The 118,061-nt window shown below is 36.1% G+C and overlaps 13 protein-coding genes across 17 annotated transcripts; 6 read left to right on the top strand and 7 right to left on the bottom strand.

The window, feature by feature from the left end:
• Positions 1–3,511: 3,511 nt before the first annotated feature.
• On the bottom strand, positions 3,512–6,961 carry LOC133851596 (peroxisomal adenine nucleotide carrier 1-like). The gene is made up of 5 exons (XM_062288077.1): positions 6,681–6,961; positions 5,125–5,356; positions 4,507–4,653; positions 4,204–4,361; positions 3,512–4,090 (listed from the first exon to the last, which is right to left on the bottom strand). The coding sequence occupies exons 1-5, from the start codon at positions 6,821–6,823 to the stop codon at positions 3,811–3,813; spliced, it is 960 nt and encodes a 319-aa protein (XP_062144061.1). The 5' UTR covers positions 6,824–6,961; the 3' UTR covers positions 3,512–3,810.
• Positions 6,962–19,837: 12,876 nt separating this feature from the next.
• Positions 19,838–30,515, top strand: LOC133851343 (mitochondrial Rho GTPase 1-like). Its single transcript, XM_062287716.1, has 15 exons — positions 19,838–19,997; positions 20,372–20,597; positions 21,463–21,595; positions 21,898–22,047; positions 23,335–23,511; positions 23,689–23,940; positions 25,144–25,212; positions 25,387–25,442; positions 26,740–26,821; positions 27,108–27,319; positions 27,417–27,486; positions 28,100–28,212; positions 28,794–28,944; positions 29,909–30,095; positions 30,263–30,515. The coding sequence occupies exons 2-15, from the start codon at positions 20,380–20,382 to the stop codon at positions 30,334–30,336; spliced, it is 1,944 nt and encodes a 647-aa protein (XP_062143700.1). The 5' UTR covers positions 19,838–19,997; positions 20,372–20,379; the 3' UTR covers positions 30,337–30,515.
• Positions 30,516–31,076: 561 nt separating this feature from the next.
• LOC133851345 (cyclin-P3-1) lies at positions 31,077–31,891 on the bottom strand. Its single transcript, XM_062287717.1, has 2 exons — positions 31,384–31,891; positions 31,077–31,282 (listed from the first exon to the last, which is right to left on the bottom strand). The coding sequence occupies exons 1-2, from the start codon at positions 31,773–31,775 to the stop codon at positions 31,096–31,098; spliced, it is 579 nt and encodes a 192-aa protein (XP_062143701.1). The 5' UTR covers positions 31,776–31,891; the 3' UTR covers positions 31,077–31,095.
• A 1,563-nt stretch (positions 31,892–33,454) lies between these two features.
• On the top strand, positions 33,455–35,827 carry LOC133852645 (uncharacterized). Its single transcript, XM_062289411.1, has 2 exons — positions 33,455–33,692; positions 35,394–35,827. Exons 1-2 carry the CDS (start codon positions 33,455–33,457, stop codon positions 35,825–35,827), a joined length of 672 nt encoding a protein of 223 aa, XP_062145395.1.
• Positions 35,828–38,020: 2,193 nt separating this feature from the next.
• LOC133852121 (putative UDP-glucuronate:xylan alpha-glucuronosyltransferase 4) lies at positions 38,021–41,498 on the top strand. The gene is made up of 2 exons (XM_062288797.1): positions 38,021–38,795; positions 40,418–41,498. The coding sequence occupies exons 1-2, from the start codon at positions 38,060–38,062 to the stop codon at positions 41,356–41,358; spliced, it is 1,677 nt and encodes a 558-aa protein (XP_062144781.1). The 5' UTR covers positions 38,021–38,059; the 3' UTR covers positions 41,359–41,498.
• A 998-nt stretch (positions 41,499–42,496) lies between these two features.
• On the top strand, positions 42,497–49,419 carry LOC133852433 (mitogen-activated protein kinase kinase kinase ANP1-like). Its single transcript, XM_062289190.1, has 17 exons — positions 42,497–42,910; positions 43,433–43,474; positions 44,611–44,676; positions 44,757–44,867; positions 44,940–45,020; positions 45,100–45,177; positions 45,282–45,364; positions 46,470–46,551; positions 46,623–46,723; positions 46,957–46,996; positions 47,173–47,232; positions 47,317–47,366; positions 47,471–47,675; positions 47,769–48,005; positions 48,106–48,437; positions 48,531–48,598; positions 48,926–49,419. The coding sequence occupies exons 1-17, from the start codon at positions 42,632–42,634 to the stop codon at positions 49,027–49,029; spliced, it is 2,019 nt and encodes a 672-aa protein (XP_062145174.1). The 5' UTR covers positions 42,497–42,631; the 3' UTR covers positions 49,030–49,419.
• Positions 49,420–49,925: 506 nt separating this feature from the next.
• On the bottom strand, positions 49,926–52,801 carry LOC133851868 (probable microtubule-binding protein TANGLED). Its single transcript, XM_062288471.1, has 4 exons — positions 52,540–52,801; positions 52,217–52,359; positions 52,033–52,091; positions 49,926–50,915 (listed from the first exon to the last, which is right to left on the bottom strand). The coding sequence occupies exons 1-4, from the start codon at positions 52,618–52,620 to the stop codon at positions 50,131–50,133; spliced, it is 1,068 nt and encodes a 355-aa protein (XP_062144455.1). The 5' UTR covers positions 52,621–52,801; the 3' UTR covers positions 49,926–50,130.
• Positions 52,802–53,931: 1,130 nt separating this feature from the next.
• Positions 53,932–59,285, bottom strand: LOC133850990 (kinesin-like protein KIN-14S). 4 transcript variants are annotated; one of them, XM_062287277.1, is made up of 15 exons: positions 59,199–59,285; positions 58,941–59,024; positions 58,644–58,676; positions 58,509–58,541; positions 58,364–58,408; positions 57,817–57,947; positions 57,462–57,558; positions 57,102–57,365; positions 56,693–56,882; positions 56,313–56,474; positions 55,841–56,056; positions 55,677–55,714; positions 55,330–55,493; positions 55,132–55,245; positions 53,932–55,018 (listed from the first exon to the last, which is right to left on the bottom strand). In XM_062287277.1, exons 1-15 carry the CDS (start codon positions 59,203–59,205, stop codon positions 54,248–54,250), a joined length of 2,349 nt encoding a protein of 782 aa, XP_062143261.1. In that variant the 5' UTR covers positions 59,206–59,285; the 3' UTR covers positions 53,932–54,247. The 4 variants fall into 4 exon arrangements, with proteins under 4 accessions (XP_062143261.1, XP_062143258.1, XP_062143259.1 ...); XM_062287274.1 differs by having other exon boundaries at positions 56,693–56,972; XM_062287275.1 differs by lacking the exon at positions 58,364–58,408 and having other exon boundaries at positions 56,693–56,972.
• Positions 59,286–62,156: 2,871 nt separating this feature from the next.
• On the top strand, positions 62,157–67,869 carry LOC133851734 (uncharacterized). The gene is made up of 9 exons (XM_062288289.1): positions 62,157–62,548; positions 63,248–63,335; positions 63,946–64,059; positions 64,457–64,539; positions 64,762–64,876; positions 65,786–65,877; positions 66,467–66,532; positions 66,944–67,037; positions 67,628–67,869. The coding sequence occupies exons 1-9, from the start codon at positions 62,262–62,264 to the stop codon at positions 67,736–67,738; spliced, it is 1,050 nt and encodes a 349-aa protein (XP_062144273.1). The 5' UTR covers positions 62,157–62,261; the 3' UTR covers positions 67,739–67,869.
• Positions 67,870–68,941: 1,072 nt separating this feature from the next.
• Positions 68,942–78,007, bottom strand: LOC133852416 (pentatricopeptide repeat-containing protein At3g05340-like). Of its 2 annotated transcripts, none has more exons than XM_062289173.1 (8): positions 75,756–78,007; positions 72,649–72,760; positions 72,155–72,235; positions 71,703–71,740; positions 70,752–70,831; positions 70,141–70,221; positions 69,779–69,887; positions 68,942–69,453 (listed from the first exon to the last, which is right to left on the bottom strand). In XM_062289173.1, the coding sequence occupies exons 1-8, from the start codon at positions 77,684–77,686 to the stop codon at positions 69,312–69,314; spliced, it is 2,574 nt and encodes an 857-aa protein (XP_062145157.1). In that variant the 5' UTR covers positions 77,687–78,007; the 3' UTR covers positions 68,942–69,311. The 2 variants fall into 2 exon arrangements, with proteins under 2 accessions (XP_062145157.1, XP_062145158.1); XM_062289174.1 differs by having other exon boundaries at positions 72,649–72,861; positions 75,710–78,007.
• Positions 78,008–78,374: 367 nt separating this feature from the next.
• Positions 78,375–87,222, bottom strand: LOC133851245 (mannosylglycoprotein endo-beta-mannosidase). The gene is made up of 11 exons (XM_062287573.1): positions 86,928–87,222; positions 86,460–86,598; positions 85,907–86,134; positions 85,697–85,755; positions 84,984–85,032; positions 84,465–84,695; positions 83,127–83,296; positions 82,777–82,981; positions 80,399–81,070; positions 80,067–80,294; positions 78,375–79,753 (listed from the first exon to the last, which is right to left on the bottom strand). The coding sequence occupies exons 1-11, from the start codon at positions 87,071–87,073 to the stop codon at positions 78,956–78,958; spliced, it is 2,925 nt and encodes a 974-aa protein (XP_062143557.1). The 5' UTR covers positions 87,074–87,222; the 3' UTR covers positions 78,375–78,955.
• A 4,904-nt stretch (positions 87,223–92,126) lies between these two features.
• On the top strand, positions 92,127–105,462 carry LOC133851166 (long chain acyl-CoA synthetase 7, peroxisomal). The gene is made up of 23 exons (XM_062287484.1): positions 92,127–92,357; positions 93,240–93,300; positions 93,411–93,488; positions 93,699–93,770; positions 93,861–93,942; positions 94,168–94,273; positions 94,347–94,423; positions 95,708–95,752; positions 95,862–95,948; positions 100,146–100,235; positions 100,357–100,436; positions 100,537–100,630; positions 101,521–101,609; positions 101,699–101,787; positions 102,008–102,137; positions 102,245–102,363; positions 102,523–102,646; positions 102,729–102,815; positions 103,831–103,934; positions 104,010–104,095; positions 104,634–104,720; positions 104,793–104,879; positions 105,068–105,462. Exons 1-23 carry the CDS (start codon positions 92,243–92,245, stop codon positions 105,164–105,166), a joined length of 2,088 nt encoding a protein of 695 aa, XP_062143468.1. The 5' UTR covers positions 92,127–92,242; the 3' UTR covers positions 105,167–105,462.
• A 321-nt stretch (positions 105,463–105,783) lies between these two features.
• Positions 105,784–115,126, bottom strand: LOC133851165 (aminopeptidase P2). The gene is made up of 13 exons (XM_062287483.1): positions 114,775–115,126; positions 113,887–114,012; positions 113,552–113,671; positions 112,871–113,146; positions 111,755–111,927; positions 110,990–111,244; positions 109,824–109,975; positions 109,170–109,360; positions 108,322–108,430; positions 108,062–108,216; positions 107,311–107,403; positions 106,546–106,626; positions 105,784–106,027 (listed from the first exon to the last, which is right to left on the bottom strand). The coding sequence occupies exons 1-13, from the start codon at positions 115,087–115,089 to the stop codon at positions 105,956–105,958; spliced, it is 2,118 nt and encodes a 705-aa protein (XP_062143467.1). The 5' UTR covers positions 115,090–115,126; the 3' UTR covers positions 105,784–105,955.
• Between the last annotated feature and the right edge of the window lie 2,935 nt (positions 115,127–118,061).

A 118,061-nucleotide genomic window follows, 5' to 3' on the forward strand; every position in this document is an offset into this window, starting at 1 on the left:
GGAGAGAGAGAGAGAGAGAGAGAGAGAGAGAGAGAGAGAGAGAGAAGACTGAACTTGAAGTGCAAATTGGTTGGTTTTAAAGGGGAGGAGGCATGGATATTATTCAAATGGGTGTTTGAAAGGGAAAAGGTCTTGGTCAAATATTTCCCAAGCACAAAGAGAGAGAGAGAGAGAGAGAGAGAGAGAGAGAGGGGGGGGGTGGGGGGGGGTGTGGGGGGGGGTGAAGTTGTAGTATTGAAGATTGGTCGGTTTTAAAGGGGAGGAGTGAGGGTAATTATTGAAATGGGAATGGGTGAGTGAAGGGGAAGTTATTGTTTTTGTTGGAGTATATACATGTGAGTATGAGTAGGACGACATTGGATAGTAATCACAAAATTGAGTAATTTTTGGAATAAGGTGATGTTCCATTTGAAGGCAGAACAGTTTGACAATACTTGGTGTTAGGTACACGATGATAGGCTATTGAAAAGCATGTGTCGGTGACTCCCAAACTATGGTGACTCTTATGATTTAACAAGTGAACAAATTTTCACTCCCTAACACTATTGGACTTTTTTGTTTACTATATCTCCTTTAATAAAAAATATTACAATAGTAATATCAACAACGACAATGAAACTTCTCTCGCGTATCCTCCCTCTCTCTATTTCTCTCGAAAACGCTCTCTAAAAAAAACCTCCACCCGCGGCCTCTCAGATCTCAATCAATGAGGAGGGAAGAGCCCTCCCTACCGCAACCCTCATGTTTTCCTCATCACCAATCTCCTCTTTGTTACTTTTTTTTTTTTTGGTCTTCCTCTTTAGTTTTTCTAGTCTTTTGTTTGGGTTATTTGATGTGAGATATATCTATTGAAAGCCCACGACTTCCATTACCCATGCGCGTCTCCTCATCCATTGTCAGTCGCCGTTTAACCATCCATCGGCCCCCTCCCTCGCGCGTGTACCCCATGCCTCATTGTATAGCGCGCGTGCATTACACGTGATGCCGCTCCTTTTGATTTCTAGCAACATATATCCTCCATCACAACACATATAGCTCTCCTTTGTAAAGTTCTTTTGGTCTACCAGAAATTCCAGATTCAGATCTGAACCTAAAAAATATTCGATCTTTGAGGTTCTCTATCCCATCGCCTCAAATGGTCTCTCCTCCTCCACTGTACAAATACATCTTAGTCTCTCAAACTCCCTCATAAGTTGGTCAAGAGCTAAGTTAAAATGAGTTTTCTTTGTTGATACTCACACTGTCTACCATGGGCCACTACAACTAGATTCGTTAACAACATTGTAACAACCCAAGAAAAAGCACTAACTACATCTGCGCTATTACCCCAAAAGACCAGTCAATTTGGAGTTTTCCTAGAATTTCTTATAAAACTCAGTTTCACCTACTAACTAGGTAATGTAGGACTTAGCACTCATAACTATCTTTATAAACCACTCACTCTATGTGGACTACTTATCTTCCCAATATGGGACCAGACTATTACAAACTCTCCCTCTTAAACTCCTGACATCCTCGTCAGTACCACCACATGACCTAGCGTTACTAGGTAGCTCTAATATCATTTGTAATGACTCAGAAAAAAGCGCTAGACACATCTGCGCTATCACCTTAAAATGACTAGTCAATTTGGAGTTTTCCTAAAAAAATTTATAAAGCTCAATTTCACCTAGTAACTAGGCAATGTGAGACTTAGCACTCATGACTATCTCTTATAAACCGCTCACTTTATGTGATCTATTTATCTCTTCCTAATATATGACCGGAGTGTTACAAAGCATTCTCAATTACCTCCTCCACCTTTAAGAATCCCCTCTAAAGCTATGTTTGGATTACTGTCAAGATAATATCTTTTTCCTTTCGGTTTCGAATCCTAGATTATGTAATTTTCTGTTTAAAGAAGCTCCGAAAGTGCATGGATGTGAAATGCGTTCAAATTCCTCAACAACCAGTCCTCTCAACACCCAATAATACACTGAATCTCCTAAGAATAGTCTAAACAAAAAGGGACCTGAATTTTGGTCTCCAAAAGATCCTCAATTTCAGGATCTCAGATTGACTCTTCCTTTACTTGTTGCTTATTGCTTACCTCACATATTTCTCTCTTCTAAACCCCAAATTGCTACCGTCCATCTTAATGCACTTCTCTAGGGGTTCTTTGTACCTCTTTTTTTCATTTTTTATTATTGTTTTATTTATTTTTTATGTTTTTGTTTCACAAACTACGGTGCTTGCCTTTTGAAGTAACAACACAATCTTGTTAAGGAATCTTTTGGCATTGCCTTTGTTGGGGTTAGGTTTCCTCTAATATATTTTTCATATGCTTATGACACCTCGTACATTCTGGTCTCCCTTCTTTAATCCCTTATGTTGGGATTTTTCTTACTAAATCTTTATAAAGTCTTGTGATTAGCTATATCCCACACTTCTTTGGTTTTTTTATCATTTTATTGACTATGACTCGATGCAACTCGGACTTTCAAACTACTAGAATATTTCGAGTAATCCTCAGTATTAGATTTGGCCATTTGTTTCGATGGAAAATGTCACGCTTACGTGACTAGTGCGTGTGCCCGAATCGTTTTTGCCCGACTAATTTGCCCTTGTTTTTCATGAAAATATGCCGCTTTAGTAACCGTGCTTTTTAAGAAAACAAAGAAAGAAAAAAAAACTGTTATTGTTGGAGTTAACAAAATAAAAAACCTTATGCTAATTTTTTCACATAATTGGCAATTATTAGTGTTTACTAAACAAACAATTATTTTGTAGATATATCAAAGGCATGTATTCTATGGAACATAAAATGTGCTGGATCTATCCCATCCCTGTGCTCTCCTTATATACATCTCTTCAATTTTATTTTATTTTTAAAAAATATCAAACTCATGTATTTCCATCTTTTGGTCTTACTCTTTCAATTTTTGTTATAATATTAATTAAATGATTCAATTAATCATTTCCTATCAACTTAAAACTTTTGAGAAAAATACTTACTTAACATGGTATCAGAATAAATGTCTTATATCCAAATCTTGTTTCCGTTATTCATTTCTTATTTCAATTAAATCAATTCATTTTAAGCTTGAATCGGAGAAAGTATACGCAGTTTGCAATATACCACGACGAATCAAATGGTTTAATTGGACCTGGGAGACATGAACACTCAAGGGTTGGAAAGTTGAGTAGAAAAGTAGCAGCCAGGCTAAAGTTAGGCTCCTGTTTTTGACAAAGTTCAACTTGGATGATTAAGTTGACAGACAATGTTAAAGGCAAATTAGTCCATATTAAGCATCATATGATATGGACTTTCAAGGCCCCAACCAAAGATTAGAAGTCCACATGTTGACTTTTAAAAGCCACTGATGATCCCTAATTTAATTACCAACTGCTTCCCTTCCACAAAATGATGTCATGAGTTATTGTTGGGGCTTTATTTTCTTCAAATTCAGTGTGAATGGGAAAAACCAATAGATAATCATAATATTCAGGCTCAACAAATGGTACAACTTGCTTTAGGAAACTGTAAATGCATATTATTAGAAAGAGTAGAATACAAGAAAGGAAACATAAAAGCAAAATTTACAACCAGTATTTGCAGAAAAATATTCCCGCACTACATTATTTATCTCAATTGAAATTTTCTCTACAAAGGATTGGCATTTCTTCCATCATCCTTTGTCACAGAAAACAAGAGGTTTCAACCTGGGAAATTAAACCCAGCTCAATGAGATACATCTGTTCAAACAAGAACCAATAAAAACTTACCCTATCTACACAAGATTTCTTGTAAATTCCATCCATATATTACCATCAAGCACTTTTTAATCTGCTCCTTGTGAGCAACAGATACCTTCTGGTTGCAAGTATAAGAACCCAAGTGGCTGCAGAGATTTTCTCCTTGATCATCAAAAGCAGTGCTGAGCTCAGAACGGTCTTCAAGATCTGAGCATGGAATCCCTTGAAAAAGCCTGGCACTCCTTCACTTCTCCATATAGCATAGACGACTCCCGGCAATGTTTTTTGGGATTTTCGCACAGCTTTCTTAGTTCCATCATCATTTGAGTCTGCAGCTTGGATCATGACCTTACACCTGTATGCAGTTGAAATCCAAAATAGTTCTAAATGCCAAGGTTTAACATGTAGCAGTGTAAGAGAGAAGACTCACTCTTGATAAGTAAAAGAGGGAGAGAGCAAATTATGCACCTGATAGCAGGATATGTCATAAATGTGGCAATGCTCTTCGAAATTGCACCTAACAAAAACGCCGAAAAGGCAGAAAGGGCTTCTGAGGATGAGCTATTCCCTGCTTTATCCCTATTTCCCTTCAGGAGTCTTTGTTTCAACTGATCAAATACTGTATACTGCATTGTACAGAATTTACGTCTAAGCCTGGTTTATTCTTTCAAATCAAATGTAGAATAAGGTAACTCAAGAACAGGCTCCAATTGGAAGTGAAGGATTTGAGATACAAAATACAAGTCTATGCCAAAAGGCCAGGTCAAATACCTGAATTGCAGGGTTTGAGGTAAGCAGAAGAGAGATGCCAAGGCCATCAAATGCGTCACTCCAAGTGCCCTCTGTAAGGGTCTTCCAGAGCCCTTTGGATTTCCCAAAGGCACTTGTCTGCATCCGAGAGGAAGCTGTATCCAGGGGCTACACAGTGATAAACCAGGTAGTCTGACATTAATCTTCAAGACTTCTTCATGTTTTAGCCGTGAATGATAGAAGTGGAAACAAAAAGATGTATATATATATATATACTAAAGCAATGAAATCACAATATTCGTTATTCAACCATGTTTAATCACAAGACACCGTACTTTCTGATTTCACCATCTTTATAGCAACGAAATGGAGCATTTTGTGAAAATGTAAAACAATCATGCAGCAACAGAATACATATGTCTTCAAAAATAAATTGAGATCCCAATCCCTAATTCTATATTCCCTAATATCAAGCATAGAATATTCGGCAAATTTGGACGCTAACATAAGGAATGTAGTTCTATGCCTACATGTCCAGAACAGTGCATCCTCTCTATATCAAGAGCTTTCAAATTTTACATTGTGTACTAAGGAATGATTCTCAACCAAAATCAGGGAGAGATGCTCTTATGGGCTCACCTGTGTCATAATAGCAGTGCAAGCTCCAGCAGCAGCAGCAAGAACTAAATTTTCTTTTGTTCCAATTCTTTTGGCACCACTCCTTTCCAAATATAGTCTTTTGAAGTAGCTGTAACCATAAAAGTAGACAAACTGTGCAATGAAGGATTGCAGGTTTTTTGTGCATAGGCCCTGGTATAGCGAAAGAACCTGACGGTTAGATATTGCTTCCTGTAAGACATCCAGGAGGTTCCTGTATAAACCAGAAAAATGAAAATCAAAACTATCAGCCAAATATTAGAGCTAACTTCTGACCTAAGAATTCAGTGTTTAAACAAGATAATTGGTCTGAGTTTTAAACTATATTTTGCCTACGACGCTGAAACTACTGAATGATCCAGATTCCAGATGAGTATAATAGGGGACCATGCAACAGAGATTTGTAGATGCATCATTAGGAAACATTTAAGGATCGATGATCTCCATCAATTCACCTAAGGAAACATATAATAATACAACAAAGAATATTCTCAATTAAAAAAGTTCAATTCTTATAGGCTGTTCCAAGATTCCAAGTAAACAACAGGAATAAAACTTCTACTAGGTGGTATTTTTTCACCAAAAATAAATTTTTGATGGTGAATGCTACATGCATGTAAAAAAAGAATTTACTAATGTTTATATTTGTGTTTGTGTAACATAAAGGTACATGATATTTAAGTATCAAAATTTTATGAAAGTACAAGATACAACATGAAGAAGAACGGAGGAGAAAAGTCTAGGAGTTATGTTATAACTCATAATATTACAAAACCATCATGGATCCACAGTTCACACGGAGAATTATCTGAAATCAGATAATAACAATTTGTATAAAAAATTCTCCTGCTGAATGCCAAATTTTGGTGCTATAGCCATATGATACTATTGAAAATAACCAATTCCGAAATGACTTCGAACATGTATTGATTTCAACGATTTAAACACAAAAAACGAACAAAAGAAAGAGAAAAAAAAAATACTAATTGGATTATGAGTTGCCCAACAACCGACAATCACAAAATAGGACATAATATAAACACTGCCCATTAACCAAAGTAATGGATGACAGACAATAAAAAAGCTTTAACAATCAAAGGTGCCACAAAGGCTAGACTAATCGCTGCATCATAAAATTCAATATGACTTTCAATTCACTTATAAATATAACTAAAATTCAAATCCAGCCTTGTTTGATCTAGGAGACAATCTAACTCCTTGACCTATAATATTACAAACATAGCATTGAGTTGTTCATTGACCCACCGACCATACAAACAACAAATATTGAAAAGAAAAGAATAAGAACTCAATTGCAATTATACAACAAATGCAAATTAAACCGACATATAGAGGCTATATATAAACAATAAAATCAAAACAAGTAATACAGAATAAGATTTACCCAGATAAAGAATTACTGAACCATGATCACAGGAGGAAAATAAATACAGAACAGACCCAGATCAAGAAAGGACAAATTATGATGAAAAATGAAAGAAAGAAGCGTTAAATTGAGAAAAGAAGAGATGGGTAACCTGTATTTTTGCTGGCCATGAGCTCGAACCTCGGCTTGGTACCTGGTCTTACAGGTATCAAGTGGGTACAAGATGGTGGTGCTCAAGAGGGATCCTATGGCCCCTGAAGTTGCCTCTGATAGAGATTCCAGATCAATACCCATCTTCGATATGCGAGATTCCACAACACAAAAAGATCAAAAATACATACAATATCTACGTATATATAGAGAAAGAGACGGGATTAGGTGGAACTGAGAGAAAGGGACAGAAAGTAGAAGCGTCCATTAAGGTTGCTAGAAAGGGAAATGTATGTATACGTGACAATGTCTATCAGAGAGAACGTGGCGGGGAGACTATTGGGTTGGCGTTTCCTTGGGAAATGAAAAACGTGATCAGCCTTTCTCCGTCCAACTTTTTTTTTTTTTTCTTTTCTTTTTCTATTCCTTTTTTACTGTGAGAGTTTTTTTTAAAAATAAAATAAAATAAAATTACAACCACTTTTTTTTTTTTTCTTAATTTTTCAACCACTTGATTTTAAGGTTATTATTACGTACGGTCAAAAAAAAAGTTATTATTACGTGAGAGGTCAAACAAGTAAATTATTGATATAATTCTTTTTCTATATTTGGCTTACCTTTTCTTTTTTTCTTTTTCTTTCTTTTGTCTCATTACACACATACGACAGGATTTGGGTTGTTCATAGTTTAGTATGTCTATACGAAAGGTTGCTAACTTTTTACAACCGACAAACACGACACAATTACGAAGATTAGGTTCAACGGTTCGGCTGATAAATGAGTCGACTTATTTATAACCTGATTAATAAACATGTTAATCGGAGTTAACTCGATTAAAAAAAAAAAAAAAGAGTGTAAATTCACATCCTCGCCATTTTCAAACCTGTGAATTTACCAAAAATAATTGGAGCACCGGCGTTGATGGGTTGAGTTCTAAGTTCTGAACTGGGTGTCCTCTGTTTGGAAGGTATTCGTATTATTATATGATATTAGGAAAGCGAAGGGTTGGGTTTGAAAATGGTGGATTGAGGTTGGACTTGGTAAACTGTTATTTGGAGTTTGTTTGATATGGGGAGTGGGGAGTGGAGCTTTGAAGGTTTCATAGTGACAGTCATTAGTGGATTGTGTCAAATGGGTATGCTTTTTATCTCTCAATTGTTTTCACGTTAACTAAAAGTTTTGGAGATTCAAACAGAGAGAGGCATAGGTTGGCTTAGTTTCAGAGAGGGAGAGAGTTTTCTTTTACAGAAAAACAGAGAGATTGAGTTATTTTGAGACGACTGAGGGATATTCTTGAAAAATGGATTGGGTTAGATGGGTTGTATACTTGACATGACCCGTTAACTAAACAGGCAAGATGGGTTGTGCCATTTATCCAGCATATTAGCGTGTCGGGTTCGAATTAACCATTATGAGTTAGCGGGTCAATCCAAAACTGACAGGCAACCCAATTTGCGAGCCCTACCTATATGGAATGGTAAAAAGATAGGGTTCCTATTTATGGGTAGCGAGCTTGGTTAAGGATCCACGATTAGCTTATTCAAATTGCTAACGATCTAAATAGATTATGTGAGATAATTTATATGAGATCTATAAAATCACATAATAATCTAAAGAGATGAAAGCATGAAAGAAAGACACTGAATTGAGGTAGTTCGACCTATAGTCTACGTCCAGATATCAATGCTTTTTTTTTGTTATATCTTTTATTGATTATTTGATTGTATACAATACTTTATTTCTTAAGTTGTTGTAAGTTTTGTTTTCGACTATTTACTCGGACCGTAAATTCACATTGCTTTTTATGTTAATGAGAAGATTTTAGGACCAAATTTATTGCGCTAAAAGGACCTAATAATTAGGTGGGAAAGTAGAATTAATAATTATCCATAAGTGGACCATTCCAGTGTTGAATGAGCCTCTTCAAACCCATTAATTGCTTTCACAATGTTGTAAGAAGAATAAAAAACGAAAAAGGGTGGACACAACCTTTCCTTCCAAATAGGAAGCAATTCCAGCTAGAGATCTCCCATTGTGAATTTATTAATATAATATATGTACGAGAAATGATTTTTGCACATCAGTTGTACATATTTTGTACATCACTTTTATAAATCAACCATTGAATTTGTAGAACCCACAAAGATTTACATGTAGGTCATACAAATTTAATGGTTGATTTAAAAAAGTGATATACAAAAAATATACAAAAATGATGTGCATATAACATGTCTCTACATGTACAACATAACTCCTAGGTTTATTCAAAGGAGAAGACAAAAACATCACATGTAAATCTAATATCTAATTTGAGTAATATAATAAAGGAAAATAATACTTCAAAGAATTATGAAATTTAACTTTTTATTTAATTACTACTTAAATTTTAAAAATTTTCAAACCATTCCTTAAAGTATGCTCTATCATCAAATTGCTCCCTCTATATACTGCTATTATGATTTTTAACAAAAATTATGAGTAATTACCTTTTTTTTTAAGAACTATCGGTCATTGTCAACATGTCACCACGAACTGACACATCGACCGTAAAAAAAGAGCATTCAACTACAATTTTCGTACATTTACCCCCATTTTGTCAGTTAAATTCATGAAAAATACTCAAATACTTTAACTTAAAATCAAAATTTTCAAAAAATACCTTCAAAATTAAACCAAAAAAAAAAAATAAACTAAGGGGGTGGCCTGCGAGCCACCCCAGGTTTTTCTAAGGTGGCCACGCGGCCACCTTAGGTTTTTTCTAGGGTGGTTGCGAGCCACCCCATTTCTTTTTATTTTCTTTTTTGTTTATATATATATATATATATATATATATATATATATATATATATATATATATATATATATATATATATATTAGATTTAACAATTTTTTATATTAATTTACTGTTAAAGGGCATTTTTGTCTTTAAACAAAATTTAACGTCTAAAAATCGCAAATTCCGTTAGATTTAATGAGATTCCTCTGACCGAATGGGGTAAAAGTGCGAAAATGGTAGTTGAATGTTCTCTTATGGTCGATGTGTTAGTTTGTGATAGCATATTGACAATGACTAGTAGTTCATGGGAAGAAAATATAAGGGGAAACTTCACAAAAGGGTATCAAAGTATAGCGTTTTTTTAATTAAGGGTACCGATGTAGCAAAACGTTCAATTGGGTGTATGCATTTATCAAAACTGTTCAATGTCAGGTATTCCGTCAGCCTCCGTTCTAAATCGATGACGGAAGTAAAGTCATGTGACTTCCACATGATTTTTAAGGGCAAAGTACCCGTTTTGCCCCTCATCTAAAACGCAAGACAAAACACATAAAACGCAACATATTAAAATTAGCTTAAAATGACAAACAACATCACATGAAACACAGCCCATCTCCACGCACCGTTTTAGCCCATCTCCTTCCAGAAACTTCAACTCAAAACCTGCTTCTCTTCTACTTCGCCATTCTCAAACTTCAACCAAGAGCAACCAAGACTACAAGACAAGGTCGGTGTCCATCTCAGAGAAGGTCCACCTCAGAGACACCGGCGTCCATGGCTATCATTCTCAAAGGACACCGGCCAAGTTGTGGTCGACGTTCTTAGAGGACGCCAGCCAAGGTGTATTTTTCGGGTCCTCTGTATTTCGGATCTCAGAGGATGCCGACCTCCATCTCTCTCGCTCTTCGTTCTCTCCATTTCTCTTAGATAGTGTGCGGGGTGATCATCACAGCAACCCAAACATATCCCAGCCAACACACACACACACACACGGTCAGAACAGGGGGGATCATCTCCAAAACAAGGGAACAACCCAAAACATCACAGTACCCATAAAACGCGCACACCTGAACATCACACGGCTGGAATACCACACACCCAAAACATCATCAACTGAACCCAAAATACCCAATCTCATCAAGCATCACAAAATAATAGAGGATCCCCACAAGAATCAGTAACGATCCCTCAAATCAGTAAAATTATCGAAAAACTCCTCAAATCAGTAACAGAGGATCCCCACAACAATCGCCGAAATCAGCCTCATCCGCCTAAAGCCGGTGTCTAAACCGCCGAGAACCGCATCTCAAGCCACCGGAAACCCATGAACGATGACCACCGAAGACCCACGAAGAATCAGGTCTCTCTCTCATCCTCTGGGTCACTCTCGGGTTGCTTGGCCGAAGAAGACGGTGTTTGGGATCTAGGGGGCTATTAAACGGTGTCGTCTTGGGGGCTATTAAAAACCCTTTGTGAAGTTTGATACGATGACGTTTTGAATGTGGGATATCTTTTTGTAGTTTTGTGTATTTGAGCATTTTCTTAAGGGGCATAACAGGAAGAACGTTCTTAAAAATCACATGAAAGATACATGACTCTACTTCTGTTATCGATTTAGAACGGAGGCTGACAGAATACTTGACATTGAACGGTTTTGATAAATGCATACACTCAATTGAACGTTTTGCTATATCGGTACCCTTAATTGAAAAAACGCTATAGTTGGATACCCTTTTGTGAAGTTTCCCCAAAATGTAATTACCCCCAAAAATAATGATATGTGGGCATAAAAACCACGTTAGACCTAATAAAAATAGAGAATTGTTATTCTTCTAACTTTTGCCTATCTCTTGTCCAACTATTTTTCAAATTTATTATTAGATCCTAAGATTCAATTAGATTTGAATATATATATATATAATAATAAAATTAAGACAAGAATTGGACAGAAGAAGAAAAAATAACATTTCTCATAAAAATAACTCAACATGTACAAAAACATCACATCAACTCGACTCATGACAAAAAAGAAAACAAAACAAAAAAGGGAGAAGGTGCGGTGGGGTAGCCACCATCCAATTCTCTCTCTCCTTTTTTTTAAAAAACAATAATAATAATAAATAAAATGTGTCAAATTGAGGTATCACTTTTGTACACGTTTACTTATTTTATTGGGCATGACATAGTCCTACAACTATGTGTCACAATTTTTGTTGAAACCCCTAACAATAGGTGTACAAAAAGAGCAATTTGATAACAAAGCATACTTTAAGAAGTGATTTGATAAAGTTGAAACCCTAAAGAATGATTCAATAAAATGTTAAAATGGAAACTACACTTACCCTCTTCAATCTACCTCTATTCCATAGATCAAGAAGATAAAACTTGCTCGGCAAGTACAACATTTTGGATATAGAAAGGACAAGCCTCAATCCAAACACAATCCAAAAAAAAATTAAGAGCAGCTTAATCAGCTATAGCCGACAAGTGTGCTGCTTGGTTGGCCGTTCTACTACCTCCTTTGTAATGTCCCTTAAATCTTTCAATTAATTGGTTTAATGTGCTCTACCAATACATCTACCAAATGAATTGCAATGTCTCCTTTTTGCCTTTCAAAAATATAAAAATACCCTTAAAAATATTATGATACCATATTAAATTAGAGTAATGCTATAAGTCTCATTTGTATCCCTCCAACACCATTTGATCAAAATCGAATAGTGATATATTGCAAATCAAATTTTAATTTTAAAATTCACATTATTTTTAGAGAGACGAGAAGAACACAATGAAGCTTCTAGTATTACTCATTAAATTATTACTTATCCGAGAGAAAAAAAAAAAATGGTATTTTAACATGTTTCATCTACAAAATCATCTTTAAAGTCTTGGTAAAACGAAGCATTAAGAAGGCCCATCAATTTGTTTTTTTCTTCTTCTTTTTTTTCCCCCCCTAATATCGTCTTCATTATTTATATTATATCAGGCCCCGCCAATCAGTAGATAAGACCTTTGGGGACATATAGACAAAAAAAAAAAAGAAAAAAAAAAAAGAAAAAAAAGAAGAAGGGTTGATTAGCCTGATTTAAACAAGCAATGTGCTGCATTTGGGTTTTAACTGGACCTTCTTTCTTTTTTCTTTTTCTTTTCTTTTATTTATTTATTTTTTTCAAATTCTGGAAAAGAAAGAAACTATTAGAGCATCCATAATAAGCTATCTATTTCAAATTTGTCATCAAAATTTGGGAAAAAACTCAAAAAATTCCACTATAACAAGCCCTCTATAAATTCTTTATTTTGACTATCGTCAAAATCTCACCTCAAATTTGGCTCTCAAATTTCATGAGCTATTCAATATTTTATTATTTCTCCCTCCTTTAACTTTACTTTTCACTTTTACTCTATTCTCATTTGTTAGGAGTAGTTGCTTAAAACCAATAAAATATTAATATTTAGTTGAAATAGATAAATATTTAGAGAGTTTGACGTAAGAAGCTTTTAAAAGTGATAGATAAAATCAAAAAAGTAGATTCTTAAACTAAAATTAAGAAAAAAATTTATAAAGCTTACTAGAGATGCTTTTACACAAAATGAGTGTCTTTTGTCATTCTTAAAGAAGAAGAAAAAATAAAGAAATTGAGAATTATCGAAAAATGCTTTCAAACACGAAGTAAGAAGATACTCATTTTGCAATTAAGTATGTCTAGGAGTTAGCACATCTAGAACTCTAGCTTAGATGCAATCCCAACACTGAAGAGGTTGAGCTACTGGCAACAATCCTCAATAACAGGAACACTCGACCAGTAAAGAGAAAAGGTGGCCCTTGTTCATGGCCAAGATGAAGAGGAGAGAGTCACCTTCAAGAGAAATGGAGCAGCAGCCAAAGGAAGCAGCCAGGCAAGATTGCTAACAGGACAAGTGAGGCCTCACCGAATGAAGCTTCAAAGAAAGGAAGTTGCTGTGTACGGGCTGCCAAAGATCCAGCCTTTGTAATTACTGAGAGCACTGCAGAGTAACACTGAAAAGAGACGCAACGTCAAATTAAAATTAACCTTAAAGAAAAAAGACTCATGCTGTGCACCAATCAGCTCTCAACCTTAAAAACACCAAGGGGTGAGGGGACCAATGGAGAGGAAAGGTGTGAGAGTTTGCACAGGCCTTCATATGCTTTTTTAACAGAGCCAAGAATGGCTTAAATGCAGGTCTGCAGAGGTTCTAACTGGACTTGGTTTCACATTTTAGTAGATCCAACTTCATCTTGAGCGGCCTGCTTGAGCTTTTAGCCCAATTAGAATAACATTGGGCTACACTTGGTTTTGACTGCAAGCCTGCAACTGAAAACTTGGTTTGAGTTCAATTCACAGTTTCAAACCTTTAGCCAGACGAATTTGCTTGAGTTGGGAAACAAAAAATATATATATATATTAAATTTCATGTGCCAAAATAACTATATATATCATTTTGGCTAATTTGAAGGTGACACTTACGGACATAAATTTCCTCCAAAATTTATTGAATTTTTTTTTTTCAAACCCAATATATAAAAGTGTTATGTCTCCATTAGCATATGATAAGCACGTTATTTTTTGTAATTAGCATATGAAAAACATATTATTTTGAATATAGTTATTAGAAAGCATGTACTTTATAGACACGGTAGTTTTATAGATTAGGTTTAAATAAATTTTTTCAACCCAGTTTAAAGGAAATTTATGTAATGTAAAATTCCTTTAATTTTATAAATTATATAAAACTAACATCTTCATATGATATAGTTTTTTTAAATGTCCTTTAAATTGAATATATAACTTAATCTACTTTGACTATGAAATAACCAAATATAAAATATTACTTGTTTTCTTTTAAAGAGTCTCTACAAACGCACCTGTAAGGTTGTCTAGACCAGTTTTTACAAGGTTGTTGAAACAATTTCCGATTAGATGTCAAGAGCTTTAGAGAGTAATGGTAGTCTCCTTCAAACTGTTAAAACAGTTTCCGATTAGGCGTCAAGAGCTTTAAAGAGTAATGGTAGTATCATTTTGCAAAATAAGAAAGTCGGTGAGTGTACTTGTTGTCTTAAGTCAATTCTCTAATATAACAAGAGTATTGCTTTGATAACAATAATTTCAGCTAGAGAATAATTGGAGGTTTGATCTGTATTTATATTGAAGGGTTGAGACGACTCATCTCTAGAAATGAGGGAAAATGTCTCTCTGATCGTGGCCCCGGAACGTGGGTCATCTCATGTCCTGAAACGTGTGCTTTCTGATAATCCAAAATGTGTGCATCCATGTCCAGATTGGGAACAGCTTCGCGGAACATGGCCTGAGTATCTAAGACACGCTCGGATATCTTGGATTTTCACGACTTCTCACATATGACTTGAAATGGGTTGGGCCTTGCTTGAATTAGGCTTGGTTGACTGGCCTTCTTGTTTTAAGATTGTGAGGCTCACTATTGATTGTGGGTGAGTTTTAGTTGGACTTTCAGGCCCACTTGCTATCTGTTAGGGACACTTTGGATTTTGAGCATTGTGGAGTTAGACCTATCCGGGTTGAGTGCACTGACTGCTGTGGGTTTACTCAGGTCGGATAAACCGGCTGAGCCAAAAACTTTGTGATGGGCCTGTTGGGCCTTGGGGATGATAATTTACCCAACAAATGTGCATATGTCAAAATAAGATTTTCGACCAACAAGAAAGTGAAATTTCGAGGGGATTTTAAGGTATCAAATTATTTTCTTTTGCAATTATTTTGGGATATGTTGTGTTTTTGTGAATGAGGACAATTTCAAGAGAAATTTTATGTCAGTTGAAGTTGAATTTAGAAAGTTACGTGGCCCCCTGCCAGCCCCATATCTAAGAAAATTATTAAAAAGGATTTTGTAATCTTTAAATTTGCTAGAAAAAATAAAAAATAAATTAGGTATTGTATTTTTTTTTTAAACAGCCTGGTCCTCCTAAATATTGAATTTATAGTTTCATCCCTCATGATTGATGAGGATGTCTAAAAAACCGTATGTTCAAATTTAATGGAATTGTTTGATAAAGTTAATAGGAATGCTTGGCTATACACTCACATCTCACTCTTATCACATTACTGTCTACATAAACCAATAATGTGAGAGATAGTAAAGAGAGTGTAGTGGAACATTGATTTTTTTAACAATATTATTGGTTCGTATAGATAAGGGTGAGATAGGAGTGTGATGAGAGTGTATAACCAAACATTTCTCAAAGGTTAATTATCCTCATGCGCCGCTGTCCGGCATCTTTGGCTTTTTCTCTCACTGCCAGCAGCTTGTTTGGGTGTTTTTTTGCCTGTGTTTTTCTCTTGTTTTTCTAGTCTCAGCTTGCTTGTGTTTGAATCAAATTTTATGGGAATATCTGTTGGCTAATTGCTAGATCAACCATCTTTCTTTAAAGAATGAGCGTTATTGTAAGAGAGGCTCAAATGTCCTTATTGTAAAATTTGTATTTCTGCTTAGGCAACTATTTTACTAAGCCAGATCCTTCTGGTTTAGATAGTTAGGAGGTCTTGTCCCTTATTTTCAAGTTGTAAGCCTATGGACTGTTTGCAATATTAATGAAAGCACATGCTATTTTGTTAAAAAAAAAATTATCACATTAGGCAATGATTTTTTGATATGTTACAACCCAAATGTTAAGGTCAACTACTGATTGAGCTTGAACTTTTAAGGGTTAATTACATTTTTTTTCCCTCGAATTATCACTTATTTACAAGTTATCCTATGAACTATACCACTTGTCACACTCAACCACATATAATTACTATTTTGTTACCAAAGTAAAAAATAAAAACCTCATTGCTAGAGAATTTGATTAAATCAGACAAAACATGCGTTTTTAGAGTAAAAAGACGGAAATATCATCAAATAAAAAAAATTCAAAAACTAAATAAAATTATAAAAACTTCAAACCTTTTCTTTAAAAAAAAGAAAAGGTTAAAAAAAAAAACATTGGTCGTCGTCGAACCACCCAAAGTTCTGTCAAATATGGGTTTGAAACCGGTTCCAAATTTCATATTTGGTTAATGACAAGAAAAATGATATTTACACAACATTATTGTGCACCAATCACCCTTCTACAAAACCCGAAACACGATTGCTGGAATGTCTCTTTATTTATATTTTACTGAAACATTTTTCCCCTCAATTAGGAATAATAACATTTTACAAAACCTATTTTTCTGCTTGGATTAGGAATTATCAGTTCTCATTTGCATATAAATTGGGACTTCATCGCTGTTCTTCGGTCACTGCAGTAGAGAAAAAAAGAAAGAGGGTGAACATGGCGTCCTAAATTTCAAGGGTTTGCCATGTTCGAACTCAGGACCTTTGGCTCTGATACCATGTTAAATCACCACTTGTCCCAAAAGCTTAAGCTGATAGGAAGAGGTAAATTTAATCACTTAATCAATACTTTAATAGTATGAAGAAGAAAAATCTAAGGAATTACAATCTCCGAAATTAATGAGGTGGCTCCCGCGCGGTGTTGGGGTGGTCATTAGTTTCGGGTAGGGTTGGCAATTCGGGTTCACGGGTCTAGTCGTGTCAACCCGACTGACCCGATTACATAAACGGGTATGGCACGAGCCCGACCCGATTATTAATCGGGGCTGTGACACGCGACCCGTTTAATAATCGGGTAACCCAAATACGACTAATAAGCGTGTCACCCATTTACCCGATACGACCCGGCCCGACACGACATCAATTTCACTGTTTTCACATGTTTCAACCTTCAATTTTAGTTTTTACCTTCAATTTTTTTTTAATCGGGTTATAATCGTGTTGGCGGGTCAACCCGCGTAATCGGGTTATAATCGTGTTGGTGGGTCAACCCGCGTAATCGGGTTATAATCGTGTTAGCGGGTCAACTCGCGTAATCGGGTTATAATCGAGTTGGCGCGGGTTGACCCGCCAAACACGATTATAATCGGGTCAACCCGATTATAACCCAAACCCGGTTTTTTCGTGCTGGGCTCGCGGATCGTGTCAAAAATTGTCAATCCTAATTTCCGGGGGTGGCAGAGCCACTTGAACCACTCCAACTTTTATTTTTATTTTTTATTTCAGTTTTTCATTTTAGAATTTAGATTTATCAAATATATTCAATTTAAATTCATCTCCCAAAACATTTGTTTTGTTTTTCACTTTTGTTTTATATTCTCTAAACCATCCAAGCATAATTTTATTTTTTTAAAAAAATTCCATTAGTATTCACAATTTTGAATACAATAAAAACTAATAAAAAATAATGCAAAAACATCACATACTCAAATGTACAATTATTGTCCATTTAATTTTTTAACTTATCATTGAATTTATGGACCCACATAAGAAATGTGCAAGAGAATAAAATCACATTTTTTTGGGATTAGGATCCCCACAATTAGAGATTCTCAAATTATAGAATTTAGGCCGTTTATAGGCATGAAAATGCTTAGAAAATGCCACAAATTAAAAATGAAGCATGTTATCGAAGTAGTCATAAAGAATTGGATCAGGATCTTCTACAATTATTTGCCTAAATTTGAGAGAATTCGGGCAATGATTGTGAGATACCACTTATGAGACCCACCTGACCGGATAAGTGATTGAGGAACCCAACTTTTATTTGGTCAGGTGGTTCCATAAGTGGTATCTCACAATCACCTGCCAGAATTTGACACAATTCGGACAAATAATTGTATAGGATCCTAATCCAAAAGAATTGCCCTCTCAAAATACACTTTATTTACTTTTGCAAAGACGTTTCTTGTTCGTAAACTCAAAAGACAATTTTTGTTCAAAGTTTTTTTACAACATAGAGAGCAATAGCTTGATGAAAATATATTTAATTATCAACTGTAACATGCCATCCTTTTAATAGGTGAGGTTTTTCAAGGGTTTTGACGTCTAGAAATGGCCTAAATTTCGTAATTTGAGAATCTACATTTTTTTTAGAATTGTAGGGAGTCATGATCCAATTTCTTGTCCATCTATTTTTTAAATTTATCATTGAATTCCGTGAAATCTATAAGTTTAATGGTAAATTTACATATCTCTTGTACGGAAAATAAATGTACACGATAATGAAACCAAACTTTTATGAGCTTGATATCACAATTAATGTTATTTTTAAAGATTATGGACAATTTACTTATATTTTTAGGAGATTTTATTCCTTAGGGGGACTTTCATACTTTTAGCCGGAGTCTTATTTTTTTTTTTTGTTAAGAAATATTTATTTTAGTGCATTTAATAATATACATAATACTATTTTTTAATACAAATTTTAAATAATGTGACAATATGTTATATATTAAATTTATAAAATTTAATTTGAAGTATAAAATAACTTCTCATTATTCGTAGAGTATCTATGAGTCCAATGGAAAAGAAAACACAAACCTTTATTCTTCTTATTCTCTTTTTTTTTTTTTCTTTTTTTTTTCTTCATTTTTTGTCCCTTCAGATTAACGACTTTATTTAAATCTACATCATAAGCAGTAAAAACTGACACGTGCCCATGCATAATAAAAAAATTAAAAAACTTAAAAAAAAGATTGAAAACTTAAAAAAAAAAAAAGAAAATAGAAATTTGGTATGGGGTGGTTCAAACCGATCCTGGAATGGCTAGGTCATAAATGAAGTACTATTTAATCATATGAGACAAAAAAATAAAGTCATTAAACTATATGAGGTCAGGCGTATTTAACAAAATAAAAAATAAAAAATAAAAAGGGATACCACATTAAGGAGGTGTGAGAAATGACAAAAATTAGTTACAAACTGGTTTGTAGCAATTAGCTATAAATCAGTCTAATAAAATGATATGCGTTTTAAAAGCATGTGAGGAGTACATGTTTTTTTATTGAAAAAATATTTTTCCACAATACTTAGGTACACAATATTTGTACACTATGACTCATTGGTGAAACTCATACACGTGAGACCTACATGAATGGGTCCTAAGAAGTGTTTGATACACAATAAGACACATTGGTAGGACCTATGCATGTGGATCCTACATGTATAAGCCCTACCAATGAGTTTTGACGTGTAAATGTTGTGCACCAAAGTGTGGTACAGCAAATATATATATATATATATATATATATTTTTTTTTTATTACTGTTATTAAAAAAATATATAAAAAGTATATGCTATAAAAAAAAAAAATATATTTTTTAAGACACGTTTCATTTTATTAAACTGATTTGTTAATATGTTACGTGTGAAATATATATGAAATACGTAAGAGAATTGTTTTTCATTTTGACAAAGCGTGGTAAATGTCAAAATTCCAACGCAGACAGATACCAAAATTTCGTGCAGCCAAGTACAAACACACCCTCCTCTAAATCCCAGCCGTGCGATCAAAACTGTACAGTGATCTGTTTCGTATCTTTTAAGTTTCGCTCAGTCTGAAGCTTCCTTGTATTTGGATTTCCCAAACGCCTTCTCTGTAGCCTACCACACCAGCGACAGCTAGGGTTTTCAGGTGGTCTTCTTCAAGCTCCACCAGAACAAGCAAGGTAGCAATAATCTTCCACCCCAGAGTCCTTGTTTTTTTTTACCTCCGTGTCATCACCTCCATCAGTCGTCAACCTCCTTAAACACTAGGAATTTTTTTTTTCCTTCTCTTCCTCTCTACTCATTCCCTCACTATTTTGACGGCCCAAACCCTTGCTATTCACTCTTTTTTTTTTCACCGCATCACTGACCACACCACCCTGAATCTCTTCCCAGAAGATTTTATTATTTGTTTGTTTTTTTTTTTAAGATTCTGATGCGCAAGCTCGTCACTGAATCTGATTTTTCGCCCTTGAAGCCTGTTATATTTACGTTTCTGCCACCGTATTTGCGCTAGGTTTTATAATTAGGGTTTTTTTGGGGTTTTGCTTTGCAGCGTCTACAATGGCGAAAGCTTCAGCTGGAGCTACAAACCCGTACGCCAAGTCCGGGGTGAGAATCGTGGTTGCCGGGGACCGAGGCACCGGGAAATCGAGCCTGGTTGTGACGGCGGCGGCCGAGAACTTCCCGACGAATGTGCCACCCGTGTTGCCGCCGACGAGGCTGCCCGAGGATTTCTTCCCCGACCGTGTGCCCATCACGATCATCGACACTTCGTCTCGGTATGCTCTGGTTGGTTGCTTAGAAAGTGTAGGACAAGAGAAGAAAAGAAAGGCGTAATTATGATGTTGAATTGTAAATGTTGCCTTATATCATAGTGTGGGATTCAGTTTATTCTTGCTTTATTCGAAATCTCTGTTTGGTTACTGAGAAGAAAAGAAACTAGGATCTCAACTGAGACTAGATTTTCGTTATTTGTGCATGGGAAAATGGTCACAACTGCAAGAAATTGTAGCTCAGTTTTAGTTTCTCATTTCAGAAAGCAAACATTATATGTTAACTCTCTCTTGTGATGTAGAAATAAATTGTTATAATCAATTTATGTTATTTTACTTTTATTTGTGTATGATGTAGGAGAGAATGTGAAAATGGGTTAGAAAGGCTAAAAATCTAAGTGGTACTTTTTTCATTGGTTGGTCACTGAGAAAATTAGCTTAAGCTAGAGTTTGGAGCCGAGTCCTAATCAAATTTTGGGCTTAAGCTAGAGTTTGGAGTAGCGAAGAGGGTTTGAGGCATATTCAGAAGTGGATATCTCGTGGGCCTCCTAATGAAACTATCAGTTTTCAGAAAACAAAAAGCATAGAGTAGAGAAGTCAAAAGGTTTACTACTTGTTGCTGAAAAAATGCAGAAAAGAAAATTAAGCTAGTTTTCTGAATTGTTATTTGTGCCATTAGAAAAGTATAGCTTCTATTTGACTGTCTCTGGTACAGTTAGCTTGTTGGAAGCACAGAAAGCGTAGAACTTTCAGCTTCTTGCTTTTTGGATGACGAAGAAAACAGTTATATCAATTATTTATTTATTATTGCGGCTATTGCACTAATTTTCCAGTTTAATATTGAATTTGATTGTTTGTTTTTCCTAATCAGTGTGGAGGATGATTATAAAGTTGCCGAAGAATTGAAGCGGGCTGATGCAGTTGTGTTTACTTATGCATGTGATGAACCTACATCACTTGAACGATTGAGTACTTTCTGGCTTCCAAAACTTCGTAAACTAGAGGTTTCTATCCTTCTTTATTATTTGTTATTTATGGGTGTCTTTGTTGGGTTTTTTTCCTTTGGGGGGGGGGGGGGGGGGGTTGGTGGTGGTGGGTGAGTGTGCTCCACTCCAAACACCCGAAAATATGGAAAATGTTCACATCGAAACAAGCAGAGTCTAGGCTTGACTATAAAATCATGCGTTGTATTGATTTGAGCCCTTTAGCTTTCTTGTGTTTCTGGGTTTTCAGCAATTGTTTCCCTTAGCAATATATGGGGCCACTGTGACTTGACTCTGTTTTTATGACTCAAATCTGTGAGCAGGTGAAAGTCCCAGTTATAGTGGTAGGTTGTAAGCTGGATTTGAGAGATGAGAACCAGCAGGTGAGCCTGGAGCAGGTGATGTCACCAATAATGCAACAATTTCGTGAGATTGAAACTTGCATTGAATGTTCAGCACTTAAACAAATTCAGGTATTGTTTATTGGCGCTCTTTTCTGGCTGCCTTCTTTTTCTCTTTTAGTGATTTTGTACGTGTGTTGTTGATTACCTTTGTGGTTCATACTTGTCAACTCTTTTACAATATCCTAGTCTTGCCGATGCATTGTTATAACACTACATTTGTTTATTGTTAGAGAGATAGTAGCAGAGCCTCATTATGTTTGAATTCCAGCACTTATGATTCATTTTTGGTATTTGGTATTTGGTAAAATATATTTTTTGATAAGTAAATCAATCTTGTTATGAAGCGTAGAGGGGCGCAACTTAAGTACACAAGAAGTATAATATTTTTGAAGGTAAAACGTTTGGGGTCTTTAGGCAACTATAATTTGTTGTGTGTAACAAAAATGCCTGTGGAAACATTAGTTTTCTACTGAGCAACTGTTATTTCAGTTGCACATGGATATAATTTTTTTGATAAGTAAAATTTTATAGAAAAGCGTAAGGCGTCCCTACGTACACAGGAAGTATACACAAGAGAGCCAAAGCTGACCCGAAAAAATCCGAACAAAAACCCACAGAAAGCCCCCACAGTTGCACATGGATATAATTATAATACTATACTAAAATGACGCCAAATACTATTTTCTGATTTTCTTGAGTTTTTTTTCTGATGCCCATGGCTTAAGAGTTACATGGTTACAATAGGTTTGAACATGGACCGGCTTCTTAAATCAAATAGAAGCCATATTAAATAAGAACAATTGGCTACTTTCTTTCTGTTGTTCTTTTTAAAAGAGATTGAACTTGAGAATTTGACCTAAAGATTCGGTATTGAAGATATCAAGACATTCTGAACTAGTCTGATCTTTATAAATTGATTTTTTCTTCTTCTGCGAAATCTGGTTTGAGATCAAGTAGCAATAATTTATATTGATTATGTAATTTTAATTATGTGCACTGCTGCCCCCCCCCCCCCCCCCAAGGATAAGATCCTGGCTTGGACACTGTAGCGGCATCTGATAGGTTCTATATGTGCTATGCATAGCAGTCTTGTACTGTATACAGTTATGCCTGTGTATTATTTTCCCTTTTGGTGCGCCTCCTTACGTGGATTTTGTATAGTAATAGATTTGTTTTGATTGAAGTTTTACTTTGTGCATAAGGGACTCAGTTCAAGCTAGTGATTACTAGGATCTGATTTCGGTTTAATATATCCTGCATTTAGTTGGATGACTCTGATTATCTGAAGCAATGTTTGATTCTTGCATTCTCGTTCTAGTTTTTGGAGTTTAATGTTGAAATGTTTTAATTTTGTAGATCCCTGAAGTTTTCTACTATGCACAAAAAGCTGTGCTTCATCCAACAGGTCCACTATTTGATCAGGAAACACAGACTTTGAGGCCCAGATGTGTTCGAGCCTTGAAGCGGATATTTATTCTTTGTGACCATGATAGGGACGGTGCCCTCAGTGATGCAGAGTTGAATGATTTTCAGGTTTCTTTTGCTTCCTTGTTTGCAAATTTTGTCCTGAATTGAGTTTTATGTCCAAGTATGCTGTTCCTGACAATTCAGGAATGATCTTGTAATACTTGCAAACAAGTTTCTCATCTATCCAAGTCATGGTATTTTCTTCTGAAGATAAATGAGGGATCTAATAATACTTGTAAACAGGTCAAATGTTTCAATGCTCCATTACAACCTTCTGAAATAGTAGGTGTTAAGAGGGTTGTCTCAGAAAAATTGCCTGAAGGAGTCAATGATCGTGGGCTTACTTTGACGGGTTTCCTCTTTCTTCATGCACTGTTCATAGAAAAAGGGCGTCTTGAGACAACATGGACTGTTCTAAGAAAATTTGGATACAACAATGATATCAAACTTGCCGAGGATCTCATCCCATCAACTTCCAAACGAGCTCCTGATCAGGTAACATATCGTTGGGGGAAATTACAATTACCATAATAGCAATGGCTTTACCTGAAATGATAATTGATTCATTATGTGCTGAAATAATCTATTTGTTTTAGGGAAGTGAAGGGAAGGTAGTGAAGTTTTTAATTATCTACTGCAAAGATTGTCATTGCACTGCCTTGTCAATTTTTATGATAATAATCCTTACTCAACTCAACTAAGCCTTAATTCCAACTAAAATTTGCTAGTACAAAATGATTTTCTGAGAAGTGGTAAGAACCCTTTCAAAACATGTTTTTTTTTTGCAGGTGGTGCTAATGTGAACCTTTATATTCATATTGATTGATAAGTGTATGTGAATCCTTATGCTAACTTAATAATTGCAGCAATGTCATGTAATTTCTAGGGATGAGTTTTAGCTGTCACTATGCTAGTGCTGTTCATTAACTACATTTATGCACTAGGCCCTTTTTTAAGGAATATGATTTGTCAGCCTGTTTTCATAGTTGTAGATGGGCTGAATTTGGTGTTACCCTTCTTTCTAGTGATGGCAAATGGTTGACATGGCTTCAGCTGGGGCTGGGCTGGGCTTCAAATCATGCTGTGATGCATGCTATTGGTTTGACCTTGAGTTCTCTGTGTTTTAATTGTATACTAGGATCCCACTTGGAAAAACTTTTGGAGGCTTGGGCTTGCTCCAAACCTATTTTAGCTTGCTTCAGAGTGGTTTCCCCTGTGGAGAGTGTTAAATTTGATTTCTATGATCAATATAAAGCCTTAGTTCTCTCTGTCTGTCTACTTGTGAGTAAATGTTTGTTGGACTTGGATCTTGAAATGAAATTAATTGTCAAGTATGGCCAAGCTGGTCGATTAGTGATTAGGCTGAGCCCTACCTTAAATAAAATGTGTCTCCTGAATCTGGTTGTTCAGCATTGGTATCCAGGATTTTTCTTCATGCGTAAGGCTTGGTATGAGGTAGACAGGTCCTAAATTTCCCACCACGATCCCCTCATCTGCATGAAGTTTGATGTTATATTAAACACCACTCAATTCGGATTTGATATATAACACGTGCGCGCGCACACAGTATTATGTATTAATATACAAATCATATATTACCCCACCCATTCAAAACCCTGCAAATTAAACTGTTGCATTTTCTTCTTTAGTCATACAATGTTTGTTTAAAATGCTTACTGTTGCTTCTCATTTGTGTAGACTGTGGAGCTGACAAATGAAGCCATTGAGTATCTGAAGGGAATCTTTGAATTGTATTGTATCAGTCCTGTATGTGTTATTCTGTGCTCTATGAGTACTTGGTTTCCAATTTCGTTGTTAATAAGCTTGTAATATAATTTCTGTAATCAGTATTTTCTGTGATAGACTACAGTTCAAGTAGCTAAATAGTTTATCAAGTTCTTACCTCTTAAAATCGTGATCAATGTTTGTTTTCCCTAGTAGGATGGGGAGCTGGGACCTCATGAAATTGGTGATATATTTTCTACTGCTGCGGAAAGGTATTTTTGGTTTTCATTAATATCTTTTTATATTATCTGGCTTGTTTTATTCATAAAAAAATAAATTATCTGGCTTGTTTTACTTTGTCACAACTCTTATGTTTCTTTGCTGTGAGAAATCCTGTTTTCCTCCATGTTCACTTTGATCAATCTGCATGGCTTTCCATCCTTTGGTTTATCTTTATCAAGCGGTTCAGCATGATAATCCTCGTCAATTTTGCTACCAATGCATCTTATGGCAATTTTAGGTCATTATTGGTCATAGTAGCTTCACAATGTTTAAAGATGGGCAAGGTAGTTACCTTATTATTTCATGGCTTGGTTATTTGTTGAAGTGTCAATCAGCTAGAGACCACGCCTCATGAAGTGGAGGTCACTAGTTCGAATTTCTTCTTCCTCCTCCTTTTGGGGACAAAAAATTACTTATTAAAAAAAAGTGATGGTGCGTGGCTAACAATACTTATTAGGTACCTTGCATATATGCAAGAGGCCTTATTTATTAACATGCATATGCAGACAATCTGCCCATCTGTTGTGTCGATAATGTCTTTTGGTGTCTTTGTTTAAATCTTTTTTGTTTTTTCTTTTTTATAATGGAAATTTCGAAATTTCACAAAATATTTAGTTTTTGAATTTGATGTATCAATATATTAATGTTTGGAACCTGGTTGCTGCGGTATTATTTTCATTTTTTGGCAAAAATAAATACAATGTTTCTTTACGTTTTTCATGAATGGTAAGAAAAATTTTATTTATTTTTTGTCATGTAGAGTTGTTTTAAATTTTTATTTTTTATTTTCTATTTTTTATTATATGTATTTATTTGCAATTACTTGGTCTTTTCATAGCTTTTGGTGAAAATCTAATTATTGTTTAAAATTCCATCAGTTGGGAAGTTTGTCATCTCACAAGTGAGCGAGTAGGAGTGGGTAATTTGGTTTCGTCTGTAAATTTAGGCTTCTTGTCAATACTTATTATTTTATGGTGCTCTCTTCCTGTTGCTTTTCTTATTTTTTAATTATAAGCTGTGTTCTTCAGTCTCTCTTTCAATCTGCTATAATGCTGACATTGACATGTCCATGCATATTATCTGTGGGACTGCATTCCCCCCCCCACCCTTTTTCCCCCTCTTCTCATCCTCGTCCTTTCCCTCTTCCTTGAGCCTCTTGTGAGGTTTTGTAATATTTAATGCGATTTTTGGTCTAGATTTATTCCAAGTGTTTAATTCATTTTTTTCTTAAGAACTAGAATGATTAGCCACAAAAGTGTTTGATGTTTGACGTACTTCTTTTGCCAGTCCTTGGGAGAGACAGCCATACGTCGATGTTGCACAGAAAAATGCATTTGGAGGGTTATCTCTTGATGCCTTTTTGTCAATGGTATGCGTTTCACACTTGTCATTCTTTTGCCTCCCTCTTTCCCACCCCCCCTTTTTCATTTTCCGAGCAGGGGTTTGGAATTTTTTAAAATCAGTCTAACAACTAATTAAGATCTCAATCTGGCTATCTTACACTTCTATTAATATGTAAAGTTTTACATTTATGCTATATACACATTTTTCAGCTTTTAACATGTTTATAAATATTCAATCTTCTTAAACAATTGTGATTCTTCTTTTCTCTGGTAACCCGTGCTTAAGTTTGTGAGAAATATGTGTGGTTGCAGTGGGCCTTTATGACATTTCTAGACCCAGCTTGGAGCATGGAAAATATGATATATGTCGGTTATCCTGGTGATCCTTTATCTGCATTCCGCGTGACTAGAAAAAGGCGTTTGGATCGGAAGAAGCAACATACAGACAGAAATGTTTTCCAGTGTTTTGTGTTTGGGCCCAAGAAGGCTGGAAAGTCTGCATTGTTGAATTCTTTTATTGGAAGGTGTTTGAAGTCGTCTTTTTAAATCTGATACTTCCCGTTAATTTAGTTTTGTGACCAAGTAATATAACATTTGTTGTTGATGAATTGGGAAATGCAGGTATTTTTCTGATAAATATACTTCATCCGCTGAAGAGCATTATGCAGTGAATGTTGTTGATGAACCTAGGGTGAGCACTATTACATCATGCACCTTGAAATTCCTGTTGAACACATGCTATGTGTGGGCGTTGGTCTTATCAAATAAAATCTATGCTAATACTTGCTGTGCATTCTGTAGAAGTTGCAATAAGGTTTTGTCCTTGTGTAGATACAGATGAACCTAGATTCTGAGTTATGTTAATCCATAATTTGTTTGCTTTAAGTATTTGAACGTGTGTACTCAGGCTGATGGTGGCTCTTTGTCTGTCCATTTTTATAGGTAGTATGTAAATTTCTTATAAACTTTTTTAGAAGGCAAGAGAATAGCATTTCTGTAGCTTTAATTAATTGATGGCTGATTTGTGGATTCTATTTTTCAAAGAATCCTTTTCGTTGTTGTTTCTTGAGGCAGGGCCGACATGAAATCATTGGTTTTGTCTCCAGGTAACCTCCAATCCATATCCAATTGGAGTTTGCGGTTTAGTTTATCACTAGTTGGGAATTTATTTTTTGTTTTTCCACTTCTCTGATGTTTGTTATTTCTTTTCTGTAAATCAAAATGCTCTGCCAGTTGCTGTAATTGCTAATCTTGTTCATATCCGATCCCTTTGTCTGAGTAATTGTTTGTTATTTTCTTCACAGGGGACAAAAAAGACCCTTATATTGAGAGAGATACCTGAAGACGGAGTTGGTAAACTGCTGTCAGATAAAGAATCTTTGGCTGCTTGTGACGTAGCAGTGTTTGTGCATGACAGGTAAATAAAAGGCTCTTATTGTTATTGTATTTAACTATAGCATGAATCACAGTGACACTTGTTTGTTAAATTAGTGTTTAACTTTCTCACTTTCCAACTTCGGCTTTTTCTTCTCTAATTTGGTTTGGCTTTTTTGAGCTTGATATTTCGATGTAGAGTCATATATTAATATTAGTCTTTTTTATATTGATTTAGGGGTGTCTGTTAATATTACTAGCAACCTTGTGGTGCCTTTAGTCAAGGGTTGCAAAGTATATGGATGAGAAAGGCAGAAAGCTGTAGCTTATTCTTTTTATCCCTCCTCTTTTTTTAACTTCCATAGGAAATTTCACTTATTTTTATGCTGCCTGTAGGCACATGAGAGAGGTCTTAATGAAATAGCCTTTTAACTTCTCTGCATGCTAGGCTCATGCATGTTGTGGGTTTTGACTGTCACTTTGGAAGCTACTAATTTTATTGACAAATGAACTTAAGACTGCTTTAAACATGATTACAATATGTATATTGTATAACATGTACTATTTTCACAGTTGCATTTGTATGTTGGAGTTTCTGAGGATTGATACATTTTACTTTTACAGTTCTAATGCATTTTCATGGGAGAGAGCAACTGAGTTGCTGGTCGAAGTTGCTAGTCATGGTGAAGATACCGGCTTTGAGGTGCCTTGCCTCATTGTGGCAGCTAAAGATGACCTGGACTCATTTCCCATGGCCATACAAAATTCTACTAGGGTATTTATCTTTTTCAGTGACTATAATATCATGCATGTTCTATTATGCGAGCTCCATTGTCCACAAATTATTTTTAATGTGTTTAGTTGTTTGCTTGGTCCAAACATAATGGCTTCTATAGTTCGCTTGTTGGCGTTCCAGTGCTTGTTCATGTAGGTTTTTTCCTTAGTGGTAATAATACTAAATTTGTTAGGCAAACTCCTTAAACCAATTTGATTAATATTAGTTGCAACTCGCAACTTGACATACATGGAGAAGATTTTTCCCAGTTCTAGATTTGGTACAAAAATATTACAAAGGTTTACATGACAGATATGAATAAAGGCAAGATTACCTAAAATCACAGTTCTCAACTGTATAAACAATAAACAAAATTAGCACTCTCCAAATTTCAATGAACAGGTCCATATGCAGAAAGTACATTCCAGTGTTTGTTCACTAGTAAAATCTGCCTTCTGCTTTTGCTAGTAATTTGGCAGGAAAAATTGGTCAGACACTTTAGCTGAATGGTGAAGTTCCAAAACTTGGACAAGGTGGCCTAAATTCAACGTTTTGGGAAAAGTACCATGGGTTATAAAAATATATATATATATATATATATGATTGAATAAACTTCATAAAATCTATTCGAGTAATATTAGTTTCAACTTGCAACTTGAGATACTTGGACAACATTTTACCTATTTCAGGCATTCAATGGGTTTGGTTGAAAAAAATGATATATAAATATTTAGATATGTTCATGTGGTTTTGTGCATAACTATGAAAATACATGTACTTATGGACTGTTTATCTTTTGCTTCATGTTGAGTGATATTAAATATGATGGTGATGATTATGAGAGTAATATTGTTGTCAGCTGACGTTTAATTGTTTGCAGTATTTTGTTATCTTGTATATGTTAATAATGTCCCTTTGGCCCTAAACTGTCTTACATATTATCAATGCAATTTTGCTTTTTTAGGTTAGTCAGGACATGGGAATAGAGGCTCCCATACCTATCAGTACGAAGTTGGGTGATCTCAATAATATATTCCGTAGGATCGTAAGTGCTGCAGAACACCCTCATTTGAGCATTCCTGAAACTGAAGCTGGGAGAAGCCGCAAGCAATACCACAGACTTATAAACCGCTCACTTATGGTCTTTTCGGGTATGTTATGTTCATCTTTTGGGTTTATAGAAGTCCTTGAATTTGTTGGCTTCTTGTTTCTAATGGATGATCATTTTTGCTGTGACAATCAAGCTAGAGTTTTGTTTCTCTTTGAGCTAATTGTTTTTGTTCGTATGCCTCTAAATCATTTTGTACCTTAATGACAGTTGGTGCTGCGGTGGCAATTGTTGGATTGGCAGCCTACCGTGTCTATGCAGCAAGGAGGAATTCTTCCAGTTAAGGGATGAAAGTTTGCACATCAATCAGCTTAGTTTAGCTCTTCCTCTCATCGTATTTACGGTTGGGTTGTGCTACGTTTTGTTGTCTTCAAAAACCACCTTGTTGGGTTTTTGAGACAAGTTCCATTTGTAGAGAAGTTGCAACCGAAAATTAAATCATGCCCCTGATCATTTTCTGTCCCTTGTATAATTGTAGTACTAAGAAGGCTAAATCTGGCCTTCACTTCTGGTGTTGCTTGTTGGATTATCTTCCCCCCACCCAACATTAGGCTTTTTCAAAGTAGTGTACGAAATATATACAATGGAATTATGAGAAGTTTTGCAAATATAAGGTTAGGAAAACTCAAACATCCTTTGAGAGAGCAATCATCCTTAGACCTCTGTTGGGAATAATCTTGTTTGATTTAGAGTCGCCAAATTGCATCTTTGGGTTTCATGGTCGTCTATTAGTGGTGAATTGTGGAAGTGACAACCAAAACAAGGAAATAAGAATCAAACAGCATTCTTGTAGAAGTAGAATTAATGCATATTACAAAACCAGAAACAGGCAGCGATGCATTAATTTGTTTGTGTTTTGTAATTGATTGGTTTTGGTGAAACAAGAGTAATGCTATAATATATAACACATTTCTGTCTCACGATTGTGGACGGTTCGAATTAATCCTTAGATTGTTATATTTTCAACAAATGACTAATTTAAGGATTAACTAAGACTGTCGCGTCAATATTGTGAGCGAGCGAAAACAGTTGATGTAAGGCAGTCAATTGAGGTGGCCATTCTGGTAGCGTTGAAGACCCTCCTTCTGAAGCTGCAGAGAATAGTTCAAGAAGTCCTCGGCAGTTACGTGCAGTCTAAAATCCACACTGAACAAAAACTTCGTCTCCAACCTGTTCATTTCTGCAGTGCTTATTCCCCCGACTCTTGCATAGTAGGCATTGTTATAAGACCTAGAATTCACTGATTAGTTCAGTATGCATGGATCAACTTTGCTGCCAATGAATGCAACAACGAAGATGAAAATTAGAGTTACAGATTCATGAATGCTTACTCATCATCGAGGGTTTTTGCGGCAACCATGGTGCTCGTGATTAGAAGGCGGTGAGCGTTGAGGGAAGTAAGATAAGCACCCGTCCGCTGAAGGAATTTTTCCAGGTATATATATGCAACAACAAAGCAAGAAGGGCTACATCTGCTGTACTTGAAAATGCGCTCAACGTACTGTTGAATGCTTATACTGGGTGCTCTCATACCATGGAAGATCGTCTCAACGTCCCTTTTGTTTGATGTCTTCAATAATCTCTCGTTGTTGTAAATGGTTCTCTGAATAACAGAAGAAATAATTGAAAGAATTCTGGGAGTTTCCGAAACGCCTTTTTCCTTTCCGTCTAATCCTAAAGATTCATAAATCTCCGATTCAACTGCCTCACTTTTGAGTGCCATTGTTCCTATTATATCTAAAATGCTTGCCTTCTGACTACACAAAATTGTTTTGAAGTTGCATGGTTCTTCCGGCGGGTTTATTTATTGTTAGCAAATATAAGGGAGATGTGTCAAAATCATTCTTTTCTTTGAGGCTAAGTCTCTATTCACGGAAGAATATACATATATTACACAAGAGATTAAAGAATTGTATTCTTCTTAGGCCAATTGGGCATTGTTGCTCGAGCTTTCAAGTTTCTTAAAGCATCAAGGGCCACTATTATGGTATATACTGAGGTATATATGCAGCACAAAAGGGACAAAAAGAAAAAAAGGTTCTAATCAATGATCCAATTAGAGCACAAAAATAAAGTGAAAGGCACAACTACACAATTTTATTAGGAGATAGGGCTTGCCGAAGCTTGGCATGGGAATAAACCAGACATAAGGAAGATAAAGGAACTTAAAGTAATTTGGTAAGTGGCACTGTGCCATTAATTAGGAGCTCCTGTTCGACCGGAAATTTAAACCGTTCATCTCTAAAGTGTGTAAGCTTTTAGATCACATTTGTTTACCTTTTTTTGCCAAATAATAGGATTCATTCAATCCAAAGTGTTCCCTCCATATATGGAAATTTCAATTCAGGCCAAGATACCAGCAAACAAGTGAAACGACTCATTTGGTAAATTTGACTAATTTGTTTTCGTTTTTATTTTTAAGAAATCATGTTTGGCTCAGCTCAATTTCTTTTCAACCCATCTCAAACTTTTTTCAACCCAATTACAATATATATATATATATATATATATATATATATATATATATATATATATATATATAAATAAAAAATATAAGAAAAATTTAAGGGTGGCTGAACCACTCCCAGGTAGTGGCCGGACTATCCTAAGATTTAGTTCAATACTCAACTCTCAATGCAATCAACTTGACATAAATTCAAATGTCTTATTCTCTACTCTTCAATGTAATCAACTTGACAAAATTGCTCTTAAAAAGGTCTTAGGAGTAAAAGCAAAAGAAAAATAGGCCACAAAGATCTAAAGTGAGGTAGTATAGGGGAATGTTTTATTTTTTAAAAAAAAAATTTAATTGAAAGGGAAAAAGGGGATTTTATGAAATGGAGTCAATGACTTATGATAGAGACGAATCAATCAAACTGATTGTGACACCCACCTTGTTTGTGTTTTACTCACCAAAACATGTATAATGGTCATTATCTTATATATATATTGTCTTTTTATCAACTAGTTAAAGATCTTCAATTAATTTATTTGGCAATTATTTATTTTATTTTTGGAAGTTGTACAAGACACATGGATCAATTGACCTTTAATTAAAACGATAGATTTTATAAAATGGGAGAGGACAGTCTTGTATTGTACAGCTGATCATAAACCATGCCCCAATGGCAGCTTTGTCATAAAACAAAATTGCAAACTTGTAAGATGGTATTGAATGACAGATTTAAGTTGTTGCTCATGATGGTAGATTTGAGTTGTTTAAGTTTTGAGTATAAAATAATTTTTATTATAATAGGGCCAAGGGCCAAGACTTTTTTTTTTTTTTTTCTAGGACCAAGCTTAATTATTTTGTCCTGAATATATAGATTTAACTATTTCTATATTGTTAGCTCTATCTTAGCTCATCGTCATAATCAAGATAACTCTATTTTAGCTCATGAAATGATCCACACTCTCAAATCTAAGAGGGGCCGTGGTGGTCTGATGGCAATTAATCTCGATATGGAAAAAGCTTTTGACAAGATGGAATGGTCTTTTCTACTGGCTATTCTTCATAAGCTTGGCTTTTACTCTCGTTGGATCAACTGGGTTCGTCTATGTATCTCCACTTCTTCTTTCTCTGTTCTGTTGAATGGCAGCCTTTTTGGATTATTTTCTCCATCCCGGGAACTTAGACAAGGTGATCCACTTTCCCCATTTCTCTTTATTATTGGATCAGAGGTTATTTCCAGGCTCCTGTTTGGTTCTCTCCGGGGTTTTAAAATTGCTCGAGCATGCTCTCCATCGAATCATTTACTGTTTGCTGATGATTTGATTATTTTCTCTACTGCTACTTCTAATGAAGTTGCTACTATTAAATCTTGTCTTGACAAGTATCGTCTATGGTCGGGCCAATCTGTGAATCATGTTAAGTCTAATATTTTGTTTAGCAAGAACACTTCTTCTACTACTATCACTGCCATCCAGAATATTCTTCCGTATGATGTTACTCCTGCCACTGCTAGACATCTTGGTCTTCCTATGTTATTTGGCAAATCCAAAGTGGCTGCTTTCTCTGATATTTTGGAAAAGGTTCAAGGAAAAATTGCAGGATGGCATCTCAGGCAGGTAAAACAATACTAGTTAAAGTGGTGGCTTCTGCTATCCCCTCTTATGCAATGAGTACTTTTCTACTCCCTGATGCTTTCTGCCATAAATTGGATATTGCTTTCAAGAAATTCTGGTGGGGTTTTCCTACCAACAATGCTCGTAACTTATCTCTCAAGTCTTGGTCTTCGCTTTGTCTTCCGAAGGATCAGGGTGGTTTAGGTTTTCGGCTGATGAAAGATGTTAATTTATCTCTTATTTCTAAGCTTGGTTGGAAGCTTCTTACAAATCATTCCAGCATCTGGGTCCCACTGTTCTAGCAAAAATATATCAAATATGGTAATCTCTTTTCTTGTCCTCTAGGCTCTGGCTCTTGGGTTTGGAATGGGATTAAATCCATTATCCCTCTTTAATTCCAGCCTGCCTATTTGGACTTCACCTTGGATTCCCACCATTTTTAATTTCTTTCCTACACCTCGTTTACCTCACCTCCCTCACTCTCATCCTTTTCACATTTCTAATCTTATTTATCCCCCATCCAAGACATGGCGCCTTGATTTGCTCAAATTCCTTTTCTCATCTGCCTCTGTGATTTAGATTTTGAAAATTCCCATTAGATCCATTGTTGATTCTTGTTTATGGACTCCTTCTTCCACAGGTTCTTTTTCAACTAAATCTGCTCACCATCTTCTTTCATCTTCCTCTCATCACCCACCTTCCCCTCTCCCTCCCTCTAGTTGGAAATCTTTGTGGAAGCTTAACATAAATCATCGTTTAAAGTTGTTTCTTTGGAAGATGATTTGGAATATCATTCCTACTAAGTTTAGAATCTCTCAGTCTCTAATTTCCTCTCCTATGGATTTTTCTTGTTCTTTATGCTCTGGCCCTATAGATTCTATTCTGCATCTCTTTTTTGCTTGTCCTATTGCTAGAGTTGTGTGGCGCCAATCTTTTTGGCCTTTGGATATTCTTGCTTTTAATATTGCAGATATGACTGATTGGTTCTCTATTATCCTTAACCCAGCAATGATTGGTATTCCTTTGGAGGATTTTCATAAGTTTCAAATTTTTGCAATGGTTGCATGTGATCATATTTGGTTTTCAAGGAATAAGGCACATCATGAAGACATGGTTCATGATGCTCTTGCTATCTCTGCTCATATTAATAAATTGGTCCAGGAGCATTTGTTGGCTTGGAATTCTTCCTTGCCTAAGATCCCGGAGGTTTGGCAAAAACCTAGATTTCCTTATATCGAAATTAATTATGACACTGCTATTCGTGACTCATTTTCAGTTCAAGCAGCGGTGATTCGGAACTCTTCTGGTACTATTACCCATTGTACCTCACTTATCAGTCCTCCTTGCACTGCAGTTATTGGTGAAGCTCTTGCTGCGCTACTGGCTATAAAATTGGCTATTTCTACACATGCGACTTCCTTTATTCTTGAAGGGGATTCTACAACAGTCACTCTGGCTCTTCAGAATCCTTTGATAAAAAAAGACTGGCGTATTGCTGCTACTGTTTCTATGATTCACTCTCTCATTCCATCCACAACTAGTTGGTCTGCTAGTTCTGTCAACCGAAGTGCAAATTTCTGTGCCCATCATGTGGCAAAATGGGCCGCATCCAAATTTTTTTCTGGATGCATTCCCGTATCTTCTTTTTCTTTAGGATCCTTTTCCTCCTGTTTTGGAAAAGTTTCATCTGGTTCTTTTTTAGTCCATTAAATTTTGTATCTTGTTTATCTGTACTTTAAAAAAAAAAAAAAAAAAATTCTATATTGTAGTAAATAAATTTTTCGAAAGAGGGGGGAGGGCCATTGCTAATACTGGCCATCCCCTTCTTTTGTCTTTGTTAACGTGTTCTGAGAAGTATTTTGTCTTTAGTTTAAAAAGTTATTTTTATATAAAAAAAAGGGCAAAAAAAAGAGAAAAAATTATTTTTATATAATTTAAATATTAAAATAGATTTTACTGTTATATGTTTTAAATTGTTTGTTAATATTTTTATTTAAAGATGAAAAAATAAAAAGACTAAACAAAATTTTTAATAAATGCAGCCAATTTTTCTTTTGGTATTAAGGATTTTATTCCGAAGCTGATGGTGTAAATAAATAACAAGGAAATAGTTATTAATTTGCATACTCGACTCGAGCGCATGCATACATTATTTTCTTCTTTATCGGGTAAAATTTGACTTTCAACCTTCCATTTTTATCATAACCGGGGTATCCATGGAACTTTCCATGCTTCAAGAGTACAATTCTGTCATTAGGATATATTATTGTCGGAACGTGGTGTGTAGATTAAAATTTTTTAATATTACTATAAATTAAAAAAATTCTATAATAGCAAAAAGGAAGAAGATAAGAAAAAAGATACCATCAAATATACTGATTTATTTTTTTATTTTTTTTAAAAAAATTATAGAAACAATTTATTACAATTTTTAACTGTTAAAAAATAATTTTGAAATAACAGTTTCTAACTATTGAAAAAGCAGTAAAATAGTTTTAAAAATATAAAGGTTAGAATAGCACTTGTACACATCAAAGAATGCACATGTAAAAAAATAAGCTCGTGGCTCATGCGTCTAAAGCGATTATGCGACATGCAGGCGTGCGGCGGCTAGTACTGTTTCGCATTAGGTGACACAACAAGTATGTGTGTATGTACCCAAAATCCAATATATTATAAGAGTAAGATAAATGATTATACAGCATACAAAAAAACTCATAGCTTTTTAATGTTGGACAAAGTGTTATTAAAAAAAAACTATAATATTAAAATTGAAAAAAAAGCTTAAATTTTTTTGATGAAATAATTTTCAACATTAATATATATTTTCATTTCAAACTCACGTTAATTATCATTGCCTCAAACGTTTCAGTTTGGTGCATGTAAAAATTAGCTACCTATGCTATATATTCCCTCAAAAATAGCATAGCTAGGTAGCTAATTTTTACATGCAACCTTTTCCCTTATCATTTAGTAAATAAACAATAAAATTTTGTCAGGAATGATATATATATATATATTTTTTTCTTGGGAGCAGATAGCAAAAAATTAAAGAAGGTTGAATATCTCCAATATTCATCTCAAGATATTGAATTATTCAATAACGACGGATTAACCATGCACCGAGTCTTCCAAGGATTAAGTCAAATTATTTGATTTTTCGTTTAATTAAATTTTTTTTTTCTTTGTGAGTGATCAAGTCAAATTATATATTTGATATTTTGTGAAGGCATAGGGTTGAAATGTTCATGTATATGTAGATGCGAAGTTTATTAATGCATGCAATATTTACCTGATCGACTTAGTATTAAGCATTTTAAGGTCCGTTTGGATTTGCAATTCAAAATGTGCGATTTAAAATAACGATTTTAAAATGTGTTATTTGAAAAAGTGATTTTTAAAAACACAGTTAAGCATTTGGTAAAATCGCAGTTTAGCTTTTAAAATCGCAAATTAACCTTTAAAATTCAGCGTTTTCAAAAAAACACCATTTTACCTGTTCCCAAACAATTTATGTCCTGCGATTTAATTTAAAATTGTACTTATTGTCTACGAAATCACAATTTCAAACGCACCTTTAATTTGTAGAATCTAATTTATGAATATGACTCTATTACCTTAAAAATATATAGATCATTCCATTTTTGTGTGTTCTCTTGCCAAATAATTTTGCTTTATCAATTGAACAACTAACACAAAGAGTTTACATGAAACGTGGCGAGCACAAAATGAACTAATTCTCCATCTTTTGCCCAAAAAAGAATCACTGGTACAGGAATGGCGCGTGAGCCAACAGCAAGCCCATAAACAAATACATAAAACGACAACGTACACCAACGTGCATCCATGCAAACAACTCGACCTTCCAAATTAAACCCTTTCGAATATAAATGCTGATCCTTCAAAGCTCTTACTAATAGCAAAACAAACACAGGCCAATCAATGGCTTCCAAAGGCGCCTATTCTTCTTCTTCTTCTTCTTCTTCCAAACCAAAACCCTTCCTTCTCGCCCTCTTCCTCCTCTCTCTCGCCCTCTTCATCCTCTTACTATCCTTCAAGCCCCAGCCAAACCTCACCGCCCGCGCCGCCATTTGCCGGCTTCAAAACGGCTCAGATTCTGCCGCCAGAAAAGTTAAGGTCGGTTTGGTTAATGTAGATGACATGTCGACAGAGACAGCATACGAATTACTCGGATTAGTGCAGTCACAGACAAGGACTGTTCACGTGGGTTTCGATCGCGTGAGTGAGGATTTGAAATGGGACGATTTCTTCCCCGAGTGGATTGATGAAGACGAGAAGTGGGGTCCGCTGAAGTGCCCGGAGATACCGATGCCGACGTCGGAGGACTACGCCGACCTGGACGTGATTATAGCTAGGGTTCCGTGTGGGAGGGTTGATGAAGAGAAGGAAGGGATAAGGGATGTGTTTAGGTTACAAGTTAATTTGGCGGTGGCTAATCTGGTGGTGGGGAGTGGGTGGGTGACGCCGGATGTTCATCGGACGGTGTACGTTGTGTTTGTAGGGTCTTGTGGGCCAATGGTGGAGATTTTCAGATGTGATGATCTTGTGATGCGTCGTGGGGATTATTGGTTGTATAAGCCTGAGTTGAGGAAGCTGAAGCAGAAGGTGGTCATGCCTTTTGGGACATGCCAGCTTGCTCCTAGTTATGCAGAGACAGGTACGTTTTTGTTTAATCTGATCATTTTCTGGTGCATGCAATTCGATCTGTTGATATTCTTTTTGTTTTAATTGTTTTTTTGGTGGGTACGTATTAGGTGAGGAGATTATTTTATTCCTAATTAACAGTTCTTAATTGGCAATTAAGGGAAGTATTTTTTTTCCCCATACTAATTAAGCTGGCAAACGTTGCCAAATCCAAAACTAGCTTCCTCCTATATATGGATTTGAACTCGGATTTGGCTTAGGTGAAGAAAAAAAAAAAAAACAAAATCTACTATAAATTTTTCGTGGTTTTTTCAACGGTTTAGATCAAAATCCATTCTTTCCTATTTCTCATAAACTTAAATCTGGTCCGTACGTTGAAAAATATAGTTTTTAAAAAATAAAAACTAATTAGGAGATCGAAACCCATGTGTTGAAAATTCTTGAATAATATTATAGGATTGAGTTCTATAAGTATTTTCAATTTTCCTTTTGACCAAAAGCAAACTGGGGGTTGGTGGGTTTTAATTTAGTCACCGAGAAATGGCAATTCTACATGTAGGTTTTTGGCAAGTTCTTTAACGCAATTAACCAAATAAATAAAATATATGTGCAAGTTATTCTAATTAGCTAAGTTAAAAAAGAAGTAGTTTTTTATTAACTATTTTAATTAAAAATGTAGAGGATCCACTCTTTCTTGATTATTCGAAGAGCCGGGCCTTGGACGACAGTATATTGGCACGGGGCAATTTAGATTTGAGCTGACTGCACCTGAGAGTGTAAGTGTATAACAGCCCCATTTGCATAGCCCCGCCCGACAGAATCTTTCAAGCATAAATTACCTCTAAATTTTTTTTTTTTTCTATTTTCTACTAATGCTCCGTTTGTTTCGATGTAAAATATTTTCTAGTGTTTAATTGGTGCAACTAAAAATGAGGGCATATGGAAATTATTTTCAGTTTAACCATAAAAGCCTTTGTAATTTTTGGAAAACGATTTACAGTTTGAAAACTATAAATCGTTTTATGGATTTAAACTCTTCATTCTTGCACACACGTTTGTGGGAATTTGCCGCCGTAAAGTATTAGAGTTTGTTGGTAATCTGAATCTACCTCCAAAGGTCCCTGGATTTTGGTATTCAATTGCCGAAATTCGATGGCATTGGCTGGATTCCGATGGCCATCGTCGGAATTCGGCAAAACAGGCCAGAATCTAGCAATTTGTACTAAAATCATCCGGCCATCGTCGCCAAAATCCAACTGTACTATGCCAGATTTCGATTAGGCTCATCTCGATCTAGTTATAAAGATATAACTTTGATAGTGTAATTTATTTCATGTTCAATAAGTGAGATTTATTGTGTCAATATATTTGTATAAAATGACATTTCATGCTCAAAAATTGAAAATTTTGTAAACTAATTGAGTTATACGGGTTAGGTCGAGTCAAACCAAATATGACCTATTTATTAAATGAGTTATACTGATTGGATCGGGTCACACATACACCTATTTAAATAGGTCGAGTTAATATTGATTTATATAATCTTATATTCATAACTCAACAGGAGGACATGACTCAAACCTAACACCCCAAAGACGAGTTGTTTCCCTTAATACCAGGCTTTTGATTTTGTAGGTAAAGAGATGTGGAGACATTTTTCGCTTCAGCCAACACCACGGAAGCGTAATCACACCACATACCACCACCAAAGGGAGGCCTACGCAACAGTCCTCCACTCTTCAGAAGCCTACGTTTGCGGTGCAATAGCCTTGGCCCAAAGCATCATTCAGACCAACTCCACCAGAGACTTACTCCTCCTCGCCGACGACTCCATTACTTCCAAGTCTCTCCGAGGCCTGAGAGCCGCCGGATGGAAGATCAAGCGCATCAAACGCATCCTAAGCCCATTCGCCGAAAAGGGTTCCTACAACGAGTGGAACTACAGCAAGCTTCGCGTGTGGCAGCTCACCGAGTACGACAAAGTCATCTTCATAGATGCCGATCTTTTAGTCCTAAAGAACATAGACAAATTTTTTGTCCACCCGCAATTGTCGGCGGCGCCGAATGATAAGATGATATTTAACTCCGGCGTCATGGTGATTGAACCGTCGATGTGCATGTTTAAGGAGTTAATGGAGAAGAGTTTCAAGCTGGGATCGTATAATGGCGGAGATCAAGGCTTTCTTAATGAAGTTTTCACGTGGTGGCACCGGTTGCCGACGAAGCTTAATCATCTGAAAATTTACGGAGGGCCGAACAACGACGAAAAGCATGAGGTGCCGGCAGATGTTTATGCAATACATTATTTGGGGCTCAAGCCGTGGATGTGTTATAAGGAGTACGATTGTAACTGGGACATGTCGGACCATCATCCTTTTGCTAGTGACTCGGCTCACCGGCGGTGGTGGCAGGTGTACGAGGCGATGCCGGAGAAGCTAAAACCTTTTTGTGGGCTCACTGAGAAAATGGATGCAAGGGTAAGGAAGTGGAGAGGGAGAGCTAGAACTGCGAATTTGCCAGATGGGCATTGGAGAATTAAGGTTAACGATCCGAGACGACGACATTTTGTGGAATGATTAATAAAGGATGTCAATAATTGAATAGAAAAATCATACTTTTTTTTTTTTTTTTTTTTTTTTTTGTGAACAGAAAATAATATTGTAGTGGCCGGCATGAAAGCTGCCATCGGGAGTCAATTTTTGGATTTTTCTTTTGGTGAAAAATTTATCAAAAGAAATAGTTACCTTAATTATGTTGTTCAAAATTTTATCCAAAAGTTTGGAAATCTCTTTAACTTAACGAGTTTTAGTTATTTTAATTTTCGGAGTAGAAAAATATACCAATGTGAATATATTTGAACATGTAATCTAACAAATGGATTTTATAAGATACTAATTAGAGTAATGCTAGTGATATTGTAGATTTTATTATAACTTAATTATATATTAATATAATTATTTGTAATGTTATTAAATCAATACATCCATCTTACTTGATAATCATATCAATTTATAAGTCTTGTAACAAAATTAGGATATGAGTGTAAAATGCTTGTGTTAAATGAGTGCGAAGAGTAACATTATTTTATCTCAAACAGTAAAAAAAAATTGCTCCAAAAATCTTGGAGTTTTGTCCAATAACAAATAAAGACGGATTTTTATGAATGTCGACAATTACAAATTTAAGTTTTGGTAGGTCGTTTTGTATGTCATTTCTGTCTATTTTTAATTAGGGCAGTGATACATGCACTACAAGTGCACAACTCTAAGACACGTGTAAATCCCCCAATATGTCTTGGAGTTGTGCACTTGTAATGTACTTGTTGTAATTCTAGCATTTTCCTTTTAATTATGGGAGTGTCAAGTTAGACTCAATAAAAAGTGTATGGGACCCATCCTCATGTGAGGAGTTGTTGTGCAGTTGTTGTATTGGTATTGTAAATCTAACATTTTCCCAATAAAAATGTGTCATGGGTATCAACATCTACGTCATCATGTCATATGTGTAATTATATCCAATTTTTTTTTTTAAAAAGAAAAGAATAATGAAAAGTTTTAAACTTATATAATTTATTTTTAGAATTGTTTATAGTGCGAACTAGAGTGAAGTGAAAAAAGAAAAAGAAAAAGATTAGCCCATTGGCCGGACCCATTCCTTTCCAGATTTCATTTTGACATTTTGTGTATAATTTTTATTTTGAAAAACAATCTCCGTCACCTTTTTCCCTCCTTTCTCTCTCTCTCTCTCACTCCCCGTGTCTCTCTTCTCTCGTTTTCTCACTCTTGCCCACATACTGAAACGGTGAAACCCCAGTAGCCCCAGTACTCTCTCTATCTTTCTCAATCACAAATGCAAGACATATTTGGATCGGTCCGCCGATCACTGGTATTCCGTACAGCCTCACCAGACAATGAAGAATCACCGTCATCGTCACCATCCCCTTTGGCTCCAACCACTCTGGTCGACAGGATCAATTCTTGCATTCACAAATCCAGAGTCTTCACCAGACCCTCTCCGCAACCGCCACCGATCCGATGGCGGAAGGGCGAGTTAATTGGCTGCGGCGCGTTCGGGCACGTCTACATGGGCATGAATCTTGATTCCGGAGAGCTCCTAGCGGTGAAACAGGTCGTTTTTCTTGTTTCGTTTTGTGTTTAGGGGTCTTAATTTTGGTTTGGGAGTGTAATTTTGTTGTTAGTTTCTGGTGGGTTTTGTCTGATTTTGGTTTTGGAGGGTAGTTTTGGGGTTTTCTCTTGTTGATTTTCATCTGGGTTTTAGTTAATTTTATATTTACTAGTTTGATTCTGAGTTCTTTCTTGTTGGCACTGTAATGGGTTTATACTAATTTTAAGTTTTGGAGTTCGGTTTTAGGTTTTCTTCTAGTTGATTAAAATGGGTTTTGTTAATTTTAGTTTTGGAGTTTGATTTTGAATCTTTTTCTTAAATTTCTAATGGGTTTTTTGTTAGTTTCAGTTTTGGAGTTCGCTTTAGTTTTGTTCTTTTTGCCTCTTGTTAATTCTTATTGTTTTCGTTGATTTTGGGCTTCAACTTATGGTATGAAATGGTTTGTTGGTGATTGTTTCTGGTTTTTGACTAATTTTGGTTTTTAGAATCTGATTTTAGCTGTTTTATGCTTGTTTTTTTTTCCAGGTTCTGATTGCAACAAATACTGCTTCAAAGGATAAAGCTCAGGTATGATTTTAAAATTCCTGTGTTTAGTGTGCTGGGTTGAATGTCAAGTGCTTTGATTATGATTCTGGTATTAATTTTGTTGCGTTTGTCACTTATTTCTTTTTGTTTGGTTTTGTGAAAATAGATCAAAATTCGAAACTTTTAGATTTCACTGTGTTCTGACTGCTACTGCAGAACATCTTCATTTATCAGTCTGAGGCATTTGGATTTAGCTGTATTAGGTTCACTTGACTAGTAGCCTTTGTCTTTTAGTGTAAATGACCTAAGAAAAACATTAGCCACAACTACACTATACTCCAAAAGAACTAGTCAATTTAGAGCTCCATAGAATCACTTATAAAAGTCTAGTCTCACCTAGTAAGGAACTAATATGGGACTTAACGCTCAAAAAAAGAGTATCTTTATAATTTACCCACTCTATATGGACTATTCATCTTCCCGAGAATGGGGTGAGTTATTCATCTTCGCAATGTGGGACTGGAGTGTTAAATTTGGGTCACTAGATATACAGTACATAACAGCCATAAATGTTAGTTTGTTTCTACTCCCTGCATTTGATCAGCTTCTCCTGACCTATCCACTGCATTTTGTTTTGGTTCATTTTCTGTCATATTGCCAAATATTGTTTCAAAGATGACGTTTACTTTTGAAACTTTATACTGTTTTCTTCAAAGAATGGCAAACTTACCTCAACTATCACAATTTGTTGTGTGAAGCTCAATGAGTGGAGCTGATGTTTTTATTTTTATGACACTTTTTTTTTTCTTCAACTTTTGAAGCTTAAGACAACAATTAAGAAATAGAGGATTAATTTCTTTGGTCCTAATAAGTGGAAGTGTTGCTACTTACTTCTTACTATTTTAATTGCCAAGAGAAGTAGAAAATATAAAAATAAAAGTAAAAGATATACATTTGCATTCTAAATACCAAAATTTGACATCAACTAACACAAGAAGTTTCTAATATCGCCTTTTCAATAAATTTTCTGAGCAGCCAAATGGAGTTTATAGTATTTTTGACCTTTGAAATTTCAGATCTTTGTGTTTGGTGAAGATATTGGTAATTGTGATGATTGACCTCCTTATTTGGATATTCAATATTGATTCACTGAGTACTTGTTTTAATGCTATAAGTAGGCTCACATCAGGGAGCTCGAGGAAGAAGTGAAGCTACTTAAAAATCTCTCTCATACGAACATTGTTGTAAGTATGACCTTCTGTTATTCATGAAATAGATGAAGCATATCACTCTTCTGACAGTACACTTTTTTTGGGTTCATTAGAGATATTTGGGTACAGTGAGGGAGGAAGAAACCTTGAATATTCTGTTGGAATTTGTGCCTGGTGGATCAATATCTTCACTTCTGGGGAAATTCGGATCTTTCCCTGAGGCTGTGAGTTCTTACTTAGTCAACTTGTATAATTAGTTGTTTAATGTGAACCTTATGTTCTAATTTGTTAAGCAGGTTATAAGAACATACACCAAGCAGTTGTTATTAGGACTGGAGTATTTACACAAAAATGGAATCATGCACAGGGACATCAAGGTGCTTTGCCTTACCCTGCTATTGATATAAGTGCAAAAAAGGATTCTTTTTTCTTAATCCGTTATTTTCTTCATTTCAGGGGGCAAATATTCTTGTAGATAATAAAGGATGCATTAAACTTGCAGATTTTGGCGCATCCAAGCAGGTTGTCGAGCTGGTACGTCTCTCCCTTCACTTTCCATTTTGATATACAGTTTTTAGGTTGTGGAAACACTTATACTTTGTGGATACCATCTAATTGAGAGATGTACACTAGTGTAGGCTACTGTTTCAGGCGCCAAGTCTATGAAGGGTACTCCATATTGGATGGCTCCTGAAGTCATTCTCCAGACTGGGCATAGCTTGTAAGGACACTCAGAACCTCCTTAATGTTTAAATTGTCACCTGCATGCTGCTATATTTTCAATATGCTTATTAAAAATGGTATCTCCTGAAGTTAGCAATGGGAAATTTTATTTTATTTCTAAACTACATATGCACTAGGTCACTGGTGGTCAAGAGAATTTGATAATGGCAATCTTCTCTGCCTTTTTTTTCAAAAAGAAAGAAATTTCTTTTATTTTGTTTAGCATGAGGGTTTATTGATAGATAATAGAATGAAGGCAAGAGGAAGAGGTTCCCCACAAGATACGTAAAAGAAGTTAAGAAGTACTGTTATGAAACTTATCCCTTGCTGACGAACTCACAAGTTTAAGGGCATCAATTTACCTGAATACTCCTAAGTTACTACTGCTTTTGCTAAAGCATCTTCATCTGGATTGGAGATGTAGGTGCAGACATTAAAGAGCAACCTAATAGCTACATCAAGAAGATTTGATTAACATCAAGTTTACCCCATTCACCTTGTATCAAACCACTTATTGAAATTATAGCTATATTCTTCCTCAAGAATCCCTTTTTTACTTTAACAGTTCATCTGTATCTCATTTCTCTTTTTACACTAGAGATATCGGAAATTTTTTACATGATTTATGAAGAGAGGTATAGCAAGGTTAGCCAAGTCTTCTCTATAGCTGCTCCCATAGATTTGAGAAACCAAATGCTTCAGAAAACCAGTATATTGGGTTAACTAACATCAAGCAGACCTGGAAGTTTTTTTGTATCATGCCATGCTAAGCATGAGAGTCGAGATTGTTGAGGTAGCCTCTATATCAATTTTAAAATGTCATTTTCTTTGAATGATATCCTGTTGTGATATTTATTGTAAAGAGCGGCTTAGAAGAGTTTTTGTATCTGATCCTCAGAGCAATCTTTAGTAAAGAGTGGCATACTAACAATGCACAGTATTAACTTATGCATTCACCCTTTTTCTGATCATTGGTCACACTTGCTGTATCTATAATTCTGTGGTGGTCCTAGATACATGGTGCAGTTCACTGGTATTATATCCTTTATAATGGGTCTTTTGGTGACTGAAAACTACTGATATTCTATGGGAACATTCTCTAGCTCTGCTGATATATGGAGTGTTGGATGTACTGTAATTGAGATGGCCACTGGAAAGCCTCCTTGGAGCCAACAGTACCAAGAGGTATCTGCTAACATTTAATAATTTGTTAAAGGTTTTCTCCCATATATTGTACTAACAACATGTTCGTTCAGGTTGCTGCTCTCTTCTACATAGGGACAACCAAGTCTCATCCGCCAATCCCTGAACATCTCTCTGTCGAAGCAAAAGATTTTCTGCTGAGATGTTTGCAAAAGTATGTAATCTTGATTCTCTTCAAACTCCTCTCTCCCTTAAATAGTTTTGCTCTGAATTTAGTATGTTTTGATTTATGTTGTACTGGAAAACTATCTTTTTCTTGGTCAAAATTATTTCTCGAATAATTTTGATGTGCAATCTTTAGATTGAGTGTAGGAGAGAATTCAAACTATAGATTTTTTTTTTTGTTCTTTTTAAATAAATAAATCGTGATGTGTCATCCAATGGCAGGGAACCAAATTCGAGGCCTGCTGCATCTGAGTTGCTCCAGGTGGTTTTAATTTTATTAGCACTTCTCTATATTGAATTGGCACATAGAAGGCTGCAGTAGTTGTAGTAACTTTTCCAGTTTACCATAAACTTGTGCTTCTGGTGATTGCCAAAAAGTTGACCACTCAGAGGTTATATTTCACCAAGGTTTGTTCTTACTTTGCTAATTATATGCAGCATCCCTTTGTTACTGGTGAACAAGTGGAATGTCATCCTCTTTTGTGTACTTCTGTCACGGTTAGTACTGTTGAAATGGATCCTAGAACATGTTATTCATATGTTTCTTTGAATTCTTTATAATGGTTTCTTTGCTACAATCAGGAAAATTCTAAAACCCCTTCCCCGTCAAGTGCCACACGCCTGGAAGCGTCGTAAGTTTTGCAATTTAGTTTCTTCTGAATTTGGAAGTTCAGATAGTGCCTTTTATGATACTTGTTTTGTCTTCTTGACATGATAGCATTAACTTTGTTGCCAGTAAAATGTCAACCTGCCCTGGCTCAACAGATCTTTGTAAGTTGGATAGTCTGGATTGCTCGGCTGAATACCCTGAGAAGTCCTCAGAAAATAAACATATTTGGGGAATGAACAACAGTGATGATGATATGTGTATGATTGACAAAGATAATTTTACGGTGGGTGAAGTAAATCCCTGTTCTTCTCTTATGCCTGGGAACTTTAAGGTAACTGCTTTAATGTCCTCGTGGTTGGACTTTGTATGAGCACTTAAGAAATTCGGAAACTAATCGTTTTACAAATTATTTTGTTATAATTAGAGTTTTAACCCCATGTCTGAGCCCCCTGATGACTGGGGTCACAAATTAGATGACAGTGCAGCACCGGAACAGAGAGGTATAAGTTTAGACACTGACGGACAAATTTCTGAGCCTGCTGCCCACTCTGGAGCTTTTGGTGTGGGGGAGAAAGATTTTTCGCTTCCTTGCAGACCGTCACTTTCAGAGGATGATGATGAACTTACTGAGTCAAAAATTACAGCCTTTTTGGATGAGAAGGTACAGTTTTCAGTTTTCAGTCAAAATTAGCTGTTCATGTTTAATATATTTTGTCTTGCTCTGAATTATTTGTGTGTTGAACTGGAAATCAATATGTCAGGCTCTTGAACTGAAGAAACTGCAAACGCCTCTGTATGAAGAATTTCTCAACAGTTTTCCAGTTTGCTCGCCGAGCTTTGTGGAGAGCACACGTGATGAAACTACCCCAAAGTACTTGAAATTACCCCCAAAAAGCAGGTCACCAAGTCGAGGTCCAACTGGCGGTCCATCTCCGGCAGTTGATGCTCTTAATGGAAGCCCAGGAAGTAATAGCAAGTGTGTGTCAAATATTGGCAGTGCAAGTGATCAAAGTTCACAGGACGTCCCTTCACCCCCGCTTAATGATTGGAAAGGGCGTCTAGTTGATGCTCAGCAGGAGCCAAGTAGCCCAAGGTTAGTTCATCAGTTGTTGGTTTCTTTAGCTTGCCTCTATGATTTTCTGGTAGTTGTTGATTAATCTGAAATTGTATACTGTGCCACTCACAGTATGAGCTTTTCGGAGAGACAGAGGAAGTGGAAAGAAGAACTTGACCAAGAACTCGAGAGAAAGCGAGGTAGTAACTCTTGCCTTGCCTCGTATAATTTCAAATGCCAGTTAAATACTAGTCTTTTGGGGGTATCATCTTCACTTTCAGAGAAACCATTGCCGAGTTTAATTTATTGTAGTTTGTGAGGAACCTGATAATACTTTTGACATACCATCTTCATTTCAAAGATACCAACGTTAGGTTTTGTTTTGTTTTAGCCAAAATTCTCCAGAAGTTTTCAGATATTTGTGTGCTTAAACTGATGCACCTTAGTATGTCTGAAGTTGAGTTCTCAAATAAATTTATGTGCATAACGTGCATAAAAACGTATGTTTATTACATATCTGATTGCAGAGATGATGCGGCAAGCAGGCGTGGGAGGGAAAACATCGTCTCCAAAGGACCGAGCTTTGAATCGGCAGAGAGAGCGTACAAGGTTTGCATCCCCAGGCAAATAAATGTGTTTCAGAGTGTTCATGCTGGCCCTTGAGTTTTCCCATCAGGAGTTGTTAACACAAGAGCTTTTAGTTTTGGCTAAGTGGTTAAGTAATACTTGGCACGGCCAATTTGCAAGCTCTGAAGGAATACAGCAATGACGCATCTCACATGCTAGCCAATCTCCCATTGTTCATACTGTGAATGTGTCCTTGTATGAGGGGCCTGGCTAGTGAATGTTTTTGTGCTATATAAAGCATTGTTGATGTTTGGCGATAATTTTTTTCCCTTTGTATTCTTGGGTGGTTCTTGTGGGTGGGATGAGAGGGAGTGGGTACTTTTTCCTCTAGCATACAAATTGTATTATTAATGTAGAATAACCTGGATCATATAAACTCAATAGCGTATGAAAAAAATTTCATGTCACTTTCTTTTGTGATACTCGTGGGCATCTTGTTGAATCTTGTGGCAATGGAATGGTTTCTCTCTCTTTTGAAACCCAGTTTTATTAGAATATGTTGCCTGTTGTGAACTCGTTGCAGCAAATAGCTTTTGAGTCTCTTAATTTTTAGGGAAAATTTCACTTACCTTCTTGAACTACTATGCATTTTTGAATAAGTTTCCCTAAACTTAAAAAATTTGTAGTAAGATGTTCTGATTTTTCAGCTCCTTTTAATCAATCCCGTCCGTTATGATTTTTTGGAGAAGAGAATATAAAAACCAAAATACCCATTTCTAAAATAAAAAAGGGAAAAAAAAAAAAAAAAAAAAAATTGACCTCGAGGATCTGGCATCACCGACACGGACAGGTCGTGTGTTGATCTATTATTTATTTTTTTTTTTATTTTTTTTAAGTAAGGGCATAAATACAAACTATGCCTTACTTTCAAGTTGTCTCAGATTTTGAAGGCAATGCAAGTTCTGGTGTAGGCATATTTCTTAACAGTATGAACCAAAAGTAGTTTCAAGTTAAAGGAGAATCCATGAGTTATTGATACCATGGCAAACTTGTACATCAAGAAATGGCTATGGAATGACCTAACATTCACACCCACACAAGCGAAAGAATCAACTATGGACATCAAGAAAAAAGCATATCACTATCTCCAAACACATTCCAGAGTTCAGAATCTCAATGGTGTTGAAAGTGGGCGCTGTTTCAATCCACTCATCACCCCATCACTCTTCTGTAAACCTTTTCTGCTCCTCAATGGAGACACCAATCTGGTTGCAAGTCTTGAAGGAGAGAAGGACCGGCGCAACTTCGAGGCAGTTGACATCTTTGGAGACTTCTTGTTCAAACCTGTAGGCCTTGTGGGGGAAAGAGAAACCACCGGCGGGCTCTTGATCTTCACCTGAAACTTAGAAGAAGCCGACGACGGCGACTTGATTAAGAACTTATGTGGTGTCTGTAACTGTTTGTTTCTTCCTATAATCGGAGACCTTGTCTTGCAAAACTTTTGCTGCTGTGTAGAGGAAGAAGCTGTGGACAGGAACAAAGGGTTGGGGAATAGAACAGTCTTCTTAGCCCATGGCCTATTCTTGGGGGACACCCTATTTGCAAAGTGTCGGTTGTTTTCTTTTTCAATTTCTCTGAACTTTGGAGGTGAAACCTTGAAGTTGATTCGGGATCGAGCCCTTTGAAGCGACGGCGAATCGGACTCGGATCGAATCAATTGCAGTTTGGTTTGCTTCTCCCTCTTCCTTCTGGCTTTTAATTCTGTGTTTTCGGGTTGTGGCTTCTGGTTTCTTCGTTGAGATAGTGGAGTTTTGGGGTCGTCAAGGGTTATTTTCTTGGTTTTGTGAACAACTGCTGCTGCTATTTGTTTTGCAAATTGGCTTGCTTGTAGAATTTCTCCAACTGTTTCACCTACAAGCATTGCCGGTAATGACATTCTACGCCACTCCCCTGTTTGAAAACATTGAAGTTGTCAGTAAAAATCCTATTAATGTTCATTTTGGTTTACAAAAAGATATACAAAAGAAAGCAATTCTGAATTGCAGATTTATTGTTTGAGAATCAAGAAAATGAATTCTCATCATTGCAAAAGGGGGGCTTATTACAATCTATGTCACGATTCTATGGGTGTGTTTATGATTGCGATTTCGTAAATAATAAGTGTCATTTTAAATCAAATCACAGAACATAAATCGTTTAGGAACTATGTTTTTAAAAATTGCGATTTGAAAACGCAGAAAATCTATTTTTTCAAATGGCAGGTAAGATCTTTGAAAATGCAAAATTTTAAAGGCTAATTTGCGATTTTAAAGGCTAAACTGTAATTTTGCCAAACGCTTAGCTGCATTTTTAAAAATCATTTTTTTCAAATCACACATTTTAAAATCTTTATTTAAAATCACACTCTTTAAAATCGTAAACCCAAACGGACCCTATAACCCAGTGAAAAGATAATTCAATTAGAATTAGGATTTTTGCTCATAAATTAAAGCTCTTGTTAGATAAGGTAAGAGACGTACTGTCCCCCTTTAGGAGAATAATGAATTTATTATCTCTATTAAGAAAATAAAGAGACTTGCTCGTGAAACAATATCTCCCCGTAGGAAAATAAAGGATTTGTCTCCTTTTAGAATTAGATTTGCTATTTACATTATTTATATTCTTACTATGTAATCTTTTATTTAAATGTGAGAATTTATCAATAAAAATATGAGTAGATTATGATTCCCCTATTAATTGTTTTAAGAGGTTTAGGGTTCTTCGAACTACTATAAAATTAGGAGGCTCAGGATTCCCCGTCCTACCAAAATCTATCATTCTAGTTACACGGAGACACGTAACACCTATTCAGCTTGAGGATAGTCAAACTAATGGGAAACCCAAACAAAATAAAACATTAAAAGTAAAAAATGTTAAATTCGTGTCTTCTTCCGAGTTTTCTAAGCAACCAAACGGAGTGTAAATCAAAATGTTGGGAAAATCCATGAAAAATGAGAACTCGTTTGTCCCATTGGATCAAAATCTGTGTGCGTGCGTGTGTGTGAGCGAGAGGGAGAGAGAGAGTGACCTCCTGAATGAGCTGGGAACTTCCCCACCGGAGATTTCTTAGCAGAAGCATTCTTGATCCTTCAAATGAACAAGAAAAACACAGAAAACCCATCTAAAATATTGCTCAAAAAAATGGTATAAAGAAGAAAGGAAGCTCAGAGTTTTCACATAATCAAGCAAAACCGACACAGATCCGAGTGTACCTTGCTGACTCTTGCTTGCATCTAAGGCTAGTCCTCAGATAACCTCGGGTACTTCGAGGGCTGAGATTCACCCCTGAGATCACTTTTGTTCCTCCTGCCACTGTATACTGTAGCTCCTGCAGCCTAGCCATACACCTATCCACCTTCACAAACCCATCAAAACACACAAGCCCATCAGTTTGAAAGATTATTGGCTGCTTAGAAAATGAAGGAAATGAAAAGAAATTTGGACTTTGAGCCTTATGTTCATTCAATGGAGCTGGATTTTCCATAGAAAGGATTTCCTCTTTTCTTTTAGAAGAGAATGATGTAACGTACTCTACCTTCATTACTGTTTCTCTGAGTAGGACCGGATTGAGAGGGGCTACCATTTTCCTCTGCTTTGGTGGGGTTCTCGCAACCATTTTTTTTTGCAGGACAGAAGAAAACCCCCAAGTGGGTCTCAAAGATCTCTCTCTCTCTCTGTGTCTCTATCTAAATACCCATCAGGCAATTACTTTCAGTTACGCACGCTATCTGTCTCCCTCTCAAGCTCTTTTTCCTTTTCTCTCAGTTCGTTTCCGAAGTGACAAGGTCAAACGGGGGGGGAACTTGAACATGAACTTTTGGTAACGGATCTTTTTGTTCCAACGGTCGACCTCACCCTACGAAAGCGCATGCCCAACGGCTACTTTTATTTTAAACTTAAATATTGCTTTTTTCTTTTGCCTCATTTTTTTTTTATTTTTTTTTATATATTTTATTTTAAATTCTGAGTGGTAACCGGTGATATATATATTAAGGTGGGACCGTAGACTCCAGAGTCCAGATTAATCCCATCCCTATGTGAACTTCACGTGCCACGCGAATGGTCCATTATTGATGGTTTTATAATAGCAACAACTTTAATAGACGGGATCTGCTCTAGATCTTTATAGAGTTCATGCTACAAATTTAATTTCAAAATTTAATGAGGAGAAAGAAATTTAATTTGGATTGTTTGAAAAAATTACGTGATTTTTACTGTAATTTTTTTTACACCACCCAAGCAATACCCATAAAAGGAAGGGACATAAATTTTCTTCAAATTGGATGGGATGTTTATAAATTTACATGTGTCATTTGAACATGAGAAAATCACAACCCTATTAAAAAACCAAGTGTTTATCTCTTTCACACACACGCCAGATGTTAATAATGAAAGATAGAACATCTATTAGAAGGCAATCTCCTAGAAAATTCCTATTGATTTTCGATGGATAACAATCAATCTTTCTCACTTTTGCTCTTTTTCCAAATCAATCGCAAGGGTTCTGGGCATGAGAATGCAAGTGCCAGAATCGAACAAAACGTCCGAGGACGAAAGACAAAATGCTCCGCGGGGAACTCGTTTCATGTCAGCGTATTTGTGCCGGTTAGATGTCGGCCATGAAATCCATCACTATACCGAGCAAAACAGGCCATTCACATCTATATATATATAGTTGCAATCTGATATAGTTGTTGATTCAAACTGAGCAGCCTTTGCACATTATTTTACTTAAAGGAAGGAAACTCCAAAATGGAGGTTTTTCTGGTGGGTGGGGGTGGGGGAAAGAGAGAGAGGGAAACAATGAAAAGGACATCTTCACACAAAAGCTTTCTGTATAAAAGGCATTGGCCAAACCTTGAAAGAGGGCTTCAAACAGAAGTAACTTCCTACATAACACTTGGCGGTATATAATAAGACACTGATGCGACCTTAAGAGTACTGAGTTTTCCATCCAACTGGGAAAATGCTGCAAGGTTTTGATCAGATACATGAATGCTAGGAGATACAGGTTAAGAAATGCTTGGATACAGGGGGGATAAAAGAAAATGCAGCCCAATCTCTAAGAAACATGAATGATTTAGTAAGCAAGAAGCATACATTTGCAATAATATCCCAACAGAAAAAAGAGAAAAGAAATAAAAAGAAAAAGAAAAAGAAAAGGAAAAAATGGAGGCAAAAGGAAAAGGCTTATGGTTTCAGGGTTGTATTGAGTGAGTATATAGAGACTGAGAAGACATGGTTCATTGCATCTCAGTTGGAGGTCGTGAAGGCAACAATGATGGCTTCCTGTTATAGACTCTCAACTTCAGAGGACTCCACACCAATGACTTTCGTTGTAGTGCAACGACTGTTGGATGCTTCGATTTCCATGTAGGAGGACTTCCCATGAACTTACTACTGCTCCTCATGGCAGTTGGTGTTGTCTCTGCTGCTCTCCTTGACTCCGGCAATGGAGAGAATAACCTTGAATACCGTGCCTTCCGCGGATCCTTCACAAATGACTGCCGCCCCATTGCACTACCATCTTTGAATCGAGAGGCAGAGGTGTGGAGTGGTGTTGTCATGTAAGAGTTGGATTCTGGGCGGAGGGTAGCAATGGAGACCCGTCTCCTAGGCTGAAAAACCTGCGTTGTTGTAGTTGTTGTTGGAGGAGGAGGTGGTCTGACTGCAACAGAAAACCGTCTCGGTTTCATAAGGCTTTTTGTGTTTGTTGCCACCATTGTTGTTTTGGCTATGTTTTCTTTGCCAGCTGCTGAAAAAATAGAAGTGGTTGTTCCATTTTTTTGGGGTGGTTTGGGAGATTGTGGGGGCAGGAAACTATTAATCCTTCGCAATGGCAACCTCTGTTTTGTAGGAACCAATGGTGGCTTCCTCTCTGTTATAGATTTCTGTGCTCCCTGTTTTAAAGATGACATTACTGAGGGCTGAAAAGAAGCAGCAGCAGAAGTTCTCGCTTCCTGTTTCAGTCTGGTTTTCCTTTCCTCTGCCAGTTGGTTCTCAAGGTCTCGAACCTGTAGAAAACGCAGTTTTTTAACCAGTCAAGAATCAACAAGAAGTCAGATATTGTTGGGTGTTTTAACAAATCAGGAAGTTATAACATTGATAATTATAGCAAAATAGTTACCTTCTCTTGAAGATTTCTGCAGATATGTTCTCTGGCAGAAAGCCTTAACTGCAAAGACTGCAAATTATCCTGTAATTTCTTTGTCTCCTTCTCGTCATGCTTGAGCTTTTCTGCCTGTTAATTCAAATATCTTAGCTGCAGCAGTTTGAAACTATAAAGAAATTTAACTTTTTCAAAACTTGACTTATTAAAACATACCATTTGCTTGTACTTGAAAAGCTCGTTAACGTCCACCTGTTTGCGAGCAGGGCCACTCTCAATCCCACGGACTCGACTGGCAAAATTCAGTGAACAAAGAGTTTCTCCTAGATCTGCTGCACTTGGGCTGATCTGGACAAACATCAGGGTTTTGCAATCTCCTCCTACAATTCAAGATTTAGTTGGCATGGGAATTGAGCAAGAAAGAAAATAGAAACCCATAAGAGTTCTTAATGAGATTATTATATTTTATTGGAGATTCTGCAGCTGATCCTGGCAATTCCAGGACCAAAGGATTATTAGCTTCCAATTAACTAAAATGCTCTGACAGTTGAAAAATTCCGAACCTAGAGAGCTCTGCAGAATATGAGTGAGCTTGGAGTTCCTGATTTTGAACAAACGAATGAGACATCATAAGTAAATAAAAGATTGATAAATGTGTGTGTGTGTGTGTGTGTGTGTGAGAGAGAGAGAGAGAGAGAGAGAGAGAGAGAGAGAGAGAGAGAGATACCTGTAAGGAATGTGAGCTGTTTTCGATGCAAGGGCATAAATAACATCACCAAGTGCTGAAAGAGATTTGTTAATGAACTGAGATTCCTTCAATCTTTCACCTTCAACTTCAATCCTCCCCACACGCTCACTACCAGCCAAGTCTACCAGCCAAAGGTGACTTTTTGTGCAGTGTCCATTTATTAAATTTTCCCCCTTAACTGTTACTCGCAACAGGCTATAGAAAAAGAAATTTAGTTTATCATTACTACAACTCAAGGAACATATTGGAAATCTCACAATATCTCTCACACACATTGATTGCATTGTAATAGCATCCAAATTACATTTAAATATTCACTCTGATTCAAAAATTCAAATGAAGTGCACTAGCTTTGGAGATAAGCTTTAATTGAAATTTTTGTCATTTTTTTTTTAAAAAAAATTGTTAACAGATGGAAAACAAGAAACAGGTAATTAAGATAACAAGCTACCAGTGAGAACGACTGCTGAGCTCATTAGCATTAGTGGATCCAACAGATCTGGCTCGGCTTCCAGACTTCATCAGTTCCCAAACATCCTCGGTACCATAAACACGAGCTTCAACTAGTCCAGGGACTTCCTGTGTTCCCTCTGACGCTTGCTTTATCTCTAACCTTCATCCACATAACGTTAATAATTATAACCTCTTCAAATATCCAATAACATCACCATGTCCACAGTTGGGGTCATGATATTAAGTTTTTTCTAATGCATGATTTTTCATCTTGGGCTGCTATTATAATTTAGTAGCACCATAGCCATAAAATTCACACGCTGTCTAATTCAAATGCTTGATTTCAGGTTTGCAGGGTCTAGTCAATAAAGAACTCACTTCTTTGCAGGTTGGTTGGAGTTTTCAACCAATAGGTCCCGTATCTTTTCATTGTAAACCTCCAACATGCTAACAAACAATTCATATCTCATAACGCCACCTCTCTCTTCAGAACTTCGAAACAACTCCCCTAGAGTCCTGTAGTTAACTCCCCTGTTTTCAGGTGTTCCTTCCATTGTAAAGGTCTTCCCTGTTCCAGTTTGTCCATAGGCAAATATGCAAACATTATACCCATCCAACACCGAAGTTACAATAGGCTTAGTTTGAGCAAAAACAGCTTCTGCATATTATCAAAACCCAGAATTAAAAACTTAAAACAGTTAAAACCTATCAATTGATCTGTCAAGTAACAAAATCAGCAATTGTAAATTCTTTGCAGTCAAAGAAACAGTCATGATTTCCAAGGTACCTTGGTTGTCCTCAGGCCTAAAGACATGGTCAAACTTAAATTGCTTTTTTGAAGAATCAGAGCAAACGACCTGCAGCTCATTATCTTGAGATGAGTCAAATTCAACTACAGAAGTAGACCCATTTGTAATTTCAGTTTGGCTTAAAGGTCTACATCTGCAGAAGACCCTGATATTGCCTTTAAGCTCAATTACTTCATTGTAAAGGCTCTTACGTTCAGATGACTCATAAAGATACTTCTTCTTTAAAAGTTCATATTCAGTACCTGATATACCACAAAAAGCAGCAACATAACCAATTACAATTGAATCAAGAAAAAGGGATGGGACAAAGATTTCAAGAATCAATATTGGAGGCTCACTGAGAAGCTGAAGTGTGTTCAAAACTTCAAAGCCTGGGAAGGAATTTGTTGTGAGCTTCACTTGATCAGAGAGGATAGTGTGCTCTTTCTTGAGATCCTGAAACATGTAGAACAGAAGCCAGTGTTACCAACCAAAAAATGTCTTCTCAAATAAGGGCCTACGTTTGGTAGCCAAGAAAGTAGGGAAAAAAAATCAACTTTTAACTAAAACCTAATACATAGATGGCCAGGTGTTGGTAACTAGTACAATTTTATTTTTTTATTTTAAAGAAAAAGAAAAAGAAAAAAATGTTTTCTAATCAATCTTCAAATTTTCTCATCAACCAAACAAACAATAAGGCTGTTACATAATTACCTGCACTTTGGTGCTCAAATCAATGATTTTCTGCAATATAGGAAGGGTCTGTCCCTGGTCTGGAGAAGTTTCTTGGATTCCATTTGACAAGCTATTTTCATCTGTGAAACTGGAATTCACCTCCATTTGTTCTGAAGCAATATTTCAAAGCCCTCAGAATCATATGATACACACATTATTATGCAAGTAGTAAACTGATTGCTACATCTAATTGGTGAAAAATATAGAAAAAGATAAGAAAATATCGAATTTTAACAACGATTGTCACTCAACTTTTTTCTAGCACAACAAATTGGCGAAATTTTTATGTTCAGGAAACAAAAACCGCATTGAACATAGATATCGAACTTTTTGTTTCCATATTCCCAGCAGCCAAACAGAGGGTTTAAAAAAAAAACATAGAAAAAATATTTTCTTTTTTCGCTTAATATAAAAGAAGACTAGAAATCTGAAACGTCAATTTTGATGCATTGTTAGTAAGAAAAAAGAAAAAGGAAATGAAACAGAAAAAGAAAAAATAAGAGCAAAATGAAAGAAAAAGACAAACCTTTGTCAATTCCTGATTCGCTGGTTTCAGTCTCTACAGTTTGCACTGTAAAAAAGAAAAATCCAAAACACCTCACATCTACATTTTCTTGAATGTTCAAAAGAACAAAAAGAAATCAGAAATATTTGAATAAAAAAACCCTAACCTTCCTCACAACTTTGAGCTTCTAGGGTTTGATCTGAAATGTAAGCGGAACTCAAATTTAACATTTTATTGGATTCTGGATGAAAAATAAAAAAGAAACAAAGAATTAAAAAAATAGAATCAGAGAAAAATGAACCTGAGTGCGAAGTTGAATCCTCTAGGGTTTGAACTGAAACCAAAAGAGATAAACGTCAAATCAACATTTCTTTGGAGTAAGAAAACAAAAACTCAAACAAAATGCAAATAGAATCAAAGGAAACCAAATAATTTGTTTTACAGAATGCATCTGCTAGGGCTTGAATTGAAACGAAACACACAAATCCCAAAATCAAAGATATTTTCAAAGAACTATTTTCTTTTTCGGATTCTGAAAAAGAAAAAAGAAAAAAAAAAAGGAGCGAAAATGAAAGGAAAAATCAGCGTAAACGTGAACCTGAAGGAGAGTGCGACGAGGGCTTCAAATCGCAATTAGGAGCGAAGCAACCACACTGTTCTGAGAAAATTTCCACCGTTCGATCTGAACGCGACACATTGAATTTCCATAAATCAAATGGTACGGACAAGAAAAAAGAAGAAGAAGAATTAATTAAATATACAATAAACTATATATCCACAGCGAGAGAGAGATCACCTTCCATGGCCTTAAAATCAGAGCAAAACCGTAAGTTTGAGAGAGAGAGAGAGAGAGTACCTTCCATGGCTTTAGAATCAGAGCAAAACAGTAAATTTCAGAGAGAGAGACAGAGAGAGAGAGAGAGAGAGAGAGAGAGAGAGATTGAAGAAGAACGCAAAGATCTATGAGAGAGAGAGTTGTGGTGTTTGAAGCGTTTAACGGTCACGGAGGGTTTCGATTGGATTCAAGTTTGAATTGCGATGAGTATGGGCCGTCAGATTAAAATCTAGAGGAGCTGTTTCCAACGGCTACAAAAAAATTTGGAGCGTTACCCATATTTGATATTTTTGGTGAAATAGGCCAACCCGAGCAGTCACCGAAGCCCCGACCCACTGTCCACTGAAATGTAACACAAACTGTTACCACAACCTGTGCCCCTCCTTCAACAGGCTCCTTGGACTAGGATCCTAATCCCCATGCATGCCCCTTCTTTGCCCGAAGGTGATTCGAATAGGGTTGATACATCTTTCGATATTCATATCCTTTCTTTTACTGCTTTGTGTGGCTTATATTTAAATTTTAGACCAAGATACAGAGAACAAGTTTTTTTTTTTTTTTTTTTTTTATCATTTTTCTATTATTTTGTTGTTTTTTCAGTATAATTTTTTGTTTTGAGTTTGTTGTTAAGAGAATATACCCTTTTTTTGGATTTTTTTTTATCCATGTAATTCTTGCTTATTTGGCTCAAAAAAAAAAAAAAAAAACAACAACAACGATTCTAATCTATTTTATATATAAAACAGTTTTATAATTTGCATTTTTTTGAGTCAAAAGTATGAATAAAATATCTAAGATGGTATGAAGAATATCTATTTTTTCAGTAAATCATAATGAAAATTAAGAGTAAAAATCATAAAAATTGATATGAGCAAACCTTGTAATAAGGACGTACTTCTCTTTTAGGAAAAACTTCACTTAAAAACTTTCATCACATTTGCACTTACTTTCTAAATTTTAAAAAGTCTCAATTTAGTTTTAATTTATTTCAATTTCGCCAATTCGTTAAGATTTAACGATAAATCTTAACGAGGAGTATCAAAATTACGAGAATACTCATTTTTTTTTTAGGGAAAAAAAAAACAAAAAACAAAAAATAAATTGCAAGGATTTAGGTGTTAATCAGGATTTAATGGAATTTACAAAAATACCCATGCTTGAATCTTTGAATATCTTTTATAATTTTTTTTAACCCTTAATATTGTGGTGTTTATATAACCCTTAATTTGATTATTATTATTTTTTTTTTTTTAAAAAAGAAGCTTAGATTATTAATAATATTAATATTACATCTAGTCACTCCACATCATTAAGCTAAGAAAATTAAGTGTTGGTAATCAACATATGTAATAAAATAAGAATACATGTATAATAACATCAATTCTTTTTTTCTTTTTTTTTTTTCTTTTTTTTTTTTTCTTGCAACAAGATATTTGGGACTTTGTCTTGTTGGTATTCAAACACGCGTAGCCTCTCGTCTCACACACATCAAATAATTAGAGTAATGTTACACATACTTCCATTTCTTCATACTTATAGATGGCTTTTAAAATTATCATTAGATTAAAATTTAATAAAGATCCATATCAAAGTTAATGGTTGTTTTAAAAAGCCATCTAAAAATGTGAAGAAGTAGAAATGCGTATAGCACTACCCATTATTAAATGAATTATGTGGAAGAAGATTATACAACGAGGGAGTGATGTAGTGCATGAAAAATTAAATTTTTAATTGGAAGAATTTCTTCACGCTACATAGACAACTTTAAGAAGATGGAAAGTGACAGAAGGTGATAATAGGATTACTCAACAATGAGATATCAATTTACGGCCAATATAAGAATTAAAGAAAATATGACTTTCATAAAATTTTGAGAAAAATCATTTTTGATCCCTAAGTTTTTATCGAGTAATTTTACATGTCATATAAATGTTCATCAAGTGTCCATCAAATAATGAAGTGGCTTTTAAAATCACAATTTGATCGAATTCACAATTTGATCAATCACACGCTTAATGGTGAATTTAAAAGTCATCTCATTATTTAATAGACATTTATATGATATGTATAATTACTCGTTTTTATCTGATTTGAATTTAGTTATTGAGTTTTTAATTTCAATTATATAGTATTTAGGTTTTATCCAAATTTTAAATAGCTTACTTTGTCAAATTTCCCTAAAAATTAATGGTGTCATATGTCATGTGTGTCTCAATTGACACACTAACGTTCATATCATCACCTAATATCATTATCATATCATTAAGTGTTAAGTTATCCATAGGAAAAACATAAAAGCAAAAACAAAAGACCAACACCATAATCAAAAACCATCTATTTCGTCATCCTAAGCTTATGGATTTGTAGCATTAGAGTCGGGGGCGGAGGTAGCAAGAGGCTTGGGTGGGCCACCCCAAGCCCCAAGGTTTTTTTTTCTAAAAAAGATCTAAAAATAAAAATAAAAACAAAAATTTTACCCCTAATTTTTATTTTTATTTTTAATTTAACCCTCCCAAATTGCAAAAGCTAGCTCCACCCCTGATTAGAGCCTTAGAGGAAAAATCGTTAACTTTGGCACTGGCAGCCTGACATTGATATTGGGTGCTGACATGGACCCTGGTGTGTCAAATGAGACACACGTGGCAAATGAAAAACCATTAACATCGATGGTAAAATGATAGAAAGACCAATTTAAAATTTGGTCAAAACCTAAAGCCCTTATTATTGAAATTGAAATTGAAAATCTATAAACTAAATTCAAATCACTTGAAAACTCTAAATATGATTTTTTTTTTTTCTTGAAATTTTAGATCCAAAAATAATTTTTACTATTACTCGAAAGATTAAGTACTTGATATAACATTTTTTTTTTATTGCCATCACGATATGGACCGTTAATTTAAATGAACGGCCACGAAAAAATGTATTACACCGGTGCAACCTGTCTTGCACCGTATCCAAATCCTAAGCTGTGTCCTGGCGAATGGCAATGAACAATCAAAATCAAACAAAAACCAGCAAATTTGATAAAACCAGTGGTATGTTCTATGGCTTAGGCCTTGCAGTAGTAGCTCTAGCGACTTCATGGCTTCTTCATATTCAAGTTGTTGCTTCTTCTTCTGTTGCTCCTCTGCATCAGTACCCAACCCATCCTCAACCACACGCTTTTCCTTATCTTTTTCTCACTCTATCCTTGGTGGGTACAACGGAATTTCACTGAGCAGAGCTGGGTCTAGCTCAAGGATATGTGCCAAGCTTGATAATTTCCAAGGCGAGCCTGCCCAAGACAGTCCTAAAGCCATCTCACCATCTACTTTACCGGCAGAGCCACAAGCAATTCAAGAAGAAGTAGAAGAGGAAGAAGCTGACAGGTTTGGTTTCTTACCAACACTTTACACTTAGCTTATCTGGGTTCATTTTTTATCTGCGTATTGCCTTTTTGGGTGTCAAGTTGCTTCTTTTTTTTTTCCTCCGAGCTGAGTGACTGTCCATTGTTAGACAATATGTGGAGGGTATATATCAGAAGGCTATATTGAAATCATGAAATGGAAGGGAATTTGGTGATACCCATTGGTTGAATCATCTCATTGTGCTTTTTAGGCATTTTAAATCAGTTTATTGTGTTAATCTTACCATGTGTCTTTAACATATACACTATCATTATGTCTGGGAGTTAATGGAAAAGAATAGAAAAGAACTCATGGAATAGATGGAATCGTTATATTCTCTTTTTTTTTCCCTTTCTTTTTTCCTGCTGTGTTTGATAAATCTATCAATCATTTATTTGACACGACCAACTTGTTTGATCAAATGGGAAGGAAAACATATTGGAAATAATTTAATGTCATGGGGTAGTAATTAGCCTTTGGACAGACTAAAGACCTTAGCCTGAAATATGCCAACAGATGCAATCTTCTAGTTAATCTCATTAACTTCTTCTTCTTGTTGTTCTTTTTTCCTGGTTGGGTTGAGACTAGAGTAGATGAATTTGTATTTAGTTACTTCTTGTTTTTTGGCCTTGAATCTGATAAGTGAAAGGAAATCCACTAATGATTTATTTTATGTTTCAGCTGCTTGCCTTCTGACTTGGAGGGGGCAGTCCGGCAATCAAGTCAAGCAACTGCCTTATTTCTGTCTTCAGGAGGAACGAGAGCCATAGTACGTGTCAAAGAAAAATGTAATCTTATTGATATAAAATGGAAACTTCTACTTGTTTTGGTTTTCTCCAGGGCCATTAGTTTGAAGCTTAAATAAGTCTATTAAAGAAAAGAAGAGAAAGATTTGAATTAATAAAGCAATTCTCTTGAAGCAAGATGTTACTATTTCTTTTCTATTGAAGACTCAGTATCAGAAGTAAGGGGTATTTTGGCCAAAAAAAGAAAAAGTAGTAATTGGTATTAACGTACTACTGTTCTCTAAAGATGCATATGTCATAAAGGGATATCCTATCTAAAATGAGGTAGATTAATTTAGCAAATTATGTTCCAAGTTCTACTACTGGCTTGTCAAAATTTCAGAGTTAAACCTTTTTTTTTTTTTTCCCCGTGTAAGACTTGCAAAAATCAACCTTAAACCTGTCTGGGGGCAGGCTTAAAATTTGTACTTTGAAATATAAATTATCCATGAAATTTTGAGCTAATTGTTAAAAAGAAAAAGAAAAGTATAGTCACAATGGTGATGTTAAATTCTCATGCTCAGTTAGGTAAATCCCCTTCAGTTGCTTGTCTGCTCTTTTCTCTTGTTTTATATCTTGGTTATCTTTTTACAGGTTGAGCTCCTAATTCCCCAGTTGCTGTTTCTAGATGATGAAGGTGCACAAGCTGAGCTCTGGGAATTGTCAAGGACTTTCTTGGATACATTAATTGCAGAAACAGGATCTCAGGTTATTTGGAAGAATTGCTTAAGTTAAGAAACTTAGTGTTTGGGATTGACTTACTGGAACTATACAGTATAAGCGAATAAATCAATATGAGAAGGGGGTTCGCAATAAATTGTACCTAACCTTTGCTTTGGAGTTGGAAATTTTTGTAGGCCAAGAAAAGTAACAAACGGTTTTAGTTTCACTCGTTATGGGGACATATGACTGGTGATGCTTGTATTGTTTAGGGTACCACTCGTTGTGCAAGCAATCTGTCTTAATGAATTGACAACAATTGAAACACTGTATTTTATATTGGTTAATGATGTATGCTTTATTCCTTGTTTATGGTCAGTAAGTTCAGTTTTCGTATTCAATATACGTGAGCTCCTTTACTAACTTCTGTAAATATAATTTTTAGAGAATCAAAGCCATATTTCCTGATGCTGGTGCTGCTGCACTTCTAAAGTACCGGTGGAAAGATGCTGCTTTTGGATTTTCTAGGTAATGTCTGCCATACTGTTGAAGGTTCTCTAAAAATGTATTTTGGCAGCTTGGTTGATCATCTTTTTTAAAACAAATCTGGCACTTTGTTCTTCATATTTTTCTACCCGTTGATTCCTTGCCACAGGGTCATTGTACTGATGAAGCTCCACTGCATTACTTAAATATTAATTAATTGAACTTCATGACTCAGATATGTGATATTCTGTCTCATTTATTCAGCTTAAGTGATCGGAAGCCTGTAGAGAGTGAAGACGAGATTGTGGTTATGGTTGTTCCTGATTATCAGATGTTGGCATATGTAGAGAGAATTGCATCTAATCTCTCAGATGATCCGGTGCCTAACTGATCTTCTTAGTCCTTTATTAGAAGCAGTGGTTTCCATACACCCATTTCTGTTATTAGCATGATGCTCATGATCAGAAATATAGATTCTATTATGATGATGAAACAAACTTACTTCTGAATTTATATTAAAAATGAAAAAGTTATTTTATGTTTATATATGCTGGATACATAATTGCATCAGATCCTATTGCAAATTACTTACATCTCAATAGTAAATGCTAAAGTTTTTTCCCAGATTTCTTGCTCCTTTTGGCTTGAATAACTACAAAATCTTGTCCATTTTTTTATACGTTATTGTAGTGTCAGATCCTTGTAAGGCTGCATGTTGAGAAGTTTCTTTCTTCAGTTAATTCTTACATGAAACTGTCTATGTCTTCTTACAACAGCATCGTAGGGTGATTAACACCTGAATTAACATTTGTGGATGCGTATGCCTACAACAAACACATTTTCATGTCATTGCTTTTGAACACTGACAAACCGAAAGTACCTATCTCTATGTGTATAGTTGATGTCTGATGGTGAACATCAAATATAAATGGATTGTTTATACTCAAGCTATAGTGCTATACTACAATTTGCTGCATATTTTGTTTGACTCTTCTATATCATCATTGCACCATTTTTTCAAGCTTTTATTTGTTTTGTACAATGGCTTCCTGTGTATTCTAGTCTAATATTATTATTATTTTTTAATTCTTTTAATCTAGGAGTATTTGATTTGTATACACGAGCTAATTGCTCATATTTATTTTTATGGTGATGGAAATTTCTTAAAACCTATACTTTCTGGAAGATTTTCTAAAACCATCATTAGGTAAATGTCATAATTTTCCTTTTTTTTTCTACCTCAAGCTTGGAAGAACGCTTTTTCTCACAGTATCTCATATGTTGGCAGCCGAGGCCTCTCATCATGTGGAACCCACGTCTCATCAGTGAGGATGTCGGAGTTGGGTTTAATGTTCGGAAGTTAAGGCGGTATTTTCTACGGTATACTCTGCATTCTCTACATTTCAAACAAGCTTGTTCCTTAATTTTTAAGCTCATTCAATTGGTTACAAGCTCAGTACATGAATAAAGCCTTTCCATCTGCTTTAGTTAATTAGAAAATATATTTTACTTTGTCCAGCTAAACTCAGGTCAGCTCAATTATGCAAGCTGTGTCTTCAGTAAATGATTGGCCCATCATATATCTTTTTAGCTACCTCTCTCTCCTGTTCTGCTTGCCATTTAATGTTGCAGTTCTTGGCCGCATGGACAGTTAATTCCAAGTTTCCCTCTTCTCATCCTCGATCAATGCTGACTCTATGTTAAGGACCATGCCATACCAGAAATAATCATTCCTGCTATAACTGCCTCAGCCATGGCCGGAAGCAAAACTTCCCTTCACGATTATATTGTCTTGGCTGACCATTTTCCCTTTCAGTGTTCTCCCTTCAGTTAAGCTTATTTAGCTGACATGTTGAATTGTTTAAGGATCGGTAGCATTGCATAAACTCTTCAGATTAAATGTTCCTATCAATATTCTACAAGTTCATAATCATAACAAATTATCAATTCTATGCCATTGTTTGTGCAGAACCTTTACAACAGTCTACTCAATGAGACCTCTGCCATCTGGTGCTGTTTTTAGGTGTTATCCAGGGTAAGGACCATTTTCTATCTTACTGATTTCCTAACATCCGAGAGGCACCTTTAGTCTATGGTTACTACTAGACTGCACTGGGCTGAGGTAGGTTTACGCTGCCACTCTGGCCATAGATTTTGCACATGAACGTATCCAGTCAGATGATAATCTGAATTGCATTTTAGATTTTACTTTTTTTCTAGTTGTATATTAATAACAATATGCTTCATGATCCATGTATTGGTATGTGATATTTGTATGTGGTTATACGCATGATAGATCAAGGCCACAAAATAATCCAAAGTCAAACAGTTAACCAAATTCAAGCACGAAGCTTTAAACAGATCCCAACTATTGATTTTCATTTTTGGTCCTACTTCCCATGTCGACTAACTCCACTTCTGCATCTGTTTTATGATCATTCACAAGATCATGGAAGGTGTTCTTTGATGATAAGGATAGGCCAAACAGATACCTGCTTGCCAAGGAACTCATAAGCCGTCCTGATGCTGAGGATCTTGAGGTAGGTTGTTGCCAAATTTTTAGAATGTTTCATTAAAACATGTGCAACATGTATCATACAAAGAAATCTGCATCTACTCTAATTAACAAAATTTGAGCAGGATCATTAAAGCGTGTGAAAAATGTGAGAGGAACTTAAGTAACGGAGCCCACACCTTATTATGGTGATGGATTCATAATTTTTTCCCGGGGAAACTACACTCACCCCCCTCAATCTACCACCTAATTTACAATGTCTCCCAATTTTTCAATTTTTTCAATGTACCATATTAATCTACCATGCTGGTTGCAATGCCTCCTTATGTTAGAATTTTCTGTTAAATTCTAACAAAGGCTAACGTGACAAACATACCTCTTTCTATGAGCGCAAAAATTGGTTGGGGGCAGGGGGGGACATTGCAAATTGTGTGGTACATTAAGGCGGGTAAGTGTAGTTTCCCTGTTTTCTCTCTATTGTTTGTTTATTTATTTATTATTTGAATTGTTAATCCTGCATGAGTGGACTATTGAAGTGACCATACACGAACAGAAACAAAATGTTAGTTCTAAGAATTGCTATGTTAAGTGAAAATTGAATTCTGATTTTTGCAGATAATATTTGGAAATGTAGAGGAGAAATCAGAGCAAGGCCCATCTTTGTTTACTAAAGCTGCAAGCATCTTCTCTTCTCTAAATCGGTTCATGAAGATAATTTCGAAATAATCATTTTTTATTTTTATTTTTTTTCCGTGCATTTGCTCAAGATCAATGTATTTCAATCCTACATTTCTCTGTAAAATCTGTAGCTTGAATTCTACATTGCAGCCCATAATACATACATTTATATGACACAATCTCAAGTTTTGTTCTTTTCAAATGACAGCAGGAAATGCTGCTACAAGATGCACCAAACTAAAGCATAACTGGTGTTCTTGTCCCTCTCTCTTTCTCTCTCCCCATTTTTTTTTCCCATCTCTCTAAGCCTAAGGTCCTATATTTGAATTAAACTACTATTTCCCTCAACATTGGTTGAAATCTCCACTGAATAACGATATATCAGGCGTGGCTCGGGACTCTAATGTTCTATCTTCAGCTATTGGGTTTCACAGCAAAACCACTGCACATCAGCACATGTATGCATGCATGCAGAAAAATAGACACAAAACTCCAAACCTTTCACATCGGTCTCAAGATACTAGAAAAAATTGCTAAATTGAAACAAAAAAAGTTCATTGAAAGTTGACAGAATTTGTTAATGAATCACATAAGCTCTAATCATAGTCATATATGTAACTTAAAATTAAAAATTAAACCAAATATATATATTGCCCAAATGGGGGTAGCCAAACCACCCCCAAGGCCATGGGGTGGTTCGACTACCCCCTACCCTTATGGACGGCATTGGGGTGCTTCGAAACCTCCTTTGAGCATTTATGTAAGTGTCCAATCAACTCCAATGGCCATGGAGTAGTTTGGATACTCCCTCAACTTTTTTCTGTTCTTTTTTAATTTTTTTAGTGTAAGTGACACATGTCACAATTTGATTGGCTCATTAACAGATTTTGTCAATTTTATTGTGGCAAGAAACTTTTTTGTTTGATTGTTTGTTTAGGTTTACCCAGAGAGTGTTTAGTCAATTTTTAAATCATAAGAAGCTATTTGTCACAACCTCATATCACGTACCAATTTAGTAATTTTCCCTAGACGCTAATTCAATAGAAGGTTTCACGTCAATACGTCTTACAGTATGTTTGGCTTTCATATCCGCTTTCCATTCACCGAACAGCACTTCCTGAAGCACAGAACCTCACTCACAGAAACAGGTTAGAAAGCAGGAGGGTTACCCTTCCTGTGGCAGATGAAGAGTTGAATAAACACTCCCTGGATAAACAGTTTAGTAGGCTAAATACTCATCATTAAGGTAGGTTTAGTAGGTTAAAAACTGTTTCTAGGAGTATATAGCATTACATATTGGAGTCACAACAATGTTCAGTATTTACCAAATTTCCTATGAACAATATGGTATGAGTCCATTAAACAAAAATAAAGAGGAAAAAGACTAATCTTACGCATCCCCTTAATGGATGTTTTCTCTTTGGTTTATGTACATGCAATGGACGAGAAGGCTTCTTCAAGCAGCCAACCAGAGCAACGAGGCCTTATATTGGCATCACTGAAGTCCATAAATCACATAGATGATTGAAGGCAATAAGCAGTATCAGCTTCCATTTTCTCCAATCAAATCAGCGTGCTGTAGGTGAGTTTGAAGCAGCATACAAATACTGCCATCCAAATCTCAAAACCAATCAACATGTTTTGTTGAAGTTTTGGGTTGCTTCTTTGGCCTTTGGTATCGATTGTTCTCAAACTTGGCTTTAACTATAAGAGAATAAAGCAGTTCTGCCTCGGCTGATGTATCATAAGGCATGCTCAAGATACTGCAATACCAAAATAAACAAGAAATACAAACGACAGTGAAAAGGCATAAGATATAACCCAAGAATGTAAGATGCTAGTGATATGTGACAACATCAAGGTTATTCACACGACAAATCAGTGTATTCTAAAATGTTGGCTGTAAAAGATATGGAGCATCAGATTGCAGTTTATACGCTAAACAAGCTGAATCAAGAACACAAGCTGAATCCATTTCTTTCACAACTATTGCAACAGGAGGTAGTTTATACAATTCATTTGGATCAATTTCAGCCTCTACAGCTATCAAGACTTATTTCCAGGAAGTAATAAAATATGACTATCTACCTGTCTAGTAGCTCCTCTAGAATAATTCTCTGTGAAGGTGTAACGTAATGGATACAACTTCTTGGGCACTGACCTACCGCCAGATGAACTTGGTAATCTTCACCATGTCCTAATAAAATGCACAGAGGCTTTAAACTAGAAATTTAAAATATAAATATAAATACCAAACTGGTAACCTGTGCCTTTCTTCTTATTCTTCTGTATTCTTGTTTTAAAATATCCTCAACTTCAATCCAATACAACGTCTCCCGCTCCATCTTTCTTTCATTTGTTCTTTTTAGGAACAAGCTCTCTCTCTCACACGCGCGCGCGCGCAAAGTATGAGAAAATAATCAAGACTTACTACTAGTGAGGTAACCAACCTTGGGAAGATACCCTAGCAGTTCCAGTAGAAGCATATGTGAAGGCATGAGGAGCCCTTTTTACACATGAATATGGACAGCCTGCAGATGATTTAGAAATTATAGATGAGGGGGAGAGCAAAAACTAAGATATATATTACGTATTGATTGGAAAATAATTTATATGAACCCTTTCAAATGGGAGTATTTCTAATATTTTATGGATATCCTCAGCAGGCGCATATGTTTTTTTGATAACAGGGGCAAGGGGAAATGGGAAGGAGTCACAACACATCGGCATAATTATGAGTAAACAGTCAGATAGTCTTACAAGCGGAATCCAGGACATCTCTTCAAAATGGCCTAACCTTTGAAGAGAGCAAGGAGCTTATAAGGCCACCTCACACTGCATTCCTCACCGATGTGGGACTCCCCGCGCACACACACACACTTTTCTTTGTTTTTTTTTATAACAGGGGAAAGGGGAAATGGGAAGGCAGCAGGCGCATATGTGTTTCAGATTGTTCAGCTATGATAACAAAGGGTTTCTCTTTTGATGGTATCTATGTGCAAGAAATATGGTAAAATGGACCAGGAAAGTGTAATGTACAATAAAACAAATACAGCAGTACCTTTGCCAACACAGAGAACCTCGTTAACAAAGAGATCGAATGCTTCACATTCTGGCTTTTCGAAGGGATCTAAACATTCCCTACAAATGCAGCTTCAATAATGAGAGCGATAGATGAATTGAACAATGAAAGAAACAACACATAAATAATGAAGTACAAATAAATTAATTCATTAAGGTCTTAGGGGAAAAGAACAGGATTCATACAAAGTAAATTGACTCAGATACTAGGAAATTGTCAGTGAAGGTGCAACAGTCAATGTACCAGATTCAGACAATGCATTTGATAAGGATATAGATGGAGAACAAAATGATAAAGCTGAACAAAGTGATAACACTGCAGATCATGATTTTGCCCAACAATATCAAGATAAGAAGATGATAGCAGCAAAGTCTCTATTGTAGCTTTGATCCTCTCAGATCCTCATCGACACATTTTCACTTTTGTATTTCAAATTCTGTTACAGTAGCTGAACTTATTCTTTATCTTTCTGTTTCTGTATCTACATTAGATGTAATCGAACACATAATGTGTAAACTACTATATAAGTCCATGATCATATACTGTTTTGGTTAACTTGACAAAACATTTTCTCCACCAAATCTTTCAGAAATATGTATATTTGGTAATCACCTTATAAATATGCTATTGTAGCAAAATAGAATTAAAATGAATCAGTTATACTTAAAACCAGATACCAGATACATTATCAAGAGTAGAGAACAGTAAGTTAATAATAACTGTTATTTTCAGAAGTTAGCAGTTTATTAGAATGCTCGAGTACATGAATCAGCAAGTAACTATTCCAAATCAGCAATTGGAGTTGATATTACTAATCTAGGAATAATAATAATAATAATAATAATAATAATAATAATAATAATAATAATAACAATAATAAAACAACCATAACCCTGCTACAAAATTCTAAAAATGTAGGGACATGTTTACCTCTCAATGATCTCCGATCGGCTTTGGTTAGACAACATCTGCACACGTTGTCATCCCACAACAGTCAATAGGTATAATCATTAGCGACAAGTCTAAAAGTAAAAAAAACAAGCCGGTTCCTCTTCGATTATATAATATGAACTTCAGAAAAATTACTTAAAATGACAAATTTTAAACAATGATACTGGATATGTTAGAAAATCAGCCAGGACAAACCACAAGAGACATAAAATTCAAAACTTGATCATGATGAAACTCGAGATGAGTGACACAATCAACTAACTTCTAGACCAATTCTATGAATTGAATGAAAGAATGTATCTTCCTCACACTCTCACAATTCAACATTGCACATCAAACCATATTTGCCTTTTCATTTTTTACGCATATGCAAATATTTTTTTAAAAAAAATAACAAACATAATAGAATAGCCTTTTGTAAATAGTAGAACCTCATATGCCTGAATTACGCGGCGAATCATTGTATCAGAATCTGCTCCATCTCTATTCACGTCAGGGTGGAATTGCTTGACCTATATAACAAAAGAAAAAAGGTCTACAAGTATTAATACTATAGTTAATTATTTATATCATTAAAACCCACTTCTCTATCTTTTAAGTACTCTCCAATAAACATCAAGGAAATTTTTTTCTAAGAAATTTTATAAAAATATATCAAATTAATAAATAAATAAAATAAAATAAAAAAGAAGAAGAAAAAACCAATCTTGAAATTTGGCAATTTTTGGGACCCAATGAAAAGAAAAATACGCTACCAAGCTGAACCGAATTGGCTTGGCCATGCTCTTCCATTCTCAAATCTCAAAACATCAAAGAAACCATAACTCAAAACTCCATTTCCTTTTTCTTTTCCTCAATTTTCTTGGCAACCAAACATATATTAAAAAAAATCATTACTAATTCAAATAAGGTAAAAATAATGTACTTTAGCTCGGAAAGCGGCCTTGAGCTCGGCGGCCGAGCAGTCCGGGTCGACGCCGAGGACAGCGTAAGCCGAAATACAAGACAGAGGAGCGTACTCCTCACCGGTTCTCTCCCTGCAATTCGCTGTATATTTAGGAGTAGAAAGAGAAGGGCAAAGTAATTTTGGGTTTTTAAAATTGGAGGGAAAATTGTGACCGTTATGATATGCAACTGTCTTTCGGAATGGAAGAATTTGAGAGGTTGAACTGCAGAGACACAGACATTCCATTCTCTCTCTCTCTCTGTGGAACAGAGCAAGTTCATTACAGTGCCACATGGTTCATAAGCGGTGGATTTTTAATTTGTTAGTATCTCTGAGACAGCAAAACGGTGCGTTTTGTAAAGACATTATTAATTGTTTATTTTCTTTTTTTCACTTTGTGCTTTGTGCTTTGTCCTTTTATTCTGTTTTTAGATTTCGTTTTGATTTTGAAATTATTTTATTTATTTGCCTGACCAAATGGATGGATGGATTATGTCTAAAAATAATTTCTGTAAAATTTCGTTTTGGAGATGGATGGATGTCTATATGTTACGAAATTTGATTGTTTTTGCTGTGGGATTTGTGGAGTTATTGAGGTGATTAGGAGTAAGTTTGGAGTTTGTTTAAAGATTGAAAGTGGGAGATTAGAGTTTAATCAAAAGAAGAGTTTTTTTTTTTTTTCGTAAAAAGTCAAAGGAATAGTATGTTCGGCTATGATGGAGTGGAAGAGGGAAGTTAAGGAAGAAAAATTGAGAATTGGAGTAGGTTTTCGTAGAAAATATTCATAACTAAGTATTCTCATTATAACTTCTAATGAGGTAGGTCTTGCTCAAACATGGTTGAACTAGGGAGTTTCGGTCGTTGGGGCATTCGAACTCGATTCAAATTGGGTAACAACCTCAGAGAGTTCTAGTTGCAATGCGATTGCATCTTATTCAAATAGTGTTAGCCACTGATTGTTTCATTAGAACACCATTCGTAAAACGTTCGAATGAGACTCCTAAGGTTGTGAAAAATGAGGTTTTTCTCATGGAAATGAACCGTTAAGATTCTAAGAAAATCCACTTTACTTGATCTAACCTAATCACACGCTTGAACTCTAATTCAATCGAACAAACCGTACTTCAATCAAATGAGCTTGACAAATCTATTTCAATCTCACCTACCGCGTGCGAGGCACAATCTTTTGGAAATGCCATTTCGATCAAACAAAACATGACAACTTGCATTAAATTTCTCGTCAAATCTTACCCAATTGCACGCGTGGCACTACAAAGTGGAGATACCATTTCGATCGAATGAACACCAAATTTGATTGATCAAACTCGCACATATCCTAATTATCTCAGTTGAACACCCAACTTTAATACCTTAATAATCAAGTGCCTACAAGCCTAAAAGCCCCCCATCGATTTACCTTATGAACATTCTTTATTTTATTGCACTTCTATATTTATTTATTTATTTCCTTTTTGTATTTTTCTCAAGCGGGGTGTTATACGAACGGCTAAGGAGAAAAAGGAAAAGAAGAAGAGGAGGAAGAGAAAGACGGCGAAGACGAAGAGTTTAAAGAGGCGAAGAGGAAGAGGAAGAATTTTTGAGAGTCTAGTCCATGACTTTTTGGATTTAGGCTTCAAAAGTCCATGTGTATATCAGGATATGCACATCTATATGATAGACTCCAATAAAGTTCTTGGTCTATTGTTACTGGTTACCCATCAGAGAGTGAATTTGAAAAGGCTAATGACTTACATTCATAATTGTGAGTATTGGGCGTTTGGTGATAAAGTGTGAATACTCGGTAGAAAACTTCTGTTTAGAGAATATACATTTAAGTAAAAAAGAATTAACTCCCACATTGAAAAGATATTGAGTGGTTAATTTAACATAATTGTGTTTAAACTCGTTAGCTTTAATTTTTGAGTTGATTGATATCTCTCCATATATTATATTATAATCTCACTAAAAGAATTTCCTAATGATTTAAACCCCCCAAGAGTATGTATGCATGTATTAATTATTTTTTCAATTCATGGAACCAACTCATAGTTCAAGGGATAAGAGAGATTCTCATTGTTTCAACTGTTGACAACAAAAAGAACACAAACCGATAATATTTCCAAGCCTTCCAACCATGCAGGCTTCTTTTAACATGATTAAAGAAGAAAAAGAAAAATAATTGCAAGACCGAATTGGAAGCTCAAACACAGACCACCTATATCTTGTTTTACACACTTGGTCTTTGATATCCTTGTTCCTTCCAGACATTTGTGCAACCAAAGACATACGTGGTCGTTTTTGTGGATTCTGTTGATATTTTTATTTTGTTGCATTTAACATGTAGAGTTATTTAATATCTTTATTTTGTTGCATTTAACATGTATAGTTATTCACCATGTGACAATATATAAACCATTAGATTTATAAAATCTAATCTCAACCATAAAATGAGGTGTTCACAACATCTATAATTTGGTTTGGAAATGTAGAAGCCACCGATTTTCTTAGACCAAGCCCAACTGAAAACAATTCACTGGCGGGCTTCTTTCGTGTCATCATCTCTAGTAGCATGACACCAATGATATACACTTCCACTCCCACACTCTTCTCTCACAATCACGTGATTGGATCTGTGATAAATCATTATTGAATTTTGATCCGCTGATAATTTTAAAAGCCACATCAAAGAGTATGAAAATAGGAGTGGAGTGGAAGTTGTGTAGCATTTCTCAAACTATATATATTCTGTGTTGAAGCAGTTGGTTGCAGTTGGCTTTTGGACTTTGTTTTACCCGGGAGGTTGTTCAATGCCCCTTTATTAAAAGTTGAAATGGGATGAATATTCTGTTAATCAAATTCTGGGTCTTAAAAGATAATGATCTTTGCATTTTATGCTAGTTTCTTTCCCTCCCTATTTTCCCATTGTCTACCAAGCATGCTAAACAGCTAATAATCCAAAAGATTAATTATATACGAGAGATTATAAAACTGAAAGACAGAACATTAGAAAGTGTATATTTGAGTGTCTAGTAAATCAAACCGATGGCTGTTCCTTCCCATCTTGATCCAAGTAATAGAGAATGAACCTCTTATCCGGAACATATCCTTCATCTGCCAAGTGTCTAAACAACTCTGCCAAAGCCCCATATATGTTCTCAGCTTGTGGATGCATTCTGTCCCCAACAACAAAGCTGTGGACTTTCTTTTCAATCTCAATCCAACTCAGACCTGTTTCTTTTGCGACCCCCATCTCCTTCATTCTCTTAATTGTCCTGGCTCTGTCTTTCCATCTCCTTTCAGAGGAATATATATTGGCCAATAGGACATATGGTGCTGGGCTTTCAGGTGCTGCCAAAAACAATTGATCTGCAGCATATTTGCCCATCTCTGAATCACCATGAATGCTACAAGCCCCAAGCAATGCTTGCCAAACATCTATACCAGGATTCTCAGGTAATCCCTCAATAAAGTTTTTAGCTTCAGTAAGAAGTCCTGCCCGACCCAACATGTCAACAACACATGCATAGTGCTCTGATCTTGGTCTCAACCCATGATCTTTAGCCATGGATTCCAACAATTCCATGCCCCTTTCAACTAAGCCAACATGGCTGCAAGCATGGAGCAAAGACAGAAATGTAACATCCGTTGGCTGTATGCCTTCCAATCTCATCTCTTCATACATTTGTAGTGCCTTGGAGCCATCCCCATGACGGGCAAAAGCTGCGATTAAGGAGTTCCATGAGACTGAGTTCCTTTGAGGCATCTGACTGAAGACTTTGACTGAATCCTTCAAATCCCCGCACTTGGAGTACATGTTTATAAGGCCATTGCTGACAAAAGTATTATTACTGAAGCTTTTTTTGATAACGAAGGAGTGAATTTGTGTACCAAGGGCCATAGAAGTACCAACCCCAAATGCCCCAAGAAAAGCTGAAACCATGTCTGGGTCAACCTCAATCCCTGCCTTAACAATTTTAACAAAAAGTTGTATAGCTTCTTCCTCAAATCCATTTTGTGCAAAACCCACAAGGATAACAGTCAAGGTAACCCCATCAAGCTGTGCTGCAGACTCAAAGATTTTCCATGCATCTTCTACACTTCCACACTTTGAATACATGTCCATTAGTGCACTCTCAATGCAAAAATCTGTTTGAATTCCCAATTTCAAAAGGATCCCATGAATTTGATGCCCTTCCTTTAAGGCCTGCAAACCTGAACATGCCATGAGCAAGCTCAAATATGTCAAAGAATTCGGACACACCGATCCACAACGCATCTCAACAAAGTGTTTCAAACTCTCCTCATAGAACTCATTCTGTGCAAGGCCTGAGATCACAGCCGTCCAAGTAATAACGTTCCTTTCGAGCATTTCATCAAAAACCCGCCTTCCTGAGCTAAAACACCCACATTTAAAATATGATGTTATCATAGCATTCCCCACGGTAATTTCCTGCAGATGCCCACTTAAAATTACCAATCCATGGATCATTTTACTCACATAACAAAACTCAGGTCCATCACAAGCTGATAAAATCGTAGTCAAAGTAGCTTTATCAAACTGATAAAAACCCGATTCACGCATTCTTTTAAATAAACCAAGACCCGTATCAAACTCCCCATTCCTCAAAATCCCAGATATAATCGTATTCCACGAAATGGTATCTTTGACAGCCATACGATCAAACAGCTTAGCTGCATTTGACAGTTCACCGCATTTGGAGTACATAGAAAGGAGAGAATTCCAAACAAAAAGAGCATTTGGGATATTGGCCCGGTTCTCCGAACCAAAAAATTCAAAGTTTTTGATGATGGAGGCATGAATGGAAGAACCCAAATGAAGGAGACATTCTTTTCCACAAACGGATAAGAGGAGCGTTATGTCAACATGGTTGAGGGCAAATATTGAGGTTTTTGAAAATGGGTTTCCGTGGGTTTGGGTTTCGAAGAGAGAGAGGAAACTGGAAGCCCAAGAGGGAAGGTTCGAGCTGAGTTTGTGGAAGATCCATTTGGATTTCATCCATGAAAATGGGACACCGACACCAACTGTTCTTGTGTGTAGAGCAACGGTCTTTTTTTTTCGGTTAGTATAGGAGCGACGGTCTTGAACGTTTGGTTTCACTACTGTAGCCCACACTCCACAGGTGCGTTTGTATGCGCCTGTACGCGTGTGCTAGAGAGAGAGCACTTTGGTTGGGATTGTGATTTGTGAATCCTATAAGGTGCTCATTTGTAGGAGGGAATTTGAGGTCACTTATTCCGGATTAATGAGTTTCACACCCTTAAACTACCAGAAATTTTTAAAAATTTTGACCGTCTATAATAACAAATAATCTTCGGACAGAGAAGTTTCGCAGCCCTACGAATTGTTTTTAAATTTTGATTGTCTTAATAATAAAGAATCTTCAATTGTTCTTTTTTTTTTTTTTTTTTTGGGGGGGGGGGGGGGGGTGGGGGTCTGATTCGGCCTGAGGAGTACATGAACCATAACAACCGTAATTTGACTTCTTTTTTTTTTTTTTTTTCAGCCAACTATTAACAACCCACGATTTGGTTTGCACGACAAAGTTCCAAACAGATTTCACTAACGGAACCCCAATTTCTGTGAGTAAAAAGGTAACATTTGTTTGTTTTTCTTCTGTTTATGTCAAGCCGAAATGGGAAGGGGGAGGAATGTTTCGTGCGTGTTCAGAGCCAGACCTTAAAAATTGTAAGATGAACAAGCAGGTGAGGCTTATATTGAAGATCAAGTTTCATTTTACAGATGACCTTGAAGTTATGTATAAAGTAAAAGGTGCACGTGCACCTAAGCAAGCTTTCACTTAACCCAGGTTTCAGTTCCAGGTATCATCATCATAGTGGAGGAAAAACAAGAGGAAGGTCTTTCAGACTTTCACATATCAGGTGAGACAAATTCAATGCCAAGACTATACAACTGTGTCTCTTTCTTCCATCTGTATCACTACATGAATCAAGACTCCGAATTAACAAAGACAATACAAAACAAAACTCACAAGAGAAGAAGACAATATCTCATAAAAAAAATGCGTATAGAGGAATTTCCCTTAAGAAGAACTAGGTGACTGTGGTGGAAAGATTTGAAGGTTCTCTCAATTGATTTTGCTGCTTTATTCCTGGTATCACTGGTGGAACTTTCAGTAACAAAAGTCTCTCAAATCAAACAATGAAACATTTGTGTAACTGGGGGTACCGTGTAAAACTTGACCTCGATAGAGTTATTGCTTTCACAAGATTGCAGACAAGACATAATAAGTACTCTTTACCAAGCTCAACGAACAGTATGCCCACCATGGTAATTCCAGCCATGCAGAGAAACTCGAGGGGTGACACCTGTAGGGACCTCAAAAGTGAGTTTGATGGGCATAACCTCACCAGGCACTAGTGAGAAATAGTTGTCCGAGTAATGAACAGGAAGAATTCTCGTGTCTTCTCCTTCTTTGTGGTCTGTCTTCAAAGCATGAACAGAAAAATGAAGGAAGAAAGCAACTCCTACATCTTCCCCTTTTACTTCGGCAACCCTTAAACTATCATTTTCCTTCGCAAAAAATCTGTAAATCCTCCGAAACAAACCAACCTCATGTTTTTCGTCAGTCCGACTATGTACAGGTTCCACCGAGGCCATATCAAAATCACCATTACCTTGCCTAGGCAAGAAATTGTTCAAATAGGTCAAACTTCTAGAGTCAGCTTCTTTGGATGTGTTTTGAACATGCATTTCAATTTCGAAAGTGGACCCTTTGATGGAAGCCTTAGATGTAATCTTGAGGGGTATTTTTTTCCTTCTGTAGGGCTCCAGCAGCTTGTAATCTCCACCCGGAAGATGCAACCAGTAAAAGTTCCTAGATATAATGCCATAGTCTGATGTGTTGTAGAGTTTGAGGAGAAGGAAGTACACTGGCTTTGGGTTTTTAGACTTTGGATACTTCATCTCAACAATGGACACTGTTTTTTTGGGTGGCGCAGAGAGCTTTTCAAAAACTTTGTAGTAGGGGCATGAACCTTCCAGATCCCAGACTGAGGCTTCAATGGCTATGTTCGATAATTCCTCTGATGTAGTATTGACAACCTGTTTAGGGCAGGATGAGAAAACAAGTGCAAATTATATACCAAAGCACAATGCCCCCCCTACCCACCCCATCGTAGCCCCACACAGAAACACCAAAGAAAATGACCTATGAGCCTATTTACAAATTTTCGATTACCTTTATATTTATTCCCATTCACACCTATTCTGTCCACAGAAATATATTGGTTTTGTACTTGAGTTTTTTTTGGCTAATGTGTTCTATGGAAACATCTTATCATATAATAAATAAGCATTGAATTTAAAATACAATCCGTACTAAATGAATTAGAACTTCTATTGGTGTGGAAATTACCTCTATAAAATATGTAGCCAGATTCAGCTGGACGTGGATTGGTTCTGCAGCACTGCGACAGCCATAGAAACCTGCCGTTTGGTCAAGGAGATGATCATAAAACTGACCTCTAAGACCAGTCCAAGGATTCTGTGTCTTCCAAATCAGGACACCAGTGAATTTACTCCACATATGGGAAGTCCAGCCTTCCAGCAGAGCTCTATACTGAATGTAGTTAGCCAGTTGAGCCTAAGATAACCATTTCAAGTTAGTCACTAAAAGAACAGAAATAAGACGATGCACAAGTCTACTGGAACAGCTACAGAAATAGCTACAGAAAGATTTTGATTCACCTTTAAACAAAAATCATCAAGATCCTTTGGGGTACCATAAAGTTCAATCTGATCATGAACAGATTTTTCTGGCTTTGAATAGGGTATGTATTTATGGTATTCCCATATGGGGTTTGGAATTTCTTGTGTGTACCCACTAGGAAGTTTCTTCAACAACGGAATCTTCCAGCCTTCTGGAGGCATTGTTGCTCTGATAGTATCTGCAACAGGCATCCCGACAGAACCAACCTCAGGATTGAATCCATAGTTGTAAAAATTAATTTTGAAGAAGTCTTCAGGATTTTGGATTTCATAAGGGCCATCTGTGAAGTCCCCCTTTCCATTTGCAAACCCATCCCACATGGATCCTTGGATGTAAACACGCGTACCATCAAGATATTGGCTGGGATCCTTCAACACTAGGGATGAATCTTCAAAAGACTTGCTGGTTTCATTGGGAAGTTCAAAATAAGGATGGAGTCTGAGGTCATTTTTCAAAGCTGCATTGATGTCATCTGGTGGAACTTGCTCATTCCCACCTACCCAAAGAGCAAGACTAGGATGGTTCCTGAGAAGCTTGACAGTGTCTCTTGCACATAGCAAAAAAAGATCATGATCCAGGGGACCATTTGGATTTGATACTGGGACACCTCGTCCATCAACGTCTCCAGTAATCCAAAACTCTTGCCACACCTACAAAATCAGATCGGGCACATGGATCAAGTTATACCAGAGTGTGGTGCATTAACTTAAAATATCAAATCCAAAGTGGCACATTAGAATCTTGAGGTTTGGTGAAGCTGTAGTTTAGCTTGAACACAATGCAACACAGAATTCACTCTTGTAGGAACATTTCAAAGCTTCATTTACATAGACGTACCAAAATTAAAGTGCCAGAGAATCCTACTGCACTACATAAAACAGAAGAAAATGATCAAATAACTTTTTTCTTAGAAGAAGGATGCTAAAATAGATTATTGGCAATTAAAAATACAACTGAACTCAACCAAGCAATTATCCTATGTAATTTAGTTGGCTACAAGAATCCATTATTTCCATTTAGCTCTATCTAGAGACCATGTCCCCCGTTTAAACAATCAGTAGTGGCAATAAAAGATAGAATACAAAATGATTGCATTCACTAAAATCTAAGGGTAGTTCCAGTTAAGGAGAAGATAAAAGAATTTGATTAAGATGGTTTGGTTATGGAAACAAAGAACACTGACCTCAATGGTAATGAATTCTTCATTAAAGTTGAATACGCATTGCAAGAACAAGAAGGTGGCTAGAAATATATCAGGTCTAATCTAAGGCAAGGCAGTCCGAAATACAAGAGCCAACTATCTGACAGGTTGTATGGCCCAAAGGGAGATCAACGTCAAATAATAATGATGATGGTAGTGGTAATCCATGTATTTTAGCAAGAGAACTTGGAAATACAAGTAATGTTGAGTTATAGGAAAGAAAATAAAGAATTTTCTCACAAGACGGGGGTTGCTTGTGTGTTTACTTCTTCCCACAACAAAAATTATGCTGGTTATAACCAACTTTGGACAATTAAAAAAGGAAACAAATTTGAAAGGTAAAACATTTGCAGAAACTTTAGACCAGTGATACCCTAATAGTGTTGAAAATAATTACAAATATCAAAAACGCAAAAATCCGCTTTATGGTTGTTAAGAGTTTCACATTGTCAAGGTATGCCTGGGTTGTGGGCTTTATAAGCCTTGAGCAAACCTCTTCCCTTGAGATGCCTTTTGGGAATGAATAAGGCTCAAGTGACTTCAATATGGTATCAGAGCCACAAGCCCTTAGACAATGTTGGGCCTTCCCTCCCGATGTTGAACACGTGTTTGGCCAAAAGATGCCACACGTGAGAGGGCGTGTTAAGAGTCTCACATTGCCAAGGTATGCCTGGGTTGTGGACTTTATAAGCCTTGAGCAAACCTCTTCCCTTGAGGTGCCTTTTGAAAATGAATAAGGCTCAAGTGACTTCAATAATGGTTATTTTCATTGCCATGTGACTGATTTAAATGATTAACATACCCTCACCTTATACAGTCGCAACAATACCCGTGTTCGTGGAAAAGTACTGCAGACTATAGTTGTTAGGTTCTTATAGTCTATCAAATTTTTCTCCAGATAATTGATGTGTCAAGTATTCTTGGCATTGCTAATACAATTCCATGATAAAATGAAACGATCTCTAAGCATCTTTCACACAAATTTTTGATGAATCTGAACACTTTGATGATCCAGGATTTGTCCAAAGTTCACTCAACCCCACCACCCCCAAAGAAAAAAAAAAAGAAAAAAAAACCCGCCTAATATGCACAAAGGGAAGAAAACATGCCACAGAGAGAGAGAGAGAGAGAGAGAGAGAGAGAGGCATAGCTTACCAGAAGACCATAAATGTCACAATAATGATAAAATTCTGGCCTCTCAGCTAATCCGCCACCCCAACACCGAAGCATGTTAAAATTCATATCAGCATGAAACTTGATGTCTGTTTTGTAACGTTTCTTTGACAGACGCAGTAACCCATCTGACAATATCCAATTACCACCACGAATAAAAATAGGCTGCCCGTTGACCTTGAACAACCTTTATATAAAAAATGTATAGAATACAGATCATAATATCAAAAATCGAAACCAATGTAGAATGTTTATTGTAGAAGGCAACCATGAAACAGGGGAATGGGGGGTAGGGGAAGCTAGGCCATTTATGAATTATATGTATAAAGTACCTTCCACCAGTGGCACTATCAATATGGCTCTCAATTTTCCGCAATCCAAATAGATGGCTCCACGCATCAGACTCTCCGTATCCTTTCACATCAACAGTAATGTGAACGTTGTACAAGGATTGTTTTCCCATACCATTTGGCCACCATAAGTTGGGCTTGTAGAAAAAAAGCTGCGAATTAATACCATTAGCACATTGACAGGAGTACTGACAGCCAAAAACTAGATAAAAGCAACTTATCGGAGTCCATAATAAATGGATGCTCCAAATGCTTGGTCATCCTAAATTACACATCTCCAGATTTCCACTTTGGAGAGTTCAAACCATGGATTGGAAAGAAAGGCTATTTTCCTTCTATTTTTAGGGCCAATATGTAATTTTTTACATTTTTCTTTTAATTTTTCTTTCTTTTCTTTCTGGTAATTTGTAAAGGTGTTGTATGATTTTGCCTCATTAAAATGGTATGTACAATATCAATGTACTGAACTAAGAAGGAAGTTTGTTACCTAAATGTACAATATCATATTAATATTTAATAAAACACTGCATTGATATCTAACTTTACCGAATCATAACTGTAAGATATGAGTGTCATAAACAGTGTACATACAGACCAACAAGGAAAACTGCAGAAACCAAAAGATAGTCACATTTTAGGACATATCCAGTCAAAAATCAGTTAGTGGACCGAGCAACACTGAGAATTATATATAACAGGATGAACCCAATCAAACAGATAAGACCTAAGAGTGTGTTAATGAACGGGAACAAAAGCAATCCTTTAGCTGACAGCAGAATAACAGGAAATAGAGTAAGAAAAGAGGGTAAAACTCCAGAGTCAGAAGAATGAGGAAGATTGTCCTAGCACCAACAAAGTTAGCGAAAATTACCGAACAGATTTCTCTGGTGAGTACAATTACTGGTTGCCTAAGATGCTAGAATAAGTTAACAAGTCTTCTTCACTTCAATTGGCCGAAGGATGTAGATAACTCATATAGCCCAGTTCCTATACACAAACTCCAAGCTGGCCTAAACAACAACCCCGTGTAATCTCCTTCTTCTTCTTTTCTCTTTTTAATCTTTTTCATGTCTGGGAAATTCAATTGTGAAAGAATTCCAACCCAATCTAATCTTGTTTTCTTGATTTTCCATGTGCGGGGCATCCAGATATGCATAAATTTAGAAACTAAGATACAAGAATAAAAGAAGTTTACCCTTGACTGCTGAGTAAATTTTTATTGAAACAAGAGTACTTAAAATTTGAAATGCTTTACAAAGAGGCAGGCAGAAAGAAGTCTATTGTCTACTAAGATTAGTAAGAACGCATACTATCACTGACCTCAGGAAATGTATATTGCACTCGTGATCCAGCAAGGATTGATAAATGTTGAGTCTCGAGATGCTCTACTAGACAAACGTTTCCCTCAAGTTCCGTTGTCACTTGAACATTCAAAGAACACTGAGCAACCCAGCCACTTCTATTTTCCAACTCTGTCGTAGCATGCAAATATACCCTCTTGTAATTGTCGAAAAAAGACGAAACCAAGTGGGGATCAATTATTTTCACCGGCTGCACCAAAAACTAAGCCATCAGTATCTGAAACTTAATCATGGAATAATTCTGCTGCAGGAATTCCATGACCAAGAATCAATGTTATAAGGAACTATGACAGAAAAAGGAAAATGCAGTACAACTTTTTATAAGCATGCATATCTACAGCTCATGAGGGCACTACTTCTTATGACTGCACCAGTGCATTGACTAGCTTGTATGACAAGATGAAATTCCAGATGTCATTAACATTAATCACATATCTACTGTTATGGAAAGAATTTAATCATTTGAAATATAACTCACCCCGGTTATAGAAATAGATACCTCATCCCATATGCCAGTGTTCCTATCCCTGTAATAGCACAAAGATCAAGTATTTTAAAACAGAAATATTCTGTTTTGACAAGATCTGTAAATATTGGGTTGCAGTCAGCTGGCAGGTGAACAATTGGATGGGTGATAATAAGATCAAAACACATCCTAAAAGTGAAAATCACACTGCAGCAGATGATGTGAGTAGAAGTGCCGACGATGTGTGTAACGACTCAAGCAAAATCGCTAACCACATTTGCGCTATCACCCCAAAAGGACTAATCAATTTGGAGTTTTCCAAAAATCACTTATAAAACCCAGTTTCATCTAGTAAGTAAACAATTTGGAACTTAACACCCATCAATATCTTTATAAACTTCTTACTCTTTATGTGGGTTACTCATCTTCCCAATATAGGACCAGGGTGTTAGATTGTGTTTTACTTTTTAAGTCTTATAAATCAAATAAATCCTCCCCATATTTCATGTCTATAATTCATTCTTCCATGTGAGTGCTCATCCCACGAGTTACTTTATAATACTTTGGTTGGCAGCTTGGTTGTAAGATATTTCTAATAGTGTTATCATCCATCTGCTGCTACCATCTCCCATAATCCAATGGGAAACTAGAGGAAACAATATCATTATGGAAAGGACAATATTGATAATAACCACCTCCATGATCAAAAGTAACAGCACAGTCACCTTATAGGAGCCATCCAATCCCAACCCTCGACATATTGTGTGGCAACATCCTTTCCAATCTACCATGAAAGCAAATTAATGTTAGAACTTATTTCTTCACTCCATCATTCAATTTGCAGGAGATCCAAATTATTAATGTATTTATGAAAAAATAGTAATTAATAAAAGGATATAAAATGAATTGAATAGGTTGTTGATTTAGCTACAAACCTCATGATCACCACCTTGCCCCCCTTGAGGAGGAATTCTCCCGGGATGATCCGGTGGGTGAACAAGAACAGCAAGCAAGTTTTGACCATCAGGATGCAGAATATCAGTGACATCAAGAGAATGCCTCCGAAACATCCCTTTTGGCAGGACCTTTTCGTGCCCATTTAAATACACCTCTGCAGAATAATTGATTCCACGAAAATTCAGATCCAGATGCTGATTTCCTGACTGCAAAAGGTCAAGCAATTAGACTTTTTTTTTTTCAATAGGGGAGGGGAAAAAAAAAGGAGGATCAGATTTGAGACCAAGAAGCAAACAGGCTTGGAAAATGCCAGCTTCTAGACAAGTTTGAGGAATTCCAACTCTATTTGAAAATCAGATAACAAATTCCCAGAAAATTTAAAATTATCAGACCATCTTTGGTTAAAATTTGACTCAATTTCACTAGCCAGTTCTACCCAAGTACTGACCCATTGCAAAAAAAAAAAAAAAAAAAGTAATTTCAAGTAGAATGAAACCTCAAGGACATATTCTATGTCAATAAATTGCATACCAGATTACTCTGAAAAGTTGTAAAGAACCAGAATGTGTAGAACTCTCTCCCAGAATCAGCAATATCTATAATTGTCTCGTTTTGCATCCCATAGAAAGGATCAGGAACAACTTCGTTCTTCACCAAGGTTGCCAAAACACTGTCAATTAAATCACCGTTAGTCCCGATCCCTCGAACAATACAACTTTCTTTTTATTTATTTATTTATTTATTTTTCTATAAGTTCCTCAACAGCTACGACATAACAGTGGGTATATGCAGATACAACATTTTCTTTCCAGTTTTGGATTCTAGGAACTATACTGGATGCTAAATTCTATGAGTATGGTCAACTGAGGCATAAATAAATGAAAATGATGGACCGCCATTCGAAACCAAGACCTGAATTCCAGGTACATGGTTTCCAGCTAGAATTATCTCATGCTCGTTTCGATCAAAAAAATAAAGAAAGAAAGTAAAGGTGTTTACGTTCCCGGAACGACGGCGTTCATCCAGGGGGAGGTGGGCCCGGAGGGAGGGTGAGTGGTGGTGAGCTGGGTCCCGCTGAGGGAAACCTCCGTGGACCTCGCGGCGAGCCATCCCGAGTCGAGCAGAGTCTTCCCGTTCTCCGTCATTGGTAGAGCCCTAGACCGAGTCCGACTGCTCGCGAATGAGAGCTGTCTGGCTCAAGAGAGGAACCGTGAGTCTTTTCTCCCAAGTCAGTGAGGACTTTGTCTCTGTCGGTGCGGCAGAGATAGACAGAGAGGTAATAAGAGGTGGGCTCGGGGCATCTATTGGCCACGTGGATGTGTCCGTTTGTTTCTTTACCGCCTTATCCCTTACTGTTAGGGAACTGATCCCGGCACAATAAGTTGAACACGATTTGTGCACAACCCAACCATATTGATGGAACCATCCACCCACATCAGTCTCACTAAAGAAAATGTTACTTGCACTACAAGTCCACAATATGAGCACAATAACTCCTCACATAAGAATGAAGTCATCCTTATGTGAGGAGTTATTGTGCTTATGTTATAGGCTTGTAGTGCAACAATCAAATCCCATCACTAATGTGAGTTCCTGCCCATGTTGTAGAGGGAGCTTTTAACTTTTATTACGTTACCCACGCCGTTTTTGTTCCCCATAAGGCAGTTATTGCTTGACTTTTGTCCGGACTCACAAGTTGGGCTTTACAAGCGGAACAGCAGCAGATAATCACTATCTATGTATTGTAATGAATTTTTGGGAAGTGTTATTCTTATATTATATTACTCTATATTAATTTTATATCAAGACATATTAAATATATAATTCATATATATAGGATCCACATGCATAAATCTCACACTCTATATGTCTTGGTGTAAGATCGATGTAGAGTAATGTGATGTAGAAAAATCATTTATCTAATTTTTTCATATGGTTGATTAAAAAAATGAAAAGATTTTTGCATAATAATGATACACAACACATGCACAACACAAGATATGATATATGGATGGGACCCATATGAGTGAAACTCACCACCTCATATGTCTTGTGTTTGCTACCTTGTTGTGTCACTTGTGCACCAATCACAACTCTTAAAAAAAATGCTAGAATATCATTAACCATATGAATTGTTATGCACAAATTGTGCACCTAACACCCCTCATTCATGTATGTATTTGAATGCGAACGCAAGTAACATAAATAATTACAAATAATAATTTTAAGATAAATATATAAATTAATTAATCAAAACGACGTTGCTGCTATCTATATTCACTTTTGAATGTGTTACATTTAGATTTAATTTGTGTTTTTTTTTTTGTTTTTATGATTGGTATTTTTTTTTTTTAATATTTGTTGGATTTGTAACGTTGTTGGATTTATATTTAAACAACCACTCTTTGTAATTCTTATGTTTATATTTTTTAGATGAACCTATTATGTGGTATTTGTAATTTTTATTTATTTTTGGTTATTTTAAAGCTAGAATGTGGAATTAAAATATAGATTTTATCTAAAACATTAGGGCTTAAAAAAGAATACTAAAATAGGCTCATAACGCTAAAAACAGGCCTAAAACGTTTTCAAAATCGTTTAACATATGCCTTGATAAAGGCCCAAATACTAAAATAGGCTCATAACCTATTTACTAATCACAATAACCGGGTAGATATCAATTAATAATCGTATGATGCAAATGCAATTACTTAAAAGTGATAAATTCTTTACGCAATATTAGTTATAAATTGCATTCGCATATGCATGTAGAGCCATAGCCCCCAGTGCACATATTACAATTTTACAGTTTAGCAATACTTCCCCAAACCAAAAATTACGCACCACTTTATCTCACCCCAAGACCATCCCAGATGTTCATCACTCTTCATCTCCCCTGTTCAAATTCCTTACCCTTAAGAATCTTCCAAAGAACAACTCAGAAGCTTCTGCCTCGACGATGTCATCTCGTCTCCTACCCTTTAGCCACGCAGATCATTACAAAAACCTATTAAAACTCGGAGAGAGATATCTGGTTACAATAAATCACAATTACTAAGCCCCTTGTTTCTCATGTCTCCAAAAGGACCTCCCTAGTAGTAATAGGTAGCAATCAGATTGATAGCAATTGATTACCATATTTATTTTTAAGTTTATTTATAATTTTTCTAATAAATCCGAGTGTTTTGTATTGTAAACTTCATATGTTGGTACAGTTTCCGGTATGATGTGAATCTGCACGTTCCTTTGATGTTCTTCACGTTTCTCAACAAATCTGCAAAACAACAAAACCTAGGGACCCTTCCGGGGGTCCCGCTCCGATGCCTAAGTTAGCTTCTGTGAGAAAATAATGTTCTATGCATAAAATTGAGTCTTCGTTTATACCTGGGGTATGAGCCTATTTATAGGCAAAGATGTGGAGTCAAAGCTGGATTAGAATTCCTGCTCCTTGTCGATCTAAAACTGTTGTCAGAGTTCTAATCGAGATCTAGCATTGATATCAAAGTTCTAATTGGACTCTGATCCTTTATTAGACTTCTAATCTGATATCTTCTTAGACTTCTGATCTGATATCTTCTTAGACTTCTGATATGATCATTATTCTTATCTGATTATTATTCTTATCTGTTTGGACCTTATTTGACTTTCGAATCTCCTCTTTGGATCGGGTTGAGTGGGATTTATCCCAACATCATATAAAAATAAAAGGGTTAAATACCTTTTTAGTCCCTGAGTTTTGACAACTTTATTTTTTAGTTATTGAGTTTCAATTCGCATCACAGATGATACATTAATTTTGGGAAATGACCAAATTAGTACCTCGGTTAACTTCTCCGTCCAAAAATTAACGGTCCGCCACGTGTCAACCTCATAAGTTGACACGTGGCACTATATAAAAAAAATAAAAAATAAAAAAATAAAAAATCTTTAAAATTAATTAAAAAATTAAAAAAAATTGAGAAAACTAAAAAAAAAAGGGGGGGTGGGGCCACCATGGGGGTGGCCGGCCACCCCCATTTTGGCCAGGGAGGTGGCCGGCCGGTCTGGGGTGGCCGAACCACCCCCATGTGGTGGTTCGGCCACCCCCTGGACAAAAAAATAAAAATAAAAAAATTCGGGTTTAGGGTTTTGCCCTTGGGGGTGGCCGAACCACCCCCAAGGGCATGGGGGTGGTTCGGCCACCCCTAGATCGGCTGGTCTGGGGGTGGCTGAACCACCCCCGTGGCCCTTGGGGGTGGTTCGGCCACCCCAAGGGCAAAACGGGAAAAATAAACCCTAAAAAAAAATTTCATGTTTTGCCCTTGGGGTGGCCGAACCACCCCCAAGGGCCACGGGGGTGGTTCGGCCACCTCCAGACCGGCCGATCTGGGGGTGGCCGAACCACCCCCGTGCCCCTTGGGGGTGGTTCGGCCACCCCCAAGGGCAAAACCCTAAACACGATTTTTTTTTTTTTTTTTTTTTTTTTTGTCCTGGGGGTGGTTCGGCCACCCCAGACCGGCCGGCCACCTCCCTGGCCAAAATGGGGGTGGCCAAGGAGCCACCCTTTTTTTTTTTTAGTTTTTTCAATTTTTTTTTTTAATTAATTTTTAAAGATTTTTTATTTTTTATTTTTTTATATAGTGTCACGTGTCAACTTCTGAGGTTGACACGTGGCGGACCGTTAATTTTTGGACGGAGAAGTTAACCGAGGTACTTATTTGGTCATTTCCCAAAATTGATGTATTATCTGTGATGCGAATTGAAACTTAGGGACTAAAAAATAAAGTTGTCAAAACTCAGGAACCTTTAAGGTATTTAACCCAAAATAAAAAGAAGAAGAAGGAGCATATTTTTCAATGAACTTCAACTGTCGCAGTACTTGAGTTTTGATTTGATGGTAATCATCTTCAAATCAGGTTTTGGACTTGAGTATTGATTTGGCGTTTATTGATTTAGGGTTTGACTTTGAGTTTTGATGTACGTGTTGTTTTTTATTTGAGACTTTATCAGTTTAGATTTGAGATATTTGATTGTTGAAATAATTAGTGTATATGATGTTTTGAATATAAGAATGTTTGGAATTTTGTAAATCAGGTTTTGCACAAAATAAATAATATATATATATATACCTGATTTTTTTTTCCCTCATTTTATAAGTTAATGTCGTTTGAACAGTAACAACGTTAATTAGCACAGTTCAAACAATAAACGACGCTATTTTAAATTCTTGACCCTATATTTAGCATCGTTTATCAAACGACACTATTCAAACGCTAATAGAATATATAGTACCATTCTTTGGGCCATAAACGATACTATTCAAACAATACTAAACTCCTCTTTCTTCTTATTTTTCTTATTCATTTTTGTTTTCTTTTTTTTTCAAGCTTGTTGAAAAGGCATTTGAATCCTCTTCGGTTCATTTGGTTATTGTATTTTAAGGGGCAAAATTATTCATAAAAGTGTGTATAGACAATTTTACTAGCTCCTCAAAATATGTTAACCGCGGGATCCCCTCAGTTCATTGTCCGTGGAAAGGTGGGTTCATTCACTGCTGTTTGGATCATCATCAAATATCTAGCTATGTAAGGAGCATATATATATATATATATATAGGGATTTGATTTTTGTACAACACCAATACAACAACTGCACAACAACTCCTTACATAAGGGTGGGCCCCAGTATGTGAGACCCACCCTCATGTGAGGGATTGTTGTACAGTTGTTGTATTGGTGTTGTAAATCTAACATTTTTCATATATATATATATATATTTTTGGATCAACATCAGTGCATCACCCTTGTATTTCAGCTTCCAAAGCGACCCTCAGTCAAGCAAAACAAGAATTTTTTTAAAAGAAAAAGTCTATTCAGGAACTGGTTACTTTAATATCATATTTAAGAGAAATTATTAAATATAGTAAGAATTTAGTATTCTAATAGATCCACTTTCCATGATTGTTTAGTTAGAGATTATTTTAATTTTTTTTAGTTTTTTTTTTTATTATTTTATTATTTTTTAGAGCTGGTAAAATTTTTTGAGCTTTCGAAGTTGGTAAAAGTACGTGGACCGAATTTTAGCGGGAAAGGCCACGTAGCTCACCTATCTCACCTGCTGACGAGACGCAACGTATTATACTAACGGCTCTGATCTTATCCTAATTATCATTCTCTCATCATCATCATCATCACATTAAAAAGCGTGCCCCTTTCGCTTTCTCATAATTTTTCAGATTAAGCGACGGGAAAAGACCAAGCTCGACCAACCTTGCCCACCCATAGTTTTCCCGAGAAAATTCTTGGCGATCATTTTCCCGAGAAAATATTGTTCCCATGGAATCACCGGCGCAGCGTCGCCTCCATGCCATCCAATGCCACCTCCTCCCCACCTCCGATGATCCCCAGTCTCTTGTTCAAGCCAACCTCACCGCTGGAGAGTTCGTTCATGGTACTTTCTCTCTATACGTATAATTATATATGTATGTATAAGTTAATATATAAACTTGTACGCGTGTATATAAGCATAAGGAGCAATTGAGCGATGGGAGCTTTATCTGATCAGATAAAATTTGGAGCTGCGTAGTAGATATTGTGGCGGCTGTGATTCTGCAGCTTATGTGAGATTGTGATTGTGATTCGTAGGACACGTTTGTTTGGTAGCTCTGGAAGACCATATTGATTTTCTCAAACTGTTTCCGAAAACTGATTTACTGCGAAAACAATGAAAACTCGCCGTTTTGGTTGTTCTTTTTTATATTGTTAATTGCGTTTTCGTATCAAAAAATCGTGGACAAAAAAAGAAAAAAGAAAAAATCGTTTCTACGATTTTTTTTTTTTTCCTGAAAACAGTTCTCAGAGACTCAATAACTGATCAATTACTCTGTTTTCCGCGTTCTCAACACGTTTGCATTGGACTTTAACTTATGTTTTGTTTTTTCTTTTTTCTCTTGGAACGAGTAATGCTTTTACCACTACCTAAATTGAGTGTCATACCTTATACCTTGAGAAATTAGAAGCTTGATACGCCTTTTCTAAAGTATTAGTAAGTTACACTCGCAACCCAGTAAGTACCTTCCATTTATTCTTTACAAGGGGAGGAAGCGGTTAATAACGCTTTTACCACTTCTTTTTAGCTGAAGGAGTACAAATCTTAGATCTTCATATTGCTTTATAATTCTTTGAATTAAAATCCTGCACGTGGCTAATTGAAACTTGTTTTACTCAATAGGACTTAATCAAATTTGTCAACTCTCTTTTTGGTTATATGTGTGAATTTTCATTATATTTTATGTTATTGGGCATCAAAATGTTGGGTTCAATTTCTGAGCAGGGCTGGGTTACAGTGTAGTTCTTCCAGAAAAGTTGCAAACAGGCAAGTGGAATGTGCATAGGTACTCACTACTCTTGTTTCTGTTTCTACTTCAGTTGGTTACTTGTAGGTATGCTGTTTCCATTTTTCTTTTCTAGGACAATATGGAACTTTGTTACTTTTTGGTGGCAGATCAGTGCGTTCTCCTTTGAAGCTCATAAGTAGATTTGCTGACCATCCTGCAATTGGGACACTTCATGATAATTTTGTGTGAGGGTCCTTACTCCTTTGTTTAAACTTGCACTTAGCTTTAAGGCTTTTGTGTTTGTTGTAAATATGCCCTGACTTGAATGCACTTTTTGTTGTTTATATAATTTACTTTTAAGAGAACTATTGCAACTATATGTGCTTCGAGTTTTCTGCCTAAGCTTATTACATAACGGGAGAGATAAGATATTTCTCAAAATATTCTGAATACAGGCATGCCGTTGAAACTTTCCATGATTACAAATACTTGGGTACACGAATTCGGATAGATGGTACAATTGGAGAGTAAGTTGGTTATCAATTACTTAAGTATGTATCTCCTGTTGAGTAGCCTTCTCCATAAAGGAATGTGTGACATGTTCTTTATAACTGAAGGTACAAGTGGATGACATATGGGGAAGCAGGAACTGCTCGCGAAGCAATAGGTTCTGGCCTACAGTATCATGGGTTACAAAAGGTTAGTCACTTCAAGAGTACTTAGATTCTTCTTTTTTAAGGACCCCTATAATCCTCAATGTAGTTGCAATTGGATAAGCTCATAACTCTTGTTATCTTCTATGGTATTTAGCTTGTATGCCAAATTCAGTCTATGTTAGGGACCTCTTAGTTTAGAAGTTGTCATTTCACGAAATATTTTAGTACTGCAAATATGATTTGCTTCGTCTGGTCTCTCATGGAACAGGGAGCTTGCATTGGACTTTATTTTATAAATAGACCGGAGTGGCTGATTGTGGATCATGCCTGCTCAGCTTATTCATATATCTCGGTTCCCCTTTATGACACTCTTGGTGTGTATCTAATTATCTAAACGTATCTTCCTAGTCTGTTGAGCCTGCTCTGACAGTATATTTTTCTGTGCAGGTCCAGATGCTGTTAAGTTTGCTGTGAATCATGCTGGTATACAGGCTATTTTTTGTGTCCCACAGACTTTGAACAGCGTGAGTTTGATCTTTACTTCTTTCAGCTTTGCTTATATATTAGGGGGACTGTGCTTAGGTAGAGACAGGTATTTAAATTGGTGTGTGTATTGCTGCTAACTTGTTGTCCTTGAGAAGGAACTCTAATACATTTCAGCATTTTTCCAGACATCAAAATGGGAAAGAAAAAAAAAATAGTGATGGAAATATAAAGTGGGAAAGATGTAAATTGTGATAGATTCTTTTATTTTAACCAAATCAATTCCTTATATTTTTGTGATAAACAATGTGTCAATATTCCAAACAACCCTTGTGAAATAATAATGAACCAGACATGAATTTTGAAAGAGACAGTGGATAAGACAACAAGGTTTTGAATTTAATAAATATTGGTGATGTCAGAAAGGTTTGGCAAATGATATTTTCCAATATTTTTGAGATATCGGCTGATTTTTTTATTTTTTTTTTGCAACCTATATTTGATTAGTTTATTAGACTGATACTTTCCAATAAATTTCCTATAATTTCCAATATATCACTGATAAAAATCTGATATCACACCCGATATATTTCAGTTTTTTTTTCTTCCTCTTTATAAATTTTATATATTTTTGATAGTTTAGATATTTCTGCTATTTTTGGTAATATTTTCTGATATTTCGACCGATATATTTCTGAAGGATATTTTAATATGTCTATTCCGATTCTCAATGCATTGCGATATACTGGTGAGATTTTAAACCATGTGTGATAGTGCATTCATCCAGACATCTTGTGGACATAAATTCTTTGATTAATGAAAACTTGGCATACACTAATTTTTATTTTATTATTTTCAGTATGTGAGGACCTTTCAGGAAATTCCAATTTGAGTTGAAAATGCTAGTCCATGTTTTGGATTTTTGGTTGCTCATTGCAAACAGATTGCCTGATAAATCAGGTTTCTCGCATGTGTAACTTGTTTATATATATATATATATATATTTCAATGTTTTTAATCTCTTAAGAAGCATAGTGTCTTTCGATTGTTTAAGATTTCTTTCAGCATTTCTTGTCAAAGGTTTGGTTTGTAGTACCCCTTTTGGCCATATAACAGAATTTTCCCTGATAATTTGAAGTTTTATGACCATGCTTCCTTACGGGCTTCAATGATCTGGTTGGAAGTGCAATCCCATTTCAGTTTCATATTGCTTGTTATTTTTGTCCGTATCAGAGATCTACATTTTCTATTACTTTCATCATCGATAAACTGAATTTGATTCCCCATTTGCAACTTATCCTATATCCTTCTCCTGGAACTTGCAGTTGTTGAGCTTCCTATCTGAGATTCCATCCGTACGTCTTATAGTGGTGTGTACTCCTAAAATCTCTTTGCAGTATTTTTTATAAAGTTAAAAGAATGGTAGATGCTTGTCAGCCAGTTTTCTGATATTTTTCCCCTGCATCCATAATGACATAGGTAGTGGGAGGCATGGATGAATATTTACCTTCTCTTCCGTCAGCATCTGGAATGAAGGTTATATCATATTTGAAATTGATCAGTCAGGTAAAATTGGAATTTTCACTTTTCCTTTCCTCTAAGAATGGAATTTTGAGCATATTAATATCCTCATGGCCTGACAAATAAAATCATAGATTTTGCATGGTTGTACTTCTATATCTATCCAATTGGGTGATGGTTTTTGACAAGATCATGATGCGTTTAAAGTTCCTTTTAATTACATAATTTGGGTTGGATTGTATGAGCAAATCATATAAAATTTCAACATGGACAACCATTTATTCAATTGGACACTTTTCGCATTGTTGATGTGACTTTCACCCATCAACTCGTGGGCCTCAGTTTGTTTTCTCCTTCTCCAAGTAAGAGAGTAATTGTTGAGCAAACCGATGTTGTGGCTTTCTTTTTTCCCTCTTGAGCACCGACTTTCATGCATTATAAAAGGAGGCTTTTCAGAAATGGAATATCTACATCTCTCAGTTACGGTCTTGCGTGCAACGGCTAGAAAAAGAGTTCAATCTTTTGCTGTGTTTGTTATTTGAGAGAGAGAGAGCCGCAAGCCCCATCTTTTCTCTTTTGTTTTCTCCTTTGGGGAAGAATATATTTTGTTTGAGAGTGAGATTTGAGTGTATTAGGGCTTTGGGTTTTGAGTGGTTTTCTCTTCACTATTGTTGTACTCCATCTTTGGTTAGTTATTTTCTTTGTGATCGCTTCTGTCTGTGGAAGTACCTTACATTGAGGGACCTACGTAAATTTTGGTGTTCTTGTGTGATTATTTTTATTTACCATAATTGTGGTATATTGCACAACAAGTGGTATCAGAGTTAAGGTTCGATATTCAGATTGACGATTACGGCAAATATGGCGAGTACCAAGTATGAAGTGGAGAAATTTAATGGTAAGAACAACTTCTCTCTTTGGCAAAGAAGAATGAAAGATCTTTTGATTCAGCAGGGGTTCTACAAGGCGTTATTGGGTAAGGCGAAACCCTAAAAGGTGGTCGATGATGAGTGGGAAGAGATGGATGCTAAGACTGCTAGTGTCATTCGTTTAAATCTGTCAGACAAAGTTATTCATTGTGTGATTGATGAAGAAAAGGATGAAACAATTTGGCAGAAATTAGAGTGTATATATGGCAAAAAATTTGACGAATAAGTTGTATGTAAAGAAGAAATTATATGGTTTACAGATGGAGGAAAACACAAATTTGCTTGAGCACCTCAACAAATTTAACATAAGGAATACACATTTATTGAACTTTGAAGTGAAAATTGAAGAAGATAAAGCGATACTTTTGTTAACATCGCTTCCCCATTCGTATGATCATCTGGTTATGATATTATTGTATGGGAAAGAAACTCTAGAATTGGAAGAGGTGACTGAAGCTCTTTTGTCACATGAAATGATAAGAAAACATGTCATTGATCAGGCTGATGGGATTGTGGCGAGGTTTGAGCCAAAGCACGGAAGGGATAAGTCTGAGAGGAATAATGGCAGAGGTATGCAGTGTCGATTAAAGTTACGATCGGCAAAGGGTGAAGAATCTCTGTTAGATGCAAAAAGATGTGGAGTGATATTATTGTCACAAAGAAGGGCAATATAGAAGATTTTGTAGGGTATTAAAACAAGACTTGGAAGATAAGAAGAATAAGAAAAGTTTTGTAAATCTAGTAAGTGTTGCCAATGACGAGTTTGAAGACAGCAAGGTTAACACAAATCTTCTTTCAGTTTCTTTAGGTATAGATTCTCTTATAGAGTTTTGGATTTTGGATTCCGCTTGCTCATATCATATATGTCTGAAAAGGCAGTGGTATGAGACGTTCACATCTTGTAATTCTAGTTCTGTTTTGATGGGTAATGATGCTATGTGTAAGGCTATTGGAATATGTAGCATAAAATTCAGGATGTTTGATAAAGGTGCTTTGGTGGTAATGAAAGGTCAGAAAATTGGAAATTTGTATAAGTTACTCGGAAACACAGTTACATGTGGAGTTACAATATTCACTTCGGTAGATGCGAACACGGTGTTTTTGAGCTTTACAAGCGGAATTTGTTGAAGGGCGTGAAATCATGAAAAATAGATTTTTGTAAGTGCTGTGTGTGGGAAGCAACAAATAATTAGTTTTAAGGTGAAATCTCATATGGGCAAAGGTGTTGACTATGTTCATTTAGATGTTTGGGGTGTGTTTTATTTTGTCAGTTTCATTGATGTTTTTTCAAGAAAGGTTTGGGTTTAAAGTCGGAGGTTTTCACCATCTTCAAGCAGTGGAAAGCACAAGTGAAAAATCAGACTGAAAGAAAAGTGAAACATTTTGGATCCGATAATGAATTGGAGTATAAGGACGCTGAATTTTTGGAGTTATGCAAAATAGAAGACATTACTCGTCATTTCACAGTTAAAGAGACTATAACATAACAAAGTTGCTGAAATGATGAACATAACATTGTTGGAAAAGGTGAGATGCACGAGGTTGAATGCAAAATTGCTAAGAAGCTATGGGTTGAGGCAATTAATTATGCATGCTTTATCACACACCAATCTCAATCTGCAGTGATTGATTTCAAGGTTCTAGAGGAAGCATGAACAAGTAAACCAGTTGACTATTTAGTTTTGAAAATATTTGGTTGCCCTGCATATGTTCATGTGCAAAGTGGAGAACGATCAAAATTAGACTCAAAATCGAGAAAGTGTATATTTCTTGGTTTTCAGATTGGTGTTAAGGGCTATTGGCTATGAGATCCAGTTTCAAAAAAGAAAATTGTTAGTAGAGATGTAGTATTTGATGAGGCCTATATGCTAAGAAAATGTGAAGATTAAGTATCAAATGATAGCCAGAAAGGAAAAAAAAAAAAGTCGTGGAGGTGGAGTTTGATGATTAAAGTTCACTCATAGACAAGAGTGATGATGAACAATTTTTCAGAGGCTCACAGCACTTAGAAGAGCCTTATTCTTTAGCAAAAGGCAAAGAAGAATGTGATTGAAAAGCACTAGAGGTATGAATTTGAGGATATGGTTTCTTTTGCTTTAGTAGCTAGTAGTGGAAAACCATCATGCGTTCAGGATGCTATCAACGGGAAAGACAATAATAGTTGGATAGCAACTATGCCAAAGGAGAGAATCACCACAAAAAAAAAAAGTAAAACTTTGCTCATTGGAAAGAAGGATATAGGGTGCAAATGGGTCTACAGGGAAATAGACTTAGCTGAGAAAATTTAGTGGCCAACAAGACTGGTAGACAAACATAGTGTTATGACTAAATCATTTCCTATGCTCAAGTTCAAGAAATGCTTGAACTTGAGTGGTACTTGTAGATTGTAATTGTCCTTATGAGCTTTGATGGAGACATCTTGAGGAGATTCATATTATTAAACTTGATGAGATTCAAGTCAAGGTGAAAATTTGTTGATGTGACTTTTACCACCAACTCATGCTCGTGGGCCCCAGTTTATTTTCTCCTTCTCCAAGTAGGAGAGTAATTGTTGAGCAAACCGAAGTTGTGTCTTTCTTTTTCCCCACTTGAGCACAGACTTTCATGCATTATAAAAGGAGGCTTTTGAAAGACAAAACAACTGCATCTCTCAGTTACGGTCTTGCATGCAACGGCTAGAAAAAGAGTTCAACTCTTTTGTTGTGTTTGTTATTTGAGAAAGAGAGAGAGCTGCAAGCCCCATCTTTTCTCTTTTGTTCTCTCTTATGGGGAAGAATCTCTTTTGTGTGAGAGTAAGATATGGGGTGTATTGGGGCTTTGGGTTTTGAGTGTTTTTTTCTTCACTATTTTTTTACTTCATTTTTGGTTAATGAATTTTTCTGTGATCGCCTCCGCCTGTGGACATACCTCACATTGAGGAAACCATGTAAATTATAGTGTTCTTGTGTGTGATTATTTTTTATTTACCGTAACTGTGGTCAATTGCACAACACACGCATTTAAAGTTGAACACAACTAAGTTGATAGGGTCATAATTTGGCCCTTTGGTCTTGATATACAACATCCAAATCCTTTACTTCATGCACAGAGTGTTTCTTATATATTTCTTGATTCTTTTGACGCTAACCTGTTATGAAATACTATAACCTGATTATCTTCTACCTCCATTCTCAATCTATAACTAGTCTTGTGATTATTGATCGTAAATGCAAAATAAAGATTCCAAATCTTTTCTTTCTTTCTTTTTCTGACGGTGAATATTTAAGTGAAGAAGTTTATATGTTTCATCACCTTACAATTGATTTTCTTTTAGGGCCGCAGTAGTCTGCTACCTTTTTGCCCTCCTAAGCCTGAAGATATTGCAACCATATGCTATACTAGTGGTACTACTGGAACGCCAAAGGTAATGTGTTTTGTACGAACAAAGCGCTTTCTATGTTGATTTTTTCACCTACACAGTTTACCATGTACTAAATGGCATAGTTTTATGTTTTTATTTTTCTTTTCGTTTATCCTTCTGGAAGGGAGTTGTATTGACACACGGAAATCTGATTTCAAGTGCTGCTGGTTTTTCTCATGCAATCAAATTCAATGCCGCTGACATGTGAGTGCATTATTGATTACAGAATATACCATCAATTTGAAAGTTACTATTATTCTTTTAAATTTCAAAATACTTTTTTACAACATGTTACTTTTGACAGTTACATGTCATATCTTCCTTTGGCACACATCTATGAACGAACAAACCAAGTTGTCTCAGTGTACTATGGTGTGGCTATTGGTTTCTTTCAAGGGGTATGTGTTACATTTGAATATTAAGTTTAATAAGTCGTGTTTGAGAACCTTGAGCATATAATTGTTAATATCTGTCAAATTACATACATTATATCTATCATCAAAATATAGGAAATGGGAGTCAAATAATGTTTTTTATGCTCATGTCTTTTTTCCTGTTACTTGGATTTAGCATGTGGACTCCATTTTGGCATTCTAGTATGTCAAATAAGAAAATTCAGGAACTACATATTACAGTATGTGAAGCTTATCGCATCTATTTGTAGATTCCTGTTCATTGTTTGACTGTGGTGTTAGCATTAAAAGACCTTTTGCATTACACAACATAGAGATAAGATGTTCAAAATTTAAACTTTCTCAACTTTGAGTTGATAAACGTCCCCACAAGAAAAAAAAAGAGGGAAAGACTTGTAGTATTTTAATTTTCAAGCTAGTGTTGGTCCTAGCAACCGGTGCCCAACTTCTATTGTATTACATACAGCATTAACGTAAGTGCCTGAGGTTGTATAACAGCTTAGTACTTCTGGTGCAGCTTTTAAATAAAACTAGCTATTGTAGTTTCTGTTCTTATGACCATACAAGAATTGGATGCTCAAAGTCGTACACTAACTGAAAATAATTGAACTTTTCCTAGCAATGAATATCTAAATATAGCATAACAGCATAGCTCTGTTTTGCATAGATTTCTGAAGGAGTTAATGTGGCTCTGATTGTTTTATATAGGTTGATTCACAGTTAAAAAGTAAGTTTTCAGTGCTTTATTAATGTTGAGCACAGTAGACAGCAAGTTTCTCTTGATAATGTACACTTTTGGCTGTTGAACAAGTTTAAATAATGTTAATGGGTTTTCTTTGTACAAGCTTTACGTATGTCTCTCTTCTTATTTTCAGGACAATCTGAAATTGATGGATGACTTGGCTGCTCTTAGGCCAACGATATTTTGCAGTGTTCCTCGGTTGTATAATCGAATGTACACTGGGTAAGCATGACTTTGTGCTGTTTAAATTGCTCATTTGATTGCTATTTGTACTGCAAATCCATCAGGTCTAATTTAGTTTATTGTGATAGAATTACAAATGCTGTAACGGCTTCTGGAATGCTGAAGGAGAGACTATTTAGAGTTGCCTACAACTCCAAGAAGCAAGCCATAATGAGCGGTATGTGTGCTAAAATATCGACCCTTCTCACGTCTTAGCAGGAATTTCCTACCATCAAGTATGATAAGATTCAAGAGCATTGTTGATCTTACAAGATTAAAGAAATAAATTGTAAATCCCAATCTTATACAGCCCCCCAGGCTATACAACATAAGTTTACTGATGTGGCCTGCTATTTCTTTTTGGTCTTTTGTTGATTCATGTAATACAATCATTTCAGGTCGGAATCCATCACCAATATGGGACAGACTGGTATTCAATAAAATAAAGGAAAAGCTTGGAGGACGAGTCCGTTTTATGGGATCGGGTGCTTCACCGTTGTCTCCTGATGTCATGGACTTTTTGAGGGTGTAAGTCATATGTCTTGGAATGTGGACTATAAAATGTAGAATGGTAGTCTCTTTGGATGTTAATAAGGTCAACTTACATTATTATTGTACGTAACCCCAAATAACAGGTGCTTTGGCTGTCCAGTAATTGAAGGATATGGTATGACCGAGACTTCTTGTGTCATAAGCATAATGGACGAGGGTGATACTCTATCTGGTCATGTTGGATCCCCTAATGCTGCCTGTGGTAAGTTCTTGAGTAGTGCAATTGAAATTAACTAAATGAAATTATGGCACACCTTTATGCTTGATTGGATTTTAGTTTCTGGTTACCAGATTTAGATTTTCCTTTTCAGTATGTTTGCCGTGATTTGTGCTCAACTGTATTTCCCTTTCTTGCTTTCAGAAATCAAACTTGTGGATGTTCCTGAGATGAACTATACCTCCGAAGATCAGCCTCATCCTCGTGGCGAAATCTGTGTGAGGGGTCCCATTGTGTTTCAAGGCTACTACAAGGACGAAGTCCAAACGTACTCATCTTGCATATTATTACTTTATGTAACTAAAATACATTACTACTTTAATTATCTGACTATAAAGGGGATTAAACAGGAGAGAAGTAATTGATAATGATGGATGGCTGCACACAGGAGACATTGGGTTGTGGTTACCTGGAGGCCGCCTTAAGATTATTGATAGGTAAGATTTTACTATTTTTCTATCATGTTATCTAAAAAATTGATACTGGCACTGCTTGGATTTTCATTAGAGAATCAACAACAGTGCTTGTAGTACTTACCCCATCTAATTGCAACGTAAAGTCAAGATCTAATATCTCTAAATTCTGAAGATTGCCAGTTGAACTGTGACAAGTGATTTTTAAACTACATCTCGGATCATTTTCAATGACTAGACCTGACTTCACTGGAAAAGGACCAGGTTTTTGGGAGATTCATTGTAAATGCTTGTGGGAGATTTCTATACTTATGGCCGTACACAACTAATTTTATAGGGGATGATTGAAAGTAACAGTAAAACAACCTTTCTTCTGTCCTCTATAAAAGCCTATCTATTGTCATGCCACTGCTAAATATCCTCCTGTGCTTGTCATGCATGCTAAAAATCACATTGATTAAGTGCCACTAGACATCCTTAATTTCACATATCGAATTTTAAAATGTTACTTATAAGAAAAAAGAAAAATTAAAATGTCATAATTTGGATAACCATAATGGGTAGGCTGTTTTCTCACTCAATAACAATTTGATATACGTCACACATGACAAGCATGGGGAGAAAACTTAATCCAAGTCCCAACCGCATGCTTGGAAAAAGGTGCACAATACAAAAAATATAAGAGTGCTTCCATCAGGTATAAACCGATCCGGCCTCTGAATATCTTGTAGGTAAAAGTAGAACACAAACAAACACTGGTAGATACGGGCCAACTTATATATATTAGAAACCCTATGATGGCTGTTTTTAATACTTCACCATAGTAGAGAAAAGAAATCTTTTGAGGGATCCAGATAACTAGGGCTTTGGCTTTGACTGTGTCCTTGGGGAAAGTTCAAACCTTGAGAAAAATAATATGACACTCCCCCTTTTCTCTTAGGGTCTTCTGACTGGAAATCATTTGATTATATGTATGGCAATTATACAGAATCTGGAATTTTTGGCATCTCATTGAATTTTTGTTGTCAACTTATAACAGGAAAAAAAATATATTTAAGTTGGCACAGGGTGAGTATATAGCACCGGAGAAGATTGAGAACGTGTATGCCAAGTGCAAATTTGTTTCTCAATGTTTCATATATGGTAAGGAAATGGAAGTTACTTCGTATAATAAACTCTTCAGCAATGGTCTATGCTGACTACTTAATTTGTTATTAGGTGATAGCTTGAACTCGAACCTAGTAGCTGTAGTTGCAGTGGAACCAGATGTAATGAAAGATTGGGCCGCATCAGAAGGAATCGAGGTAGTTAAGTTGACTCTGCAAGATTTATTATCATGCTGCTTTTTTTATTCATTAGGTCTGGAATAGGACCTGGTTGGTTGAAACATTTCTCTTTTCAAGGCCATTCAGAAATCGACCATATGGCACCACATGGCGCCATCGCATGTCATCTCTAACCATTATGTACAGCATGATAATTTTATATCATTGATCGAGGAACCAGCACTGGATTTTTAGATTTTAGTTGGTTTAGAAAGCATGTTTTAAGTTTTTCAAGGCCCGTTCAGTCAACAACCAGGGAACAACGTCAATGTGTATTCTGCATTTTGTATATACAAGGATTGTTTTCCCTATTTGTTTCTTAAAAAAGCTGATTTCAGCTCGTGTGAGTGCTTAAACATGAATTGGTGGCCAGCTTCTTAACTGATGATTAATTTCTGTACTGTGCCAGTGTCATTCTGCTTCCATATGAAGCATCGTTGGCAACAATGGAGTATCTTTTACCTTCTTTTTTTTTTCCCTCTTTTTAATGGTTCTCTCTTATTGCATTTTTTCACAGTATGAAAATTTAGGACAATTGTGCAATGATCCACGAGCAAGAGCTGGAGTTCTTGCTGAAATGGATGATGTTGGAAGGGAAGCTCAGGTAATGCTTTGAGATACGTACACTATTTAATCTTTGAAGTTAGTTTTTGATGTTTTTCTTTTGGCTCTGCAGTTGAGAGGTTTCGAATTTGTAAAAGCTGTAACTTTGGTGCCTGAACCGTTCTCTTTGGAGAATGACCTTCTCACTCCAACATTCAAAGTAAGCATCTGATTCTTTTTCTTCAGAAGACCTTAGGCCCTGATAACCCTAATGCACCATTTAAATATCAAAAGACGGAAGGGAAAGTAAATTGGACACGTGTTTTTCGCACCTCTGTCTGCTACAAACAAAGCATATAATGAGAAGGAAAATAGTGTATCACTATATTGACCTGAATTATGTTGCAGATCAAGAGGCCTCAAGCAAAGGCATACTTTGCCAAACAAATATCAGACATGTATGCTGAGCTTTCTAAATCGGATCCAGTACCACAAATAATGTCATGACTTGAAGCCCATTTAAGCAGCAGCATAAAGGAAAAAGAATCATACTCCCAGTTTCTGTGATTACAAGGCTGATTGTTGTAATCTGCCATGCTTCTTAAGGATTTATATTTGTTGAAGAAATGCGGTTTCCATTACTTGTCCTGTATGGAACCTATAGGTATTCTGATTTGTTATTTGTTTACTTCTAACCCTACATGGGGTCAAACATTTTTTGTTATGGAAAACGTGCAAAGTTTTCATAACAAAGATGACATTAACGTTTATGGAATTCCATTCCTGAAGAACCTGAACTTAAACTGCATCGGCTGCTTATCGGGAAATGGGTGCACGTTGAAGGTGAGAACCACTATAGCTGGTTAGATGTGTTTGCTGTACTCGCTTCTTTCGTAGGTAGGTCATATAAGAAGTCTCTCTCAATTGTAGTAGGACAAGCTACAATTTGGATAGGCAATTGCAGCCAATCCCAATCCGGTATCACAATCCTGATAGTTTATAATAGTGTGCAATCTTTGACAAGAACTTTTTATGAGTTTTCCGCTTGGCCTCAAAACCCAGGTGATAGAAGATAGCATTGGACAGATCTTGTTACGTCTTAAATAGGCCCCAACTTTGGCGAGTATAAAACCTTTGAATGCGATCCTATTACTTCTCAAACAGCAAGAACTTGCAACTAAAGTGTATGTACAGTACAAGTTACAATCTTTCAAAATTATGTGTATAGAAGAATAAACTATGCAAATCAACTAGTGAGAAACTAAAGAACAACAAAGAATAAAGATGAGCTAGGAATCACTGTTTGACAAGTGGCCTTGTGTTGTTCCAAAGCCACCGACGAGCAGAACCATCCAGCAGGGGTGACACCTGTCAAATTTCTAAGTTAGTAATCATAAACATGAAGCAAGGTATGTGAGAATTACTAATTATACATGAGGATGCATGTGCAGAACTCAGATAATTGTCAGACAACAGACAACAGTTCTCTTCTACCTTCTAAAATGCGCAGAATATGCAAGTTCTAACCCTCTAAATACACCTTGAAATTGGTAAAAAAAACATCTTTAAAGCTATAGGATTCTGGAGAAAAGAAAAACATATGTTAATTCTACACCACTAGTAACAAGACATTAAAAATGTCGATAGAAACCCTCTCTCTCTCTCTCTCTCTCTCTCTCTCTCTCTCTCTCTCTCTCTCTCTCTCATTATGTAAAGATCTGCAAAAGTAAGAGTGATTTTTGGTTCTCAGACAGAATCATTTCGACATGAGATCTTTAGACAATATAATTCAGGAATTGTCACCATGACTGACTTCTTTCCCACACAGTACACACCAAAGCCAAAAGTACATAGGAATGGAAACAGTTTCTTGATGTGTCATATACCTTTTCCCAAACTTGTGAATGGTATTCATTGAGCCAATCAACCTCCGCAACACAGAGCAAAGATATGTCAACCAATTTACTCTGCATGAAAAAACCAGCAAAATCAGTAAGCATCCAAAAAGAAAAAGAAAAAATCTCTTGTTTGTAAAATGCCACTTATCCATTTTGGATGCCAATTACAATTATGGCAGAATAAATTAATGATAGGAACTTCACACTCAGTTCTACCACCCTTGTTTGTAATAAAATTCTTTTCTTCGGGAAAAGAAAGCTACAAAGGTAGTGGAATCTTATGAAAAGAATCAGAAAGTTCCTCTGTAATAGTCAAATATACTGCAAGAAAACCAGTAGGCAAGCACAAAATTATTGAGAAGTATGGCTGAAAAGGATTATTGGAGAATCTAATTCAAATATATATGCATGCATGGGGAGAATATCTCTATTTGACTGAACCATGCACTTAAAAGTATGACTAAGTTCCTCTAACTGGCAGAAAAATTACCGTTGCCACTAAACTTATTGTGAAGACCACTAAAGCCACAGTACCCAGTATATGTGATCATGATGTCATGTAAACTAAATCTCAACAAAGGCCAAGAAACTGAATACCGAAACAGCTGGATGTGACCACAGCTGATATCTCTATATGGTAAACATAGCAGGTTTTATTCCACTTTGAAGTTAATTTTTCTATTGTAGGCTTAACTCTGTGCACTCATGTTGATTTCTCAAACAACCTCAACTACCGGGCAAACATTAGCATACCTGAATGGGGACAAATGTGAGTTTTTCAAATCCCAGGTATCCAACCCCTCCAAAACGATTAGCTGTGTTGACCTCTTTCACATAAAGGAGATTCTGGAGAAGAAAGAAAACCTAAATTATAATGCAACAACTGTGTGCCAGAACGATAAGCAAAAAAATGTCACATCTTAATCATCTAGAAGAGCAACAAACATTTTAAACGAAGAGCAAAGCATAAAAAATAAAACAAAAAACAGCGGAGAGAGGTACAATGTTTTGTGCATCAACTAACAAGTGGGTGAAAATTAAGCCAACCGCCAAGCCATTTTTCTTTATGGAAAAGAAAAAGAGAACAATGCCACACTGAACATCTTGTAAATTGACAAATGAGTCTACTCATTTAATCACTACAAGTTTCTAAAATACCTCTTACAGGTTTTAACATCTGAAATGCATCTAGATGTCCAGTCAGCAAAGTTTACAAAATAACAACTGCAATCAAGTTTTACAAAAAATTTCTAAGCAGACCCTGGTGACAACCACCACCTTTGCACTAAGAAGGTAATGCAAACCCTCCTAAACATTTGTATTTACTTAGCTCTTATATATTTTCTTCTTTAGCACCATGTATTCGACTCGGGTCAAAGAAATAAACCCAATTTTATCTACTAGAACCTAATAAAAAGAACTCATCACAGATAGTAAACGATCCGGTGAATTTGCAGCTGAAGTGAATTTTCAAGAACATAAAAGAGTAGCTGAAAGAGCATACTTCAATTCGAATACCAAAGGCATGGTCTTCATAGTAGCCAGGTTCATTGCTGACAATCATGCCTTTCAATAAGGGGGTCATATTTCCATATCTAAAGCTAATACTTTGAGGGCCCTCATGGACATTCAATGCAGCTCCCACACCATGCCCGGTTCCTTAAAATGGAAGGGAAAAGGAAATAATTTCATTAAGTTAAATAGATTCATTTCAATGGTCACTTCACAACCACATAATAAGATAGTTGACACTCAGACATGTACCATGCCGGTAATCAAGTCCAATCTTCCACAGGGAAGAACGAGCAAATGCATCCAGTACAAAACCAGGGGTACCTTCAGGGAAAACTGCCTGATCAAGAGTAATGTGACCCTGCAATTGGACACCATCAGAAAATTCCAAAAATAATGTTCATAAAAGCCAAAATTAGCCATCTTAGCTCTTGAGAAGTACAGGATAAAAGTAAAAACCATACTACACATGCTACAAACAATATATATTATTCACACTGATTATTTACCCAAGAGAGCACTGAGGGACGTTACCCAGAACCAAGATACATAAAATAGCAGATTACTTTCACATAAGATGCAACAATACTTTGAAATGACGAAAAAGATTTATATTTCTCTAAGTCGAAAATGCTGTATATATTTCTCCCCCACCATGAGAGAATAGGATGGTAGATTGGTAAGAAATGCAATAGCCATCGGCTGTAAGCAGTATCACTACAGTCAACAACCACAGGAAAACGTCTCTAAAGGGTAACTTAATCGGCTAGGGACCACACCTCATTGAACTGGAGGTCAGTAGTTCAAATCTCCCCTTCCCCCTCCCCTTTGGGACAAAAAATTACTTATCAAAAACAACCACAGGAAAACATTTTCTAAGCAATATTTGAACTTAAGACCTAGAGCAACCCCACCCTAATTTTTCTAGCACCTGAATAAGACAGCAGGCAACCTTCAAGAAAAATCATTTTATATCTTTATTATACACTTCCTGGCCAAATCCATTGAAGTAAATCACTTTACGCAAACATGAGGCCATCTACATAATTAAAATTTCTAGAATTCTTAAAATGAAAAAAAAAAAAAAAAACTTTAGCTACCTGTAAAACTCGAGTGAAGCATTCTTTTTGTCGAGCAGTAGGTTCACCAAAATGTACTGTCCTGGTTACATCAGTAGTACCATCAACATATTGAGCTCCACTATCCAATAGAAACAGTTTCTTTGCATCCACAATAGCGCAACTTTCTGTTTCTGGCTTGTAGTGTATTATAGCCCCATTTGCACCAGAAGCTGGAAGAACATCGTAACTGTGAGCAGTGAGGTTTAATAACAGAGAAAACATCTGTGCATATTATTAGTTACAATTTGCAAAGAGACTGACAATATTCTTTGAATAAGCACCAAAATGCAACTAAACCACAAGCTTGTAACTTATACAAATCAATTCAAACTAAAACAAGTGAAAAGAATAAAACAAAAATCTCAAGTCATGGGCAAGCATGTTACAATGTTACAAAGATGAATACTCTCCAAATCCTTAACCGATTTTTTTTTTTTGGAGGGGTGGGGGGGGGGGGGGGGGAGAGAGAGAGAGAGAGAGAGTACAGAATAAGTTTCTGCAGTGAAATTCAGCCCAATAAATTGACAAAAGTTAGTCAAAATTACAGAAGTCGATGCGCCACTTATAATGAACTTGATCTAAAATCTTCATAAGTAAAAAAACTTATAATGAAAATTATGTAATTTGATATACCGCTTATAGTATCAAAGCTTGTATCAATGAAACCAGCCTGCTTTGAACGAAATTCAAGAAGTTTGTCTGCAACTTCCACCTCTGTTAGTTTCACATCCTTATGAATTTCATCTTCCAGCCAGACCCAAAACTGTGCCAGAGCAGCAGCATCCCTGCACAGAAGATATCAGTCACATCTTCCCCAAAGTTCTTAATGAAATTCATCTTGGTAAGTGATCATACAGACTCAAGCTTTCCCTGCAAAACAAAAATAAGTTTGACCCCCCCCCCCCCCAAAAAAAAAACAGAGCACCTTCATGCATGCCTATGGAGACTGACTATTATCCTGCTCTTGCTTACAATTTCTTTTTCAATCTCACTGCTGTGAGAAAATATTATTCTCATCAAGAATTCCACAGATAATCTATCCAGAGTCACATAAGAGATACATAAGGGCATTTTAGTAAAGGGTAATAAGTCTGATCGACTAATGAAATTGGTTTTTTTTGTTTTTTTTTATTTTTTATGTATGGACTAATGAAATAGATAATCATGCATCAACAATTTTCATCCTAATTTCAGAGTCTATTTCCCCTCCTCTTTTACATATAAAGTGATATGATCATTGACCCATATCACAAACATGGGGAGTAAAAAATCTGCCCATATGCAGGAAACAATGGACAGCACACGGGAAGAAAAATAATTCAGCAATTCTAATGAAAAAAAAAAAACGAAGAAAGAAAAGAATTTGGAATAATCTGTATTTAAGAGAAAATTCCTTGAAATAGAGGATATACTCAATTGGATTAATGAACGAAGTAATCTGCATTCAGGAACTAAATTCCATTTAAGCTCTTTCCAATGAATAATTTGTGGCACTCCAAAAAAAGAACAAATGAGATACCAATGAAAGTCCATTTTGAAATGGCAACAACAATTAATTCCTTCATATTATTTCTATAAGTTTCAAAAATTAACTAAAATCATTGGGTAAACGACAAACATGCCAAACTTAAAGCTACATTCTAAATCATTCTATTGTCTACATAAATGATTCAAGATTATCATTAAGGCATTGCAATTAAATAATAAAATGTAAAACAGCCACATTAAATTATCAAGACAGGTATCAGATCACAGAGGGTGCTATTATAAAAAAGATCACGGAGGGTGCAATTAATTGCCTTAAATGAGAATTCTGCATCCCTTCTAGCTCTGCATGATTTTTCACAGCCTTTGCAATAGAGATAGGGGATGACTTATACACTCCAGCAGGTCCACCAGACTGACCGTTGGAGCTATCTTGCATCTTCCTCATACCTTTAGTTTTATTCCTGAGGCTTCCCATATATCTGTCACAGGCAGACTTATAGGTGTTGACAATGGCTGCATTAACAGATGATGTATCCAGCCAAAGGTGAGTCCCTTGCGCTGCCAAACTGAAAAAGGAAATGTTGTAATTCTTCAGATTCACTGCTGATGAAATAAGTTTCCCCCAGCATGCATGTAACAGCAAGCCTAAGGCACTCTAGTGACCCAGTCTCCAATATGTTGGTACCTATCTCAGACAAAGATGAAAGTTGTCTGCATTTGCAGCATTATACACGTGAATAAACTCACCATGGTTCACCTTATTTTCAAAGCCTATGAGTCTGAATCTCCTACAGTGTAATCGATCAACACCAAAGCCAGTTCACCATTTAAAAGGGGCTGTACATTCTTATGCATGTTTGATATGGCCCCATATGAGCATATTGATAACTGCTATTTGTACTTGTGCAAAATGTACTGCTTTTGTAAAAACAAAACTAGAAAGTAAATTTTAGAAAGATAGTGTAGAAACATTCACCTATACTGCATGAAACGCTACACCTATGCACACACGGGGTGCACACACTCGTATATAGAGAGAAAATAGAGAGAGAGAGAGAGACAGCTCCCAAACTTACCTTTCTATTTCAGAAAGGATAGACTCATATGGCCTCAACTCTACGCCTGCATTTTTCAAGTGATTCATCACCTCTGGTGTGACTTTACTATTGTCTATAAATAATTTTGCTCCATCAATCTCCACAATTAAGTATGCATACATAACAGGTGAATGTGGAACATCACTTCCTCTCTGCACAACAAAAATTTAAGTATCGATTCAAAGATCTTTACAAGTTCAGCTTTCTTTGGGGCAGGGCAAACCCACACCCCCCCCCCCCCCCCCCAAAAAAAAAAAAAAAAAAAAAAAAAAAAAAAAAAAAAGAAGAAAGAAGGAAAAATACAAAATCAGTCTCTCTGGTTGCACCGATTTGCATAAGCTCTCTTTAGGATTTAAAAAATGACTTAAAAAATCCCCGTGGTAAGCATAAGGACAAATAACTCCCCACGTTGACTTGCTGTTTGAAATCCTAATGGAAATCATCAATATGCCATGTCATCCCCAATCAAAATTAGACACGTTTCCTATAATAAAATATATATATATATATATATATATATAAAAAAACACAAAATTATAAATCTTTGTAAAACAAAAAAGAAAAAAAAAGGGGGGGGTCAACCACTCTTAGGCCGGCCAAAGGGGGGCCGAAACCACCCCCCCTAGGGGAATATGGGGTGGTTCGGCCATCCCCTCTAGCCAGCAAGGAGGTAGTTGAACCCCCCCCCTCCCCTTACTTTTTTTTTTTTAAAAAAAAAGAATTAATTTTTTTTAATATTTATATTTATAATTTTTGTTTTTTTTATATATATTTTTTATATTTTATAATATAGAAGACACACGTCTAATTTGGATTGGGGATGACGTGTCAGGATTTCAAACGGCAAGTCAATGTGAGGAGTTATTTGCTACTTATGCTTACTATAGGAAGTTTTAAGCCATTTTTTAAACCCTAAGGAGCTTATTGCAAATCGGTGTAACTATAGGAACTGATTTTGTATTTTTCCAAAAAATAAAAAAAGCTCTAGAGGAAGTCCCTTGTACAAGAACAAAGCAGCAAAAATTCAAACACATTTTGATAAACATGGTCTACATGCACCATCTTCACTTTGAAAAAGCTGTTCAGAAATATTACCAAGTTCAACAGCCAAGCCACTTCATCGAGCATTGATATTACAATTGCAGTTGAACCAGCGTCAACAAGTTCAGATGTCACGGAAGACATCTTTGATGCTACATCTAAACCCGCATATTTTAGGTCATGTACTCTGATTGGTTTTTTTGGAGGTTTAGTCCGTGATTCTCCCCAAATTTCATCCACTAGATTTAAATCATATAAGTAAACCAGCTCATGATTCTTCTTTGCAATGGCCTCCTTCAGTTCCTCTGCAGCATCGGAAGAAAAAAGAAACTGCTCCCTTCACAATACCAAAGACACCGTGTCATCAGAACAAGGCAAGTACAAAGAAAGCTATAGTGACCATAGGGAGAAAACAAAGAACAATGAAACAAACTTAATACAAGCAAAGTACATATTAACAGAAAGTGCAAGTTACGAAGTAAGTCAAAATGTGAATGGGATTATTAAAAGATCATTTTATATCATTTTTGAATATCCCATAAATCACGACAAAAAGGAAATATTCAGCATATGCTCCATGTTTACAAATGGAAAATATGGGAGAAATCCGAATTTTAAAAGGAAAAGAACACATGAGAATTTAAAATCAGTGAAAGATAGAATGGATTGCACAGTACGGAAAAATGAGAACAAGAAGATTAGTGAAGGCATCTTAAGCAGCAGAGTATTGCTCACAGGATCAATGCCAACCCGACCACCAGGAGCCAAAACATCATTAAGCCATTCACTAGTGGTAGGAACTCCAAGATTACCAGCCCGCATGAGAATCCAACTAGAACTCAGCTGCTTCTCAGCCTAATCATTATAGAGAGAAAAGAAGTATTAATTTTTTTGATAAGTATATTACCTATAATGGTGGATATCAAAACATAAATTTCCTTTCTTAATAATACCATAATGATTTGGCCCAACCAACGAGAAAATAAGAGGGAAAAAAAGGGTTTTGACTTGCATAAAGGACAGCTGAAATTGAAGAGTTGGAATAGGCAAAGAGTATCCTTTTTTCAAACCTGGAGAAAGTAACGCCCGTCTGTCCAAAAAGCTGCTTTATCCTTTGTGACAACAGCAGTACCAGCGCTACCAGTAAAGCCTGATATATAGGCCCTCCTCATATAACATTCAGCTATGAACTCACTCTGGAATCCAAAATGAAGGCAATTAAAATATGCCGGAGGCAACATTCAATGCAGAAATTTTATTAACCCCTAGTCACATATCAAAGAAACATTAACCCTATAATTCCTAATAACGTTTGGTGCCAAAACAGTATGAAGGAAATATGCTGAAACAGTTATGAATTTTGTCTAAGGAAAGCAATTTTTGAATAAAAACCCAGCCGAATCCCAAATAAGGCACGATCATTATACTACCAACTAACCGTATCCACAATAGACGACCAAAACACATTAGACCCAATTTATTCTAAAGCCAACGCACCATCCCACATTAAAAGAAAAAGGCAGCAATAACAAAGTTCAAGAAAAATTCGATTAAAACATTCAAAGCCCAGGTGCATCTTCTCCACTGTCACACCACCAAAACAAACTTCAGCCAAAAACTGAACCAAAAAGCTCAAATTTTTCAACAAAATCACTCCAAAAAAAAAAAACCAGTTGAATTCTAAACCCGAACCCACATTCCAGACCACAAATTCAATCAAAACTAACAAAAAAACTCGACCAAAACCGAGGAATTCAGCCTAAACATCCAATATCCAGTTGCATTCTCTCCTCTATAACACCAGCACAAACCAGTGAAACCACCAAATTTGCATCACAACCACTCAAAACGCACAAAACCCAATTGAATTCTACACCCAAACACACAATTCCCAGCCTACAACCCACAAATTTAATGCAAAACTAACCAAAAATTCAACTAAATCCCGAGAATTCAACCTGGTGAGCGTCCTGAGAGGGAATGATATAGGCGTCGACGTTAACCCCAGGCTTCGAGAAGAGCTCCCTGAGCCTACGGAGCTTCTCGTCGGGTTCTGAACCGGTGCGGTTCCTCTTGATTTCGGACGAGGGCTTGGCTGTAATGGAACTGCAATTTCGGACAGTGAGGATTGGGGCGTTTGGTGATTTGGTGAAAAGTTTGGGGTGGATTTTGAATTTGTGGAAAATTGGGAGTGAGACAGAGAGGAAACGGAGGTGGCGAGTGTGCGAGTGAGTACACGCCAGTGTTGATGTTAGCGAACACATGGTAACCATCTTCAGAGTGAGAGTGAGAGAGAGAGAGAGAGAGAGAAGGGGGGGGGGGGGGGGGGGGGGGCGGGCAACCAGAACCACTGATTGTGGAAGAAGAAGAAGATGGGTCTTGGGATGTTCCGAAACGGTGACGTTTGGTCATTGGTGATAAAGGTCCGACGACAATCGTATCACCATGGTCTACATTTTAGCAAAAGAGGAATGCTATTTTTTGACGTTCTAAAATTACTGTCGAATGAAATAATAAATGAAAATATATCTAGCTGAGTTTAGATTGCGATTTTGTAAGCAAAAAATATGATTTTAAACCAAATTTTTTTAAAAAATTCGTTTGGAAATTATGTTTTTAAAAAATTACGATTTGAAAACGTAAAAAATTGCTATTTCAAATCGCAGGTAAAGTAGTAATTTTTTGGGGTAATTACCTCTTCCCCCATAAACTACCAAAAAATGCGCGATGCCCCCACAAACTACCAACTCGACTAAAATAAAGCATTCAACTACCAAAGACCACCATTTTCCCCCATTCTGTCAGTTAGAGGAGTTAAAAGAAACAGTCAACGGGTCATGTGCTATTTTACATGGGGGCATATTGGAAGATGGTGGTAGTTCATGAGAGAAAAAGAGAAATAAAATGAGGGTAAAACGGCGTGTGACGGTCACGTGACCCGTTGACCGTTTGTTTTAACCCCTTTGACTGACGAAAGGGGGGAAAATGGTTGTCTTTGGTAGTTGAATGTTCTATTTTGGTCGAGTTGGTAGTTCATGGAGGCATCACGCATTTTTTGGTAATTCATGGGGGGAAAAGGTAATTACCCCTAATTTTTTTAAAACGCATAATTTTAAAGGCTAACTTATAATTTTTAAGGTCAAACTGCGATTTTACAAACGTTTAACTGTATTTTTAAAAATTACTTTTTCAAATCAAACATTTAAGGGTGCGTTTAAGATTGTAATTTCATAGAAAAAAAAAATATGATTTTAAACCAAATCGTAAAAAATGAATAGTTAGGAATTGTGTTTTTAAAATAATTGCGATTTAAAAATGTAAAAAACAGCTTTTTCAAAACGCAACCAAGGGGATTCTTTTTTAAAACGCATAATTTTAAAGGCTAATATGTGAATTTGAAGGCTAAACTACAATTTTGCCAAACGCTTAATTGCGTTTTTAAAAATCACATTTTCAAATAGCTATTTTTAAATTGTACTTTTTAAAATCGTAAACCAAACAAATCCTTAAAATTACTATTTTCAAATCGCACTTTTTGAAATCGCAAATCTAAACTCCCTGTAATATTGAAGGTGATTTTACTAATAACTGTAAGTGCATCTCCGGTAGGAGAGCTAAATTCCTCCAAAAATTTAAAAAAAAATTAAATTTGACTATTTTTGTCATTTTTTTTTTCTCTCCAGTATATTAGCTTATTTAGGCCATCTCTAACAGACTTGCTATTTCCTTCAAAATAATCAAATTTGACTTTTATTAGTAAATTTTCTTTTCCAACATAATGGCTATTTTAACAATTTCTCTAAACATATGAACAGTGAATAGCCAACGCTATTCACTGTTCATGTGTTTAGACTTTTTTTATTAATAATTTCTCTCTCCCTCTCTCCCTCTCGGATTCCTCTTCGTCCCTCTCTGTCACTCTTCGTCTCTTATTTAACAATGGAAGCAACAGTATGAGCCCCGATCTTCCATGGATCGACGATGGATGACGTCCGATGGATGGGTCGATGCCAGTAAAGCTGGAGGTGGATTCCACTAGGTCTTGATCGGCAGTATGAGCCCCGATCTTCCATGGATCGACGATGGGTGACGTCCGATGGATGGGTCGACGCCAGTGAAGCTGGAGGTGGATTCTGCCGGGGTCTTGATCGACTTCAATTGTGCCATTTTTTCGGTGGATCGATCTTGATCGATGCTAATCGGTGGTTCCGTTGCTCTGGCCGTGAGTGGATCGACGTCGTGTGTGCAGTGGTTGAACGGCGTTGATCCGGTGGTTGACTGGTGCGGTATTGAAGTAGAGAGTGTGGTGCGGTGGGTGCTTCTTCTTCGTCGAAGTGTACTGGGTTAGGGTTGGGGGAGACCGGAGAGCGAGAGAGAAATGAAAACAAAAATTAAAGAAAATGATTAAAAAATAATATTTTAAAAAAGTAGAGAGTGGACTGTTTGAGAGAAAATTGGATAAACATTGGTTAAAGTAGAGAATTGTTCTTTTTTAATAGCTGTTCTTTTTAGCTTTTTTTTTTTTTTTTTTCCTAACAGTTTTATTTGTTTACATTTTTTTATTAATATTTTCTCCCCCCTCAATCGATCTCTCTCTTGTGCTTCAACGTCCACTTTGCTGTCGTCGTCACCGGCTTCAGTCGTCGGTCTCCCACCTCCTGCCGGTCGTTCGCCTTCTCAGCCCAGATCACCGGAGCCCGCGTCATCCAAGCCAGCTTCTCCCTCTCCGGACTCAGGCGACCCTTCTGCCTCGTCTTCTCTGGAGTTCTCTTCGCCGGTCCGAGGTTCCGTTCTGACGCCCCCAGACGTCCGTTCATTCGCCGAAGCTAATTCCAAACCAAAAAACCTTCTTTTCCTACAAACTACAAAAAATCTAAAACTCGGAATTCCACAATCTCTGTCTTTCCCACTTTTTTTCTCAGCAACCAAACAAGTAGGAAAACGAATCCCTAAGTCGAACAGATCACCAATCTAATACCAGAATTCTACACTGTGAGCTCGAAAATTACGACAAGAGAGTAAGAATTTGGACGATCTTACAGCGATTCACCGAGTCGGGCTCGGCATTACGGGCAAATTGGCGGTGGGATTTTTGGGCCGCCGAAGGATAAATTTCGAGTCACTGGGGGGAGACCGGAGAGTGAGAGAGAAATGAAAAAAAAAATTATGAAAAGGATTAAAATATAATATTTCCAAAAAATAGAGAATAATTGTTGAAGTATATTTAAAAAAATTAAGTAATTAA

The sequence above is a fragment of the Alnus glutinosa genome, chromosome 12 (assembly GCF_958979055.1).
Source record: "Alnus glutinosa chromosome 12, dhAlnGlut1.1, whole genome shotgun sequence".
Lineage (NCBI taxonomy): Eukaryota > Viridiplantae > Streptophyta > Magnoliopsida > Fagales > Betulaceae > Alnus > Alnus glutinosa.

Bases quoted from the DNA above. Each gene is read 5' to 3' on its own strand.
- LOC133852433 (XM_062289190.1), top strand. From the start codon at position 42,632: ATGCAAGACATATTTGGATCGGTCCGCCGATCACTGGTATTCCGTACA. The intron at 45,021-45,099 runs GTGCTTTGCCTT...TCTTCATTTCAG, and splicing joins TCATGCACAGGGACATCAAG to GGGGCAAATATTCTTGTAGA. The intron at 48,599-48,925 runs GTAGTAACTCTT...ATCTGATTGCAG, and splicing joins AGAACTCGAGAGAAAGCGAG to AGATGATGCGGCAAGCAGGC.
- LOC133852121 (XM_062288797.1), top strand. From the start codon at position 38,060: ATGGCTTCCAAAGGCGCCTATTCTTCTTCTTCTTCTTCTTCTTCCAAA. The intron at 38,796-40,417 runs GTACGTTTTTGT...TTGATTTTGTAG, and splicing joins TCCTAGTTATGCAGAGACAG to GTAAAGAGATGTGGAGACAT.
- LOC133852645 (XM_062289411.1), top strand. From the start codon at position 33,455: ATGATCCACACTCTCAAATCTAAGAGGGGCCGTGGTGGTCTGATGGCA. The intron at 33,693-35,393 runs GTGATCCACTTT...ACTCATTTTCAG, and splicing joins ATCCCGGGAACTTAGACAAG to TTCAAGCAGCGGTGATTCGG.
- LOC133851166 (XM_062287484.1), top strand. From the start codon at position 92,243: ATGGAATCACCGGCGCAGCGTCGCCTCCATGCCATCCAATGCCACCTC. The intron at 102,364-102,522 runs GTAAGTTCTTGA...TCTTGCTTTCAG, and splicing joins ATCCCCTAATGCTGCCTGTG to AAATCAAACTTGTGGATGTT. The intron at 104,721-104,792 runs GTAATGCTTTGA...TTGGCTCTGCAG, and splicing joins ATGTTGGAAGGGAAGCTCAG to TTGAGAGGTTTCGAATTTGT.
- LOC133851343 (XM_062287716.1), top strand. From the start codon at position 20,380: ATGGCGAAAGCTTCAGCTGGAGCTACAAACCCGTACGCCAAGTCCGGG. The intron at 27,320-27,416 runs GTGTTTGAAGTC...TGGGAAATGCAG, and splicing joins TTGAATTCTTTTATTGGAAG to GTATTTTTCTGATAAATATA. The intron at 28,945-29,908 runs GTATTTATCTTT...TTGCTTTTTTAG, and splicing joins CCATACAAAATTCTACTAGG to GTTAGTCAGGACATGGGAAT.
- LOC133851734 (XM_062288289.1), top strand. From the start codon at position 62,262: ATGGCTTCTTCATATTCAAGTTGTTGCTTCTTCTTCTGTTGCTCCTCT. The intron at 64,060-64,456 runs GTTATTTGGAAG...TATAATTTTTAG, and splicing joins TTGCAGAAACAGGATCTCAG to AGAATCAAAGCCATATTTCC. The intron at 67,038-67,627 runs GTAGGTTGTTGC...TGATTTTTGCAG, and splicing joins CTGATGCTGAGGATCTTGAG to ATAATATTTGGAAATGTAGA.
- LOC133851596 (XM_062288077.1), bottom strand. From the start codon at position 6,823: ATGGGTATTGATCTGGAATCTCTATCAGAGGCAACTTCAGGGGCCATA. The intron at 5,357-6,680 runs GTTACCCATCTC...TGGTTTATACAG, and splicing joins CATGGCCAGCAAAAATACAG to GAACCTCCTGGATGTCTTAC. The intron at 4,091-4,203 runs GTGCATAATTTG...AACTGCATACAG, and splicing joins ATGACATATCCTGCTATCAG to GTGTAAGGTCATGATCCAAG.
- LOC133851868 (XM_062288471.1), bottom strand. From the start codon at position 52,620: ATGGTTGCGAGAACCCCACCAAAGCAGAGGAAAATGGTAGCCCCTCTC. The intron at 52,360-52,539 runs GTAGAGTACGTT...GGGTTTGTGAAG, and splicing joins TCAGAGAAACAGTAATGAAG to GTGGATAGGTGTATGGCTAG. The intron at 52,092-52,216 runs GTACACTCGGAT...GTTCATTTGAAG, and splicing joins TGCAAGCAAGAGTCAGCAAG to GATCAAGAATGCTTCTGCTA.
- LOC133852416 (XM_062289174.1), bottom strand. From the start codon at position 77,686: ATGAAATCCAAATGGATCTTCCACAAACTCAGCTCGAACCTTCCCTCT. The intron at 71,741-72,154 runs GTTCTACTATTT...CAACGTGTGCAG, and splicing joins GCGTAATTCAGGCATATGAG to ATGTTGTCTAACCAAAGCCG. The intron at 69,454-69,778 runs GTAGATAGTCAT...TTGGTATTGCAG, and splicing joins CTAGAGGAGCTACTAGACAG to TATCTTGAGCATGCCTTATG.
- LOC133851165 (XM_062287483.1), bottom strand. From the start codon at position 115,089: ATGGTTACCATGTGTTCGCTAACATCAACACTGGCGTGTACTCACTCG. The intron at 111,928-112,870 runs GTAATATTTCTG...TTTGTTGTGCAG, and splicing joins TGGCTTGGCTGTTGAACTTG to AGAGGAAGTGATGTTCCACA. The intron at 108,217-108,321 runs GTACATGTCTGA...TTCCATTTTAAG, and splicing joins TGGACTTGATTACCGGCATG to GAACCGGGCATGGTGTGGGA.
- LOC133850990 (XM_062287274.1), bottom strand. The intron at 58,409-58,508 runs GTTAGGGTTTTT...TCTTTTTTACAG, and splicing joins AGCTCAAAGTTGTGAGGAAG to TGCAAACTGTAGAGACTGAA. The intron at 57,948-58,363 runs GTTTGTCTTTTT...ATATTGCTTCAG, and splicing joins CGAATCAGGAATTGACAAAG to AACAAATGGAGGTGAATTCC.
- LOC133851245 (XM_062287573.1), bottom strand. From the start codon at position 87,073: ATGACGGAGAACGGGAAGACTCTGCTCGACTCGGGATGGCTCGCCGCG. The intron at 86,135-86,459 runs GTATGCAATTTA...GACCTTTTGCAG, and splicing joins CAACTTTTCAGAGTAATCTG to TCAGGAAATCAGCATCTGGA. The intron at 85,033-85,696 runs GTGACTGTGCTG...GTGCTATTACAG, and splicing joins GATTGGATGGCTCCTATAAG to GGATAGGAACACTGGCATAT.
- LOC133851345 (XM_062287717.1), bottom strand. From the start codon at position 31,775: ATGGCACTCAAAAGTGAGGCAGTTGAATCGGAGATTTATGAATCTTTA. The intron at 31,283-31,383 runs GTAAGCATTCAT...AGTGAATTCTAG, and splicing joins GCAAAAACCCTCGATGATGA to GTCTTATAACAATGCCTACT.